The sequence below is a fragment of the Arvicanthis niloticus genome, chromosome 4 (genome assembly GCF_011762505.2).
Source record: "Arvicanthis niloticus isolate mArvNil1 chromosome 4, mArvNil1.pat.X, whole genome shotgun sequence".
In the NCBI taxonomy this organism is placed as follows: domain Eukaryota; kingdom Metazoa; phylum Chordata; class Mammalia; order Rodentia; family Muridae; genus Arvicanthis; species Arvicanthis niloticus.
Genome location: NC_047661.1, coordinates 14932568 through 15064429, shown reverse-complemented (window position 1 = coordinate 15064429; position 131862 = coordinate 14932568). Strand labels below are relative to the sequence as shown.

The window sequence follows — 131862 nt, the reverse complement described above, 5'->3', positions numbered from 1 at the left end:
ACTCTCACGGTTACACCACCAGCCATTTCTTCCCTCACAGTGATCTTTAGAGTGTCACATCAGGGCTGCTTTGCAGTATCTTTCATCCCTCATTGATCTGTCTCTGGACAAGACTGAGGTAAAGAAAGACAAGCCTGCCTTTTGGTACCCCCTTTTCCTCCTGGATTCCCCCAAATTCTGCCCATGCACCCAAGGGATTTTGTAATCATTTCTCAAGGTTTATGCAAACCCGAAGGAGTGCATGGTATCAGTCATTCCTATCTTGCTGTGGATGAGTTAAGACACTGTGTTCCTTCTTTGGACTGTGGTGGGGCGGGTAGGTGGGTAGGTGGGGAGGGACAGTTAGCTTATCCAGGAGGCCGTTCTTTTTTTTTTTTTTCTTAACTGAGGACCAACAAACATTGTTTCCAATGGAGGAAGTCCAGTTATTATCTGCTGATAGAGCAGAAGGAGTTTTCTCTATAGACCCTCAAGTCTCCCAGGCTGATATGAAAAGCTTCTACTTGCCCGCCCTTTCCTCTCAGCTCAGCTCAGGCAATCTCAATCTTCTCATCCAAGACGGAAGGCGAGTGGCACGAAAATCCAAGGACGTCGCATTAATATCACACCTAGAACAAAACCCCAGCCCATTCAAGGGGCACTGTTGGAAATGGAGCTCCATGGAGTAGGAAACCCCCACCGCCTTCCCTGCTTTCTTTGCCCCACCTCCCTCCGTGAGGAGTATCTCTGTTGGGAAGGAAATGTAATCATTGTCTTTTAGCCTTTAGGATTGAGTTTGGATTCTGTTCCAAACTGCATTCCTGCTCCTGCGTTTGATGTTAATTAGAGCCACAAATCATTCCTATTTCCCTTCTCGGCCAGAAAGCCAGCCACAGCACGAATCTCATCCAGATAACAGATGAGCAGAGGGCACATTCCTTTCTGAAAGTATTCTAAGTGACTGGGAAGGGTGCACGGCAACTTTGACGCATCCGCAATAAAAGCTCGGAGACCTGGGATTTCTGGGTCACAGAATGGGGCCTTGTGGGTATTTTCTGAGTTCTGTACAGTTCAGCATTTTGCTGCAGTGGGTTTGTTGGAGGACTGTCTGAGGACGGAAGACGGTACCCTGGCCAGGGAAGCCAGACCTCCAGGTAGAAGAGTAAGGAGATTCCGAACCAGACGGACTGTTTACCAGCCAGGGAACTGTTGATAGCTGGAAAGAAAAAACAGGAAACTGCTGTTTTAATGTTTGGGATGTGGAATTTCTAAAATTTCTAATGGAACACACACACACAAGAGTGTGTGTGTATATGTGTATGGTGTATGTAAATAGGTGTGTGTTTGTTTGTGTGTGTGTGTACAAAGGCTGGTATTGTGTGTCTCCCTCAGTTATTCTCCACATCGTCGTCGTCGTCGTCGTCGTCGTCGTCGTCGTCGTCGTCGTCGTCGTCATTTTGAGGAAGGACCTCTTTCTGAAACTGGAGCTCACTGACTCGGCTACTTGGCCTGTAAGAGAGCTCCAGATCCCTGACTATCTCCCTCCAGAGCTAGAATCCCTAGTGCTCTGCCTGGCTTTTGGGTGGGTTCTGGGGATCTGAACTCAGGACCACATGCTTGCGTTACCAGCATTTTGTCCATCTCTCAGCCCTTGGAATATTTGATTTAAAAAATAGTTTTAAAGTTATAGGGTAAGGAACTGTTGCTTCTGAAGCAGCTCTGACACTCTGAGTAAAACACGTCTAATTAGAAAGAAAAACTGTGGTAAAATATCCGTGAGGTGAAACTCACCACCGTCAGCATCCTCAGAGGCATGGAAGACACTGAAGTGTCTGCCACCAGCACTCCCTCCTGAACTCTGCATCTTGCAAAAGTGAAAGTCTGCATCCCCTAAACCTCACCCCGTTGCCCTGCAGAGCACTCGGTCATGGGAATGGAATCCTATGTCACACGCTGTTTTATGTCCAGCTCATTTCATGTAACAACACTTTCAAAACTGACCCTGTGGCTTGTGTCAGATTTCCTATCCCTTTGAATGTGGAATATTCTATTGGTATTTGCCACTTCTGCTGGTCCACTGTTGTGCACCCTGGGGTTATTCATGGTTTAGCTGTTATGAATGCTGTAGGTGTGTGCAGGGGTGTTCACACTCCTATAAGACCCTGCTTTTAATTGTTTTGCATACATATAGTACATACTAGATAAATTGCTGGAGCATATGGTGACTTCGGGTGGAATTCTTTGAAGGTAATGTCATGTTATTTTCCATAGCAACTATGACAGTTTACATGCCTGCCAATCAGTGTACTTAGGTCCTATCTATCCACACTCTAACACGTGTTCAATAGCCTTCTACTTGTGAGATCCATGCGACAGGGTTGTCTTTTAGAATATTCATCTAGTCAGTTTTAATATTGGTTATTTCTGGTCCCAGGCTATCCCGTGACCTCTTTCTGGTATGATTTGCAGTTTCTTCAATGGGAAAAAAAATGGGTAGCCATTCTACCAGTGACGGGACTAAGGATCCCCAATACAAAGGACACCTTGCAATAGGGAGGTTTAGTCAGACGAAAGGATGCTTGCAAACCGACCTGCTGTTCTCACTGTATGATGGGAAGGAGAAGAGAAACAGGGAGGATGGAGAAGGGTAAATACTTTTCACACCCTCCCCACAGTAGCTGCAACTGTAGGAGGGTAGCCTCCTAGCAGCGGCAGGTTACTGGTGTGTTTAGTTGGAAAGGATGTAGGTAATGATGTACAGCTAAATAATGTGTGCATAACAAACTCCTTGCCAAAAACAAAAGCCAGTGCCATTAAAAAAAAAAAAAACCAAAAAACAATTTGTCAGTTTTCCCAGTGTAGCCAACACCACCATGGCTAATTTCAAGCTAGTGATGTAAATTACTCAAGCCCTGCTAGAGTTGGGGAGAGAGGGAGCATCTTTGTTTAGCAATCCATTTGCATAAATGAAAAAGCTATAAATAATCTCAAGGACACACATAGCAAAGTGTAATACAACAAAAAATTAAAAAAAATAAAAATTACTAGAACAATTAGCTGTCAGTATTATTACTTTGTATCTAACTTTCCAACATGACTAGCCTATTTACAAGTTTCAATGCTGGCTGTAGGAAAGGCTATTCATCGTCTTTAAGGGAGTCTGTGGCACACACTGGCTCAAAGCTTCCATAAACAGAGCTCAGAAACGACAGTGTGTTATTGGAGAAGGAGACGGCTGCACACCTGAGCCGGAAATGGCACATCTGGTCCCTCAGGTCTCAGGATCACATTCAGTGGCTTCTAAAGTGGACCAGCAAAGGCTTTGATTCTGAATGGGGAGGCACCAGGTTGCAGGAAAGTCACACTGAGTTGTGTTAGACTGTGGACTTGGACAATAAGCACCACCCTGAAGGCCAGATGACCAGATGGGCCAGTCCTCTTTAGAGGTCAGCTGTCTGGGGAATAGCCTAGGTAGACAGTGTGCAGCCAGGTCATTGATGAACCTGAATATGCTAGTTTTCACCTCTGTCTTCCTTCCTTATGAGATCATGTAAGTTCTTGTGTGCACACGTGTGATGATATATGTGTAGATGTTAGAGGACAGCCTTGGGTGTCTGTCCTTACTTCCCACCTTGTCTGAGACAGGTCTTTATTTACTACTGCATGAACGGGCTTGCTGGCCCTTGGGATTTTGAGCTTCTAGGGATTTTTCTGTTTCTGCTTTTTATCTTATTGTAGGAATGCTGAGATTGCAGGTGCACACTGTCACGTCCAACCGCACATGGATGACATGGATGGTGGGGACCTGAACTTACTGGGCTGTCTTCCTAGCCCTGTCTTTTTTCCCCCCCAAGATAGTGTCTCAGGAAGTCCGGGCTGGACTTGAACAAGCAATGTAGCTCAATACTACCTCAACTCTGATGTTTCTGCTTCCATCTCACAAGTGCTGGGATTACAGGTAATGTCAGCAGGCCTGGATAATTATCAGGAGTAATTTTATGGAATTGAAACAGACAATATGAAGCCACAATTTAGGCCATGTTGACTGGGTTGGGATGGTGGGCAGGCAATGTTTTCCTAACTTGTTTTCAAATGGATAGGAAAAAATGAGTTGAATGTTCCACATTAATCTTACTGAGAGGATCATACTGAGAGGCGGGGATGCTGTGGTATTGGGGTTGGGTGGTGCTCACACGTAGAACATGGCCAGAGAAAGTTTCTCCTGGATAATCCACCAGAGTGGATATTCTGTGCCGTTCTCAAAGGAGAAAAGTGAATGTAAAAGGTTTTGTGGTTCTGACATTCTGCAAGTTTACATTTACTAGACGATAAGCTGTGATTTTAAGAGAATTTTGATGCTGAAAAGAATGTTTCATAGTAATGCAAGCAGTTTTAAGTGGGACCCCTTCTGTGTCTTTCCTATGGAGGACAAGCGTCACTTCTGCACCCCCATTCAGGAATGGAGGAAAGCAGCAGGTATGAGGCACTGTGAGGTGAGCTAGCAGGGAAATCTCGTTACTCTCCCCTCTCCCCTCTGGTAGATTTCTGAGTAAAAGTTTGACATGACTATGAATATTTAACAGCAAGACAGTTTTGTTTCTGACTTTCTTTTTAATAACCAAAAATTTAAATGTAAAGGCACACAATAAAGCTTTATGCATTTATTAAAATATACACATTTTGGTAAATTTATAACTTTCCCTTAGTATTTTGATAAACCAAAATATTATCAACACCACAGTCATTTGAAAATAAAACACACTTTATAGTACATCTGCATATTATCTCTTTCGTCATAATACATTACAATACCCCATTGTATGGTGCACCAATGGGTGTTAGGAACCACATAACGAACACACGTTAACGATACAGCAATTTCATACAAGAAAAAAAAGTAGCAGAGAACACACCATTAATTACCATCTGCAAATGCAAGTTATACTTTTTAAGGACCAAACGGAACGGAACCAAGTGAGTGAAATTTACAGATTGTATTTATAACTTTGAGATGAGAATTGGATGGTTGTGTTACTTTTCCACAGTGAGAAAATCCAGCATGTCGGGTCCGGATGGTGTGACTTTGTGGAATGAGTACATTAGCCGCCCTCTTAAAAGCCTGCAGCTCCTTTTCTCAGCCCAGAGAGTTGAGGTATTTAGGTGCATTTACAGCATTAACAGAGTCTCTGCTTTGGAAAGTGGGTGCTTGTGATTTCCAGTGTGAAGTCTCAACTTTACTACTGTGAACATGACCAGAACACCAGCAACTGCACTCAGGGAATGTCCTTGGACTGGGACACCATCATCCCAACACCAGAATGAATACAGGCCTTCAGAGTCTGTGATTCTCACAAAATTCACACCAGCCAGTTTCCCTTAGCTAATACCATCAGTATCAAAGTCAGGAAAGCAGAAACAGAAACAGAAACAAGAAAGAGCACAGAGAAGCTTCTTAACAGAAACTCAGGCTGCCCCTGCTTCCTGGTTCTAACAGAACGCCATTTTTCTTCCCTATGCCATCTAGCATGCACTAAATGTTCTTAAGGAGTCAAAGGTTAGAGCCATCTGTGGTCAGGAGCCTTCAACCCTGGTGTCTGTGGAAGTCTCCTTTGGGCTTTGTAATTCCATGGATGTAGAGTACTGAACACTATTCTAGCAGATATGGCAGAATTCACATGCATTTCTGGTGGACTTTAAATTTCCTCTGACCCCTTTGGGGCTTTTAATCCTTAAATAGGAAAAGAGAACATTTCATATTTCTTCAAAGAATTTTTATTTAAAAATATGTGTGTATGTGACTGTGTGTATGTGCATGTGAGTTCAGTACTCTGGGAGGACAGAAGAGGGCGCTGGAGCTTCTGGAGCTGGAGTCACAGGTGGGTGGAGCCCACCAGTGAGTGCTGAGAATCAAATTCAGCTCCTGTGGAAGAGCTGCAAATGCTTTCCACCACTGAGCTCTCTTTCTCTCTCCAGCTCCATGTTCTATATATTTCTTAGAGAAGTAATTTTGGCAAAAGGCATGTGCCTGAGTGTTTCAGAATGACTCGTGAGTTGCTGAAGCAGAATGAAGGGTGGTGATGAGCAAAGTGTTTCAGAAAGGAAGTTGCTTTTGAGGATTTAAAAAAAAAAAAAAGCAAATGAGATGGTCCCTGCTCTAACGTCTTAGAGAAAGTCAAGCAGGACACACGACTACAGGGACTTTTTAATGTCTGTCTGTCAGCATTCCAACAAATACTCAGAGACAGCTTTGGGAGGAGACAGCTTCTGGCCCTGCTGGTGTGGAGAGTGTAGGTCAGGATGCTGGTTCTAGCCAATAATGTTAACTGAAACTGGGAACTTTTTCAAGGTCAGGTCACTGCTGATTGACTGCTGGCCTTAGGGTCTCCAAAGGGCCTCTCTGTGGATAAATGAATGATTAGCATTAAAGAAGTTCCCAGAAGCAGGGCTGACAGAGAGAGGCTTTATGAAGATGTTCTGGAAACATCTGCCTTAAGAAGTCTCTTTGAAACAGGCATGAGAGTGCAGAGAAATCCCACAACCCTGCTGGCACTGCACCATTTCCTAGCTCTCCTCTCCAATCCTCTCCATAGAAAACAGAAGCCAGCTCTGGCCCACTCCCTATGTGGATACTGGAGCCTAAGAATGGACCACTGCCCCATGGAACTCTCTGAACTGATCTCGTTTTGGTTTCAGCTTTTCTCCTGACTTTTGACTTAATATCACAGAGCATTAGACATAAGGTAGGAAACCTACGTCTGGGTCTTGGATTCCCCAGGCTCCTGATAAAAACTCAGTTGCAAATGGGACACTGATTTCTCCTGGTTTCTCGGTGGATACTCGGACAGATGGAAATTCTATTTATGATTCTGTATATTTGGAAGAGGGAGTCTCTGGTAATGTGCTTTCCAATGAGAGCGATTTAAAGAGTGTCAAGTTTCAGAAGCCTTTTCAGCAGTGTAGACATTTCTCTTGGTCTTATTTTCTAACAGTGACTGAATTTTAGCTATGACCAGTACAGAGGCACAGAACTTGCCCTTGCTAAGAAACAGGCCCAGATTCTTTGCATGACTCTAGCATCCTGCTTCTTCTTCTTCTAGTTTAAAGCAGCCAAGTGCTCAAGCCAGATAGCATGATATAAGGAATTGTTAGATTTGATCTTTGAAAGGAACATCTGGAAACTGTTGTGGCTAAAAATTTGTGTTGCGTGTCTGTAGGCTAGAAGATTCCATGTTTCCTAAGGTTTGGAATCTCATAAAGAAGGGAGAGCAGTATGTTGTTTTGAGTCTGCTAATTTTTTTTTTCATTACCGTGTTAAAGGAACTCTGTGTATGTGACTGTCCGCAGTGATGCCACTGCCCAGTTTTTCTCAAGTCCAACTTTGCCTGACTCACTGCTCAAGCATTCCCTACCCTCGGAGAACCTGTGGGCTTTCTGTTGCAGTCCTGGCACATGGAAATCATGCATAATGTACAGTTCTAGTCAAACTAGCTCCTTACTTGACTTGGAGGAAGGCCGAGAACAAACCACTCAGAGGACAGTGCTCGGTCACAATCTATATCTTAGACATCGTCTTCCAGTTCTACCTCATGCTGATCTGCTTGTTCCACAGGCTGTATGTGTATACTGTATCCCTTGCTCTTCCAATGTGTAGAGGTCGTTTCCACATTTAAACCTGAGTAGCATGCTAGCACCTTCATCTCACCTGCCATCTTTGATACTATTCTAAATATATTGAATTTCTTCAAAGAATTTTGTTTTCAGTTATGCTTGTGTATGCATGGTGTGTGTGTGTGTGTGTGCATGTGTGTTTGCACATGCTCATGTATTCCAGAACACCCACATCAGAGAATAATGATATGAAGTCAGTTCTCTCCTTTCATATTCATGCAGGTTCCAAGAATCAAAGGCACTAGGGCATCATGCCTTTGGCTCCTGTGAGCTGTCTGGCCAGTCATAGATCTCATTTCTTAGGAGCTAAGCCTTTCATATATTATGGCATCAGAGTACACCAGTGCACACAGTGAGGGCACTATGAATAACTACCGAATAGTTAATTTCTCTCTATTTCATTCATCCACTCAGTTTTCCCACACAACCAATCATAAGATATTTTTTTTCTTCCAAGACAGGGTTTGTCTGTGTATCCCTGCCTGTCTCAAAACTCCCTCTGTGGATCTGGCTAGCCTTGAACTCATAGATCTGCCTGCCCCTGCCTCTGAGTGCTGGGGTTACAGCGTCACTACCGCCTACCCGGTATTTCTCGATAGCCACTATCCAGCAGGCAGGCACATGTAGCTTGTGCAATTTGGGCTTGAGTGGACTTCAGTGATCTGTGCTGTTTTAACACCCTGTCCTCATGGTGTTAGAAGACTCATTTCTAATCACGTAGTAGTACTGGTTGTGGTTACTGACAAGTCTGTTATTTTCTAAGATGCTCTTCATTGGAAAACTTAGCCAAGCCCTTGAGAGTTCTGCACTTGTGTAGCACACACACTTCCAGCTTTGTGTTACTCTCTCTTCTTCTGTCTCAGTTCTGTTCTCCCCTTTTTGTTTTGGAGCATTTTAATAGCTGCCTCCAATCCTTCTGAAATGATGCAGAGTATTGATAAATAAATAGAATACAAAGATATTTAATTATTGGCTCCACACACACTGAAACCCACCAGAAGAGCTTTCCTAAGATTAATATTTATAAAGTGATCCTTCTTTTAATGCAGTCTCACAAATACAGTGTTCAGACATGTTAGGAAAACTCTAATATTGTCATTCCTGTGGTTGATGGTATTTGAAAACCTCCTTGTGAAACCTGGGACTCTTCCATAGGAGCTGAGAAACACAATGAACCTCACTATGTATCTAAGAAAAAAATTCCTAAACCATTTTTTAAAAAACAAGATAGCTATGAAGATGACCCCAACAATGTTAGAAAATTGAAGACAGCAAAGCTAAAAGTATCCAAAGCTACTAACTTCTGAAATGAGAATAACTCCTTGGCTCTGCACAGAATCAACACCTACGGCATTAACTAATGAAGCTCACGCTCTTTCTTCTTATGCTACACAAGTTTCACACAGTGGCCACCAGACCATTGCTACTTTAATACCTAAACACTGTCAGTAAAAGGAAACTTTCTACTCACATGAAGATCTGTCACTTTGTACCCATACTTCCTCTAAACATACCTAAGGGAGAGAAAGTTACCCCGTCTGTCTAGATGCGGTTCCAGCCTACTGGATGCTATGTAACCAGGCAGATGTCTTGTTCCTAAACCAGTTTAAAACGTAGTTTTAACCAAGGTGACATCATTATTTGACAGTGAATTCTCCAGGGTGATTTGTCGAAGACCAGGCACTGGATTATAACAGTTAAGTTTAGTTAAGTTTAGTTAAGAGGAGCCGGGCGGTGGTGGCGCACGCCTTTAATCCCAGCACTTGGGAGGCAGAGGCAGGCGGATTTCTGAGTTCGAGGCCAGCCTGGTCTACAGAGTGAGTTCCAGGACAGCCAGGGCTACACAGAGAAACCCTGTCTCAAAAAGAAAAAAAAAAAAAACAAAAAAAAAAAAAAACAAAAAAAAAAAAAAACAAAAAACAAAAAAAAAAAAAAACAAGTTTAGTTAAGAGGAAACACAGTTTTGTCAGACATTACGTAAAAATGATACAATGAATACTGGGTTCTATGTAATCAACATGAAGTGATCTAAAAACTAGTTATTTGAATGCAGTGGCATACACGAGCTAGGGGCGTGGTACCCAATTTATTGAAAAGCATTGTCTTAAAAAATAGTTTCAACTGATTTTTATCTGTTATGTTGAAGCTTTTTGGATTGGTTCTGGGGCTCCAAAGCTGAACCTCCCTGTATTGTAAGCGCCAAGGGCAGAAGTTATAGGTCTCCTCATTATTAGCCATTGGTGTATTTCAGTGAGTTAGCTCAACAGAAGTGCACCTTTTCTCTGTTACTCTAGTGCATGCCAAGAAAGTATGAGCTTCAGACTTTAAGAAAAAAGGAGAATGTTAGTTGATACTCAGGAGAAATTTTGGCAGATGATAAACTAAAGAAAAGAGGGCAAGGGATTTGCTCTTTGCCCTACTTCCAGAAAATTCTCACAAAAATCTTAGCGTGAGGAATATTGTCTTCATATTCTCTGCATACCTGCTGTTGATCCATGGCTGTCAGGGGATACAACTCACAGGTTGTTCCTGTTGCAAATTCACCTATTCTGTTTTGGGGAAATTCTTTTAAGCATTCTTTCAGTGGCCTACACTTAAATGTCACCAGGTAGCATTTCTCTGAGACTCTGTGAAAGTACTTTGGGAAAGAACAGGAGAAAATACTCTAAAAGCGAGCTCTTCAGAAGCGTGAGGTCCATGTGGGAATGTAATCTCTCTGAGCTTCATGACCTAAGTCCCTGGCCTTCCTTCTGCACCTCCTACATTTTCAACGTAGCAGCAGCCAGCCAAGTGGTTACCTAGCTTGAAAAAAAAAAAAGACTCTGCAGATTTGATAAGTTTAGAAATATGAAGTAGGATTTGCAATGTGATCTCAGTGGCTGAGTTACTTCTTCCTGCAAAGACTTTTTATCAGATTGTAAAACAAATAGCCTACTTATTCCAGGAACATCAGAGGCATGGCACCACAGTCTACCCCTGTCCTTCCACCATGGCAGCAGAAGTCTGGTATATGGGAATGCATGACAGACAGTTTGTGTCTGCCAATGCCTTTCTGACCTCTGCAAGAGATGGCTAGCTAAGCTTCTATCTTTTCTTCTTAAGCTCCGATGGTGCATTTTACTATAACACTGTTGTGTCTGCATGGGTGCTTTATGGGGGATGTGTTCTCAGAGTCCTCTATCCTTTCTGGATCCTAATATTATTATCTGGAGACTGTAAGAACTTTGGTGAGTAAAGAGAAGGCCGGGTCTCCTCCACGGTTAGCTTAGGGGGAGGTGAGATGAAAGGACACAGTGTTGCTGACAGAGAAAGTCCTGAAACAGCCTGACCTACTGACCTGGGGGAGTAGCTCGCATCCCATCGCTGCTCAGGGTGGGCTGACAGCTGACTCGCACCTGCCACCTTTGTGGCTCCTTCCTGGGGTGCCTGTGTTCTCAGCTGGGATGGAGGAAGCTTCCTACCTCTTAGTAAGAAGCCCAAAGTTCCATCCTGCAAAGCAAACAGTTGCTGCCATTAGCTGGGCATCTCACTAACAGAATTTTGTGTAGTCTTTTGATTTTGATTTTTGTTGTTGTTGTTTTAACAAGAGGGCTAGGTAAGGGCCCCGGGTAAAACCCTTCAGCGGAATTCCCCTGACAGCAAAAATAGCAAATGACAGGTTATGCCTGGGGATGGACCTTGGGGAAGGCTGGGTTTGTGAAATGAGAGTTGGAAGAAGATTCCACCTTCTAGCACACAGGCTGATTTACTAAGAAACCACCCTCTCTAGGCTCTCGTGGGTTAGCCTTACTCCGGAGAGCAGTCTAACTCATCGTTTGCAATCAGCGCCTCCGAGTTCTGTTTGTGTTTGCTTTTGCTTTTCGCTTTGCTACTTGTCCGGCTGTTTGCCTTCGCATCTGACATCTGTTGGTAATAGAAGCCTTTGTCCTCGGCTGGCCCACCCCAGTCCTCCTGGCTTTCGCCCTCGGTGGCATAGGAGAAGCCCTCCTCCACGGAGAAGGGGTCATCCACATCGTAGCGTTGGTATGTGCTTTGGTGCAGGGCCTGTTCTCGGGCACTGATTTCCAAGGTGCTGTTCCAGATGCCGTACCCAAAATAAATGAGCATGCCTGTTGAGAGGGGAAGCACAGTGAATAAGCAGTTGTCTTAAGGTCCCGGGGGGCCACTGGGGAGACCACCCTTGACTAAGGCTGGGGTGATGTACATTCTTAGATCGACCATGTTTTTGGAAAGACTTCAATCAATGCCCTTCCAGGCCCAGAGTCCTCATAAAAAGCCCCGTATGGCAGTCAGTCCTAGCTAATAACCAAAGCTCAAGGGAGGTAGGAACCAAGCAGATCCCTGGGGCCCACTGGCCAGCCACCATAGCCAAACTAGTGAGTATCTGGTCCCAATGAAAAACCCTGTCTCAAATCAAAGGTGCTTGACCCCTGAGGAAAGACACCTGAGGTTGACCTCTGGCTTCCGCACGCTCACAGGGGTACAAACACAGGCCTCCCACCAGCAGCCACAGCCTCCATGTCCACACTCAGCCACAAAACTGGCAGATCTCAGAGTGTGGTGGGGCTTATCTGTAATCCTAGCACCAGGGAGGCTGAGAGAGGAGGTCGGGAGTTCAAGACCAGAGTGGTAAGACCCTGTCTCAGAAAACAGAAATAAATCAACAGCAAAGCCTGAGGAAGTTGAGGAGAAGATGTTTACAGCTTCTGCTAAGAGTTCCGAGGCAGTGTGCTCGAACTCTTGGGGGAGGGGAGGCCAGGCTTTAGCTGAAGGTGAGAGGCAGGATCTTGCCCTTTCAGTCACCTTAGCCCTCATCTTCCTCCCCTCAATACAACCTCCTCTCCGTCATTTCTCTCACAGAACTATAGACCAGGAATCTGCATCTTCTGCCCTGGTTTGCACTTACAAATCAGTGATACAGTCATACGGGGGTTAGAACAACAATGGCCCCCATAGACTCAGAGATGTGAATGCTTAGTCACGGGGAATGGAGCTATCTGAAAATATTAGGAGGCGTGGCCTTATTGGAGGAAGTGTGGAAGTGTGTCACTGGAGTGGGTTTTGAGGTTTCAGGCCCAGTGACACACTGTTCATGCTGCCTTTGGATCTGGATGTTCACTAATTCACTGGCTGCAGCTGATGGTTTGGCTGGTCAGAGATTCGGAAAGGGCATGATTGGAAAATTGGTGAGAAAGATAACGTGGGGAAGAAGTGTGTGTCCAGAGCTCTGCAAATGGGTGAGGGACCCTTCTGTCCCACGTAAATGCTCATCAAAACGTGACTTCAGCTGAGGAGAGTTCAATAAGTGGATAGGATTACCCGTTCTGAGGACAGTCAGCCTCTTTCCCCAGCCATGCCTGCCACTGCTCAATGGGCCCGTGAACAAAGTGATCATGGTGGCAGAGATGGGGGTTATGCACACGCTCAACAATGTGGACTTCCACTCACCAACGCTGGCCTGACCACAGTTGCTGCTGAGTGCCAGATCTGCCAACAGCAGAGACCAACATTGAGCACCAGATATGGCACCAATCCCCAGGGTGACCAGCCAGCAACCTGGTGGCAGGTTGACTACTTTGGACCACTTTCTCCATGGAAAAGACAACATTGTTCTTACTAGAGTAGATACTTATTCTGGTTATGAGTTTGCCTTTCTTGCACGTAACGCTTCTGCCCAAACCACCATAAAGTCTGAACTTTCTCAGAACGTTTTATTATTCTGGCCTCTATGTAAGGCCCTGGCACTTGTTCCACCCCTTAGACACAGAGTATTCTGATTTATCTTGCTGTTTCTCACTCACCAATGGAATGATCTATTCCCTGACCCCTAAGCTGCTTCTTTCTTCAATATGGACTTCCAGACTGCCTAGTGGTATAAGCCCAGCGTTACGGCCCATATAACATTATCTGCGCTAGGTGCTTTTAGTGTATAGTCTTGGCCAAAAACTGATCCTTAATGTCTGTTAAATGAATGCACCAGAATTCCTGATGAACACAAGACTGGTGTACCGTCTCTTTGTTGACTTCATTTTAACCAAAGGAAACCCATCCTGATGGCAAAGCCCACCAGTCACATGACAGTGTTTCTTTTCGATATTTTTGAAAAGCATATTAACCTCCTTTTTCAATTTGAAAAGCTCTTGAAATTCAGAGTTTGTAAAGGCAAGGTTTAGGGACCTATTATATGTGGGATCTGGGTTTAAATCCAGTCATTCTAACAGTCATAGCCTTGGACCTATGGTTTACCCTGTCAGCCTTCTGTTCTGTAAACTGTGAGAAGCAGGGCTTGCTTGGTGGACAAGAGTACCAGCTACATAAGCAGGAAGACCCAAGTTTACATCTCAGCACACACACACACACACACACACACACACACAGACACACACAGAGCTGGTGTGGCCATGCATGTGCCTGTACCGGTGAAAGTGGTAATGGTGTAGGAACAGCAGGGTTGCTAGAGTTTCCTGCTTACAATTCAGCCAGAGACCCTGTCTCATGTGAACAAGGTAGAGGGTGATGGGGCAGGACACTAAATGTACTCTGCTGGTCCCTAAATGTTCTTTAAGAGCTTTGAACACTCGAACACATATGTGCATATATCACACACATATTTAACATACTTAACACATACACAGAATACACACAGAAGAAACAAAAACTAAACCAACCCCTGTCCCTGAGAATCAGAGTGATTAGTGGACAAACTGGGGTAAAATGAGGCCATGGCTTGGACACCGAGGTCCAGCATTCCTTGTCGGCAGCATCGGCCCCTTTATCTCTGCTGACCCTGGCCATCTGCTCAGCTGTTTGCTCAGAAGGCAAACCTAGCCAGCTTTCCCCCCTTGAGAACCTATGCTCCATCTTGAATCTGAAGTGCGTCCCTTTAAGCTTGGATTTCTCCCCTCTTGTCTCAAATGACTTTCTCCCCTTCCCTTCCAGCCCCCCACCAGTCAGTGAAACCAACTTTGCAGGAGCCAAAGTAAGCAGAGATTTACGGTCCTAATTGGTAATAAAGCTTGGAGTTAATCATTTGCAGATGTAGATATTTGGGCTCAAATAACAGCCTGTGTTTTTTGGGTGGGGGTGGGGTGGGTAGGGGAGTCTTTATTGTCTGGGTAGCTATGCAGGACCGTTATTACTCTGTATGGAACCAGACCCTCATTCAATCTTCCTCTGAAATGACCAGTGTGTACATGCTCAGAGAATGCCGATTTGAAGTATGCCTGGGAACTTGGGGTTGCACGTGACTAGGGGAACCAGCAACACATCTCTCTGGCTTGGTTTTTCATCATTGCTCATTTCTCCTGGACATCCAGGCAGTGCCCAGCCTTGCCTCTTACTCCTGCTATGTTACTCTTCTTCTCTCTCCCTCTTTCCCTTCTCTGATCCATAGGTGATTGTTTTTCCTACTGAACTGACCACTTGTCTGTTTCACTTGCTTCCATGTCTCTACCCCTACACGGGTCAACGTGACTCAGTTACTGGGTGACATTTTTTCTGGCACACTTTCCTTTCTCCCAGAGCAGGTATGTGAGTGCCAGACTCCTGTTGTTATGGGTCATGATGTAATGGCTCTAACATCACAGATATTTGAGCCAGAGATGACTCTACAGGTGAACAATGTAGCCAACGACTTAATTTTACAGGAAAAGCAGAGGCTTAGGTGCCAGGCTTGGCTCTGCAAGGGACAGAACCAGTCTTCTCTTGGATAAGGTCGTTTGCACACCTAATCTTACACACTTCCCTCCCTAAGCTGACTGATGATACACTTATTGCAGTAAATAGTCAGTAACAGTAAGGTCTATGTGTTCTTTGGGAGTGCCTGGAAGGAAATGTATGATACATACCTGCCACAGATATGCTAACGGGCCTTTTCAAACATGAAAAATCATGTTTGCAACTGTGGCATCCACTATAGTTTCAAAGGCTTGTTATCCCTTGCCAATACGAATTTCAAATACCCCTGTTGTGATGGGCAGTGAATTTTGGCAGCCTGGGCAGACAGAACCATTTTTTAGTGTCTTGCATTCTGTCTGTTTTTTTTTTTTTTTTCCTTTTCTTTCTTTGCTGTTCCCCGAGTCGATTCAGGAAGACTGGTGTGAAGTAGGGAGAGAAGGTGGGAGAAGAGAAAAAGTGGAGAGGACAAAGCACCAGAGGGAACAAGTGCAGAGGGCGAGGGAGGGAGACAGAAGCGAGCATGAACTGCCATCTGTCACATAAACAAGGGCTTTGTGTGGAGGAGTAAACAGCAGGGCTGAAGGCCTGCTGTGTGGAAGCAGGGCTTTGTGTTTCAGCTTCTCTTCTCAGTTGGCTTAGAGAAAGATGAATAAGGTAGTTTCTGTAACCTCAGGAACTCTGGGAATCCCGAATCACCTAAACTACCCTTCACACAGCAAGCACTGTGTGCCCAGGTCCTCTGTCACAGTCAGTTAAAGTGCATGTCTCTCCAGGAACTCAAAATGATAGGTACTGGTGTGTGTGTGTGTGTTGGGGGTACAGAGGAACACACACACACACACACATACACACACACACACACACATACACACACACACACACAGAGAGAGAGAGAGAGAGAGAGAGAGAGAGAGAGAGACAGAGAGAGAGAGACAGAGACAGAGACAGAGAGAGAGACAGACAGACAGACAGAGACAGAGACAGAGACAGAGACAGAGACAGAGACAGAGACAGAGACCGAGAAAGAGGGACTCTGCATTTCACGGGCAGGGAACTGGGATACAGAAAAAATAAGGCACCAGGGACTGGAGACAGGGGAAAATTGGTAAAGTATTTGATGCACAAACAGGAAGACCTAATTTGCATCCTTTGAATCCATGTAAGAAGCCAGTGCAGTGGCACATGCCTATAATCCCAGAGCTAAAGAGGTAGAGACAAGTGAATCTCTGGAGTTTGCTGGCCAGCCTGGTTAGCCAAATTAGTGAGCTCTAGGTTCAGTGAGATAGCCTGTATCAAATAAATAAATAAATAAATAAATAAATAAATAAATAAAGTTAAGGTAAAGAATAATCAAGGAAGACAGTGGAGTCAACCTTTGTTCTACACATACAGGCCTCATGTGTACACACAGATGGAAACTTACAGACATAGACACACACACACACACATACACAAACAGACACACATAGACATACAAATACACACACATACACAGACATACAGACACACACACACACACACACACACACACACACACACACTCGCACAGCAACCCTTCCAGATATCTCCTTGCCTGGGCTCTGCAGGTTTTGACCTCTACTGCTTCCATTTTCCAGGAACAATTCTGGAGAACACAGATGAGGTCAACGTCTGTGGGAGGCAGTTTTTTGTTCATTTTTCTTTTGTGGTACTGGGGGGTTGGATTTAGGATTTAGAACATACTAGGAACGAGCTCTACCACTGAGCCATGTGCTCAGAGATTTTGAGCTCTCTGTTCCGAAGTATTTCACGAATATACAAAAATGCAAAGAATAACACTATGTTCATTTAGCTCCTGCACCCTCTCCCCTGCCTCCCTCCTAGGTTACACTGGAACAACCCTTCACTGCCCTGGGTAGTTTGTAAATATTTCAATATTCATTGTAGGATAGTACTATGTTAACATAGTAACTGATATACAGCAGTGTTAAATGTTCCTCATGTCACTATACACATGACGTAAATGTTCCCCATATGAGATTACTCTCTTACTATAATGATGACAGCCTTGTTTTAAGTAGTTTGGGAACATCTTTACTTAGGACTGTCACCAGGCTTATCTCATATTCTTTTGTAAAAATTCGTAGGTGGCAAAACTTTTTCCCTTGAGCGTGGGTTTGGCTATTTGCATAAACCGGAAGTAGAACCAAGATTAAAACCAAAATGGCCGTCCAAAACTGAGAAGATCAGTTTTGCTGACTATACATCAGATGGGGTTAGAATTGGATACATAAAGAATTACAAAAGTATACACCCAAACCACCAAATAATCCAGCCAATACATGAACCAATGAACTGACTAGACAATTTTCAAAAGAAGAAACACAAATAGCCAAGAATTACTTGAAAAAGTTTCCAATATCCTTATCCAGCTTGGAATCACAAATTAAAACTGATTTGAGGCTTTCATTTCATCCCAGTCAGAGTGACCATCAGTAAGACAATAGATGATGGGGGCTGGAGAGGGCTGGAGATCCAGCTCAGCCGTTAAGGGCACTGCTTTTCTGGAGGAGCTGGGTTCAAATCCCAGCACCTACATGGCAGCTCAGAGCTGTCTTTAATTCCAGTTCCAGGGGAATCTGGCAACTCACATACACATACATGCAAGCAAAATGCCAATGCACAGAAAATAAAAACAGACAAAGAAAATAGGTAACAACAAATACAGGTGGGGAAAGGGAAGTCCTTCCTCACTGGTAGTAGAAATGTAAGTGTGTGCAGCTAGTGTGGAAGTCAGTGTGGAGGTTCCTCAAAACTGAGAATAGAATTACTGTATGACCCAGCCGCACCAGTCTGAGCATATACCCGAAGGATTCCAAGTACATACAGCACAGAAGTTCATGAGACTCCATGTTTATAGCTGTACTGATCATAATAGCCAGAGCACGGACCATCAAGAGACTTCCACCCAGAAATTAACAGACAAAGAAAATGTGATTCACATACTTTTTTGTTTGTTTGTTTTCGAGACAGGGTTTCTCTGTGTAGCTCTGGCTGTCCTGGAACTCACTCTGTAGACCAGGCTGGCCTCAAACTCAGAAATCCACCTGCCTCTGCCTCCCAAGTGCTGGGATTAAAGGCATGCACCACCACTGCCCGGCCATATATATATATATATATATATATATATATATATATATATATATATATATATTTTTACAAGATAATAAAAATATGAAGCCATGGCATTTGTAAGAAACTGGATACAACTGAAAATTATTGTAATAAATGAATAAGCCAGCCCAGAGAGACAAAGGTAATATGTTTTCTCTCATATGCAGAACCCAGACTTAAATTTATATGTATGTATATGAAATATGGTTACTAGTTAGTGAACATATTTTATTTTACTTGAATATTTGATTCTGCTGCTTCTTATGCGTTTTAGATTACTAATTTCCTATTGCATGTGTTATATTTATCATCAATTACCGAGTGGCGGGTGCGACAGACGCTCAGAAGGGAGAAAGTACTTGTGTGATAACAGGGTCCTGGAGACTCTGCTGCCAAGCTGGAGATGTCTCAGATAATGGGTGCTGGTGGGATGGCTGGTGTGTCTGGGACAGACCGTGGTCAGTAGTAATCATTGGACCTTATTGGCAGTTCTACAATAGGTGCAAGGTGAACAATGGTCACACAAGATCAGTGGAGAAAAATATTCAAAGGGAAGCTTTGGCTTCTTTTCCAGATGCAGTTCCCTGGTGGAGAGTGTACCTGGGGAAGGGTCAGGCTAGACAAGATGAAGACTCGTGCCTCTCGCAAATGAGCCGACTTTCTTTCCACAATAGATACTTTGTGATCTCAAAGCTCTTTACAAATCTGTATCGTTTCAGATACCAGCCCAGGAAAGTTCACTGCACAACAGAAGCGCCATTGGAACCGCCCTGGAGCTCACTGCTCTTGCTGGAAGATGAGGGATGTTCCTGTCCCACCTAGGAATCTCCAGGGAAGAGAATCTGTTGAACTTGCCTTTAAGATGCTAGGGTGCCCGTGCACCAGCTAACTAAACACTTCTCAGTTTATGTGGCTCCACCCGGGGAGACTCCACATGACTCCAAAGCTTCAAGGGAAAGGCCTGGGTGGGGTACACGGGAGGTACCATATGTCCTATGGAGGCAAAACTGCAAGAAAACTCAAACCCGTAAAGAGACGGGCGGGGTGGGGATAAACAGTAAGAGCAGACTGCCAACTCTGCAGGCACAAACTAGGCTCCAACTTTGGGCCTCTGATCTCTAGAGTCCCAAAGGAGGGCCTGGTCCTCTGCCTGTAGCGCTGTGCTTGGGCTGAAAGGAGGTGGGTCACCTGACCCCAGGCTGGGTGGAGCAACCTCTTCCTGGGGTGGCTTTCCAGCAGGAAGCCCTGCCCACAGCAGATAGCTGAGGGACTTTGTTATGCCCAAAGGGCCTTTTATTTTCACTGCTCTGGGATCAGGTTTCCAAAACAGACATTTGCTTGGGCGGGAACGGGGGTGGGGGGTGGGGGGTAGGGGGGTTGGGGGAGACCTGCGGGCAATGAAAAGGTGTGAGCCCCACCCACCTAATCCCCACCAACTCCTACCCTTCCTGAATATTTTTTTTACATACCACCGTGAACCCTGCCGATTATAATAACAGTGAGGTTTGTTTAATGTGGTGTGGCCAGGAAAAGCAGCCTGGATGGGAGGGGCTCTACCCAATCTAATGTGAAGTCAGTGTCTCATCTGTAAGGTGCAGTTGGGGACCCTGTCCTCATCTGAGCCGTGTGATGATTGTGACGGATTGAGTGAGAAATCCAATGTTAGGAATCTCACAGCGCAGAGTCAAGAGAAGTGTGTCCGTTGCCCACTGAAGACCTGTACAAGAATATTCACTGTAGTCTGATTTATTATGTCCAACTGGAAACAACTTAAAAAGGGACCAGAACAGAGCCTGCATTGCGATTCATCGCCACTATCTCAGTAACAGTGTTGGCGTGTAGAAGCCAAAGGCTGGGAGTTCCATGCAGGCGACACACACAGGCTCCAGGGTCTCCACTTCTTTCACTGTTTGCTCTCCTTACATTCTTCTGCCTGAGTCTGGTGGCAGAGCCTCTTGATCCCCTTGGCCCTTCTTGTCTATGCTTGCCTGTGTCCAGAGCACTGCCCTCTCGGTAGACAGAGGACCTTAAGCCAGCTTCATCTCCATAGTCTCTCCTAAGCATCTGCCATCCCTGTTGCCTTCCTGTGAGGCCTACATGACTTGCTCTTCACTCTCCTGAGCATGACCGACATTGAAAAGCTGATTTACGGACACACTATCAAGAATTTGGCTTTCCCAGCATCCTTCCTTCCAACTTTCTTTCTCACAATGGCGGCTCCCTATTACTCTCCAGTAGTATTTTAAACGGCAGCTCACACAAGGACCAGGAAGGGGGACGTTTACATTTTGAGGGCTGAAGATGAGCTTCAGTTGGGAGAATGCGCGTCTACTGAGCATATAACCCCCGTTTGATCACTAATACTGCGTGACCCAACCATGGTGGTGCATCATGCTTGCAATCCTAGAACTAAGGAGGTCGGGTGGGAAGGGTCCGGAGTTCAAGGTTATTCTGATGCCACATAGAGAATTTGAGACCCGTCTTGGATATAAAAGACTTTGCCTCAACGAATGAACAAACAAACAGTAGGAAGAAAAGAATATTTATATCCTGGCATAAAACACACTGTCTTTTAAATCTAAAGATGTCTTCCTCAGAGAGACTGGATAAATGAAAACATAGCTATTCTCATGGTAAAGGTACCAGTGAGCTAGGCGACCTGATAATGAATTCTTTATATGAGCCCTGGGGAGAGAGCGGGGGGGGGGGGGGGGGGGGGATAGGCCTGAAAGAGACCCTGGAGCATCCCACTTTGCCATGCTCCCACCCTAAGTACATCACAGTTCCTGAGATGGTGTCTGACCCCTGCAGATGCTCTACCAGATCACATTCACTCAGAGGAAAGACACTGAACACGGCTTAGGGGTCGCTTTGTTGGGATTAATGAACACTTATTGTTTGTATCATTTCTCTTGTCTAATGGAAAGGACATGCGGGGAAATCTTGTTGGGGCTCAGTGAGTCATGCTTTTTTGAAGGTCAAAGCTCACAAAACACTGTTACAGAAATCCTCTGATTAAGATTCACGTAGAGAAGGCAGGATAACAGAACATGTCTCAGAACATCATCCCGTTATGACTCAGCTTCAGCCAGGGAAATTTTGTCAAGAAGCAGCTGATTTCATAAGAAGCTTCATTTAAACCTAATCTCGACCGTTCTTCCTGGGAAAGTTACACTGCATAAAGCTGAAGAAACAGTGGGAGTCTGGGAGCCTCACGAATTCAGAGGAGGGGTGTTTATTGTAATTGTGTAAGATCATTAAGTATTTTTATAACCCAATTTGGGGCTATGGGGTGGCTATACTTCTATAGAAAAACCTTTGTTTTTGCAGAGACAGATTTTGTAATTAAATTATTTTTCCTGCTTGTCTTCTCTCTATAACAATGGCTCTCAAATTTGAGCGTGGCTTTGAATCACCTAGCAGGCTTGTTAAGTCTTAAGTTGCATCCCAACTAACCCACCATGATATTAGCACCACTGGGTTGAGATGACATTTCGGGAAGTATTGATTTAGAAGACTATATATTTTTGAAAACCTGGCTGCACATTAAAAAGTTCTTGGCCAAGCTTTAAAATAATACTTTCTGCTCGACCACGCTCAGGGAGTTTCCCTCTGCTTGATAACAAGCAGGGCTGCTGGAGCTGGGATGGTTCACATTGTGTTCTGCTGTGTGATAGCCAGCCTGCCCAAGTCGGGGACAATGAGTCTCTTCAGAGCTCTACAAGGAAAACAGGAGATAAGTGTTTCTTATTACTTTCTCCACCGTTTTTCTCACGGATGAATAAACCGAGGCTCTACGAAGTTATGCAAAATTTCTAAATTCATGTCAAGGCTGGAACAGGGCTTTGATTTGAACCTGGTACCATGGGATTTGAACAGAGATGTGATACAGAATCCGTTATAAATGTGTGAGTCTCTGTGCAAAAGGAAAATGTGTGATTCTTGCTCAGAAATTACTCAGAATTCATAACAGCAGTAGCAGCATACCGTTAACCCAAGCCTAGGACCCTGCACATAGGAATACAGGGCCAATGTCAGGCTTTAGCCCCACCAAACATCCAGATAAAATAAGAAAGTTTGTGTAGAGGTACGTGGTGGGGTGATGTGAACCTTAAAACTAAAATGTGGGTATCTTTGATTCAAAAGCCCACCCTTCTACTAACTTTGGTTACCTGACATTTTGGAGGATTAGTTTACTCCTCTGTAAAATTGAGTGGGACAGAGGTGGTGACAGGCTATATGTTTAACATACTGGCCATGGTGGGGGCTAGGGGTCAAATACAGATTTTTGTTCTTACCAGGCAAACACTCTACCACCAAGCCCTGTCCTGGCCCTGACAAGAGACCCTGAAATCCCACTCCCACTAGCCTTAGCTCTGTAGACTTCGGTTTTGTGCTTTAAGCAGAAGCTACTGGTTTTTTGATCTGTACAATGGAGATTGCTATGAGATTTTAAACAGTGAGGCAAGCCCCTCACAATAACTTGTAAATAGTGCTGTATTTTTTTTGTTTGTTTTTTTGTTTTTCGAGACAGGGTTCCTCTGTGTAGCCCTGGCTGTCCTGGAACTCACTCTGTAGACCAGGCTAGCCTCGAACTCAGAAATCCGCCTGCCTCAGCCTCCGAAGTGCTGGGATTAAAGGCGTGCGCCACCACCGCCTGGCTAGTGCTGTATTTTTAATTACTCCTATGAGACAAAGAGTTTGTGTATATCAATCAACTATTTTTTCTTTACTCTTTCACTTTTTAAGTTAAAAAAAAAATCATCTATAGAAGTGTTTGTTCTCAATCTTCCTAACGCTGCAACCCTTTAATAGAGCTCCTCATATGTGGAGACCCCCAACCATAAAGTTATTTCATTGCAACGCCACAACTGAAATTTTGCCATGGTTATGGATTGTGACGTAAATATCTGATATGCAGGATATTTGATATGTGGACCCAAAAGGGTTGTGACTCACAGACTGAGAACCAGTGACCTCTAGTGTCTTCCTAAGCACAAGCATGTGTGAAATCACAGGATTCCCATACAGGAAGGTGTGTGTGTGTGTGTATGTGTGTGAAAGCAGAATTATTAAATGTTCTAGAAAACTCATGTAAATAGTCTCTAAAACTAGCTGCAGTGTGACTCATGGGATGGGCACCTGGCTGTGGGCCACCCTGTTCTGGATGCAGAAACTCTCCCAGCTTTGTCGGTTCAGTGAACCTGTGAACATGTATTGATACCTGTTTTCATTCACTTGACGGTCACATAACTAAAAAGCTTTCTACCTTCTTCAGTCCCTTCTGTCTGGAGCAGCCCTCCCATTGTCTAGCTACAGTACAGTGTGTGAAGAGAGATGAGAACGTGTTAATAAAGCATACAAACAGAGAAAATATCAATAAGCCAGTCGGGAGTCCTCTCAAGAAACCCCCCTAAATCTTAACAGAGGATTAAACTAGAGAGGGAAAGGTTGGGACAAAATGTGTGGGACATAGTGTGGCCTGGAGAATTGGACTCTCTTGGAGAAACTTGCTGTTTCTTTTGGTTGTTGTTTTTCCTACTTCCATCTCATTAAATCTTTCCTTCAGGCCCTACCCACATCATCTTCCCTTCAGGCCCCACCCACATCATCTTCCCTTCAGGCCCCACCCACATCATCTTCCCTTCAGGCCCCACCCACATCATCTTCCCTTCAGGCCTCATCCACATCAACTTTCCTTCAGGCCCCACCCACATCTTTCCTTCAAGCTCCACCCACATCTTTCCTTCAAGCTCCACCCACATCTTTCCTTCAGGCCCCACCCACATCCTATTTTTTCCAAGTGCTTTCTGGCAAGTCTTTTTCTCTCCTCTGAGAAGTACTTCACTATCATTTAAGAAGTATTTCTTGAGCACATTCCACAGGTGCTTTACTCTAGGCTTATACTGGCCTCAAATCAATCACAGGCTGCTAATCAATGTGAATGCCTGTTACTTTAACCTGATCAATTGATCCATGGATTTTTCTCTTGTTTTATTAGGCAGGAATGCTTAGTGTATAACTCTCCTGCTCTGCAAAGCTCCTTCGCTGAGTATTTGGGGGACTCTCAGGGCTACCAAGGACAAGAACAGTGAAAACGAACTTTAAAATTTGCATAGATGCCCCTCTCAAGTTATCATTGATCCATCCCCAGCCACCTCATCACTGGTCAGACTGAATCATCATGGAACAAAAGTGTAATACAAACGGACCACAAAGTCAAATGAGATTGCTTGGGAACATATGGGGCTCTTGCTGTCAGTGAAAGTGAGTTTTGAGAATAGCATGGGTTTGCATCAGAAAATGGCAGAGGTTCTACAGAGTCAGCCACTCATTAATAGCAGACAAGGGTCCGGCAAGCATGGGAGCATGACAGACACCTTCCATTGGCATTTGGTGGCAGGGTGACATAAGGACCTTGGGGACTATTTACAAAAGCCAGTGTGAACTGACAGATGTAAAATGATACCATGATAAAAGCTGTGTCAGAAAATAATGCCCCAATCCACACTTGGTTCACACTCTGTTTACTTAAAAAATTAGACTGTGATTGACCTTTCAGTTTTATTTGGTCAAATTCAGATCAGTGAACTCTTTTATAATTTACCAGAATTTTTTAGTTTCTAAGACCAGCCAACCATCCCCCACATCTATTATATCTGCCTTTAGTAATGCTATGTCTTTAAAAAAAAAAAGGGTCTTCATTTTGAGAACACCTTTTCTGACACTAATTATTCTCACACAGGAAGAACTTTTAGTAATTGGATATTTAATGAAGTAATGGATTGATAGGCATCGTTCTTCCAGGAGCATGTCGGGCAGAACAGGGGTGACTGGATTTTTTGACCAATGAAGAAAGCATGGGTCCATAGCACCAGCCCAATGGAGGCATCTTATCCAGTTAGGGCATAATGTTGGGATAAGCCTGTTCAAGACCTTAGAAGGGGAATGCCCAAGGCTCCAGAAGACATTGCTTACCCACAAAGCACCAGACCGCAAACCGGATCCACGTGATGGTAGAGAGCTTTAGCATGAGATAGATATTCACCAACATGGCAAAGGCAGGCACAAAGGGGAGGCAGGGGGCCATATACGGCAGTTTCTTGGGGTTCTCTGGCTGCTGCAGGATTACAAACACCAGCGCACTGATCAGCAGCAGCATCAGAACAACCAGAAGGATGGCCCACCAGCTCTGGCCTGAGATGTACTCGGAGCCAAAGATGATGAAGGAGCAGAAGATGAACATGAGGATGAAGAGCAAGAGCACGCAGATGGTCACCGTGTGCCCCGTCGCTGCCGTGGGCCGGTCCATTTTGCCTGGAAGGCCCAGCCGGATTCTCATCGTGTAGTAACGGGGCCCTATCAGCTTCTTCAACTTGATGAGATAGATGTTTTCTGACTCATCGGCTTCTATGCCCGTGGTCATGTCCACGGTGCCGTAGTTGGGGTGGTTGACATTGTAGGCGGACTTATCTGATTTCCCTATGAGCATCTCATTGTCTCCCAAGGACGGCAGGTTTTTGGCCCCACAGGTGTTGGTGGCTGGGCTGGAAAACTCCTCCCCTTCACTCACAGGAGAACAAGTTTCCTTCTCACAGTCAGCCAGGATGCCTTCCTTTTTCTTGGTGTGCTCCTCAGACAGGAACTTGACAAAACCATCGATGTCGCTCTCAGGTTGGTACCGAAGAAGCAAGACGCAGACAGAGACCAGGGTGTAGGCGAGGAGCGTGCCGATGGACATCATCTCTATCAGGTCCCGCAGGCTCACCAGCAGAGAGAGGAGAGCCGCCAGGAATCCTGACACGATGCAAGCTACCACTGGTGTCTCTGTGTAGGAGCTCACGTGAGCCAGGAACCTGGAGGAAAGGTGCAGGCACAGGGTTAAGGGTCATAGAACCCATGGTGTCCGATTCCAACATACCAGTATGTTAGAACTGCAACGTCAACAGCTTGCAGGGGTTAGCTCCTCCGGCCCCGCCCTTCCGATTAATTTCTGTTTTACCTCTGTCTGCTACAGCATTCCCAAAGTTGGGGTCATGGGATATCATTAAAGAATTCACTTTACAAGATTACGTGCATCCCCTCTCACTGAGGCCAGAGAAGGCAATCCTTTGATACATATGTGCCAGAGGCCTCGGACCAGCTCGTGTATGCTCTTGGTTGGCATGTAAATAAATAAAAATAATTAGTTAATAAAAACAGAATTCAGTTTAATTTCTTGGTTTAAAGCCTTTTTTTTTTGTTTTTTTGTTTTTTTTTGTTGTTGTTGTTGTTGGTTTTTTTTTTTTTTTTTTTTTTTTTTTTTTGTGAGAGGTCCTATTCATTATGTGACAGGAAGGGGAAGGGCTGAATCTAGGAGGTATGTCAGAAATCTACATGGAAGCCCACCAAAGCTGGGGATATCTTCAATCTGAAGCATTCTCAGTGTTTGTTGGGAACGAGTGTTCTCACAAGCCCCTACGACTTTGGAGGTGTTCAGCCAACTGTACTTGAAAAGACACCCGAGTTTCCAAACCTGAGAGACACAGCCTTGCAAACAAAAGCACAGCGATGGAGTTGGTAAAATTAGCACGCCAGTTAAGAAGCTCATGGACACAGGTTCAAGTCTAGCTGAAGATGAGAAGGTGAGCCAGGGTGACTGAAATGTGGGTCCTCCTGGAGCAGGCCCCGTGATCCCTAAGGAAGCTCTCCTGCCCTCCTCTCTCTTCTTCCGGCCCCGCCCCCTCCATTCCCCCTTATTTCTCTTATGAATCTCATAGCACCGTGTGCTAGGCCCACAGCATCTTTCCTCTTAGGGTGTTTTTTGTTGTTGTTTGTTTGTTTTTTTTAATGGCAGGAAAACCTTAAGGCTGTGTGAACTTGTCTCACCATCACCACTATCACCTCAGTCCCTTTCTTGATCATCCCAAATGCAGCTGCTCTAAGCTGGTGTAGACTCGGTGTGAGCACAGGAAATGGAGCAGGGAGTGACAGCTAGTGGCAGAAGTACAACCTGGAGCCCGCTCTCTTGACACAAGCTGAGAGCTGCTTGGCCTTCTGTAGTAAACACTGGGACTCAAGCGTAGGGGTGCATCTTATTTTGTCAATGGAAAATAGACTAATTCATGGCTACCAAAAGGGCTGGAACTTCAAAAGTGCTACTACTGTCAAAAGTCTGAGCATCAGGGCTGGAGGGCTAGCTCATTAGTTAAGAGCAAGGGCTATTCTAGAGAACCTGGGATCAATTCATGGCACCCAAACGGCAGCTCACAGCCATCTTTAACTTCACTTCCAGGGGATCTGACATCCTCTTCTGGCCTTCAGAAGCACTAGATACACGTGTGGTATACTAGAGACATGCTGCCCAAACACTCACACAGTTAAAAGTCAGATTCAGAGCCAGACAGTTCTGGTTTCGCATCCTGGCCCACTACTCATCAGTTGCAAGATTTGGGCTTTCCTGCCGCTTTAATTTCTGGAAGACTCGTCTGAGTCATTAGAATGACTGGGAGAAACAAACCAGCCATAGCAAACAGAGCACCCAGCTACACCAGTGCTTATAGCTGCTCCTCAGATGACAGTTATCATTACAACTACCATCTTCTCATCAGAGGATCTTATTTCTTCTGATTGTTGAATGTTTTTCAACTTCAAGGAAGCTTTGCAGAGAGAAGCTAGGTCCTCGATATACGGCAGGCTTAAGATTTCCCTGGGCTGGGCTCTTTCTTCTGAAAGTGCCATTACCTTCCACGAGGCACTTTGGATCTACTGCCCCCACAAGAGGAAGGAGAAGGGCACACATCAGTTGGCTCTGGACTGAGGGACCTAGAGTCAAGTGAGAGTCTGTTTCGGTCTGAGCTTTTTAAATCCATACTTTGGTAAGATTCTGAGTCTTTAGGAAAGGCGTTCAGTGGGCAACGGTTCTCCTAGATAAGAACAGCAGAGTAAAAAGTGTTTCCTGAGGACCTCCTTACCTGAAAAGCAGCCCATCACCAGCCATGGCGTAAATAACCCTGGGCATGGGGAAGAGGGAGCCCAGCAAGCTGACGGTCAGTCCTGCCACCGACCCAATGGCCACTACAAACTTTGCAGCATAGAAGCCATGGGCCACAAACATCTCCATGAGTGGTGACTCCGTGTCGATGGCATAATACGGCACCATCAGAGTTAAAATCATGCTCACCTGTGAAAACAGAAGAGACAGGCTGGAGGCAGACAAGACTATGAGCATGGATGGGGACCCTCGCCAGGAGACAGGCTTTTATGGTAGTCTGGATCTACCATTAACTAACTGCTCATGCGACTTTATTTTAATCCATATGGTCTTCATGTTGTCTCCCTTATCGGTCTGTCTGTCTGTCTGTCTATCTATCTCTCAATTGTGTGTGTTGTGTTTTTTTTTGTGTGTGTGTGTGTGTGCTCACATGAGGTGGTGCATGAGGGAGACTGAAGGACATCTTAGGGTAGCTCAGTTCTCTTTGTTCATGTGGATTGTAGAGACCTGTCTCAGGTTGTCTGCTTGGCAGCCAGCACCTTTACCTACTGGGCTATCTCACCAGCCAACGACAAGACTTTTCCTTCTTTTATTTGGGATACTCCTGGTCCTTATCTGTGCTCCCCCCATATCCAGCCTGAGAACCCAAAACCCTGAAAGTGTTTAGGACTTCCACAGACAATGGCTGACAGGGCCACATTAAAGACTGGCATTTCATTTCTTCTATTTGGCTTAGTGCCGAAGGTCATGCAGGCCAACAAAGGAGGGCATCCAACCAACCGTACTCTTTCACATCCGTGTCGCTACTTAATCAGAACACACTTGTCAGGGGACTCATGTAAGGGTCCCTGCTTTCTATTCTGTGTCGAAGATCTGTTACAAAATTGGTTTCTTTAGCATTGGCCCTAAACAACGGATCCAGTAGTCACATGTGGCTCTCCCTGGCATATAAAAACAACCCTGGCTCTCCCTGGCATATAAAAACAACCCTGGCTCTCCCTGGCATATAAAAACAACCCCGCCTTTCCCTGGCATATAAAAACAACCCTGGCTCTCCCTGGCATATAAAAAACAACAAGAAAGGGAATTGAAAGCCCAAAATGGAGAGGGTAGGTCACATGTAGACCACTTCTTTGCCTGTTTGTCAGGACCCAAGGTCACCCAGGGAAACCAAGGGCCACCAGGGAAGACAGCCTAGCAACTTGGTAGTAGGATAGCTGTTTACTGACCAAGACAAGACCAACTGGTCCCTGAGGCATGGCTGAGGCGTGTGTAGTCTGAAAGACATTGGCTCTCCAGGGTGGGTCACTTGTCACATTGCCTTTGAGGATGCAGTAGAATGGTTGGAAGAGTGTGGTTGATTCTCATGGCAACTCTCAGATTCTCTGGCCACACAGATCAGTATGGGGTAAGCTGTCAGCTTGGTAGATGCAAAAAAAGTACCCTGTAATCTCTGAAGTGCTATGTAAGGAAGGGTAGGAGTCATTGTGTGTGCGTGCTGCCAAGGTCTACTTCCTTGGGAAGTAGGGAAGGGGAGTGGGGTGGGATGGTGAAAACGTGGAGGGAGATAGCAGGTCAGAGGCGATCTATCACTCCTACCCTGACAGCTCTCCCTCTATGCAGGGACAATCAGGGTCTGAATAATACGAAGCCACTTGACTGTGTGCGTATAGAGGGGCATAATAATTGGCCCATTCATCGAATGTCTGGGTGGGCAACTGAATGCTATCAATAGACAATCATCCTGCCTCATCATCTGGTCTGGATTCCTTAGGTAATGGCTTAAAGATGATTTTTTTGGGGGGGGGGTGCAGGAGGAAGGTAATGAGAAACAACAGGTTTGATAAGCTGTACCCACATCCTGAGTAATTTTCTAATTGTAATGACTTTTAGACATATATGTTTCTTCAGATTAGTATACTAGAATCTTTGGCGGTGATGTCCAGCAAACTATACTTTTAAAGCCAACCTATGGAGGCTGCATTTTCCCTGAATGTGATGACCCAAATAGGTAGGACTCAGGACCTGGGAGTGTTTGTATCCTGGTGGCTGGTCAGATGGTTATGGGAACTAAGAAGATGCTGGATGAGGCTAATTTCTGTGATAGAAATTCTGCCACAGGGACTAAGAAATGAAACATTAGAAGTATATGTAGCAATGTACTTGTGGGTTCTGAGGAGACCAGGCTGGAGGCTTCATTCTGAGGGAAACCCCAAGGGTGAGTTTGAGCTGGTGTCAGAAGACTGAGCTGAAAAGAACTCCACTTCTCTCTAGATTTCAGGGCAAGAGTGTTTCCCAAGGACAGTGTGTTCTCTCGCCCCAGTCTGTGGGAGCCTTGCCTCCTCACTGCCGGGAAGCTCCCAGAAGACAGAAGAGCATTGAGGCCTGTGCACAGAGGCCACAATGCTTCTGCTTGCATACCACCCGTTACTGCCAGCCTATGACCTGAGCAGCTTGGACAATAGCCCAACCCTTGCACACTGTCCTAGGCAAAGGGAGGGTGAGGATGGAGACTTGAGAGGCACAGGCTGAGGTGAGGGCTTAGGGCTTTTCTTCTCCTCCATTTTGAGGTCCTGAGAGGTTTTGTTGTTGTTGTTGTTGATAGGTAGAACTACAGGGGGACACAAGGAAAAACCATGCAAGTACCAACTGACAAGGAGTGAGAAGTCTATGTACTGAGACAGGAGGTTTCTACATCCACATTTGCGGTTGTTGTGTGAGCATGTATGCTTGTGTGTGAAGGCGTGTGTATAGCATTCTGTCGAGACCTGAAGATAACTAACCTTATCTATTCTCTCTCTCTCTCTCTCTCTCTCTCTCTCTCTCTCTCTCTCTCTCTCTCTTCACCCTCCCTCTCCCCTCCCACTCCCCCTCCCTCTCCCTCTCCCTCTCTCTCTTTCTCTCTCTCCCTGAGACAGGGTCTCTCACTGGTGTGGAACTTGCTAAGAAGGGGAAGCTGACTGGCCTGTGAGCCCCAGGGATCTGTCTGTCTACCTCTCCAGCTCTGGGATTATAAACACACACAACCATGCCTGACTTTTGCTCTTCCTGTGTGTTCTCAGGTTTGACCTCACATCCTTGTACTTGCACGATGATCTCCTTAGCCCCAGAGTCACGTTTTATGATAGGACATAAAGGGTCATGAAGAAGGTCCTACCAGCAGTTGGTACTTACAGACACATACGCTGTCAGGCAGATGACCAGGGATGCAGTGATGGCATATGGGATGGATGTGTTGGGGTTCTTGGCTTCCTCGCCAGTGGTGGCAATGATGTCAAAGCCGATGAAAGCATAGAAGCACGTGGCTGCTCCTTGCAGCACCTGTAAAGATGATGTCAGCTGTTAGGCTCAGAAGATAAGGGCAGAACCATGGCTTTAATGGGTACCCAGAGCTGCCCAGTGGCTCAGGATGTGGTTAATGACCTAGTGTTCAGTACCCATGTTCTGTTCTACTCTACTTTGCTGTATGACTCCGGGCAGTTCGCTCATGTGTTACATACAGATGAAATTTTATGGCCAAATAAAAATTGGATTAGTCAACATATTTAATTTTTTTTTTAAATCAGTATGTTTTTAGCGGGTAATTGAACACAGGGTTTCATACATGCTAGTGTGGTTCTCGACCACTGAGCTGCCTCCTGCCGTTGTGATGCCCATGTATTTTGTACTTTATGTTTTACTTTCACCTAGTAGTACTCGGCCACGATGTAAATCCTTGTCAGGGAGTTTTGGAAATGTGCAAAGGTACTTTTGACCACCACGGATACACTGGATGCGGGCTGCTGCCTTCTGTGGGTGGGATGTGTATACTTCTGCACAAAGTATTATTCTGCCCCAATTTAGAGATATATCATAATAATATGGTAACTTCTAGATTGTGAGTTTTAGATTTTTAGTGCCTTTGAAAGGAAGATGGGGTGGAGACTGTTTTCCTTTTGGGGTTTGAATGACCTCGTTGGGTATGAGGTAGATGACTGGGTAAAGGTGGGGGGATGTTAATTACCCAGCAACATTTGCTGATGTCTGTCTGCAGGATTGAGATGACCTTTAAGAGTGAGTGGACCTTCAGTCACAATGTCACTGAGATCCTTCCATCGGGAACCAGGTGACTCCCTTCCATCAGGGACCAGGTGACTCCCTTCCATCGGGGACCAGGTGACTCTACTTTAGGTGTTCTTTCCTAGCCTTGATAGTCTCTCTTTCAACTGAAAGTGAAAATGTGCCTTTTCAAATAGATGAGGTGCCTTTGTAGGGGAGGATAAACTGGTGTGTTCTGGATGAAGACACAAACTCTGATCTCTGACAGGTGTCCAGGAGGATAGAGCTTGGGTAGAGAGGGTGGCTTTCCTCCCTTCCCACACGTGGTTTATGAGGGACTAAAGTGTTCGTTTTTATTCTTCTCCACTGACTTCTTCATTAGCACACACCAGAACACTAGATACTAGAGCTAGTAAAATATGTCACAAGACTGATATTCTTCTCAAGCTGTCCACAGCAACCTTTGACCATCTGCAAAATGGGGCTGTTTCATATAGAGGATCTCAACTGGGTTTATCATGTTCCAGACTCCTAACCTAGAATTTCTGATTTAGGGGGATATCATGGTAAATTTGTGAATTTTTTTTCTGGAAAAGAATCATGTTTTTATTTTCATTAGTCTTTAATTAAATTCTAGGATTTCTTTGACTATGGATGCACTATAATTTTTGTCATCAATAGAATCAGATATTTTCACATCATGAGACTTTTGCAGAGATATTGAAAAATTCTTTATGCTGGTCTAAATTATGGTAGTTTTAGATATAGACACTAATAAAGAAGTATACTGTTATTATGACACAATTTAAGAATATGTATTAGTTCATTTTAGTAGAATTGCTTTAAAATTTCTGCATAATTAGGTTCTTCATTTGAAATTTAATACTAATGTGGGAGTCCACACACTTCACCATATTCAAAGGGAACTAGAGTACAGAGAAATGAAGAGCTGCTCACTCCGGTGGGTCAAGTGCTCAGGCATGAGTTATTCCCTGGAAGAGAGATCTATTTTTCCTCCAGCAAAGCCTTTGTATCAAGATGTGGAAAGTGCTCTCAGTTGCAGATGAAGAAAGGAAACATATTTTCCAGCATCACACTAGCAGGCCCACAGTCATGAACAGATGCTTCCTTTCAGGGATCTGGGGACTAGTGCTGATTTTCAAGGACACATGCTGGGATTGCAGGTTCATGAGGCTGTTTCCATCAGAGTAAAGCCATGCTTAGGGTGGGTCTTAGTTTTCTTTCTTTTTTTAAAACAACATTTTCTCTTTCTCCTTCTTCTTCTTCTCCTTGTTTTCTTTCTCCTCTTCCTCCTCCTCTTCTTCACACACACACACATTAATACAAAATACATGTGCATGCACATACACATGTCCACATGTGTGCCCACACATAAGCATATAACACACACACACACACACACACACACACACCCCTCTTGTAAATTTACAATGACCTGGCATCATGAGACAGATTGAGGCAACTCTACCTGAGGAGGTGAGAGGGGGGGATCCATGTTACATGAGGAGTAACAGGAAGCCTGAGAGTCTGACCTGCAAAGCAGAAGATTCTGTGGAACAGATGGAAGATCACTTTCCGCCCCCACTTTGAAAGCACTGAAAGGACTGGCCATGTCGTGGCTGGAAGGAATTAAGCATTGTGTGCTTCAAAGGGGCTCTCAGAGCCATGCGTAAGGTATGAGTATGTCTGCCAGGAGTGTAGTCTTTGTAGACCAAGAGATCATTTTTGTTTTGTTTTTCGAGACAGGGTTTCTCTGTGTAGCCCTGGCTGTCCTGGAACTCACTCTGTAGACCAGGCTGGCCTCAAACTCAGAAATCCGCCTGCCTCTGCCTCCCAAGTGCTGGGATTAAAGGCGTGTGCCACCACTGCCTGGCAGACCAAGAGATTCTTCATTGATTGTGTCCTAAACTAGCTGGATGATCTAAGGTGAGTTTCTAATCTGTTGGAGATCAGTTTCTTCATCACTAAAGTGGCGATGGTAATAACAACTCACAGGGTGACTTCAATGATTAAATGAGACAAATTACACCACAGAATGTGGTATGTGCTCAATAGGAATCAGCTTTTATTGTCAGTACTATTATTAGTGCTGTGAATTTTTCTAGAGTGGACGAAGCCCAAGGGCTCAGCTTAAAACTCTTCCTCCATTTGGAATATGACAGATTTATTTACATTACGTGCTACCATGTGCCAAGCACTGAGCTTGATAAGAAGAAGAAACTACTCTGAGTTTGCCCTCATGGGCTTGAAGTCGTAGGCATACTGCAGGCCCACAACTGTAACTTAGACTGTAGAAATAAACTGAAAAATATTAGTAAGCATCCATATTATTTACAAAACACAAGCGCTTCTGTTTTCCAAATGAATGAAGGAATGCATGACAATTATTGATAATGATTAGACACTGGAAAATTAACTGTGATCAAGCTGAGGAGAGGGGACAGATACTTGTAAAGAGGAGGGAGAGTGGTCTGAATTTACATCTGTAGAATTGGAAAGCAATGTAATTTGGAGAAAGACCAAATCAATCAAACCCAGTGCATCCAAAGGCATCTGGAGGTAGTTGAGGCAACCATTGCTGTCTATAAGCCTAGGGTCTGACACACAAGGTTAAATAGACTCCAGCCTAATAAGACAGGTAAAACAAACAAAATCAGCAGAAAGGTCATCTTTTTAGTCTAGTTAAGTTTTTGATTTCATTTTGAGAAAAGGTTTCCCTACATGATCCTGGAGGCTCTCGAAGTCACGAGCCACTGACCTGTGTCTCTGGGCTGCTGGGATTATGGGTATGCACCATCATGCTCAGCTACTTGATTAGATAATTTCTTTTCACTCCATCTCTCTCTCTTTCCCTCTCTCTGTCTCCCTAACAAATATAAGTACAAAAAAAAACCAAAAAACAAACAAAAAAAAACCCCCAAAAAACCAAAAAACCAAAAAACCAAAGGAGTGATCACTAAAGTTGCTTTCTCCCTCACTCTGTCTAGATCTCATCTGGCCATTGGCATTGATGGTAGGGATACCTGTGACATATGAACAACCTGTGTGCGCTAAGCCAGGGCAGATGCTTACCCACAGGATTCCGAACAGGCTCACCCTGCCAACAGCTCCACAGAGAAGTATCACATCACATGGCTGTTGCTTGCATGGTTGTCAAAGGCACTGTCATGAGGGGCTTGCTATTCATCGTGAAGGGTCCCTAACGGCTGCCCTGGACTTTGGTGATATTTGTGTGTGATTAGGATGGGGTGGGCTTCCCATATTGTCTTGAGAAGCTTTGGATGCTAGAAAATAATTAGGCACCTTTGTCTAACTTACTGCCAAGGTGACAAGACCAATCGACAATGTTAATAGCGTTCTCAAGCAGCCTCATGCCCCAGCTCCATTAGCAGCTGGTCCACAGTGACAGTGGAATGTGTTAATAGGTCCCAACAAATGGATTCAGACAAGGAGACCATGAAAAATAATAGCTTTCCCTTGGAGGCCTTCAGAATTCCTCACAAACTCTTGCTATGGACTATTTTCCTGGGAGCTGTTTGTGCTGGTAAAATATCTTATTTGGTTAAAGAAAAACCTTGCTAAGATAGCATCAAGAACAAATAACACGAAGGGTACACACATCCAACAGTGTGCAGGGGCTGAGAAACTGCAGATGGAAACAGGGGTTCAACTGAGGGCCAGAGTCACTTGATATAGGGGAAAATGCTTGTTGTTCTTAAGCTCCTCAAGACCAAAGAAGCATTTGACCCAGAACCTTTAAGTGAGTAAACTATTCTTTAAGCTATTTTCTTTGGAAGGACATGGCTGGAAGAGGACTGTGGGGGCCCCATCGCCAGAGGACTGGTTGTTCATTAACCCTTTCATGGCACTTGTGAGTTGTGCTTAACCCACTGTAATGGTGTCTTCAGGATCCTACCTTATTTCCTCACCCCTTTGTCCCTAAAGCACAGTGCACCCCAACACGTCTGGACTCAGCACTAGTCCCCTAGTTAATAGTAAGGTTTGGTTGCTCGAAGCAGCACAGACATCCATGCAGCTGCCAAGTAAGAAAACACAGTTCTGTTGATGTTTGTTAGGTAAGAATGGGAAATGCCTTTTACCACTGTGGCAGATGACGGAGTCCTGAGAAGGTGTTGGGACTTTACAATAGGTGACTTAAATTCACAGTGGCCTTGATGGACAAGAAAAACGATCTGTAAGCAAGGCTGAGGAAGAGCAAGGCTAGGGAGGACACGGATGAAGCAGAAACCCAAGGCCAGGCAGGGAACAGGGAGATGAGTCAGTATCTCACACGTGTTCACCGTGCTCAGATAATACCTGTTTTTTTTTTTTTTTTTTTTTTTTTTTTTTTTTTTTTTTTTTTGTTCTAGGGACATACATTTGTTTCCTCTAGGGAGAATAGATATGCAGTAAAAAAAAAAAAAAAAAAAAAAAAATTCAAGTTCCCAACCAGGCTTTTTTGGTGGCCAGTGACAAGGTGGGGTCAGTGGCCAGAGGCTTAAACAAAGTAGATGGGTGTGAGCCAGGGGGAGGGGTGTGAATCAGCTGGGCTTTGGGTCATTCATCACTAGAATGGAGTTTTAACTCGCTTGCTTACTAGAACTGTCATCCTGGATAATTTAAACATCAGTTATTTTGGTACAAACGTGGACAGATCATTGTTCTTCTCAGGGCTCTTTGAAGAATAAACGAACATATTAGAAAGTGTTTGTCACAAAGAAAATGCTAAATGGTAGAAAAGCCACCCTTCTTTTTTTTTTCTTTATGTCTAAATTTAGACCTTCTTTTCTTTCTAGAAAAGCAGCTGAGAATCCAGGGTGCATAAATCAGGACCCCCAAAGATATGTCTAATGAGTCTTTGAAGTGGTGACCTCCTGATCAGACAAGGTATAGAATCCCTGAAGCAGGAAGAAGACACCCCCAAAGACACAGACATACACACAAGCAAAAACATCCATACACATAATAAAATTTCCAATATTCTAATTCTCCCTGAAGCTTAAAGAAAATATGTAAGATTAGTTGCCAGCCCTGGGCAGGAACTTCAACCCCTGCCCTGACTAAGTGAAGTAAGACCATGTTACTGGCAGCTTTGAGCCTTGTGCTCTCCAAGTGCATGATGGGAGTAAAACATCACCTGTTTAATACTAGGTTATAATAGCAGGGTAACATGGATGGAGCACCTAGAACAGCAGCTAGTACTCTCACAATCCTACACCAAAGCAGCCAAGAGGCTGTCCTTTTCTGCAAGCATTAGGTACAAGTTTGTCTTCTCCCTTGATAGAATAATTAAAATCACAGCCGTAAACTGGTGCCCAGTGTCTTCCAGTAAGTCCCCATCCCTTACAGCCTTGAAAAATGTGTAGACTGATTTCAGGAGTTACATGTGAATTCAGTTGGGGTCCAGGGGACATTCCTCCTTTCTTCTCTTATAATTAGTTGTTTCTCTTGTGTGATAGGAAAAGAACAATTTGTATCATAAGAAAATGCAGACTTGGGATCCAACAGTGCGTCTTTGTCCTCCTTTAGAGGAGAGATGTGCTCCGTGGTTCCGTGGAATTCCTACAGAAAAGCAACAGACTCTATTTTGGCTTAAATGTCTTATTTCTCTGCACTGAGTAGCATGACATGGCTCGGAATAAACAGAAGTTATTTTGAGTGTTCTCCAAGACTGATTTCTGATCCCTGAACATCTTGGAGGAAAACCAGTCTAAGCAAAGCTACCAAAGCAAACTGGGTAGAGTCCTGAAGTTTACCCCAGCACCAGGCCGACCTGCCTCTCCGGGCCTCTGGATAGTCATTCACGTGTGAAATGAGGGGACAGGACCTGGGAGCTTCGAAGATCCCTCCTTCCGGAAAATTTCTGATTTATGTTCCACCGTCAAAGTCTGATGATTTTTACCAATAAACTCACAAAATAAGTATTTTCAGTTCCACTGTACGAAGAAGTCAGGAGAGACTTAGAACCACTTATTAGCATAAAGAACTTGCCACCCTGACTTTACCACCACCAGGTCCTGAGGAGAGATCTAAGATGTCCTTTCTGTCTTCCAGCTTACCCTCTTACCTTAACCTGACGACACTAGTTAGACTATGTGCCTCTCAGGACTTACAGCTGTCACTCTGCTGAACCCACCCTCTGCTCTCAGACCTGTGGGACTCTCTTTCCAGGGTTGGATGTTAGAGTCTGATTATAAATGACTCCCCTGCCCCCCAGCGCTGAGGAAAGGCAGCCCTTTCCTATGTATGCTGTCGCTGGCTTTCTTTACTGCTTTCTCTCTTTCTGTGCATGGCTGCCTCTCTTAGCAGAACTGAGCTGTTCCTACAGTCTTTGAATCCAATACTCCTGCCTTTGGGTTCTAATTCTACCACACGCTGTGCTTAACAGGGAGTCACTGGATCTCTCTGGGTGCAGATGTTTTCATCGTTTTGTCCCACTTGTGAATATTTCCCACCCAAGATTATTGTGATGGGACAATGCATGCAGCACTTAGCATGGAGGTAGGCAGGTTGAGAAAGAGCACCACGTCAAAGCTGTCATTGTCACCTGTGTGGACTAGGATCTCAGCAAAACAGCCAGTAAACGAGTTCAGAATCGAAACACTTCTTCAGAACATGCCAATTAGAAGAACACATTTTCTTGAAAATGTGTCTTAAACTATTCCTGGCACGGAAGGCACTGAGAATAAACTCACCCCTGACCAGCCATGGGGCAGGAACTGGCCCTCAGCCCAATGCTTGCCATTGATGAAGAAGAGGCCTGCAATCATGATGAACACCCACACTGCCAGGTTCAGCACATTGAGGACGTTGTTGAAGCCCACAGAGTTCTTCACTCCCAGAGCCACGATGATAGTCACGATGACCGCAATCACCAGAGCCAGAAGGTCTGGGTATGATTCCTCCCCTTTCCCTGGAGGAGGAAGATGTGGTTAATGTTGTCTAAAGAGAAGAAGATGCCCCGTGGACCCATTCTATCCCTTTGCACCTGGGTTGTTACAACCCTTAGAGTGGTGGTTAGTCTGTCTGTCTTTCTCTCTCTGTACACATAACATGTCACTGTTATGGTCCATAATCAGATATAAGTGTTTAATCTGCAAATGAGGGAATTTGGGACACAGATAAGGTGACCTGATGCCATAAATCGAAATTCAGGGCATGTCACAGTGTACCCGTGGAGTCAGGGCAAGCACATATACAGTCAGGAGTATCTTGGGACAGTTGGGGTTCATGGATAAGTCTAACCTAGTTTTTGAAAATTCCTTCATCTTCATTATTGTTAGCTTTGTAGGTCCTGGTGTCTTGGACCATCCATTGCCCAGTGGACTCCTGCCCTCTACAGAGAGGAAGAGGAATTGCCTCAGCAGCCAGGGAGCCTGGATTCTAGCTGCACTTTTGCCGGCAGCCTCATCCGCAAAGTGAGTGAGTGAATGACTGATTTTGGGTCCTTTCAGAATTAAAATGGTAGGAAATCTGAACACAGCCACAATTATGCTTGTTACTGTGGCATTGGGGTGAGCAGCAATGTAAAGAAAAGACTTATTTTTGTTATTTGTAATTCTCTGTCTCTCTGTCTCTGTCTCTCTCTTTGTGTGTGTGTGTGTGTGTGTGTGTGTGTGTGTGTGTGTGCCTGTGTGTGAGTCTGTGCACATGAGTGCAGGTAGAGGACATAGGCCTTGGATGCCCCAAAGCTGAGTTATAGGAGGCTGTGAGCCACCTGAGATGGATCCTGGGAGCTAAACTCAGGTTCTCTGGAAAAACAGCAAGTGCTCTTAACCACTGAGCCTTCTCTTCAGCCCTGGTCAGCATTTTTGTTAAGTAGTTTTTTGAGATAAGTGCACCGAAATCAAATGATTTGACAGAGCCTTGGAATTAACTTTGCTCCCTCTCCCTCTCCTTCTCCCCCTCCCTCTCCTTCTCCCCCTCCCTCTCCCCTCCCCCTTTCCCCTCTCCCCCTTCCCCTCCCCTCTCCCTCCCCCCTCAGGTCCTAAATGGACCATGTAAGCACTGTACTACTGAGCTCCATCCCCAGCCGTCTTGGGAAATTCTGAGACAAGACTGCAAAGCTTCTTCAGCTATTAATATGAATCCTGTGAATACAGAAGGATGTACCAGGCATCAGGATGGAAATCTGGTGGCAAGTGACAGCAGGTCTGTCTCCTGGTATTTGTTAGATGACCTTTAACCATTCAGCCCTTGTTCAGTAATAGGATGATGCCCTGTGGAAGTTAGTTGGACTGGAATCTGTTTTGTTCCTTAAAATTGTTTATTTGGAAGTGAAAACATTTATTTATAAAAAAATAATTTATAAAAAATTTACAGTGAAATCATGGTAAAGTTTCTCCAGTTCCAATTGATTTTGTTTTTACATAGCTGTTGGCAGGATGCACATGCAGTACAGCCCATGTCCTTTGATATGTGACATTGCATTATAAATTAATATAGTGTTCATGCTATGTCCTCTTTAGTCACTGTTTTAGTTGCCAGTCACATAACATGCATCCACAATTCACATGGCCATGTGTCCCACTGAAGGAAGTTTAAAAATTATCACAGTTGAGCACCCATAATCTAAAAATCCAAAGTTTGAGATGCTCTGGAATCTGAAACTTTTTGAGTGGCCACCACAATGCTACAAGTGACAAAATTCACCCATACAATGAAACTTTATATAACATGTTGAATAATTATTATCTTCATGCCATGTGTTGCAGAGGTATATAAAGAACTAATGAATTTTATGTCAGACCTGGGTGTCGCTTGACAATCCCAATGTCTTATCATTTATAGATTTATATTTCAATGTCTGAAAAACCCCTCAAGAATACTGATTCCGAGAATCTCAAATAAGGGGTATGCATCCTTTTAAGACTGGGATGAACGTATTTTTGTACGAAGTATTTATGAAAATTAGAATAATTTACTTAGGGCGAAGAATTGCTTTGTAAAAACAAAAGGAAGCATTTAACATTCTCGACACATTTTTCCAAATTGGTGTGTATGTGTGTGTGCATGTGCATGTATGTGTGTACGTGTGTGTGTTCTGGAGATATCAAACTCAGGTCCTCATGCTTGCCCAGCTAATACTTTACCCACTGAGCAATCCCTCCAGCCCTTAAGCTGCACTCTTAAAGGGGAATCTATTCATCTGGCTCATGAATTTGCATGTTAGGGGGAAAGGACCATGCCTTCTCACCCAGGCCGTTGAGGGTTCCCACAGTGTCCACCATCCAGCGGCTGATGGTGTGGTTTGCCAGGGAGTCAAACATACTGCTCAGGGCACTGGCACCAGCTGCAGTGCCAATAAGGTACTCCAGGATCAAGTTCCAGCCGATGAAAAATGCCACGAACTCCCCAACAGTGACATAGCTGTAGGTGTAGGCAGATCCTGTGGTCTTGGGGACACGAACTCCAAACTCTGCATAGCACACACCTGCAAGGGACAAAGAAAACAGGCAGTAGGTTTCTGGAGATAAGTAACATCTTGATGCCTGACATTTTAAAGAAGATGGTAGGAATCTGCCCTATTAGCACCAGTACTCAGAAATTTATGTATAGCCACACATCACTGGATAATGAAGACATGGTCTGTGAAATGTGTTATTAGGCAACTTCCTTGCTATGAGAGTACTGTGGTGTGCTTGTACAAACCTAGTTGGAATAGCTTGCTATACGTAGGCTGTAAACCTATGTATGCCATGCAGATCCATACACCTAAATAAATACGTATCATATAGCTCATTACTCTGAGGGCCATAATGAATAAATGAAATACAGGAGAAAATGCTAGAAGGAAGAGACACAATGAACACTACTATATGCACTGCTGGTGCAATGTGGCTGCTTTACTGCAAACTTTTCCTTTTATAAGTAAGAGTGAACCTTAATATACTGATAAAAAAGAGTGCATCATGAACCAAAAGCCAGTAATGGAGGCATTTATTATCTTTATCAAGTATTACATCCTGTACACAGCTGTATGTGTTATGCATTTATACTGCTGGCAGAGCAGTGAGTCTGTATCGATATCACCACAGGCATGCTGCGTGGGAGACATTACAGGGTTTAGCAGCTTCATGGTCTAGTCAGTAGCATGAAGTCAGCTCCATGAAGACTACCATCATGTGACTAAAATCATGTGGCTATCACTGACTAAAACGTTGTTATACGGATGGTGTGTATGTGACACCATTTCAAGCCACTGTCGCCATTTCCAATCTTGCCTCCTAAGAAACATAGTTTGATTGTTTGTTTCTTTGGACCTTTTGAGAGAAGAGTCTCACTATGTGGCCATTCTACTTTGGTTTCTGTTGCTGTGATGAAACACTCTGGCCAGAAGCAACGTGGGAAGGGACGGCTTACCCTTCCAGGTCACAATCTATTTTTAAGAGAAGCAGGAAAGGACTTGAGGCAGGAATGTTAGGGCAGGAACCATGGAGAACACTGCTCACTGGTTTCTTGTCTTTGGCTCATGATTAGTCAGCTTTCCTGTACATCCTGGGACCACTTGCCCGGTTAGCACTGCTTACAGTAAGCTGCCCTCTTTACAACAACCAAGAAATCCCTGCAAGACAGTCTGGACTGGACAATCCACCAACTCCCTCATCACAGGTGACTCTCAGCTGGATAGAATTGACAAGAAAAACTAAGCAGGCTAGTAGCCCTGCTTGGCCTTTAACTCACTATGTAGATCAGGCTATCCTCTATTTAATGATAATCTTACTGCCTCTTCCTCCCAAGTGCTGGGATTATAGGTATGCATTACTCTATCTGGCTTTCAAAACCTTTTTGACCATTGTACTTGGGAAGGCAATGGGAGTAAATTCTCCTGAACTATTGAGAAGTGAACTTTGTTTAGAAAAAAACAATCCTCATTTGTTGCATGTTTCTATTATATTCTTTAGGTGAGAAAAATCCCGAGTGCAAGCCTAACTTGGATTGACCCTTGCCTGTAACTGGGTTAGGCCACATAATGACGTCTTCCTTTTAGTTTCACACATTACAGAAGATGCTCTTCTGCTGAGAGTGATACTGTAAGCTAGCTGTGGAGATGCTGCACTGTACCTAAGGGGAAGCCAAACATGCACAGATAAAGACGTAGTTATTAATAAAGAAAATTAGCATACAGCCCCAAATTGGATGAGGCTCAGAGAATATCATGGAAGAATGTAAGAGCCAGAATAAGGTGTCTTCTGGACACTACAGGCCATTACACCCATGAGATCAGCAGCAGATGCTGCTTGTACAAGCTCTGCACAAGATCAAGCCAGTTATCATTCCACCATGGGGCGGTTATGAGGCTCCAACCCTAAGTGAGAGCTATTGGCAGTTGATGGCTGCTGGAAGAGAGGGAGAGGAGTCATTTTTATGGGTGTGGTCTCTAGTAGGTTGCTGATGCTCCAATAGATAGCCCTGCACCCATGCACGTATGGTCAGTATTAATTGGATTTAGTGGGCTATAAAGAGCGCTATGAGACAGTCTTCTGGATTTGACATGGCCTTTGCAGTCACAAACACACAGCAGCTGTGGCTTCCTGCATGAGATGGACCTGTCTACGGCATCATGGAGGGGCAGGGCTAACGAGGCCTCACTCTTCCTAGGGAGCTACTGGGAGCTACTAGATTCTGGAGGAGCTGAATGCTTTTCTTCAGTGGTGTAGCCACTCCATAGGTCATCTGTGCTTCATTGAATAGTCCCTTTCTACACTCATATGAATACCCTAATTAAACTCAGGGACACACACACACACACACACACATGCACACACCCACGTACCATAGAAGCAGAAGGGGAATGAAACTTACTTTCTTTCTATATCCCATTGAAGGTGCACCAACATTCTCACAGGTGATCTTTTACTGGGAAGGATTAAAATCGGTTGTTATTCACCCGTGAGTGCCAGTTAGTCTACATGGAAAGATTTCCCATTAGCATGTAGCACAATTCCCTACCTACTTACCAACTAACTTAGCATTTTTCGAAATAACTGCTGACTTCCTAATTTCCTCACACTGTACAACAGTCGCTGTCACACACCTACTAAATCGGCCGCTTTAGCGCGTGCTACAGGCACAACCTGCAAGTGACAAAGATCTCCTGACCCTGAAACATTCGTTTGACATGGGAAGGAGTTTAATGCAGAGCCAGTCCCATGTTACTGAGTATTTCTGAGATAAACTTTGGTGTCCTGGAGGGGTAAGCCTGGTCTTCATGGTAGATGAGGCGACTCTATCTGTGCTGGTGGGAGACCATCTCAGAGGACCAGGAAGCAGAGAGCTTAGCCGGAAGCACACTCTGCTACATCATCCAAAGGCCTATCTGTCTCCGGCGGTCCACCACCTCTGTCTGTCAGCCATGCTTTCCTTTTCAATGGTTCTACACCCTTTCAAATAGAACCACCAGCTGGAGACCCAGAGTTTAAACACAGAGACCTATAAGGAATGTTCAACCTTTAACCCTTGTCAATTGCTCATCAGGGTCATTGAGTTCAAGAGGATGTGACTGAGTTCCAGAAATGAAGTTAGGAGGTCACTCAATGATAAAGTTGGGGCTGCAACCAAATTTTAATAATCAATCTTGACAGCTTTCCAATGTACTCATTTCATTTACCCAAGCCACTTGGAAAGTAACATCTCTGCCTATTCATGCTAGAGCCCAGATAAAAGGTGAACAAGAGAAATGCAGTCCTCCATTTTGGTGGACCTTTATAATCTTTTGCACAGTTTCTTAAACTGTACCATAGCCCTATATGGGGTTGTATTCCAGTTTCCTTTCTGTCTCTATGATATAACATTGTGGCTAAAAGGAACTTAGGAGAGGAATGAGTTTATTTCAGCTTACAGGTTACAGTCCATCACTGAGGGAAGTCAGGGCAGGAACTCGAAGGAGAAACCATGAAGGAATGCTGCTCACGGGCTCACTCATGCTTAGCTAGCTTTCTTATTCAGCCAATGGCTATTTGCCTAGGGAATGGTGCTCCCCACAGTGGGCTGGGCCTTCCTGCATCAATTGACTGTCAAGACAAACCCTCATTGACATGCCCACGGGCCAATCTGATCAGGACAATTTCTCAGTTGAGTTTTCTTTTTCCATTGACTCTAGGCTGTGTCAAGTTGGCAGTTAAAGCTGACTAGGACAGGCTGCATAAAGGAATGAAAAAGTTTGCAACAGTAAAAGTTGTCTGCATGTGTAATGTGTAATGATTCCAAATTAATTCAAGATCAAAGGTGCATTGAAACCTGAGTGTTTCTGGCCATGCTCACTTGGGTTGCATGGCCTGACTTCATTTCAGCCTTGGTTCTGAACACACAACATGTGCATTGTACATATAAACATTTGTAAGCGCCACACAAAGCCAACTATAGTGATCTAAAACACCTGGGCTCAGATTAGAGGCCATCACTTGCTATTGTGCTGGCTAGTTTTATGTTAACTCGACACACACTACAGTCATTTGAGAAGAAGGGACCTCAATTGAGAAGGTGACTCCCCTAGATTGGCCTGTAGGCAAGACTATGATGCATTTCTCCTGACTGATAATGGATGAGAGAGGGCTTAGCCCATTGTGAGCGGGGCCATCCTGGGCTGGTGGTCCAGGGTCATAAAAGAAATCAGGATGAGCAAGCCTTGGGAGCAAGCCAGTGAGCAGTGCTCTTCCATGTCCTTTCCACTCAACCCTGCCTCTAGGTCTCTGCCCTGCTTTCGTTTCTGCCCCGACTTCCTTCAGTGACGGATGGATATGAAACCATAAGCTGAAATAAACACTTTCCTCCCCAAGTTACTTATGGTTATGGTGTTTTATCACAGCAGTAGAAACCCTAAGACAGTTATGAATTATATCATGTATACTGTGTACATAAAATTTTCTGCTTTTACAGAAACAATGGCTTAATTATAGAGAAAAAAATTTTAAATGTTTTCCTGCTGTCATTCCTCAGCATCTAAATATCAAATTAGTATAACTTTGAATTATGATGTGTTAGAATGCACAGTTTTACAAATTGTTTCTGAGTTGATGACCAGTTTATAAAAAAAATTGTTAAATGAATTTTCATTTGAAATTAGGATAGAATTTCTAAATTTTCCTTAAACATACTTCTATTTTGTACTACATATTCGTGTGAGATAATGTTCTTAGCATTGACACTTATAAAATCAAAATACATGCTGGGTGGTGGTGGTAGCACATGCCTTTGATTCCAGCACTCAGGAGGCAGAGGCAGTCGTATCTCTGAGTTTGAGGCCAGCCTGGTCAACAGAGTAAGTTCAGGACTGACAAGGACAGCCAGGACTACACAGAGAAGTCTTGCCTGTAAAAATCAAAACAAGTTTAATTTTGAAATTTAACTCTGAAATTGTTGAAGATGATTTGTATTCCAGAACAACAAAATATCCAACCAAGAACATCCATCTCATATAATGATAGAATATTTAATTTTACAAGTTGCTTCTGAGTTGGTGACCAGTTTATAAATTATTTTAAGTTAATTTTTCTTTGAAATTAGGATAGAATTTTTGAAATGACCTTAAACACGTGTGTGTGTGTGTGTGTGTGTGTGTGTGTGTATTTGTAGGCCAGAGCACAACTTTCAGAAGTCTGTTCTCTTCTTCGTCTATTTGGTTCTGGGGAATTGAACTCAGATTGTTAGGCTCGGCCTTTACTCAAAGCGCCATCTTGCTGGCCCATGAATGGAAATGTTTAATGAAGTAATTTTCTAGCTCTTCAGTCTGTTGGGCTGACGGATGAGTTAGTGGCTCCTTACCTCTCTACCCAGTTCTGGCTTATTGTTAATTACCTACCAACCCTCAGCCGCAAGAGGGACCACACTGGACCACGCTAGAGGGACCACACTGGTCCACGCTAGAGGGACCACACTGGACCACGCTAGAGGGACCACACTGGACCATGCTAGAGGGACCACACTGGACCACGCTAGTGTGATGTACCACTGAGCCCCAGGCATGGCTTTGACAATGTCTTCTCTAAAAACGGCATTTTGCTGAGATTGATGCCACCTGCTTTCTTACTTTCATAAAGCATCTGTTTCTTTCATAAGTCCCCAGTGGGCTAAGCTATTCTTGCATATATTACCAGGTGGCTGGTCCTTTTGAAATGTAATTAGGACTGGGATATGACGAGAAATTATAGGACTTCAGAGAGAAACAGTGTGGCTCATGTTGGAAACATCTGTTTTCTCCGTGACATTGAATTCCAGATGCCCAAGTGTCTCCATCCCAGCTGTTTCCCCTGAGACTAAGAAATACTTTTCTAGCCTCAGGTTACATGCATCTAACTTAGATAAACTTGCTCTTACGCCCTCTTCCTGATGCTCTTGGCTAGCCAGAAAAGTTTCAGGTTTTCTTTTTAGGGTGCGATGCATCGGGCTGCATCTCCCTCCCGCCTCCCCATCACCAGCTCTAACCTGAGCAACCTTGCTCACCCGTTGCCTGTCACAAAAAACCAGGCAATTTTTACAAATGTGTCTGGGAGAGAAGCAATTTGTCTGGGAGCACTTCTCTTTCTTTGTGTCAAAGAAGAGACTTATGATTTCTCTGCCAAACTAGGGCCCAGACGGACAGTAACTGCCTATGTTCAGGGAGAGCCAGCATCATTGATCAGGGAGAACCTGACACCATCAATTACTGAATTCACAGGACTCTAATTAAAGTTGGGTAGGGAACAGAGAACCCCCAAACACCCAAACCATGGTACCAATATACTGACATTTAAATGAGAAGAAAATGGGCTATCCTAATAGAGAATTGACCCCTACATCAGGCCAAGTGGAATAATGTGTTCACTAAATGCATGAATAGCCTACACACCTACTCTTTTCCCTTGAACTCCCCATCTGTGAGAATATTTCAGAGATTACTAGAGGTATAGTCTCCACCTTATGATGAGTTCCAACTTTTCTTGTGGTTTGCTTGTGCTATGGTTGGTAATCACGACTAATGCAGGTCTCAGCTGGTTGTGTCTAATGAATTGCGTGGTGTCTAATGGTGGAATGGTTGTGTCTAATGCTCCGAGGGTTAGTTGTTCCATGAGCTAATCATTTGACACAAGTTGGAACTTTCTGGGCCCTAGTTTCCCACCTGGAGAATGACAATGATACCTATTGTATACGTTGCTTCGGGTCTTGGAGAGACACATATATGGTCCCTGGTATAAGCTAGGGAACCCTTCATGGCTCTATAGCTTCTATTTACAGAGGGAATGTCTTGGCCAACAGCACCTCTTGGAGTGTTGAGGCAGGAGTATTTGCATCAGAGGAGGGTTAAGAGATATACACAAGTGTTGCTGGCTGATGGTTTCAGGGACTCAGCACTGTCAGAACTATTGGGAGCCATTCTAGTGTCTAGCCCAGGCTGTGTCTGCTCAATGCACTTCTGAAACAGAACCCAAACACTTTTCTTCCTGGGTTTTATGCTTTTAATAGAAACCATTTGTTCTGCTTCATGCCTTCCATGAGAAATAGTGAGTGAAATCTCCCACTTCTTGTTAATCTGTTAGGAGAACTGCTTCTCTTTCTCAAGGTGACTCTTGTAACTGGGCTGCAAAGACCTTTGGCAGAAAGGACAGAGAGAGGGAGTTGAGGTGGTGACAGCTTGCTATTCTCTCTCCAAATACTTTTCAACACTACCTCTTGAGGAGCAGGAGAGGGACCTCCCTCCTTCCCTTCCTCCCTCCTTCCTCTCGCTTCCTCTCTGTCTCCCTTTCTTTTAAGACAGGGTCTCACTACAGAGCTCTGGCTGTCCTGGAACTACATAGACCAGGATGATCTTGAACTCAGAGGGATCTGTCAGCCCCTGCCTCTGGAGAGTTGATGACATTTAAATGGGGAGACAGACTTCAGTGCATCTGAGGAGCAGGTGAGATTACCGGCACATGGACAGGAACCTTCTCAACACATATCTAAGGAGAGTAGTGCACGGCTACGTTTCAACTTGGATCTTCCCAAGGTCCTTTGAGTTTTCAACCTCCTTCAATTTGGGAGGGAGGGGCTGCATGGGCCAGGGACTCTCAGTTTAGGGGTCTTGTGAGAGAATTATGTGGATGTGGGGGTTTGTTTACAGACCTTACTTCCATCTACCAATGTTTTCTTTCTCCCCTGTCTATAAAAAGACTCATTTATTTGTATTTTATATGTGCATGCGTGCCTGGATGTGTTGCTGTGCACATGTACAGGTACCCATGGAGGCCAGAAGGCCTCAGATTCCCTGGAACTGGAGATACTGGTTGTGAGCTCTCTGATGTAGGTGCTGGGAACCAAACCTGGGTCTTCTGCAAAAACAGTTAAGCAGTGTTAGTTGCTGAGCCATCTCCCTAGGCCCCTTCCTTTCTCTACTCCTCTGAGCTCTAGGAAGTACAAATGCTGTGTTCTCAAGTGAGAACGCCGCCATGTGCTCACCTGTGCACTCTGAAGAATGAAGCCTCGTGAACAGTGGTCACAGGGTTTTCTGACACAAGTGACAGACACAGGCCAGGTTTTCTCTTTTCAAAAGTCTTACCTATAGAATTCTAATAGATTGTTTCTGAATAGACAGCCCCTGCTAAATCTGACAGCACTGGCACCTTTTTATCTGAGTTTTGAATGAGGGAATGACAGAGAATGAAAGAGTCCCTTGAACACACTGGTGGCTTTTTGAAAAAGGCACTTATTCTAAGTGAGACACTGAGAGTGTTCTTGTTCAGATTTATAGAATTCAACTGCATTAATGCTGTGGTTAAGACAACTTAGAAATGTTTTACAGGCGCAGGTATTTGTATCCATGTACAAGAGAATTTCGTTATGCTGTTCATTTTTTTTTTTTTTTAAGTCTAAGGGCTAGGGCTGTGGAGACCACTTTGTTTGCCTTGCAGACCCGAGGACTCAAGTTCAATCATTAGAGTTGAGGCTGCATGAGTTAGGTGAATTCTGCATGCAGCCACTGGTCACTGTAAAGGCTTTCTATTTGACTTTAGTACATGTGTCCTCTGAAGGCGCGCGCGCGCGCGCGCGCGCACACACACACACACACACACACACACACACACACACACACACACACACACACACACACGTTTAAGTTATGAATTCATACTTTGAAGGGAACCTTTTGTTCAGATCTGTGCAAATGGCCAGCACTGCAGCATCAGCAATACAAGGTAGCAATTACATTCTCTATACAACATTGGGTCATAGCATCAGTGATACCCAGTAGCAATCACATTCCATACAGCACAGTCAAGCCTATGACCAGGAAAAAAGCAGATGGAGAGCCCATTCAGTTTCTTGCCATTTTCTCTTCTCCATGCTAATTCCACTATTAATGCTGTGGTATTTGCTTCCATTAGAACCCAGAGACTGCCATCTCCACACTAAAGGCGGCCTTTTATCAGTCTCTGAAGCTTGCATGTGCCGTGTCCTGCTGGCTAGTGTGAAACCTGTCCTTCCTTCCCACTGCCCTGCATCCATTCCTTTCTCCATGTTGCTTCCTTAATTCATCTCCACCCATGTGTAGCCATTTAACAGAGTTCTGCCCACTGCTCTTTTTTCTTTTCTTTTGATGTTCTCATTTCCCATGTCATGCAAATGGAATTCACTAGAAGCTCTCTGATTCTCTTGGGTGGCTGTGACCCCTTATCTCCTGTCCCTGGGCAAAGGAGTGGGCTAGTCTTTGAAGCTGATAGACTGGCACTATCAAAGCCATTGAGCTGCTGTGAGCAGCCAGTTAGACATAGGGTACAAAGTTCAGGCCACCGAGGTGAGGGCTGGGGCTTGGCATTCACTCTTAATCATTAGCTTTCCTGCCTCAGATGTTTATCCCACCGTCATTTGGCAGTGCCAGGCCTTGCTGCTCTGTGTGCTTGCCTAATGCTTTGCCATGGGACCCACTTTATTTTCCCTTAGTTGCACACCAAGACTTACAATTATCGAATTTGCTAATATGCATGGGTTTTGAGACAGCCTATTTGTATGTTTGAAAGCACAGCCTTTTAGAAGGGGAATGTCCCTGTAGAAAAGATAATTCTGGCTTCGATACCTTTAAAAAGAAAAATATACTGCCTTTGAACAAGGTCTACCTACAGACACATGCACAGGAAGCCTGCTTCTTTAATCTTTTTTGCTAGGGGTAGACTTGGGGCTTAAGATATGGAATCCTGGCTACCTCATCTGTGTTAAGAAGGGCCCTGACTTCATCAGGTGAGAGTGGTAATAACAGTAACAAGTGTGACTATTACTGGCCATAGTTCTGTGTATGGGCTCCATTAAGTGCTTTACATACATAGTCATAATCTTCAAAATAGCTATGCTAATGAAACCTTTATTATATTCACTTAAATATGATGAATCCGAGATCTAGAGGGGTTACTAGGACTTTAGTCTGTAAATTAGACCATAAGTTCATGGTGTGGACGTGGAAAGGAAGGTATATATAAAAGAAGAAAGCAGCTCATAAATAGAGGTGATTAATTCAGGGCTCCTGCCATATCCAGCTTCCCCAAGGCTCAGGGATTAATGTCCTGGCCTGGCTATAACTTCCCACCTGTTTGGAATGCTCTAGGTTAAGCACATTTGGAAGCCACATGAGGAGTAAGCCACAGGGCAGGGCTTACACAGAGACATCGCAGGTGCGCAGACTAATTAATTGTACCTGGTCTCCAGATGCCACAGAATAGATGGGGCTGAGAGTTTGCATGTGGGGAGACAGGAATTCTGCTCTGTAAGTCATCACTCTCCCTCCATTCTATCTCATTCTAATTTCCACTACAGGCAATCTAACTCAAGCTCTTCACTTTACAGAGTGGGGAATAGACTGAGAAGTGGGATAGCCTGTCCAAGGCCCCTGAGGTGCTGAGGGCACAGCTGAATGAGGTCTTAGGTGCCCTGACTTTTCAACCCAGGCCTGGTTGACTTTGGTAGTGTTCAAAATTGCTTCCCAGATGATCCCTTTCTGTTCTGCACAGATCTCAAACCCTTGCTTTGTCTCAGGGTTCTTTCCCATGTTTAGTGGCAGTTCTCACCATGCTGAGTGCAGAGTGAAGGGTCTGTCTGTCTGTCCCATTGCCACTGGACTGTTCACTCTACCATGGTCTGTGGAAGGTGTAAAAGGAGCCCACTTTTTCCTGAAGAAAACTGTTTCTCACCATCAGAGATTTGAGATATGTGCAAATTTCTATTGAGATGCACATACCATCTCTGAACCAGTAACTGACAACCTTCCTCCAAGGCTGTCAATCAAGCCTCTACAGCAGAGTGCCATGACCTTCAAGTGCCTTCCTTTTTGCAGCTGACAGGTGATAGAAGACACTGAGCTTCAAGATATTTTCATGACCCAACATAACAGATGTTTTGACCCACAAAAGTGATCAGTAGCTCAGGGAGAGCTGTGGGCTTCGTTCAAAGTGCAAAATTAGGGAGGGTTCCTTTGCTGTTAGGTTTGTTGCTGAGGTTTATGATTTGGGAGTGCGAGTCTTGTTCAACCTGCTTGCAGACGATGACCCCAGGAGCCAAGCAGAGCCAAAGTGTCCTATAAAAGTCACCTAAGATCTCTGAACCTCAGCACTGTCATCTGTAAAACGAATATTATAGTGCAAACGATTATTTGGGGGAGTTCTTGAAAATGATCTTTTATGTGTCACCACATGTGTGCGGAGGTCAGAGGTCAATTTGTAGGAATTGGTTCTCCCTGCAGGGATGGAATTCAGGTCATCAGGCTTGAGAGCAAGTACCTTTACATACGATCCAATCTCAGCAGTGTGGAGTTTTGTTGTTGTTATTTTTGTTGATTTTTAAATTGTGTCATGGTCACACAGATGATGCCAGGCATATCATGTTAAAAGTCTTCAAGAGTTTAGTTACGATGATAACCATAAGCTGGAGCCACTAATACACCGAGTGTGAGGTTGCATTGTATCCGTTGTACATTTGTTCAATAGACGTAACAGCAATAATAAAGGCTGACATTCAGCGAGGGTCTTACTGCGCTTTCGTCTTCAGAAACCGACACATCCTGGGCTGGCTGCAACCCTTATTAAGATTCCAGCAATATATTTGGAAACTACTTTGGAGAGCTGGTCAACCCTAGCTCTGAGGGTGGGTATGTGTCTGCTCATTCATTTCCTTACCACTGTCTTAAAAGTGTACTTTCCCCATCCTGGTGTGGTAAGGAGACACAGAAAGGTGTGGTAAATAGAATCCAAACACCAGTCCTCCTCGTTCACCCCAGGCCATTTTTCCCTGGAGGAACGAAAATGATTTGTTGTGCTAAAAAATGAAATTGGAACTCATCATAATTTGTATATGTATATGTATATGATGTATATGTAGTATATGTATATATATATATATATATGCAGTCATGTCTCTGTATATACTTTGACTCTTTTAAGTCTTTCTTTGGATGTGACATATCAGCCTGTAGGAGACCATATCAGAACTCTGGGAAAAAAATGGCTTCAGGAGCAGGCCAACAAGGTTGGAAAGACAGACACTCAATTCGGGCTCACCATGCTCCCTTGTGTCCCCCCCCCCCCAGGAGTTCCATCATTACAGATGCACCTGAGGACAGGTGGAGGTGCTGAAACTCTTAAGGTTGAGAGGAAGCACACACTACACTCCATTAAGTAGGTGTGCCCAACCTCTGACATTGTAGCACAGTGTCATCATGTACAAGGCTCATGCTTAAGAACTGTATCATTGAGTTACAAAAAGTTGCAAAACTCCCTCGTGTTTACTGTCTTGTGCTGGAACACGTTCATTATTACACTCAGCCACACATGGCTTGTGTGCTACTGGTCAGACATGCCTGCCCAAGTCTAATGCCCAGACATATGCTAACATGCTAAGAAAAGTATGCTCAGTATCCTGGGCTTTAAATCAACATCCCTCTGTCTCTCTGTCTCTATGTCCGTCTGTCTCTCTCAGCACATGAGTGTGCCATGGTGCCTGTACGGATGTCAGCGGACAATTTGTGGGTGTTGGTTTTAGCTTTCTACCACATGGATCCCAAGGATGAGTCTCAGGTCATCAAACTTAGTGGTGAGCTATCTTGATGGCCTGGGATGGATTTTTAATTATCTTTTTTTTTTTTTTTTTTTTTTTTTTTTTTTTTTTTTTTTTTTTAAATCAGAGAACTGGCATCAAGTAACCAACCCATTTCCACTGAGAAGGTTTCTGGCTTCCATGAGCCAAAGGTAGCCTCCTGAGAAGAGCTTTGGGTCTTACGGTTTCCAGTCTCACTTCTGGTTCTTACTAAAGAGTAGACGTGGGACTTGCAGGAAGTTCTTTCTGACTGTGGCTCTGTCTGGAGCCAGCCTCCCACAGTGGGTGGGTGAGGATGGAAGGATGCTGTGTCCACACGTGACATCAGCTCTCACAGGGGTCCTGTGTGGTCCATCATGCTGGTTTTCTACCTAGATCCTCACTTTCTGTTGTCAGAACTATGTTGCCAATTCCATCGTTCTCATACTACTTCAAAATATTCATCCGTTACTTGTCTTTCCATGGACAGATGGGGCGTGTCTTCCTCTTGCTCATTGTCTTTAACCCATCCAAATCCTCTCCATTCTAAGCTTCATTTGACTTTCACTGTCAGAGCTCAGAGCCCTGAGCCCCGTAGTCTCTCATATGTCTCACCGTTATGGCACCTCTGGCTCTCTACCTCCATTGTGTTTCTCTACTTTGTGACTAAAATATGTAACTGCTTTTGTCATTGCCTACAGAGTAACATCTAACCTCAACATGGCCAGTGTTAGGGATTGACCACCCGAGCTGTCTCCCCAGGCCCATGAGTTCAGTTTTAATCATACAAAAAAAAAAAAAAAAAAAAAAAAAAAAAAAAAGAAAGAAACTATACATCAACCTCGGGGAAAACCCCACCATGCTTGATGCTCCTCCCCTTCTCAGGCTCATGAGTGTCTCTTGGGACTTTGAACGGGCAGCTGTTGTGGGCACAATAACTTGGCTTTGTTTCATCTGCATCCAAGTAAATTAGAGAAGTCATCCTGCCTCCACCCACTCTCCACAGAGCTGTAAGTAAGAATCAGGATGAAAAAAAAATGATGCTTTTTTTTTTTTAATCAAAACATACTATTAAAGGGGCTTTGCAGGCCTGGCAGGACACAGGGCTTGCAGAGTTATCAAAGAGCAGATAAGGCCATTGGACAAAAAAGCAGAGGTTGGGCACAAGCTGTTTCCTCTGATAAATGGCTCACCACCTGGGACAGGCCAGAGGGCAGTGATCCCGTCAGAGTGAAGCTGGGTAAAGGATCTGGGGAAGTTAGTGGACCTGAGGGTCACGTTCAGTTGGAGAGAAAGTAGCTTTAGAGCCCCGTTTGTTTCATGTTTCACAAAGGGTTATGTAGCATGGGGGAACGGAACTACATGGCCAAAAAATTTCCCTAGAGGAAAGTCTGCCTGCTGTATGAGAGGCTTCTGTTAGCAAGCTTCCTCTCCGTGTGGGTGCTAGCTGTGGCAGGTAGGTCCCGCCTCCTACTGCACAGCAATTCCCAAGTCTAGCTGCGTGTCAGATGTTCTTAGGGCGTCTTAAGGAAATACCAGCCCCAAGGCACCCCATCCAGCCCCAGCTGAACTAGAATTTCAGACATATATTTTGGAGATCAATGTTTTAAAATATAAATAGGCAGCAATTAAAGGAAGAGCCACCACCTAGGAGAAAACATTTCCAAAGCTCCGCGTGTAAAGCCAGGTGTGACTGCTTGCACTTTTAATCCCAACCCTTTGGGATGCAAAGACAGGTAGCTCTGTGAGTTCAAGGCCAGCCTAGTCTGCATCATGAGTTCCAGGCCTGTCAAGGCTATATAATAAATCTCTGTCTCAACAAAACAAAATCACACGTTTAATGAAACATTTGCATCTAGAATATATAGGAAAAAAATTGAGACAAGGCTTCATGTAATAACGTACACTGGCCTTGACCAGGAAATCCTGCAATCAAAAGGAGACCAAATAGTGCTGTCCCCTTGAACCTTTAAAACTGTAAACTAGCCAACCATTTCACTTTCTTTATACATTAGCTAGATTCTGGCATTTAGTTACAATAATGAAATCAGAATATTAGAAATACTATATATTACAGCAGGTACCTACAATAGAGTTTGACACAAAACAACTTATTTAGCGCTGTGTGCTGGGCATTGTACTAGGGATTTGGTAGGTATCTCACTTGGATCTCACAGCAACAAAGAAGATATTTTTAGTTCCTCAATGGGGAAACTAAGGCTCAGAGAAGTTACAATGTTTGTCTCAAGTCTCCCAGCTAGTTAGTAGTTTAACCAGGTTCCAAATAAGCTCAGCCTTACTGGTTACATACCACTTCAGATTTCACACATAGGTCCCTGTCTGACGTCACTTCCTGCCTTTAACCACACTTTGTTAGTATTTTTATTCTGGTATTTCTCCGACTTCATTGAAATCTGCAGTTTCCAGTGATCTACCACTTTTCCGTTTTTACTTATTTCTGTTAGCTTACAAAACAGTGGGCGTGGCTGTGACACTTCTACGAAATGAGAAGCCATCCTGCCTTCACCCACTCTCCACAGAGCTGTAGGTAAGAATCAGGATGAAAAAAGAAATGATGCTCTTTATCAAAAACATATTATTAAAGGGGCTTTGCAGGACACAAGGCCTGCGGAATTATCAAAGAGCAGATAAGGCCATTGGTCACTCCCGCCCCTCTCCCCGCATTCTGCGCATGCACAGTTTGCTTCTTCTGCGCAAGCGCCCATCATCTCATTGATGTTTCCTCTCTGCTTGGGACAAGCTAAATTCTGTTGTTCCAACATCCTCTGTACTCCATTCTTATCACCCAGCAGTAACTACTGCTGGAGATAAACATACAAGGTAGAGACTGGGCTTCCTGGTGTTGAGCAGGCTTTTGATTACAACCATGAAAGGAGGAGAGACAAGTATTAACAAGGGTGGGGATGGAAAGGAACCGGACTATTGTGGTGTAGAGAAGCAGGGAAAGGTTGGTTAAACTCTAAGTGATGGGATGAGAGGGGGAGGGGAATGAGATGGGAGATAGCGGAGAGGACATTTTCGATCAAAGAGCACAGCAGTGCTAGACCTGGTTGGAGAGACCCACTGTAAATCTGGTAATATCGGCACAAACTATTTTGGTTTTGGCTGTGGCTGACGCTCTGAGGATTGTGGTTGGCCTCAGCAGGGATGAGTCAGTCACTGAACGAGGAGGGATGCTATGGATGGGACCATCTGGAGAGACGGGAAGAGGCAGGCATTTGTCTTCTGGAGCCCGGTGCAGTGGTGAGGACAAGCTGCTGAGTGGTGGCTGTGGTGGAGCCGAGCCAGGAGTAGGCTGGGGAATGCTTAACGACCGACTCCATGGCAAACACCAACGGCAGAAACAGAAGTCCCACCTCAGCTGACTTCAGCCTACCAACTTGATTTCCCAGTAAAGTTGGAAAGAGGCGTGGCCTACCAGGGCTGCAAACACGCAAACGCTGGTGCAAACTGGCTCCAACACATTACTGGCTGGGTGAACTCTGAGCTCTCCGTCTCAGCAATGGAGAAGCAGATGTTATATAGTGCTGTGAACACTGAGGCTGGACTCAGTGCTCCCAGAATGCAATGGCTTTCATATGAAGGATGATTTGCACACAGCAATCACTTCAGTCTGGGGACTGTGGCCAACTAGACTGGGGTCTGGGAAAATTGTACAGTACTCATTAACTGGAAGGCACCTTAGGTGTCTGTTCTATGCTCCCGTGTCACCTGGGAAGAGTTTAAGGAGAGATAGTCTACATTGTGTTGGTTTATGGGCGTGTCCATGGGGGTTGTCTTTATTAAGTTATCTGATGTGGGAAGACCCAGCCCACGATGGGTGTACAGCATTTCCTTGATAGAGGGTCCTGGACTGTTGAAGACTAGAGAAGACCAACCTATCTGAGCACTACCCAGCAGACAGGTGGGCATCAATGCTTCAGCCTTTTCCTGCTCCTTTCTATGGCCAGCTGTTTCAAGCTTCTGTCACTGTGACTTAACCCACGGGGCTGGACTGTGAACTGAGATAAGCCTGCTTCTACCTTGAGTCACTTCTGGTTAACATATTCTATTACAGCATAATAAACTAGGCTATCCCCTTTAGCAAGATGCTGTCTCTTCTGCCATCTCTAGTCAGATCTATAATGATAATCCTTTTAGAACCATAAGTCTGGGATGAGAAATTTCTGTCAATAAAATTTGGGAAGAATTGCAATCACCTTACTAGTTTCAAGTAGCCAGATAATTTGTTCATGTGGGAAATTCATTTCAGTTTAAAGGGACAGAAGTCCTTTAGTCTGCATAAGCCCGGTTTATTAGAGTTTTCATGCAGAAGAAAGGGTGATTCCAGGACAGGGGATTCCGTAGAGCTGACGGTGAGGATGGGTTCCAGTGGATCTTTTCTTACTAAATGAAAAGGGTCAGATAAGAGCCAGTATACGTGTGAGTTTGTAGCGTATCTTGCTCCCTTATAGATGGAGACCAAATATTACTATTTAATGGGGAATAAGAGTGCTGTAGGGCTTCTCTTGTGATGCTGTGCACAAGTCACGGAACTCCTGTTCTCTGTGAGAACTGCTGCACCTGCAACAGTTGGCAAGCTCAGATACTGCCAGGACATTGGCTGACACAGCTGCTGCTCCAGGCCCAGCAAAATCTCATGTCTTTGTGCCATGATGTCACACCAGGAATCAGGGTGTTCTCTTCCTCCCTTTCTCCTCTTCTTTCTCCTCCCTTCCTCTTCTTCCTTCTCTCCCTTCTTCACTCCCTCCCTCCCTTCCTCCCTCATTTCTTTCCCTTGTTTCTCTTTCTTTCTTTTTTCTTTCTTTCTCTCTCTTCCTCCCTTCCTTCCTTTTCCCCTTCCTTCCTTCCTCCCTTCCTTCCTTCCTTCCTTCCTTCTTCCTTCCTTCTTGTTGTCTGTTGACCTAACTCTGACACTCTGGGAAGATACTATGGCCCACAGCTCTAGAGAAAAAGAAGGAAAGGAAGAAAAGCAATTGGAGAACTGCCCCACAAATCACCAACATGTAGGTCTCGTCATCCTGCTTTTGAACAAGTTGTTTGGCCCTGGGTCAGGGGAGAGCTACTGAACTCCCTGTAGGTGATGGGTTCCCTGAGGCTGCTGAGGCAGGCAGTGTTTTATCTCAATAGCATCACTAAAGCTCCGTGCTTGGCTTCCTTCTCCCTGCCTCCCATTGCCAGCTTGAGGCTCATCAAATCCCAGTGATGTCAGAGCAATTGACTTGCTGTCTTGCTCTGCACAGTCTTTGCTACTATTCAGTACTAGCTGTGTGTTCTGTTTCTCCCCCTAGGAGACCCAACTCATCTTCCAAGGAAAGGGAGAGTTAAAACAGAAACAGAGTAATGTAAGGGAATTTCCCCTAGCTATTTGATAAAGACAACAGGAAGCTAATCACTGGGGGAAGATATGGAGGAGGGATCTTCCAGGCAGAATAGGAGGGGAAGTGGAGAAGAAAAGGGTCAGAGGAGACAGAGATGGAGAAAGAAGGAAAAGGAGGGAGAAGGAGATAAAGATGAACCAGAACCATGTGGCCTGAGAGAGTCGAAAGTAGCTAGGGATTTCATAGATGGGCAGTAGAGCAGGGTCGGGTGTATTTGCCCAATCTAGGTGTGCAGCTTGAGTTTATATCAGTTGAGTTTTGTGTTCATCGAGTAGGCATTTTGGGGTTGGATATTTATCCTTATAAATTTGGCTGGCATATTGTGAGTCTCTAGAGTTCTCATTTCACGGGGGTAAGGGGATCTGAGTGAGTAGTAGCTGGCTTTCTGCAGGACAGCCACAGGGGGTGGATGGCCTGGGAAGTGCAAGCAGGCCAGAGGTCAGCTTAGCAAGAGGAGGTAGCTTGGGAGTGGGTTTTTGACTGGAGCAGCTTGGCAGCAGGCTGGCTGGCCGGTGGGATCCAGGGCAAGATGGCCGCTTGGAGCTGGCCACGGGGGTGGGTGAGATCGCTGATGTGTGGTTTATTTCTTAAAACCTATACGCTACAGAGTAGCTAGAACACAGCAGAGAGTGAGGAGCTGGGAGAGCAGAAGGGCGGGGACCAGAATAGTTGCTTGTATTGAAAAACCACAGAAAATGGAAGCTAGGAGACCAAAAAGCAGACTAGCCACTCCACTGGCCCCAGGTACAGCTCATCACTAACTATTCTAAAAAGCGATGGGGAGATGGCGCAGAGGGAAGGGTGTCTGCCGATCACACTGTCAGCATGGGTTCCCCGGACCCGTGGTGGCGGGACAGAGCTGAGTCATACAAGTTGTCCTCTGGCCTCCACACAGAGGCTGTGGTGTATGCTCCCACAACACATAAAATAAATAAAACTAGTAATAAATACTCTACCAGAGCGGGATGAGGAGCAACCAGGGCAGTGAATAAGCTCGCCGTGGAGCCCCTTCCCTGCACACCTACCTGATAATATAGATGCGACAGCAGCAATGATGAAGGACACGATGACCCCAGGTCCTGCCATCTCCTTGGCCACCAGGCCGGACACCACATACATGCCAGTGCCCACGCAGCTGCCGACTCCAAGAGAGATGAGGTCTACAGTGGTGAGTACCTGGGCTAGCTTGGTACCATGCGCCGAGGTGGCCCCAGTTCCCTCCAGCATGGACTCTACCGGTTTGGTACGCAGGATCCGAGAGTGCATTGCATACCAGGCAGCCCCCCACTGTACCCGCCGGGGGTCCAGTGAGGCTAGAAAGCCACTCATCATTAACAGTAGGGTTGCAGTGAAGGTTTGCTGATAGAAAAGGACTATGGGAGTCTTAGTGGACAATGCTGGAACTCATGGGGCAATTAGTGCGTGTCCTTTTAAGAAAGGTCCAGTGGGAGTCACAGCAGCCTGGTCTTGGGCATGAACATCTGCAAGAGAAACACGAGAAAAAAGGTAAGAATTGTGGGAACAGACCATGACCTGGAGACGCATTTGGCATTCCACCACGAACAGGAACAAGACTGTCCTTGGTGTTTATAATGTGTTCTCCTTTCTGAGTTCCCTTCCAGTCCTGTGTCTCACAATCATCTCAGAGCCTGGCTTATTCCAGTGCTGGGCGTAGGGCATTGTCTTTCTCTGTACTTCAGTCTTAGCAGTTCAGGAGCTGATAAGAAGGGGGTTCTGAGGAGACTGGTGTGCCCCTCTGTAAATTCCAACCGTTCTTCAAGGAATTTGATTTTCTCTAGGAATCTCATGCTGAGAGAAGGAAAGGTTTGGGGCCCTGGTGTCAGCTTCAGGGAGAGTGTATCTACTAGAAACATATTTCACACAGTTCTGAGGACTTGTCAGAGCACCTTGCAGGAGAGACTGAGGACAGATGATGATGTTGGGACCACACATCGATGAGGGCTGCTTAGCTATACGTGTCTTTAAAATAGTCCCGTGGCTTAGCTCTAAATATCTTTTCTTTTTTCTTTTTTTAAAGATTTATTTATTTATTTATTTATTTATATGATGAGTACACCGTAGCTGTCTTCAGACACACCAGAAGAGGGCATCAGATCTTCACAACACATGGTTGTGAGCCACCATGTAGTTGCTGGGAATTGAACTCAGGACCTCTGGAAGAGCAGTCAGTGCTCTTAACCTCTGAGCCGTCTCACCAGCCCCAGCTCTAAATATCTTTAAACAGCCCCCTGTTCAACCCCAAATCTCATGTCAGGACCATGAAGATGGGCTTGGAAGAGGGGCTCACTCAACCCTTTGCTTCTCATCCCAGCGTCGCCATATTGAATAAATCCGCCTTTCTGGTGTAACTATTAGCTTGTCTCTTTCGCTTGTCCATTGTGTTCCTGGCTTTTCTATTGCTGTGATAGGCTATCCTGACAAAAGAAACCCAAGCTTTGGTTTTTGGTTCCAGAGGGGGAAAGTCCATCACGGTGGGAAGGTTTGGCATCAGTCAGGGAAAGCATGTCAGCTGGAAACTGGTTGAGCACACTTTCAGTCACAGACAGGAAGCTGACAGGGAATCACCTGACAGGAAGTAGGGGGAGGCTATAACATCTCAGAGCCTATTGATGTACTTCCTCTAGCAAGGCTCCACCTCCTACAAGTTCCATAATCCTCCCACATAGTACCACCAGCTAAGAATCAAATGCTTAAGTACATGAGCCTATGAGGGACATTTCTCACCCAAGCCATCATACCTGTGGAGGACAGGTAGACAAACCTAGTTCATTAGGGCTGCCAGGACCTAGGCTCTGACTCTACAACTCCAGTAATAAAGTCATCTGCTTAGTGTTAGTGTATGTCAGAGCATGTGCGTAAGGGGCTGAGGACAATAACTAGGTCAAATGAAGCACTCAGCTGCCTCAACTCCTACTTACTTCTTGGCTCTGGCACGATGTGACGTGAGGCTTTTTTTTGTGTGAATACTATATTCTCATTTGTAAAAAAACAATAGAACATAAAATTAGATCTAAGCTTCTTCAGAGGGGCCATAGGCATGCCACCCATGGGGCTGTTTTGAATTTGGCTTTCAAATAAAACAGAAAATGTTTTGTGTGCTTTGGAGGGTTATATGGGGAAGAATTCTGCTGACATTTAGGGCGGGGGGGGTATGGCTAACCGTGGAAATACACAGGATGGTGTCATATATCTCTAGAAGATGTCACATGGTGTTTTTGAATATAAGCGTCTTGGCAATGGTGATCTGAGCCTTAAGAGTGAACTTAAAAGTCTGCTCGATGCATCAGCATGAAGATAACTTGGATGGTCTTAAAATATAAGGATGTGGAAACTTCCAGGAAAGTAATTCTAGAATAAGTTAAATGGGGGTCGTAATTTGCTATGTTTGGAACTTAAGGGGACTGTTCACCATCTGAGGAGACTGAGGTTCCCATGCAGGGCTGCTCATGGCGTCATGACACTCACATGCAGCCCTTCTAAGAGCTGGCAGGTGAGAATGAGCATATCCTCAGCAGGTGTTTGCTCAATGTGTAGCTTAGCTACTCTGGTCATCTTGACACAAATTGGGTCATCTGGGAAGAGGCCACCGTAATGGGGAAGATGCCTCCATTAGATCGGGCTGTAGGCAAGTCTGCAGGCATTTTCTTCATTGATGTTTGATGCAGGAGAGCATTGATGTAGGAGAGCCCGCCCACTGTGTATTTCTTGAGGCTACTTTCTTGGGAATTCAGAACGTTATAAGATTCTAGAAAGCGATTTTGAAGTGTGTGAAACACTTGATTCCGACCACTGCACTGGTAAGCCTAGGCTACTTACACAGAGTTCCTGCGGATGGAATCCACAACTGTTACTAGTTTTGAATCAGGGTGTTGCTAGGTTGTGCGGCTGGTGCTGAGGTTGGCAGTCCTCCTGCATGCTTGTCCTGAGTACTGGGACTGCAGCTGTGTGTCACGACACCCAGCCTGCTAATATTATTAATTAATAACTACTTAGCACTTAATGTTGTGCTTATTTCTTCCTGAAGGCTTTGCAACCTCTAATTAGGAGAGTCAGGTGAAATGTACTAGCTTAGTTCACAGGAACTTGTGAAGCCAGTCCCCTCAACCAAAGGAGCCATTTCCTTATGACTGTAGGAGGGACGATGACCATCTGTGGTGCCTCTTAGGTATCAAAGTGCATGCTGGCCTCCAGGCTTCTGTTACACATTTCAGAGCCCATGTTGGCATCCTTGGTCTTCTTGTCCTGCTCTCTGCTCTAAGCTTCTCGAGCTCATGGGCTCCACCCTGCCCCCAGCTACTCATTTCTCCTTATAATCCTGCTATTTCTGCTGGGCTCCCTTCTTCTGTTCACTACTCCTGGTCCTCTCTTTTGTCTTCCTCTCTCGATCCCCTCCTCCTGCCCCCATGACCATGTCCAGTCTGCTGACCATGCTCTGAACCCTTCCAGATGCCTCTGGTTGGACTCCCCCTCATACTGTGGCTGTAATCCTAATCGGTGGGGGTACTGCAGTAGAGCCTTAGCAGACTAATACAGGCTGTAATGGAATGACAACAGGTGACAGCACCAGTTGACATATAATATAGATATGGAAAATTTCACAAGGCCTGGCCCCTGAAGGAAGATCTACAGTCAATTAATGGCTGCTGGGTGAGAGAGAATCAGTGTTCTCCAGGGGCAAGCCCTTGGTTGGCTAGCCAGTCCCTGTGGTTAGCCCTAAACATGTACATACAAGCAACACTAAATGGACTCAGTAGGTTATGTGTGTGTGTGTGCATATATACATGCATATATATTATGCAAATGTAGTGCTCATGTGTGAAATTATCAAAAACAAAGAACAACTTAAAATTGGTGAAGGGATTGGAAGTCCTCTGGAGACATGGCATTGGCTCTTGAGTGAGTGGAGGGGCACCGGGGAAGGATGTTCTTGGCCGTGTGAGGAGGAGCAACTGAGGGCTGTGTGAGAGTTAGATGAGTGGCAACAGCAACTTAACTGTAGCCACAGATGTGCCAGAGGAAGCAATGGAGGCAGGAAAGGCACAGGCCCCTGTCCAAGGTCGCTGTCTTCTTCAAGGGTGGGACCAGAGCTTGCCATATCTTCTTGCAGGGCCAGGGCCTGGGTACTGACTTAACCTGATGAAAATGCACAGGGATCAGGCTGGTGAAAGGTCGGCACTATGGGATTGTCTCTAAAGGCAGTGTGGGGCCACCGGATGACCTCATCAGTGAGAACCATGAGGTCGTGGGTTCTCTGCCTGTCCACTGCTGCTGCCATGCAAAGAGAGAAGGCCATTAATAAGAGACCCAGAGGTGGAACAAATCCCTCTTTGGGAATTTTCACAAGCACAGTCCAGGTAGTAACTGTAGTTACTACTCAAACTGCTGGCTGCAGAGTGCTGTAACCTTGTAGAATGAAAAATTATAAAGGCCATTTTATGAAATATGTGTAAATTTTTTCACCTTAGACCTTGGGCAGAAAAGCACCTGCCAGCAGGTTTGGGTCCATCTAATTAGTTACAGAGGAGGGGGAGTTACAGGACAAAGGCCTGTTAAGAACATCCCAGAAACTGACTGGCCAAAAGAGGAACTACACCCTGCCCCCATGGTACGGCCTACTAGTGTTAAAAAAAAAAAGTAAAACAACCAATCCTGTGCACCCGCTCGAAAGTTCGCTTTTTCCCCACCCCGCCCATATATAAGCACTAGACCACTGAGCCATGAGGTCAGTCCCTCTATCCCCTATGTGAGATATGGGGATATGGGCTGGCCCAGAGCTCTGATTTAATAAACCACCTCATGTGCTTTACAGCAAGACGGTCTCTCGTGTGTCCTTTGGGTGCATGTTATCCTGTGACTTAAGTGGACCCCCTTTCTGGGGAGTCCCGGATCTTTCAACCTAACACCACAGGGCAGCAGCCCAGGGCCAGGAAATGGACAGGTGACCTCATGCTTTGAGCTAGAACTAGTCAAGATTACCCTTATTTGCACAACTCTGATTTATATGGCTCTTACTTGTGTGGCAGAGATTGCACAGTGGTGGAAATGACGTGTGGTGGCTGTCACCAGAACTCTAGTCCCCCAATTCAGACTATCCTCCTTCGAATAGTGTGAATTACACCTCAGGGAATTACACACAAGGAAACCTTCCCTAATTAAAAAAATACTCCTCCCAAGCAGATCCCCTCACTCCCTATTTTCCCAAGCTGCAGAGAGTACTATAATCACTGCTCAGCCTGCTGCTGGCTTGAAGTGTACTGAATAAACTATTCTCTCTCAACTTTCCTACAGCTGTGATCCTTTAGTACAGTCCCTTATGCCGTGATGACCCCACCAACCATTAAAATCATTTTTGTTGCTACTTCATAACTGGGATTTTGCTACTGTTATGAGTGACAATGTAAAGAGCTGTATTTCTTGATGGCCTCTGAGGACCCCTGTAGAAGAGGTGACCCTGAAAGGGTCGCGACCCACAGGTTGAGAACCCTCGTTGCTATGCTGGAAAGGGACTTCATAAGCCATGTGGATGCTCTCTCTGTTACCTTGGTGACTGGCCAGTCGGCATACTACATTTTGTTGAAGAATTATCAGTCCTTTTGTTAGCAGTGGGCTGGATAGATGTGCAAAGGACTTTATGTGTATAAAGCGTGTAAAGGACTTTAACACTGTGTAAAGTGTGTGGGGTACAGCTGCTCCAGAGAGAGACTGGTAGGCAAAGTACAATTCAGTCACTATCAGAGAAGCTGACACCCATTCTCAGGCCTCTGGGGAGTGTAGGTGTGTGTTTCCACCTTCAGAATCCTTTGCAAACAGACAAACAAAAAGAAGGTTGAGGCCCAGTGCCCCAGGCCAGGCATAATGGTGTATTATGTCACAGGGGGTTAGTCAGCAGGCCCTTCCTGTTTCCTGTCTTGTCCTGTCCTAGGTAGGTTGGTGAGCCCTCCTTTGCCAGGGCTGGCGATACTGCACGGTTTGCACTTGTTCCCTGGGAGACTTGTCTTGTCAGCCCTGTATCAGACACTGTCAAAAGAACATTAGAGAAACAGACTAGGCTCATCAGGGAGGCAACAGCTTCTATTTGCATTCCATACTCTTGGTTACAAGAAACTGTAACAAGAAAATGTGGATAATTAACGAGAACAAAGGGTGAAGGTGGCAAGAATCTCTTCCTGGCTTAATTCCCTTTTAGGCAATTCTTCTGAGCTCATGCTTGCTTGGTCCAAACAGGGGTTTAGGGATATTCCCTTTCTTGGTAGGAGAGAACAAAATGTGCAAAAGGAAGCGAGCTTCTAGGTGACTATTGACAACATCCATATTCATCAAGCACAGATTAAGCTAATCAGAGAGAGAGAGAGAGAGAGAGAGAGAGAGAGAGAGAGAGAGAGAGGGTGTTGTTGTTTTTCTGAGGCTTCACTGCTGTGGTCTTTCCAAGATGAGCAATAAAAGCATGTTGTGCTTTCTCTAGCACTTGAATTTAATGTTCTCAAAATACTTCTCAGCTATCACTAAGGCTTAGAGAGCCTGGGAAGGAGAGTCATCCTGCTTTTCCTCCTGTGTGCCTGTTTGTGGCTCCAAGTCTGATGATGCTAAAAACAGGTTTGTTTCAGGACAAAAAATGACTATGGTTCAGAAGTTTACTTGATAAATAGGTTATAGGTTAGTTGAGTGGCTAGGAGAGAAAGAAAATATAAGCTAACAAAACAGCCCAAACCCCATTCTCACCCACCCGGCTTTCCCAAATGGTAGGGATTATGTAAATCCTTTCATGACATCTTTAGGGGCGCATCTGGGTAGCTGGGATCACCGGTGATAGTGGCTGCCCTCTCCAGTGGCTGGCCTAGTACAGCTATTACAGACAGAGATCTCCTAAGCAATGTCCTCAAGCCAAATGGTGTTTGGTAAGCACTGCTTAGTGCCTGCAAGTCTTCAGAGCCCTTCTGAGGCCCCTTGTGCCTCTATCTCCTGGTCTAGGGCTAACCTTCCAGCCTCACAGATTCTCCAAGGGGCTGAGGTTCTAGTTCCTGACTAATGGTGCAGCCTAAGGTTTCAAATTTCAGCTCTGCCCTTCCCAGCTTTGCCTTCTGTAAAATGGGACAATGTTGGTGAGTAGCTCACAGCTGTGGTGAAGAAAGGCCTTTGGTGATGATGCCATGATGATGGTGACAGTTGTCAACACTGTCACCTCCTGTGGCTCCTGATGCTCCTTTTGTCCCCTCTGCAGACCCCAGCTCCCCTCCCCAGGTGCTCTCTAAGAGCCCTTGGCCTGCCTGCCTCCCAGCCCTCATTCAGTACATTTTCTGTAGACGCTTCCCAGGTTTCTCCTGGTTGTAGACTGCACAGAATGCTATTTATTCAAGGGACTGAAGAAGCCTTGTGCAACCTTGCCTGCAGGAACCAGCTTTCTTGCCCCCTATGTTTCTTCATCATGGCAAGAGATTAGGGTGGAGAGGGGGGTCATCGGATGGCCACAAAATGGCTGCCAAATCTGAAGCCTCCACTTCCCCAGGACTCACCCGATAGTAGAAAAGAACTGACCCCCACAAGTTCTGACCTCCACACACGTGCAGTGGCACACACACACACACACACACACACACACACACACATTCATTCAATAAACACATGTGCTTTAAAATTAGCATATGGAAGTCATTGGCAGACAGGAAGACTGGAGAGTCTTCCCCACCAACGAAGACTTCCTCAGGGAGCTTCTAGCTTGTCTCTTGGTTCTCCGTCCCACTTCCTCTCTTGGAAGGAAATTCTTTCATAATAATCAATCAGTCTCTGCTTCTGGCGTTACTCACACATCTCTACCTGATCTTTTGTTTTAGTACATAAAATCCCAGAAAGTCCCAGTAGGTGCCTACCTGGCTCCTCTGATACCCACTAAAAACAGGGAAACACCTCCATTCGTCCTCCCATGGCCTTGGCTCTTACCACCCAACATGCAAACACCTTTGTGGGTGCCTAGGGCATGGCAGGTCCACCTGCATTATCATTCTGACCCTGAAATCATGGTCCCTTCTGACCTTGGTACCTGTGGCTACAAGGATCCCTCAGGCATCTTGGTGGTAGGTTCTATACTGAGAGCTTTGCTTTGGTTGCTTGTCTTTCCGTGACGAGCTCACCAGCTGTAGAGACACTTGCCTCTCAGCTGCTGTGACTGTACTGGGTGGCCGGATACAGGTTTGCTGTATCAGACTCTTACAGTCTGCTTAATCCCACCACTGATGCCCTAGCACATCTGGCTTGAGTTGTATTGTCTTCTATTGTTGGCAGTATTTCATTCTGTAGATGTAAACACAAGGACTAATCTGTTTCTGGGATAGACTTTCAAGTTTTAGAAGGCAATTGACATTTTTGGACATTTCTCTAGACTATACATCCTTAATACACATCATTTTGTGACCAAAAGTACCTCCTCATATGTCATAACTTTTGTTTTACAGAGTATCTCTTATTTTATTTTATTTTATTTTATTTTATTTACTTATCTCTGCCTTCCTTCCTGCCATCTCTAAAATGAGACAATGTTGGTGCCTAGCTCACAGCTGTGGTGAAGAAAGGAAGGCCTTTGGTGATGATGCATCTTGTCAATACTGTCACCTCCTGTGGCTCGCTCCTTCCTTCCTTCCTTCCTTCCTTCCTTCCTTCCTTCCTTCCTTCCTTCCTTCCTATAATGTATGAGTGCTCGGCTGCGTGGACACCTGTGTGCCAGAAGAGGGCATCAAATCCCCTTGTAGAGGGTCATGAACCACTAAGTGGTTGCTGGGAATTGAACTCAAGACCTCTGGAAAAGCACTGACTGCCCTTAACTGCTGAGCCATCTCAGTAGTCCCGTAAGTTACAACATTAAGACAGTTATGTTCAGATTGGTCACACCAAAGCTTATTATGATGGATTGTTTTTGGTCTACAAGAGAGTGGTAGGGAAGACTTTTTTGTTACTGTCTGTTTTGTCTGTTGAGACAAGGTCTCACAGTATAGCCTTTGGCTGGCATGGAACTCACTATGTAGACTAGGTTGGCCTCAAATTAACATCTCCCTGCCTCTTCTGTCTCCCAAGTACTGGTATTAAAATTGTGTGTCAGCACTGCTAGTCTATAAGAGAAATATTTTTGATTTCTCTGGCCGTGGGATGTGTGTGTGTGTGTGTTTGCATATGCACACATGCACATGTGTACTCATATGTATGAGTATCGACAAGTTCCTCCTAAATAATGCTATGTTGGTGCCTGACAGGTTTATCAGAATGTACAATTGGCTTCATTGTTGGGGTTTCTGATTTTCTAACTACCAATATTCCAAATATACCCTTGTTAGGTGCTTAATTCAACACATTCATGTGAAAAGGGTTTCTTTGATCATCTACCATATTATTTAACAACGTGCTCCCTCATTTATATTGTTCACAGAATCCCAGAAACAACTGACTGTGTGTTGCCTGGAATTCCTTTAAAGGGGATTTGAATGGATAAGGATATCTTCCCGTGGCAGCTCTGTGGAAGAGCTGGTACCATTTCAGCTTCCTGTTCAGTCTTTGCAGTGTCTCTGTTTCTAAAAATTACTGATTGATTAATCAACGTCAGCGGCAGTGACAAGCAGCTCCAAATTTGAATAGATTACACACCTCCTCTTGGCTCTTGCTGGGAATCTATTCAGAACCATGGATTTTGAACAAATCTAGACTGTGAGCCTGCACCACAAAGTCATCTTATACCCAGAGTCAGACTGAAGCAAACATCTGCACCTGACAAGTCCTGTTCTTGTGGAAATGAGACATGCCTCTTCTGGTATTTTCAATGACGCTCTATTAGCTAAAAATGTCGTCTGACCAAACTCTAAGTTGGTGGGTGGAATAGATTCTCTCAGAGAGTCACAGTGTTCTTCTAAAGGAGGATGTGGCAGATGTAGCTCTGACTACGTACCGAGCACAGTAATGGGTTTTTTTTTCTTTGTTTTATTTATTAACTTATTTTTACAACTAGATCTCATGTAGCACAGGTTGGCTTCAAACTCACCACATAAACCAAGGATAGCCTACTGCCTTCACTCCCAAGCCCTAGGATTATAGGTGTAGTGTATACCACCACGTCTGTATTTTTCTTTTGAGTCTAGTTCCTGCCCCTCTACCCCCACAAACCACACCCCAGGAATAAGCAAACCTGTCTATAGAGGAGCTCCAAGCTTAAAGAGAGCCTGCCGTGCTCACTCCTGAGCATCTACAGTGAATTCTGTAAAGATGTAATCATTGATTTTCTTTAATGGCCAGCCTAAACTAAAAGCTTATTGGCTTGAGACACTAAGCAGAACCCAGCTAATACCAGCTTTGTTTGCTCAAAGTAAATAATTATAAAAGAGTGGGAGTGGGGTTGGGGGAGGGGGTACTTCTGAGGACAACTAATCTTTATGTGGTGTGGGACAAAATTCCCACCTGTGAGTTTCCTGTTCTCCCCTGTTAATCAGTACTCTAGGGCAGATGATGGGACCTTAATTCGTCAAGAGAAACCCTGGCTTCTTTTAGGAGAAGCAAGAAGCTTGGTTAGAGATCTGGCTTTTTGGCAGTGAGGGGCTGCAGTTTCCTCAGATGCCTGACAGTCTGACACCACTCTCCCAACATTGCTTCCCCCCCAGCCCCCCTGTCCCCAGGGATCAGGCCTCTGCTGGGCCACACATCCCTGCACGTGGTCACAGCCTGACGTCACCTTCCCCTCCCACTCATACCAGCTCCAGGGTCTTAGAGCTCTTAACAGTCATGTGTTAGTCACTGTGCAGATGGCAGCTAGAATTCAGAAATGAGCAATTTCTCCCATTTCCCTGGAAGACCCATTTTAGAAGAGACAAACCACACAGGAAGTCACCTAATCTTACATTTCAGTGTAATGAATTTAGGAATTTGTATTAGACTACTATTGGAGAAGTAGCTAATGAAGAAGTCCTATTATGTACTTAAAAATAGTTATGACGCACATCAATTACCATAAAATGTAGAATACCAGAAATTTACACAAAGGGCTCAGAGGCCACAGGCTCTGTTTGTCCTCTGAATCCTCTCATTGCCCTGACAGGCGGGAAGCAGGTTAGGACTGAACCTATTGAAAACTCCCTTGCTGTCTTGCTGGATTGATCAATATGGGGCGGGGGGGGGGGGGGGGGGGGGAGCCAGCAGGAGATCAGGCGAGTGGGTGGGAGGGAGGCTACATGTTTGATTCCAGCAGCCTCTATCAGCCCAGTGTGGCTGGACACACTCATTAGACCAGGCTTCATGCTAGGTGGCTTCTCCACAGGGTTCCTCTCTGTCACCAAATTTCCTCTCCTACTTCTTTTTTTCTCCTCTCCTCTCCTCTCCTCTCCTCTCCTCTCCTCTCCTCTCCTCTCCTCTCCTCTCCTCTCCTCTCCTCTCCTCTCCTCTCCTTTCCCTTTCCTCCCCTTCCCTCCCCCTCCCGCCTCTTTACCCTTCCTTCCTTCCTTCCTTCCTTCCTTCCTTCCTTCCTTCCTTCCTTCTTTCCTCTCTCCCACCCTCCTTCCCTCTGTCCCTCCTTCCCTTCCCCCCTCTTTCTTTCTCTTTGTGACAGACTCATCAGATCTCTGACTACAGCTTCTTTGGCCTTTCAATATGGACTCAATACCATCGACCCTCTGGGGAGTGTCCAAGCTCAGAGCCAGGCTGGGAAACTGACTCTCAGCTTCTCTAGGGTGCTGATGGCCATTGTTGGACCATCCACCCCATACTGTGTAAGCCAATCCAGTATCTATCCCCTCCCCCTACCTGCCTGATATAGTGACTTACTTCTTAATGTAATTCTGTAAGTGTTAAAGTTCATTTGCAGGTGATGCCCACCGTGGTCTTTTGCACTCATGAGCTTTTCAGCGGCCATTTTGAAATAATGGGATCAGAGGACGTTTGTGTTAGAGAGCCATTCGGATCGCACCGTTACACCATGTGTTACTTCAATCTCGCCGAGCTCCAGAAGCCAGTTTATGCCCACTTGGGCTAAATGCCCATCTCAGCATGTCCTCACACCAAGTCAGAAACACCAACTGGACTCCTAAGACACCGAGGAAGGGTAGACTTTACAAAAAGCTACGTGACAAAACAGAACTGCTATCACAAATCCAACAGAACCCAGTCCGTGAGCTCCCTCTTGATGCTCACACATACTCAATGACTTAAAACAGTCCAGGGCTGTCCGTTTACGGTCTGAGTCTTCAGGAGTCTAGCAGGCAGTCTGTCTCCTTCCAGTTTCCAGCTCGGAGCACTTAGCAGTCACCTGTGTTCCTTGACTCCTGGTCCTTCCACCGGCAAAGCCAGCAGCACATCGTAAACGCCTCCCCAAATGTCCTGTTCCTCCCTTCTCCTTCCTCCCCTTCTTCCTCACGCAGGCAGTGTCTGATTCAGGGCACTGAGCATGCCTGGCAAATGGTAACCCAGGCTGGCCTGAACCTCTCTGAATCCTCCAGTCTCATCCTCATCGGCACGGTGATGACTGTCAGGGTCAGTTACAGCCAGCTCTGCCCCTTTCTTATAAGGACCTTGTGTGTATATCATGGCCACTCAATCTGCCCACCTCAAGCTCTCTGACTGCAAACTCCGCCTTATTATATAAAGTAACAGTTAAAATTCCTTGGATAGGACATGAACTCTTATGGGGATGTGGGAGCGCTTTGCATCCAACATGCAAAAGAGCCACCTTTCTGTTAGGCATCTCTTCTCTACTTCCATGCATCTCTTTTCCCTCTGCATATAGCTGAACCAGTTCAGTCTTTCTCTGTATATTTTCTCCAAAACTTTGCCCTTAAGTAAACAAAATCCTTTTTCAAAAGTACCCCTGTTTGATGTGAGGTGATTCACTGAGACTATACACCAGATAGTGGCAGGTCCCCTGCCTATGCAGAATATTTTATCCCTTCTGCTCCTTGCTCAGGAAAGTGAGTGGAACAGTAGTTTCTTTCCCTTTGTGACACCAATCTTGTGTCAGGCCTAAGGAAGTGGGGTATCCATTCACCCAGCTGGCTATGTTCTGCTCCCCCCTCATTTTATTACCCAATTAAGCTTCATATTTAGTTAGCTTCCTGCTTATGTGCCTGCGTCTTCAACGATGTCATCATAGTTTTCTGCTCTTTGATAAGAAAGGAATGCTGGGTCTCAATCTGGATCCCGAAGATCTCTCAAACAGGAAACCACCAAAAAGGCAGCATACGTCAGCTGATATGAGGCCCCCCAACACATATACAGCAGAGGACTGCAACGGGGGTGGTGGTGGTGGTGGTGGTGTCTGTGATCAATCAGAGATGATGCACCTAACCCTCAAGGGACTGAAGGCCCCAGGGAGTTTAGAGGTCAGGTGGGATGGGGGTGGGGGAGGGTACAGCCTCATGGAGACAGAGGGTGGGTTGGAAGTTTGGTATGTGCAACAGAGAGTAGACTGGGGTGGGGAATAAAATCTGGAGTGTAAATAAATAAATAAATAAATAAAAAGGAATGCTGGATGCTGCCATAATTTTTTACTTTCTGACTACGTCATACAGACTGGATATCACAACGTGAATCCCTTGAAGTTTGCCCTGGCCCACACTGTATGCAGAATTTGGTCCTTTCCTGTCATAGTTGTAAGGCAGGACAATTCTATAACCATAGGTTCGGGAAAATCTAATTTTGTTATAGGCTGGGTTAGTCTACGGCAATATCTCAAATTCTGGATCATTCTGAGTGTCACCAAACTGTTTCTGGGAGAGAAAGAGCAAAGGTCTTCTAGTTCAAAGGTCAAGTGAGCCTGTGCAGGACAGAGGTCCTTCTGGAAGTGACATATGTCATAGGCTAGAGGACAGTGTCGGTTGCCATTCCTCAGATGCTAGCCATGTTGTGGTGGTTTTGTTTGTTTTGTATGCTTGTTTTAAAAAAGATCTCTTATTGGCTGGAAACTTGGAACTTGCCAAGTAGGCTAGGCTGGCTGGCCACTAAGTCCCTGGGATCCACCTGTCTGCTTCCCAGTGCTGGGTTTATGTGTCAGCACGCCGGGCATTTTTGTTTTGTTATTGCTGTTGTGTGGGTGCTGTAGAATCAAATTCAGATCCTTTAGCTTTCAAGGAAAGCAGTTTACCAACTGAAATATCTCCCCAGCTCCCAATGTTGCTTTTAAGAAACCCACTTCAAATCTCCAATATATATTGTTCCCAATACACACCGCTTGCCTTACTGAGCTCAGTGGGTTTCTGGTTCCTCATAGGAGCCAAGGGAAGGGAGGAGAGCAAGCCAACAGTGCTTCTTAAACCTCTTCCCAGGGATGTGGTCTTGATGAGAATTTCTTTTCTGAGTCAAGAGGACAGTGGTCTTGATAAGAATTTCTTTTCTGAGTCAAGAGGACACAGCACAGGCAGGACTCTTGTAAATGTATTTGTTCCTGGTATGAACTGGATGACTTCCCAGTGGAAGCCGGGAAAACCGTAAGTAGATACATCCCCGAGGCTGCACAGCCTGAGGACACTAAAGCAGCTCCCTCCCCAATCGACAACTGCAGTTCTCATGACTGACTTTGTGCCTCTGGGTTTGGAGTTCACACTGGAAACGACTTTTGTTCTCTCTGTTTGCTGTAGATACTTTGGATGTTGCAGTTTTGGAGGCTCATCACCTGTGTTTTTGAGATTCCTTCCACTATTCTCAAAAAAAAAAAAATCAAATCAGATTTAAAAAAGCTATCGTTCTAGAGTCAGTACTTGAACGAAGCCAGATAATTTCAATGAAACAGATCCAGATTCCATTTTTTTTTGTGTGTGTGCGTGTGTGATCCAACAATAAACAGATAAATGAATCTTAAATTATTTATGCTCTGTGAACTTTTCAATTCTCAGCAAAGACTGGCTCTTTCACGCCCAGCCTCCCTGCTCCTGACTTCTACTGGCCTCCTCGGTACACACTGTTTACTTTACTGGGCTCAATGGGTTTCTATAAATATTCATGAAGCACCTGGCTTTGTGTGCCAAGGTGCAAAGATAAAGACAGGAGAGCACCTAGGCCCTTCCGTTTCAGAGGCTAGGGAGCAGGTGTGAGGTGACAGTTCAGTGCGACCCTAGCAGGGCCCCTTTGGGACTCCAATGCTCTTGCTTCATTGGCCTTTTATGTTTTTTCCCCCACCTTTTCCTGTTGAATCCAGCCCCACACCTCCATGTTCCTCTGGAGCTCAGTTCACAACTCATCTGTCATGTGTCATTTTAACCACTCCAGCCCCCTGTTCTCTGATTTTCTATGGAACTTTCTGCTCAATATACACCCTCTCTCTTGTGTAGATTGTCAAGCACCAGAGGGCTAAGATCTCTTCTTAAGCGGCTCCACTGATTTTGTATCACAAACACAACGAAAACAAAAGTTTTCATCATGGCCTTCAGGCCTTACATAGTTTGGTGTCTGCTTCATGTCTGAGTTCATCTCTTGGTTTAACCACAGCGAATTCCTGTTTCTGACATGTGCTAAGCCTTCTTTCTTGTCTCTGGAATATCTGCGTAGTTCTTAGTATTTCAACTTCTGCTGACATGTTTTTTTTTTCTGTAGTGATTTAAACTCTACCTAAGCTAGAAGTGGTCTAGTATTCTATCTATCTATCTGTCTGTCTGTCTGTCTGTCTGTCTATCTATCTATCTATCTATCATCTATCTGTGAGAACAAAATTTGAAAGCAGCATTGTAACAATAACAAAAATTCATGGTCAGCAAAGACCACCAACAATTTGTTAAATATAGTCATAATAAAAATATTAAGCCCCTGCAGGGGCAGGGCGACAAAAAATAAAGGCATGCAAGGGCGTGCCCAGACAAGTCCAAACAAGCCCAAGTGAGTAATGGGCTATCTGGTGTTTACTTCTCTCTCCCTCCCTTTTCTGGGAGGTCCGAGTTTCTACAAGTTCTGCCAGTTCTGCAAGTTGCTGATGTTTGAAATATCCAATCATGTGTAAGCGCGCGAAAATGCCTTCCTCCCCCCACCCCATGCTATAAAAGACCCTTTAACCCACCACACGTGGCCAAAAACCCTGCTCTTGGAGCTAAAGAGCATGTCGTTTTTGACCGCCGGCTCCTCCCCTAATAAACCTCTGCTGATTGCATCCAGGTATGGTTTCTTGTGATTTTTGGGCGGTCGTGATTCCGGAGGCTTGAGGAAGGGTCTCCCGAGTATGGGGGTCTTCATGTCTATCTATCTATCTATCTATCTATCTATCTATCTATCTATCTATCTATCTATCTATCATTTTGTCTTGTATCCATCCATCCATTTATTCATTCTTTATTCTACCTACCACTCCATTTTAAAGTAAATCATTCTTTTTTGATACTTATTTAAGAGTCAGTGTTTTTATTATCTGCCTCTTTCCTAAAACTGTGAGCTTGAAGGCATATTCCTTGTTAAATCTCTAGTGACTAAGCAGGGACTCATCAAAGGAGGTAAATTGCAGATCTTTGTTTTTTTTTTTTTTTTCTGTATGACTGTTTTTGCTACAGTACGCACTGGAATATTGAGCACAAATTTATTTCCTCATAAAAGACATAAAATAAGTTTGCGACAATCTCTGCCATTTTGAAACATCTATTGCAGTGTAAGATTGCTGTTTTTGCTAACTACTCTCTGTGTCAAGTCAGAGAGCACAGAACAGTACAAGTCATCTTGTTCAAGTCCCAGATTTTACAAATGAAAAAAAAATTCTCTTTCTTTGGCTTCCACAAATTCTTTTGAGAAATATAATTATCTGGAAATAATTATATTTAATTATAAATGAATTACCTCTATATGACTTTTATTCCTTTATATTCATTAAGTCAAAAGAAGCCTGAATAAATCTACACAGCATTAGAATATAAAAATGTTTAATATTAAAATATTAAAATTCAGCTAAATTTAGAATTATATTTTGAGTAGAAATCCCATATAGCACCTGGAAAACTTTGGGCCTTTACCCAAACTTTGTGGTGAAAAACCTTATAAATCAAGTGTATTTGGTGTGAAAGAGAAGGCATTTTACAAACCTGTAGATTGCTTCATTCTTTTTTCCGTCTGGGGGAAAATAACAGGAAACTTTGACAGTTTGGGGATTTAATATATTTTTGAAGAACTAAAATGTACATTGCATTTTTAGGGAAGCTGTTTATAGCTTCTAGAGTCTTCTTTGAGAGATGGGAGACAGAGACAGGAGAATCCCCCAGAAACTCATGGGCCAGCTAGCCTGACATAGACACTGGTGAGCAACAAGAGACAGTCTCAACAAGGCTGCAAATGAGGACTAACACCTTGGGTGGTCCTTTGACCTTTATGCAAATGTTTTACACACACACACACACACACACACACACACACACACACACACACACACACGTATATACTATTCTGTGGTGGTTTGAAAGAAAATGCCCCCCATAGGCTCGTAGGGAGTGGCACTATTAGGAGGTGTGTTCCTGTTGGAGTAGGTGTGGCCTTGTTGGAGGAAGTGTGTCTCACTGGATGTGGGCTTTGAGGTCTCAGATGCTCAGCCAGGTCCAGTGTGTCACTCTCATCTTGTCACTTGCTCATCTGGATGTAGAATTTTTACCTATCTCTTTAGGTCCATGTCCCCCTGCATGCTGCCATGCTTCCTGCCACGATGACAATGAACTAAACCTTTGGGGTGTTAAGCCAGCCCCAGTTAAATGTTTTCCTTGATAAGACTTGCTGCAGTCACGGTGTCTCTTCACAGCAGTAGAAACCCCAACTAACATCCCCATGCCCTCCTCTTCCCCTAACAAATACCAAGACATAGAGGGAGAAAGAAATACTAAACAACTCTTAAAATATTATTCTAAGTAACATTATGTAAAAAAAAAAAAAAAACAAAAAAAACAAAACCCTCAAGATACAGGATATGGAAACAACTCCAACCAAGGGCACGGAACTTGGCTGTAAAGTGTGAGCCAGCTCCACTCCCTTCTTCAAAAGGCGCCGCAGTATTAAGAGTGAGGAGCCATGGTGGTGGGATCAGGAGGGATTTATGTACTCATAACTTCTGTGGTTGATATAAATCCTACAGAATGAAAAAGAATGTAACCTCCATTTGGCTTTAAGATGATCCAGAGGTGACACTCATGACCTTGAAATTTGACATTTCCCACATTCAGTGCAATACTCCGGTGATGCTGACTCCGGTGATGCTGACTCCGGTGATGCTGACTCCGGTGATGCTGACTCCGGTGATGCTGGCAGCAATGGAGTAGACATGGTCAATCACACATAAATAGCCTGGTACTCTGGTGTCCTGTCTAGCAAAGTAATGCTATTTAGCTCAGTAGGTTCGATGTGTTCCGTGCACTTTTGACTTAGGATATTTCCAGCTTATGAAAGGCTCACTGAGATGCATCTCTGCAGTAAGCGGAGAGACATCTGTATTTAATTGAAAAAACAAATCACAGATGGCTCCAAGAGCAACACACATGTTCCTGCTCCTGGCTATGACCCCGGAGGATATTTGAATCTCTTGATTTTAGAGTTATGCTTTCATGCATCTCCGTCTTGGCAAGCTGGCGTAGGGTCTGTGCTCTCCACTGCAGCGTGAAATTCAGATCCGCAATGCCACCAGGAGGAGAGAATTTACTCCAGTCTCATGACTTTAGTGTCTCAAAACTTGGTTTTTCTTTTCTTCATGTTGATGTCTCCAAAGACAACTAATTTCTTATAATTTCTTATAATTTCTTAATAAATTCTTTGAGTGTTCTAAGAATTCTAGCTATCATCCACAGGATATAGAACAAACAAGTGACTGTGTCCTCCAGACATCATGCCCTCCAGACACTGCCACACTTTCAATTCTGGTCTCCATCTTGACCCCCAGGGGTCCCTCCATTCTGCCATGACTTCCCCTTTCTGAAGGCACCAGTTACTTCTGTTTGGCTCTCATCCCCCTCATCTCAAGCCATCTCCTCTGACACTCTCATTTATTGCCTAAGATTCAGATTTCATTTCAGAGCTGTGAAGGCCATGGTTGTGTGTGCAAGTCCTTGTGCAAGGTGACCGTGACCTCACACCATTTTTTTAAAACCAAATGTAGGAAGAATCCCTTCTCCAGAAGTGTCTCACTATTGGCTCGCTTCCAGTTCTCACTATGGTGTCGGTAGTATTTGGAATCACGTGAGTATGCAGAGGGTATATCCACATCTAACCATTTTTCATGATGCTTGGAGTAGCTTTGCTAAAATCACAACCTAAAGCCCCAAACCATCCTCTTGACTCTGCAAGGAGTGAAGCTGAGGCTGCAGGTGGAAAGTGCCCTTGCCAAACCAGACCGGCAAGCCCATTCCTGTTCTATTGTGCCTCTTCTATACAACAAGACCATGCAGACTACTGTGGAGAGCCAGCTCACATGAGCTCACATTACTGTGCTCTGCAATCAAAGGTACACATGAGCTCCTGACCCTCTTTTTGCCAGAAGCAGTTTTTCCAGAGCCAAGGGAGTGGGAAGGAGGACATGGCAAGCTGCAACTTGCATTTTGACAACTAAAAACATTCCAACAAGGAAGCCTCCATGTTTGGAGCCTGGTCTTGGAAATGTTTAATGCATTTTGTCAGTACAACCAGGACCTATGAATTTTGTTCTTCCTGCCTGGGTTTTAGGTCCACGTCTTTCCCATTTATTTAGTTAGAAATCACCAAACCAAAACAGGACAAACAGCTCTTGAGACACATTATAGGACTAAAACATCTCCGCATTGCTATGAAGCCTGGGTTTCTTATTCTGTTGTAAGAAGATGAAGGGTTGAGATAGACCAGGAGAGGCTCTTTTGGTGAGGCTAAACTCGGAGCAGTTAGTGGTGACACATCTAAAATGCAAACCTACTTAAAAGAGTCCCAGCTCTTGATCTTTTATATGTACTCCCGTAAGGTAGAAGTATTTATTGACTTCTATGTGCCAGATGCTGCCTGTGTCTTAGGTACTGTTTAGTTTCAGTTTGAGTGATGTTTACTATGCACCAGGAAGGACACACCACACACACACACACACACACACACACTTCCAACAACTCTAGGAGAGATTTCGTTTTTAGTTACTCTAAAATTGGAGACGAAGAAACCGAGAGATACAGAACAGTTCAAGTGAAGGTCGGAAGCCCTGCAGCAGCTAAGGGCAGGGGTGGGATATGAGTCCAGGCAGCACAGTGGTGTGGGCTCCAGGACAACAATTCCAGGATGATGGAAAATTTTGCATACTGTCTAATATGGCTGCCACTAAGTGTATGTGTATGTGGCTATTAAATGCTTGACATGTCGCTAAAGCTGCTGAAAAATGGGATTTAAAGTTGTACTTAATTTTAATTATAAATATGCCCCAGAGATACTGTGGGTTTGGTTCAAGGCCACTGTAATACAAGTGAATACTGCAATAAAGATAGTGCAGTAAAATCAGCTGTAACTGCTTGTATGTATAAGTTATATTTATATTGTTTTATAGGATAAGAATGCAATATTCTTGTGCCTAAAAGTGCATACATCTTAGTTAATTCCTGCAAAAAAAATGTGCAACGGTCAATTAAACTATTGGAGAAAATGGTGCCAGTAGCCATGCTAGAGGCAGAGCTGCTAGAACCCTTCAGTGGAGAGTGAGGAGCTGGAGACATGGCTTACTTGATGGTACAGTGCTTTACTGCATAAGGGTGAGGCCCTAAGTTCAGTCCTCAAGACCTAAGTTAAAACTGGGCAGATGGTATGCTTATGATCTCAGGGCTAGAAAGCAGAGCCCTGAAGTAAATAAGGTGGAGAGAGACTGAGGAAGACACCCCTTGATCTCTGGCATCCAACTCCCTCCCCCATTCACACACGTACAGATACACACACATGCATACTCACACACACACACACACACACACACACACACACACACACACACACACTCGCACTCGCACACGCACACGCACACGCACACGCACACGCACACGCACACGCACACGCACATGCACATATAGATACCTATAAGTATACCTATAATTTAAGTTTGTATTGCCACATGTGGCTGGTGGCTCTTCTATTGGCTAGCACACTCTGTCCACTAGCAGTGTCTGTCCCCACCCCTGCAATCCTCTCTCTTGGTTCTTTGTCTCTTTCCAAAGGGAACTGAAATCATATCTTTCCTCTTTCGCCCTTATCCCACAGTCTCTTTCCCTTCCTCTACTATTAATTAGTAACAGTAGAAGCGCATGCTGTGGCAGGCGTGTGCATGGCCATGAGGAGGCCCTGTTAACTGGCCAAACTGATATTAAATCATGCCCTTGTCATAATATCCTACGGGCTTGTGTCTTTCTCTGATTATTCTTCCTCTAACCTGCTCCAGTCTACCTCCACCACAAACAGCAATGCACCATATTAACAAAATAAGCTTTGGCTAAAATTGCTAAATATTCTCCTCAAAGCTGGCTGTTTAGGTTTCTTCCCCCCTTGTCAAGAGACACATCTTTTTTCAGTTAGATAATGTTATTCTAGAAAAAGAACACACACTGGTTTATGGCTTGGGGGACTATCACCTTTTCCTAAGTACCCTTTCGAACACACCAACTTTATTGATCTGCATTGACTCAGGTAAGTGGTCTGTACCCAGTCACCTTCCTCTTAATGATTCAGAAGTTGCCTGAGCAGGAAACCTTGCTTCAATTGTGAGCATAAGCAGAGTAAACAAAGACAAATACAGGTCCACCCAGGATAAAGTACCCAGGCTATCCTTTTTGGCATTAGAAGATAAGGGATTCTTTTACTCTTCAGATAGTAGCCTGCTCATTTAATCATAACGGGTGATCACTGTTTGCAGGGACAGACTCACCTGACTCCCAGACACTGGGAAGAATCTAAAATTACTTTGGGGCGAGGAGCATGGCAGTATTTCCAATGACCTGGAAAGCAGAGCCTGTTGGAAAGTGGCTGGAGAAAGTGGCTGAGGAGGGCTGACTTTTAGGTCAGTGAAAATACGGGGAGGAAGGGCACTGTGTGTTCATGTCCCAGATGCCGTTAGGTCCCGCGCCGTGAAACACTGTAAACTGGGAGAGTCTGAAATGCAGATTGACCTGTATCAGCACAGCCATCTTGATGCTATGTCAAAATCCAGAATCGTGAACCACAAATGTTCACGTTTTTTATGTTTGAGTAGAATTCTATTGTGTATATGTATATAAAGTGGAGTCAGTAACTACAGAAGCCAGGAAAATAAAACGGGAAATGGGAGTGAGGTGGGGTGGAGAAGTAGCTATGTCTAGGGGAATAGCAGGAGACAGGCACTTCCAAGGGGGAGATGGGAGAAGTGGGCATGAGGCTTAACTGTGGAGAGAAATACACATGGAGAGGGAGGGAAGAAGGACAGACAACACCAAGGATGTTAGAGAGATCTATAGTGAATCATTATTTTATGTTTACTCAAAATTATATGTAATATGTCCATACGCACACATTTACATGAAATCACCCCTCTACTTGGGTATTAATGCTCCTATCTAACTAAACCGCTAGTCCCAGGCATGGTACCTTTCAACTTGTTGGTTAGGAGAGTTCAAGAGACTCCCCCCCCCCCAATACAACATAGGCTATTGTTATTACACTTGATTATCTCCCGGAATTTGAAGATAAGTTCCTATTGCTGATGATACCACACACATTGGGCACAGAACTTGGCACAGTCAATCTTCAGCTGACCTGGAAGCCTCCCTCCCTCAAGACTAGCTCTCATAGTACCAGCAGGTGCTGACACGTGAAAAACACAGTAGTCTTACCCAGCTTTGACACTTATAAATCACAATGGTCAACACAGCCAGACAGCCTCAGAGGTGCAATAGTGGCACCTGTATCTTGGCAGCAACCAATAACCATCTAATCAGACTTAAACCTGCTCAGTCGGAAGATGTGTCTGGTACTATTAACCTAGCTTCACTGTGTCACTTTCCAAAGCCAGTATAATCTCTAACTGCCTCCTAAGAATCCTGTATCAGAGAACTTCTTTTTTGAGTCAGACAGAGACCATTACAGAAATTGACAGCTGATCAGAATGAAGAGACCTGACTGTGGGGTGCCTATCCCAACTGACGCATCTAAACACACCCCTACATCTAGGGTCAAGGAACACTGTGGAAGAGAGAGTGTGGGGATCACAAGAGTCAGAGGACCAGCATGTGTACTGTGAAATTGTGTCTTCCGTAAGTGACAGGAACACTGCATCTATGAAGTCTCAACAGTATGATTGCTTAAACCAGACCCCTGAAAAGAAATAACACCAGCAGCTGACACACCAACTTAGATGGGGGAGACCATAGGTCCCTTCCCCCGGCCCAACTAGATGAAGAGCCATATGTAATTAATTTTTCCCAGGGAGACCCTCCTAATTGATTCTCTAATGTCAAGTGGTCATCTCTAAAACATATAAATATGAGAAACACTAAAGGAACTCAGCAGGTGGTGTGTGTGTGTGTGTGTGTGTGTGTGTGTGTGTGTGTATAATAATTAAAAAGCAAGAGTTTATGAATCTGAGGTGGAGTGACCCAGGAGGAGCTGATGGGAGGGGAGCAAGGGGTTAATGATGTAAAAATTGTTAACATATATAAAATGCTCAAGAAAGTAAAGCAATTAAAAGAAAAGAAGCTGGCTCTTAGGATGCATGAGCTGAGTAGGAGAAAAAGATCTGAAGACATCTGTACTTTCTCAAGATACTGAGGCTGGCGATGTAGCTCATTGTAGAGTACTTGCCTTGTACATATGAAGCCCTACATTAAATACCACTGAAAAAGGAGCGATATGAAAGGTAGCATTATACTTAAAACAGTTATCATTATTACGTATGTGTGCACAGGCATGCTACATGTGTATGGAGGTCAAAGGTTACTGCATCAGTCTTAGCAGTGCCCGTAACCTAACAATCCACCTGACTCAAGATGTATTCACCAGTGGTCAAATATGTGCTGGACGTGGGCATGCGAGCGTGGGTTCTTTTTGAAGGCACTTTTCAGCCTTCTACCCAGTGCTAGTGAGTGTGTTGGTGTGAATGTAAAAAAAATCACCTGTGCATTTTGTCAAAAGGCGATTTCTGCCCATAAAGGTTTAGAATGGAGCCTGAAGACATTCCTAAGAGGTTTCCCGAAGATGCTTGTGCCTATACAGTTGGTCGAATTGAGCAGCAGGCTCTGCCCTACCTCTGGGCCATCACCAGAGCTATTCAATTTGCTTATCTTGTTTCTCATTCCCCTCTTTTGCCTAGCTCAGTAGTTCCCATACCTGGTAATGCCCAGATCACCCCAGAAACACAACAGAAACAGGAGCAGGAGAACAGTTCCCCAGTCTTTCTCTGTGCTTTCTGCATCCACACGTCTGCTGCATCTGGGGCCTAAGAATCAGGGTGAAGATTAATCCATTAAGTCTAAGAGTCTTAACGAAAACCACTTGACCAGATTGTTGTAATTGCTTGTTAGAGAAACTCCTAGCATCCTGAGCTGCACTTTGCACACCTCTTCTGAACATCAGTGAGTCTGGCTTTTCCTACCCTGTTAAACTTTCATACAACCTTTCACTTTTTCTTGAGACCACTCTGCGTGGCCAGCTAATTAGGTATGCTACTTTCATTAGCATCTGTGTCTCTTAGTTTCTGGATTCTCTGAGCTGTGTTTGTCTTAGGCACTGTGGTTTTTTGGTACCAAGTCAAGGCCTATTGCCATGTAGGTGGCATTTGGGATACAGGAATGAATGAATGAGTAGACATATCTCACAGCTATTCTCAGTCAATGTTCATGAGTCTAAGAACTGCAGACTTTAACATTTCTATTTTCTATAAGAAAAAAAAAAGGCATCTGGGGTATACAACAGTCAGGGTTCTTTAGAGAAACAGAACTCGTAGACTGACTTTATATCCAAGGGGGTTATTAGGTTGACTTACATAGTACTATTTGGTAGTGCTATAATGGCTGTCTAAGACACTTGTAGTTCATGAGGCTTCCTGCCACAGATGCCCCAGTGTTGGACTGAATACCTGGGGGATTCCCAAGAGCTCCTGGTTTTCAGTCCACACTGTAAGCCTGGAGAAAATAAGTGAAAGGAGGTGGAAGCAGTGGTGGGGGCACTGGAGATAGGGTGGATGAACTTGCCAGCAAGATGTGAAGGCAATGAGGTAAAAAGCTTTCTCCCTCAGGCCTCCTTTTTTCTGGCTACCACAGGAAAAGCTACCTAGGTCAAGTATTAGGTGAAGTAACCTAATCAAGGAAACCCCTCCATTTTCTTTCAGTCCATTCTCAAGCCTGTTGAGTTGGCAGTCAGTATTAACCATTATATAGAAAGTGTCCCAGTCAATGATGACACAGTAAGAGCCCAGCCTCCAAGCCAGCCTTCTGAGTGACAGACTAGTCCTCTCTGCATCCCTTTTGGATACGCACTACAGTTTTATATAGAGTCCAATTCGAGGACATTTATTTAACTGTCCCAAGGTGATACTTGCTATGATTGCAGAAATTAAGAATGCTAACAGCTTTCCCCACCTGGCATCCTGGGGAAAGGCACTTAGCCTGAATAGTGACATGGTAAGTGCATCTTGTAAGAATACAGTGGTTTCCCCTAGTGACCTCCATGTTTTGCATTTTTAACTTGAGCAGAGGAGAAATTGTACCTAACTGAAATCAGCCTTCCCTCAAGCCCACTGAGGTCCAGGAGCCTGGGTTATCATCTGGATATCAGGCAAGAACTGAACAGCAACCAGGCTCCTATCAGGACACTTTACAATTCCCGAGGCAGACGCTGTACAAGTGGAAGCTTTAGTCTTCAAAGATGATAAAAGCTGGGCTGCTGTGGCTTCACTTGTTGGTAATATTTTGTGCAGAGGAGAACAGACTGAGGAACCAGCAGACTGAGCTTCAAGGCAACAGCACAATTTTACATTTTCCAGTTCTCCCTTAATATTTGTTATTATTTAATTTTTCTAATTACAACCACCCTGGTGGGTGTGAGTGCTTGCTCATGGTGGCTGTGATTTTTCTCTCCCTAATGACTAACACTCTTGAATCTTTCCCCATGTGTGTTTATTTGCCACTTCACATATAGTTTTGGAGAAATGTCTATTTAAATTCTTTGTCCATTTCATAACTGGGTTGTTTGGCATTGTACTGTTGAGTAATGACAATCCATTATATATTTGAGATGTAACATTCTTTTAAGATGTATTATTCACAAATATTTTCTTTCATTATGAGGTTTGTCTTCTTACCTTTTTCATCTTTCATTTGCAATTCAGTTTTTTAAAAAAATTCTGTGCTTGTTTGGTTTATCTATTATTTTCTTCGTTTAATGATCATGCAGATTCATGCACGTGTTTCTTTCTAAGCATCTTTTCGTTTTAAGCCTTATGTTTAGGCATTTGATTCATTTGAGTTTTTATGTGTGTACATGAATAATTCCTAAGCCTTTGAGAAAATAGACAGCCTGTGAACGTAATTTCAAGAAGGAAGCCTCTAGCTCAAAACACCAGTACCATTCTACCTATAATCCCTTCATAGTCACTGTTACCATCGTCCCCACAACATCAATACCATCCCAATAATCATTATCAATACCATCCTGATCAATCACCATCACCATCACCATCACCATCACCATCACCATCACCATCACCATCACCATCACCATCACCATCACCACCATCATGGCAGCTACAACACAAAATGCTCCAGAGGGTTGAAATTCTCTAATGAGGTACAGTTTTTAAGTCTCATAAGGGATGGCTTAAAATTCAAATCTGCTCTGGGAGATACCCAAGGACAGTGGTGCCGTCTGCTGAGCAGAGGCTATGGGGAACTTACAGCAGCAGCCACAGGGCACTGGCTTCTGCAATGGGGACCTGTGGGAGAGAGAGAGCAAGCTCGCCCCGTGGCAGCTGATTCATTTACATAAAGTATTAGTCAGGCTTCTCTGGAGGAAGAGATATGATACAATCAATCTATCAGTCACTGATAATTTTACAGGTAATCAAGTTGACAAGCAAGAATAGCTGTGACACATGATGTTCTTGCAAATCCCTGTGCTTGAGACCACCATGGTCATCAGTCCTAATACAGTCCCATTGCCCACACCATGGTTAAAATGTATGTGCATGGTTTGATATTTAAGAAGTAAGTACTCCGTGTTTTCTCTTTCATATAACATCTCACAAATGTTGACTGGAAAGGTCCTAAGATCTATGAGTGAAAGGGAGCAATGTTCATCATTGCCCAGGTGACACAGTGGCTATTATTTTTATGCTTGTTTCCAGTAACTTTTATTTTCTCTGACATTTTGAATCCCTCTTTGGTGTGACTCTGATCTTCAGCTGTTAGGAAAAACTGCAAATTTCAGATTTAAAAGAGAAAACAAAAGACAAAGTGGCACACCGAAACGCCCAGAAGCTTGCAAGCCTTTCTTTGTCCAAGGATAGTTTGGGGTATGGCTAGGAGTGATTAGAATCACAATTATGTTACATCTTCATCTGCACTGCATGGTATCAGTAATGCAATTCAGAATGATGATGTCAGTAATGCAATTCGGAGTGGCCAGGATGAAATAAAGCAGGAGTCAGATGGCAGCTCCCGGCTCATTAGGCTAAGGACCATGGATTTCCAGGGAGTTTATTAATTCAGTGGTCTCCCCTCCGCCTGTATTTCATTTCGACACAAGCCTCATGGTTTCTACTCCATGGTAGGTATGCCTTATAGAGCCCAGCCTGGTTATTCTTGTTCAGGAGCCTTGCACAATGCCCTGATACACAAGGAATGAAATTCAACCCTCAGCACTATCTACTTCTCCAGAATTACTTGAAGATGCCCCAGTGGAAAGTCACCTCTGAACGGGTTGCTGAGCACTTTGGAAAACCATTGCTTGTTAGCTAATTATAGCATAGAGGTCTGCCACAGTAGACCTTATAAATACTGGTTGGATTAACACAATTTATTTACCTGGGCCTCAGGTTTTTCCTCATGTTAGACAATGGCGTTGAATGATTTTCATCTTAGAAATGAAATTCTCTATCTTTTTCTCTTGTGTGAGGGCACATATGTGCATGCATGAACATGTGTGTGTGCGTGTATGTGTGCGTGTGTGTGTGTGTGTGTGTTTGTGCCTTCAGACCTTAGCTAAGAGGCCTGAGTCATGATATTGTGTTACAGCTTAATATGTGTGAGTTCTCAAAGGCCTTGGGGATGGCTGGAGGAGGACGAGCCCAGAGACAACATAGCTAAGTGGGAAGTCGTGGGCTGGGCATCCCCTTAGCTCTGTTTCAACTTTCTCCACATGAACGTGTGCAGTACCTCAGGTTTTGCATATTAGATTTTCTATGAGTTTGGCCTACTTTTAGGCTTAGAGGGAGAAATAAAGGGGATAGTGTATGTAGGGTTTCTTATTAAAGGAGGTTTCAGGTGTCACAGTCATTATAGTGAGGTACATTTCAATGAATCACTTGTCATTATATGCCCTGGGTGATCACAAAAAAGTTGAACTGATGTATTAATTTGGAATATATATATAAAATTTTCACTATTATATAGCTGAGGCTGGCATCATGGCACCAAACTTGCCTGCCTGCCTTCCTTCCTTCCTTTCTTCCTTCCTTCCTTCCTTCCTTCCTTCCTTCCTTCCTTCCTTTCTTCCTTCCTTCTTAGCCTCTCAAGTTCTGGAACTAAAGATATATTATTACAACAAACCCTATTAAGAATGCTTTTTCATGTCTATGGGTTGAGGTGTATGTGGGTGCCTATTTGTGTGGACATAAGAGGCTAGCATGGGTGTCTTCCTTGCTCATTCCTCATTATACATTGAGGCAGAGTCTCTCACTTGAACCCAGAGCTAACCAACTGGGGCTAATCTTGCTAGCCAGCTTGCTTTTGGAATCTTGTCTCCATCTCTTAAGTGCTGGGATTAAAGACAGGCTGCTGTGTTCACGTAGCCTTTGCATGGGTTCTGAGAATCCAAATCTCGTGTTCTTTACCTTCTGCGGTACCTCCTCAGTGCCATGTTTTTCCTTAAGGGCATCAATGTCTAGTTGATGACTGTAATAGCCAATAAGTGCACCCCAGAAAATACAGAAATTGATTTTCCCTGCCATACACAAACTCTGAGTTTTGCATGTGAAGTATTTCAAGAGTTACATGATCCCATTAAAATATGTCCTGCTATGCCAACCCTCCCCCACTACAATCTTTGCAACAGAAGTAAAAATGAATGAAGTGGCATCTTATTTTAAAATAGTTTTCTCTTTAAATTATTTATTTATTAATATTGTACGTGCATGTGACATGTTGTGGGATAGTGTGTGTGCCATAGAATGGGCATGTTTAAAGGTCAGAGGATGACTTTACGCAGTGGATTCTCTCCTGCTCCCTTTAGGTGGGTCATAGGGATCGAACTCGGGTATTTAGGCTTGTAGCAAGTGCTTTTATACCGTGAGCCATCCATCTTGCCAGTCTAAGAACAATTTTCAAAGAGGTCATTGTGCTGATGTTGAAAACCCTATCCTTATATCTTTCTGAATTCTGCTTAGTCAGATGGGGAGGGTGGGGTCTCCAGGCTTTTTGCTGTTCTCTTTTCTAGTGATTTCCATGTGGGTTGCGCTACATCATTCTCACAGATGTATTTCTGTGGCAACTCTGCCTTTTGGGGAGGAGGAGAAAAAGGTAGAGGATGAGGAGGAGGAAAAGGAAGAGGAGGAAGAAGAGGAGGAAGAGGAAGAGGAGGAGTAGGAGGAGGAGGTAATGATGAATTGGCTGATTTCTTGGGTGGGTACAGGCCATACGAACACTCTAATGTGGTATGTGATGGGGGCCCACTGGTAAGGCAGCATTCTACACTGTGTAGCTCATTTCCCTAGCAAACACGTAGTTCTGCAGTCCAGCTGAGCCTTTGGTGCAGACTGCAGAGGGATTATGGAGTCCCCAGGAGGCAGGTATGCTTGAGGAGGATTAGGTCAGCTACATGTAGGGAGTCCTTACTCTCAGGCGTAGTCTAGGCCCTTGCTGGTTGCATCAAAAGAAAGGGCAGATCACTCCCTGCACTCCTTTAGTTTTCATCCTGTTTTTTTTTTTTTTTTTTCTTCTGGGTCTTCAAGATTATTCTGAGCATCCGGGGGGGGGGGGTCGGGTGAGGTATCTTCAATGTAAATCTTTTTACTAACAAACTGATGAAGTGGGGGGAAAAACCAGTCTGGCTGGATTCCCATAAATCTTAAACTGATATTGATAATGTGCTACCTTTGGGACAAGACATTTCTAAGAAGCTCAGTAGCTTCAGGGCACATCTTTCCATGTCCCAGTCTTTTATTTTCTCAACTGTACATTTAAGGGGCTTAATAGCAATTCCCTTACAGACAGGGTTGTGAACAAATACATGCCATAACATCTGAAGTGCCTAGCACTATCTTTGAAAGTCTTAAAACAAAACAAAAAAAACCGCAGACCTAAATAAAGCCTAAATCAAACTTTGTTTTAAAATTTTATTGCATTGCATGATTGATTTATCGTGTATATGTGTGTGTGTGTGTTGTACATGTGTCACTGTGGGTATGTGGGGTCAGAAAGTAATTTGCAAGAAGCTGTTCTCCCCTTCCATCATGTGGGTCCTGGGGATCAGACTCAGGTCAGAAGACTTGACAGCAGGCACCTTGACTCAGTGAGTCACCTCACTGGCTCTACCTGTTTGTCCTTGAGACATGGTTTATTGTGTGTTCCAGGCTGGCCTTGAGCACACTCTGCAGCCCAGGATGACCTAAACCTTGCAGCAGTCCTCCTGCCTCAGCTTCCTGAGTGCTGGGATTGCAGGTGTGTGCCACCACGCTCAGTTCTAACCAACACTTTGCATGCATGGGATGGCTTCAGATCAGGAAGCACTCAGCCAGCATTCATGGATGCTAAGTTGAATGGTCCTACATCAGCTCCCAGAAAGAGTGCAAGAGGAATCAGCCTAGGTTGTAATCTAGAAATGCCCAACTCCATTAATCAAACTCTTCAAGGATGCTGACATTTGCAAGCAGAGGGCATGAGGCAACAGATGCTGGCATCAGGAGGCAGGACCCCACAGAACTCACTCTCAGGTGCTTGTAGCCCATGCAGTAAAAATGTCATTCAACTGGGGGCCTTGGAATGGAAGAAGTCACAGTAGTGGCCAAGAGTGGGGATCTGGTGTCTAACTTCCTCCAATAAAATCACAGCCCTTTCACCCTCCAATTGTATGGCTGTGCTACTTAACTGATCATATTTTCGTATTTCTGTTTGCTGTGCTTTCTTTTGCAAATCCAGATAGTAATAGTTTCTTCCTAGAAGACATTGTCTTGAGGATAAGATGATCACTGAAAAAGCTTAGAGAATGGGGGTATATAACAAGTACTAATAAATACAGTTGGTGGTTAACTGTTGAGAGTCAAGGACATTGGATTCTAGTCCTTTGGTCCCCATTGGGTGTCTTTATGCCCTAGAGACAGACTCGTGCCTCTGGATTCAAAAGCAAGAAGTGGCTGTTTTGTTGCTAACCTGACTGCCTGATACCAGAACACTGGCTTATATTACACACAGGAGGCTGTGGTGTCTGGAATTTTCAGGGCGTGTGAGCTGTCCTGTGTCCCATTTGAAATCCATGGAAAGTTACATGCGCACAGCTCAAGAGAATGTCTTGAGCCTTAGGACTCTCAAGGCAGAACATTAAAAACCACATAGAAAGCACTTGGTGAGACACCTGTAACCTAGCACTTGTGAGGCAGGGGATTGCTGCAAGTTGGAGGCCAGACTAGCTTACATAGTGAGGTCCAGGGTGGGTAGGCTGCACAGTAGAAAGCCAGCTCAAATGCAGCAGCAGCAGCAGCAGCAGCAGCAGCAGCAGCAGCAGCAGCAGCACCAACAACAACACCCCAAACGCTGATAAGGAGCAAGCAGAAGGGGCTGTTCACAGCAACTCGTTTCCTTTTGGCTTTCTGGATTTTGTACACTGAGGGGTCTGGGCAAATAGCCAGTTTTATTTTCATATCACCATGGTAGATTTGAGTAGCTCAGTATTAAGACTCTGTGGCTGAAATTCAAAAAAAGGGAACGCAGCCACTTCATATGAGAAATGTCAGCCGACAGAGCTAAACCCGGTGTTTTTCCTGCGATGACATTTTGCATGGAGAATTACGAAGTTGGACTTCAATAATGGGCCTTTTTGGGGTGGGCAGGCTGTAAATATAGGGTTATGATATGAAATTGGCTTGTTTAAGCTTTGCTTTACACCTAAACAGAAGGGGTAGTATTTCCTTCCTTTTATAACAGTGCTTATCCCTGGTATAAATGGTTCTCTCTGTGTGTGGCCTTGCTCAGATGAAGGGTGTGAGCTGCCGATTTCCATGCTAGGAACTTCTGGGTCTAGTGACTTCTCTTGGGAGGTTTACATGGGAGTTCTACCATTCAGAGAACCCACTTATGACATCTACAATGAGGGACGATGGAGGTAGCTCATTTGGTCAATGCCTGCTAGGCCTGCTAAGACCTGACTTTGAATTCCTAAAGCCCATGTAAAAAGCCAGGCACAGTGGTGTGTGTGTGTGTGTGTGTGTGTGTGTGTTTGTTTTACCCCAGAACTGGGGAGCAGAGGCAGGTGGATTTCTAGAACTCATTAGCAAGTCAGTCTGGCTGAATGGAAGAGCCCCATGTTCAGGGAGAGACCTTGACCCTAAAATTAGAGCATAGAGTGATTGTGACAGACCCAATATCAACCTATGACCTGCACATGTGCACACATATGTGAGTATGCACACTTACATGCATGGACACACATCCACATGAGTATGTATGTACATTGTATAGACACTGTCTCCAGAATTGTAACCTTCAGAAACAAAACCCTACAATGTGTTCTTATGGATTGTCAGTATTAATGTGCAGGAGACCCACTTATACTTTGGTGAAATTAGTGATTTCAAATGGTGTTTTCATCCTTCAGGTAACTTAATCTTTTTATTCCTTTTTGTGTGCACAAAAACAGTTCCCGCTAGTATGTTCACAAGAAATGAATGACTTAAAAGCATTATCTCAACTAAGTTTCCCTGGCAGCCAAACTTTACATTAGCTATCACGTGATCAGAGGAGCCAAAATTCTTTTCTCTTTTAAAAAGGGGATTGTTAATTAGAACTGATTACTTAACGATTGTTGAATTGCCTTCTGGGTTCCAGAAAAATGTGTTTCTCTTTGTCACTAGGACTGACAGATTTCAGAAACACAGTGGTCCCTGTCATAGATTTCTGGTACTGTATAAGTGATAACTGCTATTGTTATGAATGCAGTGAACTAGAAAAGAACAAGAATGCTCTGCTGTGATGTGCCCGTTATTACATCTTCTTAATTATTTTTATGTAAGCGATATTGTATACACAGAGTAACTCTTTTGTTTTGTTAATTTTTTTCTCTCTGGCAAGTTTATGGTCAACCTAAACACTGGTTAGTCTTCATTTTTCAAGAAAGGGATATTAATCTATTCATGTTCTAATGAAGGTCCATTTATAAAAAAAAATTACTAATTACCGAGAGTGGGTTTAACAACAAGCAAATATGGGTTAGCAACGTGGCTCAAAAGCGCCTTCAGTGCAATCGCAGATCCCATGATGCAAAGAGAACCAATTCCTGGACCCCACAGGTATGCACAACTCCGACAATCACATACAACAATAACTAAATGCACACAAAACAAGCAAGTAGCTCGAACTCCCGATGTCCAGATTTGTATCTCGCTCTGCCTCCCCCTTATTCTCTTGACACTGGGAAACCACACTGTGGTTGGCTTTATTAAGAAGGACTCCAGACTCACACAATGTGTAATTATAGCCAAAGGAACCAAGCACTTTCAGAGACAGGAAGACAAGCCAACCCTGTGACCCTCCAGGTCCCCTGTACCTGTTCATCACTGATGGTCTGGGTTGTTAAACCACACAGACAATGCTTTCAGATTCAGGGAAAACATTATCTCAGCACTGTCAAACTTTGGTGCGAGGAGGAATGTTTCCAGACTGGGGCTGTAGCTCATCGGCAAAGAGAGCCTTGATAAAGGAGGCCCAGGATTCGATTCTCAGCTACTCCCAACAAAGTAGGGGAAAAGAGATAGGAAACACTGTTTTCATTCGTTACACTGGCTTCAACAGTGAACATGTTGACCAAAGATCTCCGTTGATATTCTTTTTTAACCTTTTTTTAATTTGATGCATAAAACAAATTATACCTGTTCATGGGAATACTGAGGTATTTTAATATATATATAGTGTACAATGTTTGAATTTTATTAACCATATGTAACTCCTTAAAAAGTTATCATTTACTTGTAATAAAAATGTTCAAGATTTTCTTCTAGTTTTTACTTAAATTTCTGATCTATCTATCTATCTATCTATCTATCTATCTATCTAGTGTGTGTGTGTGTGCGCATGTGTGCAAGCTATGGTTTATGTGTCAGAGGACAACTTAAGAGAGTTGTTCCATCCGGTGGGCTCTAGGAATTGAACTCAGGTCATAAGGATTGGTGGCAAGTACCTCTACCCACTTAGCTATCTCACTGGCCCCTGCCCCCGCTTTCTGAAATATGCAGTGCGTTGTTGTCTGTAATCACCCTACTATTCAACAGCACGGCACAAATTCTTCTGTATGTTTTGCCCTCCCGTGGATATCAACCTGCCTTGGCATATCAAGTTGCAGTAGGACTCGGTGTATCTTCTCCTATTGGGGCTAGACAAGGCAGCCCAGTTAGGAGGAAATGGTCCAAAGACAGGTCTCAGAGTCAGAGACAGTCCCTGCTCCTGCTGTTAGGGGTCTCAACGAAGACCAAGCTGCACATCTGCCACATGTGTGCAGAGGGCCTAGGTCAGTTTCGTGCATGCTCTTTAGTTGTTGGCTCAGCCTCTGTGAGCCCTTACAGGCCCAGGTTAGTTGACACTGTAGGTCTGTAAGTTTTCTCGTCTGTCCTTGATCTCCCTGGCTCCTTCAGTCCTTCCTCCCCGTCTTCCATATGATTCCCTGAGGTTGTCCGAAATCGAAGGAGTGGTATCTCTGGGATGAACTAGAAACTCAGGACAAGGGAGAAACTCTTAGGAATCTATGAGGGTGACCCTCGTTAAGACGCCTAGTAATAGGGGATATGAAACCAGAAATGGCCACCTACCGTATGTGACCAGGCAAGACTTCCAACGCGGGGATGGGGACACCAACCTTTGAGATCCACCCCACAAGAAGGAGCCCACACCGGACACTATCAATGATACTCTGTTGTGCTTGCAGACAGGAGTCTACCATAGTTGTTCTCTGAGAGGGTTCACGCAGCAGGTGATGGAAACAGATACAGAGACCCACAAATTCTTACTTTTAACTGCAACTTCACACCCCTTGCTCGACACCTGCTGTCTCCTCTGTAACGCCTCTCCAGCTTCTGGTAACTGCCTTCTAATGTTCAGCTTCTGAGATTATTTTCCTGAGATCAATGTCTTAAGAGACTCCATATGAGTGGGAGCATATATGACTCATGCTTCTCTATGTGACTTCTTCCATCTCACACAGTGACCTCCAGTGCAAGCTGCATTGCTGCAGGTGGCTTAGAGGGAACTTAATGTTTTGATTGTTTAATGCAAAGGGCTCTATAGGATGCAGCTCTGACTTCTCTCAACACTGTTCCTTTTTAAAGACATCACACCATGTTACTGCTTCTGTAAGCTCACTTTTACATCTTGTTTCTATCTCCCTGCTCTCTCTTGCCACTCTATGCTTTGAATAGATTTGTACTGGGAGCCCTTTGCTGCATAAAAGATGTGCTTGCATTAGTTCAACAAACACTGTTTCTGAGTCTGTGCATAATGCAAGCTTTTGCAAATAGATCGTCGTATTTTCACGTGAAATAACACCTGCTGTCCCTGGGTTTTCAGCTGCATTTATCAGGGCCATTTCCAGTGCATTAGCTCTGATAGCTGTTTCTGTAACAAGACAGCGAGCACACGGTGAGTAGGAATCCCGTGATTCCCTTTATTAGGTAAGGATTCCTGACTGGAGATGATCCCAATTCAGTCTGTCATCTATATGGCCTTATAACAGGTTCTTGTGTAAAAGGCTTATGTGACTTCATGATGTTTACACACACGAGTGACAGTGTTTAGCACACCCCTCCCCCTCACAGAGTGCCATTGAGTGGCAGGGAGATAAACAGCCATGAGTGCCCTCTAAGCCAGCCTGAGCGATGTGTAATCACAGCCATAGGAACAACAGGTTCTCTTTGGAGAGCAGACTTATTTCTGAGTCATTTCCAACAGTGTGCAATGCCCTTTTCTATTAGAAATCTGAAGGGTTGAGGACTGATGCTGGCCCTGTGCAGGAGGCACACAGCAAATGGACCACACACTCTCAGGCTCCGCAACAAAAAACAAATGATTAAATTTGCTAATCTCATTTCATACACAGGAAACAGAAACATGGAAGATGTGTTTCCATGGGGTCAGGCCTGGTGATCTCATTTTACTGGCAAGGAACCAGAAACCCAGTGTGTCACACTACTAGTCAGAGGCAGTGATCCTAGAGTTCCAGAGGCAGGAGCTTTTTTCTAGCTTACTGGTTTTTGTTCTTGTCTTATGATGCTTCTGTTTGAGCCTATACAGTCTCTGAAATCAGTCCTCCAGCCTTGCCTAGCTGTTTACAGGGCCTTTGTTTTTTGTTTTAGTTTTTTTTAAGTCATAGTTTTCTTGTCTTATCATTACAGGGTCATTGTCAAAATTCACGTTAATGAAATGCCTGGTACATTCTAGATTAAGACACTGGATTGATCAGTTTGTTTACTTGACACAACCTAGAAACTCTGGGAAGAGAATATTAATGAGAGAGTGTCAAGATCAGGTTGGCTGTTATTGGTGGGATATTATCTTGGTTGCCAGTTGATGTCCAAGATGTCTTTATGTCCAGGAGTGGGCAGCACTATTCCTTGGTTTGGGGCCCTAGGCTATGTAAGAGAAGAGAAAGCTAGCTGAGCACCAAGCATGTGTGCATTCACTCTCTCTGCTCTTGACTGCAGAAGTGACATGGCCAGATGTCAAGCTCCTGGGACTGTGACTTCCCTGTTGTGATGGACCACAATCTAGAATTATGAGCTGAAATAAGCCTTTGCTTCCCTAAGTTGATTTTTAGGGTATTTTATCTCAGCGATGGGAGTGAAGGACAGACACTGACATTGTTGTTATTGCTCTAGGCGATCAGCTTGACCCTAGTTGTAATATGCTTCGTGTCTTGCAAAGCACTTGCTTAGCAATGCTCTCTTTCCTCGTCTTGCCAGCGTTGGGCTGTTTGTAGATTCGGGTTTCCATTGATCTAGCTCAGGTACCAAGTGGAATTCTTTATTTACTTTAAGGATTCCTTTCAACTCTATAGTCTGTGTCTTCTTGAAGAATCTTAGATTGCCTAGAGGAAGTCTATAGCTTTATGTTATGGGCATCAGGAGATAGAACTAAGCTGGCATAAGAAGGAAGGGAGTGTCCACCCACTGTGTAGAGAGTGGGGCTGGGAGTAAGATAGAGAAGAGTAGGCAGGCTGGGGAGACGTCGCTGGGCTCCATGGAAGATGAGCAAGGCAGGAAGGAGAGGGTACCCCAGTGTAATTGTGGATCAGGAGAACAGATGTCACTGACCACTCAGTCTGGCTCTGTTCTTGTGAATGAGGCAGCCATGGTTCTTCTGACCTGTTGAGTTCAATCAGGCCAAAGTTAGACAGGGCCATTGCAGAAAGAAGGCTAGGAACTTGTGTGTGCATGTGAGCGTGTGTATGGTGGCTATTTCTAAGCACAGTTAGAATAAGACTTGTATAAATCATTACCCCCCTTTTCTAGGAAAAGGGAGCAGCAATAGTTATCTTTGTAGGATTCTAGGCAGTGAGGAGATTTTTACAGACTATCTGGGAGCCTGAAGCTTGCTAAAGGGAAGAAACATTTTAAAAGGTAAGTCAGTCGGAAGGAAAAAATACTTTTTCTTGCTAGTACAAGGTTGGGGCCACCCACTGAATGGTGTGGAGGAAGAGCTTTTTGGCTTGTCCTTTATGCCTCTTTGTCCTGTGGATAACACAGTCCTCAGCTTCTTGACTTGATGAAGCAGCCTCCTCCCTGCTCTTGCTAGAAAATGAGGAAAAGTATCAAAAGGAGGAAAATACCACAGTGGGAAAGTAATGGGATAAAACAAGCTATGGAGGGTAGAAATGGGAAACGAGGAAAGCTGGTCCCTAGAGGCTCGGGCCCATGTTGGAACACAGCTGAATGGGACATGGTCAAGGAAGAGCATCTTTAAGTTCCTAATAGCCTGCTTCCAAGCAGGAAGCAACTACAATGTGAGGATGCCCTCCCGTCATACAGACGAGGAGTCACAGGACCAGGAGGGCAAAGGGTTCCGTAGTCTGTGAGATCAGGCTCTCTCTCATCACTGGATGGTTAGGATGGAGTCACCACCCAGCTCCACCATTTTGACATTTTCTTGGGTCTAGGTCTGCCCAGCTCATCTGGTTTTTCTCCCTCTCTGCAGTTCTGTTCATCTTCTCTAACTCCTTTGAAAGTAGAATGGCTCTTGAGATGAGAGAGAAGGGGGGGGGCTCCTTATAAAGTTGAGGAGAGAAAGAGCATGCTCCCTTTAGCTTTCTTTTTTTTTTCCTTTTTTTAAATTGGATATTTTACTTACATTTCAGATGCCATCTCCTTTCCCCAATTCCCCTCCCTAGAAAACCTCTATCCCATGCCCCTTTTTCCTTTTTGATTTTATACAATTTTTTAAAAATGTTAATCAAAGGCTTTATAAGTTTGGTAATGCTCAATCAGAAGTATATCCCAATACCCAACCTAGATATATCAACTATCTTTGACTGGTGGAGACATGTGAACTTCTGCCTCCATGTCCCCCTCTCTCTTTCTCTCTCTTTCTCTCTCTCATCACCTAGCTCCTCCTCTCCTTCTTCTCCTCCTCTCCTTACTCCTTCTCTTCCTCTCACTTTAGCTCCTCCTACATATCACCCTTCCTGTTAAAATAAAACTTTTCTCTCAAAATACAATTAGAGCATAATCATACCAATTTGTACCAGTGAGGTACAAGCGAGTCCTAATACCCAGTCCATCATTTTGTTGACTAACCAGAACCTCTGTCATCTCTCCTAACTAAAACAGTCCCTTTAGCTTTCTGACAGCCTTGGGGCTCTTCCCAAACACGTGGGTAAATGGTCCACTGATATCCAACACAGACACAGAGTCCTCTAATCCTACCACCTGAGCAATGGTCTTTCTCTTACACAATTTTCAGTTAACTTGACCATTTCTGGGTTCTCTGTTCTCCTTCCCTCCAAGATGTAGCTTATTCAGTCTCTTCAAAGTCTTCTGTCACCCTCCAATTACAATCCCTCCCTAATGGTGCTTCTAGACAAACCACCTCAGTCAGAAGTCAATGACCAGGAGATGTAAGTTTTATTAGTCTTACAGTCATTGAGCTTGTCATGAAACAATTATCTAAATAAAATACTTGCAAGCAGCGGACCCCAAAACAAAATTCTGGCAAGTATTGCACTGTAGTTTATTTAAAAGTAAAGCATAAGACTGGAGAGATGGCCCAGTGTTTAAGAGCATGTGCTACTCTCTCAGAGGACCTGAGTTCTGTTCCAAGCACCTGTGTAGGGTGGCTCACAACTGCCTGTAACTTCAGCTTCAGTGGCTCTGATGCTCCCTCCTGACCTTCACAGGCACCTCCACTTAAGAGCATCATACACCCATACACAGTCTCTCTCTCTCTCTCTCTCTCTCTCTCTCTCTCTCTCTCTCTCTCTCACACACACACACACCACATTAAAAATAAAATAAGTCTTTAAAAAAAAGGAAATGAAGTATCTTGAGAGTTTTGCTTCAGCATTTAAAGTAAGTCAATTAGATGTCCAAGCTACAAGCTATATCTTAAACAGCCCGTGAGGATGTATTTTATCTGACTCCTTAACAAGAACCTGGGCCTATGTGAACACTGAACTGTGTGAATTCAGGCTAGAAATGATCTTATATTCTGTTGATAGTAGGTTTGTTTTGATTTCAGTTTGGTTTTGGTCTTATGGGAGGAAAAGCTTTGATGCACCTTGCCTGAAGAGAAAATTACCTTGCAAGTCCAAGCTCTTGTGTGCAAATTAGGCCTCCAGGCATAGTTAGGGAAAATCTAATAGTTAATGGCTTCATGACAGTGGTATTACTGGAAATTGGCGACTAATGGAATGCTACTGAGAAGGGCTGGCCCTTTTACCTGTTTATTTATATTTACTTGTCCAAGACACTGGCATTGCTTTGACCTGGGGAGTAACAAGCAGATGGTCCCAGCCTTGCCTTCCCTATAAAGAAAGGCTCTGCAAATAGAAGATAATTTCTCTCCTCTCCTGTTCTTGTTGATTCTCTTTTTTCCTCTTTTGCATTGATGAGAAGAACCTGGGATCTCTTGGGAGATAGGCCTCTGGGCCTGCTTGTGGGTATTTCATTGATGTGGAAGACCCATGTTAATTGTTGGAAACCATTTATTCACTAATTGAGGAAACCTGGGCTGCATACAGTGGAGAGGGTAAACAAGCAGGTATTGCTGCCTTTCTGTGTCTTGACTACAGAGGCAATGTGAGCAGTTCCCTCAAGCTCCAGATGCTGTGTCCTCCCTGCCATGGTGGGCTGTAACCCAAACCATGAACCACAACAAATCAGTTCTCTTAGTCTGCTTGTCACAGTGTTTTATCACAGAAATGAAATGAAGACACTCACTCAATGTTTTCTTGACAGTACACTCTACCAGCAAAGGAAAGCCCACAGTTCTCATAGATGCAACAAAATGGCCTTTCAAATCCCACATTTCTTGTTTTCCTCAATGCCCTGTCTGCCTCCAGTCTCCCACCAGCTCTCATCGTCTTCTGTGCTATGGTCTTGCTTTGTCTGTAAGAAATGAGTCCCTGGCATATAGGAATCTATCTCAAGCTTCTAGAATATTAAATTGAGTCTAAAGACACAGTGTATACTAGATAGCTTAGAGAAAAATCTCTTTTTCACAAATCCCACTTGTGAGAATCTTGAGCTCCAAGTCTCTGCTTTTGCTAAGTTCTGACTTGTTTCCTTGGCGGTTACACAAGAAGAATTTGAAGCACCGCCCTAATTAAGACACGATACCCAAAGCACTAATTGTGAATGTCCTCCTCCGCAGATCCCAGAGGGCTGGGATCTCATGTTATCTTTTATTTCAGCAAAAACGTCATGGCTTGTGGTTCCCATTTTACCCCAAGTGTGGCCTCACTGGTAGTTTCATTTTTAAAGCATATTTGTTGGATGAATAAGTGTGTAAATACACAAAGAGATCATTTTCCTCCCAGATGAAGTGACTTGAGTCTTAGAAACAGTGCAACTTATCCAAAGTTTCAAACCAAATCTTTGGAAACCTGGGTTCAGCTCTCTGCTGCTAAGGTAGTGGCAAGCTTGTTAGTTATTCGTACTGCCCGCATCCACAGTGAGCTGTGATCTGTTGCAGAGAGAATTCAAAACCGGGGATGGGAGGGGTTGTGGGGGTTGTGGCATGTGATAGCCCAGCATGTATTTGGCCCTAACCCACTGCTGGGGTGAGACTCTCGTCATTTAACACTCTGATTTGTGAATGGAAACAGCCGTACCAAATTCAGAGATGAAATGAGAAAATGTGAACATAATTCTTAAGACGATCAGAAATACGCTGGCGTAGCTTCCGAACTGTCCTTGATTCTAGGGACACTCAATTTCTTGCCACTGTGGAGTTTCGTGTATGAAGAGATGACACCAGAATGTTCCACTGGCCAATAGGGTTTTGACTTATTTTTTTGAGGTAAGGTTTTACTATGTAGTAAGGCTGACTTTTAATTCATAATCCTCCTGCTCTAACCTCCCAAGTACCAGACTCTCAGGCACCGTGATAGCACAGTAGTAGTCACTTGTAACTGATGGTTGGGACACGCTTAGGATAGAACAGAGTACACATACACTAAGATTGCACTGAAGCAAAAATGTCTGGCTTCTGTTTTGATGGTTGATCTCTATAGTGGCATATTTTAGTTGTCTATATTAGGAATTTATTTCTGGCACGACAGTTTATACTCATTCAGCTATTTTCCTTCTCTGCCTTCTGATGCTGGGAAATGTGTCAAAAAGCTTTGTGACTAGGACAGAATCTAAAATCAATCCCAGACTGTTTGCATAGTTTGTTCCTGCCTGGGGCCAGGATAGCTGGTCAGCACAAGATAGAAAAAAAAAAAAAAAAAAAAAAAAAAAAAAAAAAAAAAAAAAAAGCAGTCAAAACCGGTTATTTGATCTGTTTTAGAAGCAATGGAGCTGTCTGATTTAAAAATATAAAAACAAAAACAAAGAACAAAGCCACGTGAAAGCCAATTCCATCTGCACTTCGAAGTGGAGTCGTTATCAGCCTAGGACTGTTTTCCATATTAGATTTCAAATGTCAGGGTCCTGAGTGAAGGTGTTTGGCTAGGACAAGCTAGCTGCTGGTTTGCTCAGAGCAAGGCCAGATCATAATTTCTTCCGAAGTGAGACTCAGCACAAGGTACAAGTGATACCTTTCTCAGGGAGCACCCAACCTCTTCATGATTACCCACGGAGCTCCATAGGTTCTGAGGTTGTGCGTCTCCACCTAACTGGTTTCTCCACCAGGCTTAGGCAGCGTTCATGACGTCACCCCATAGATGGTGAGATAAATCAGCATCTAGTAGTATGCAAATCAGTCTCTGGGGGCTTGGCGAGCATTGCTTGGTTCTGTTCTGGGAGATCAATGTTGACAGAACTAAGACAAGTTTTTGTACATAATAGGTTTATGAGCGAGTCCTTACCCTACAAAGCCCTATCTTACAAGCTATTTTTTCTTACCTCTCTCCCTGACTTGTCTTCTATTCTGTTTTCTTTTTCAACTTTTATTGATTCTTTTTTTGAGTTTCACATCACACACCCCAGTCTTACCTCATCTCCCCATGGCTTCATACCCACTCTCTGCCCTGGCAACCTCCCTCCCATAATGAAACAAAACAAAACAAACAAGCAAACAAACAACAAAATCAAAACAAAACAAAGCATAGAAAACACCTGCCATGGAAGCTGTAGTGTGTCCCAGTGTGTCCTGCAGTAGACCCTTCTGTCCACACATCTTCACTTGCAAATGTTCATGGCAATGATCTGACTTCTTTTCAGTGCAATCTTTACTGAAATGCCATCTACGTTTTACCTTGAAATGATTCCTCAGAAGTAATTTAGACATGAACTATTATTAGTGCCACAGGTCAGAAAACTTTTATCAGCATAAATTTGTACATTCAACATGAAATGCATTATGCTGGTTAACTCAGGTAAAATACCTTGCCTGCTTCCGAGGAAGAAAAGATTCTGGAGTCGTATTGTTTCTCTTTCTTGGTCACTGCATGTTACTCTCTTACCTAGCATTTGATCTCCAATAACCTTACCTTGAATGTTGGGTGAACTTTGCAGGATTCTCGGAGATCCTGGCCTCTGTTTCTCCGTGTTTACTGTTTTGTTGTGCTGTTCACTGTCACAATGATGACCTTGGTCCTATGTATTTCCTGCACCAGAAAGCTTTCTAAGCTTTTTCCTCACTAGCTTCTTTATGGGATGTTTGAACAGGTACTGAATGGTGGAGAGGAATCTGTAGCAACTTCTGAAAAGGTTTTGACATGAACTGGTGAACACCATGTGGACAGGTGTCTGTGTTCACTCTGGGAGGGCTGGATAACGAGAGAGAAGGGGCTTTAAGATTCTGCCTGGGCAAAAGCAGTTTGTTATGGAAGGAAATGTGCTTCTCCTAGCAGAGGAGGGTTCTAATTGTAATCCTGCTTTAACTATGTAAACGTGGACAATTGACTTTCCTTTTCTGGGTCTCAGTTCTTATCTTTGTAACGTGAGTTCGTTAGCTTAGATAATTTGTCCCAGATGTGTGTTGTCTTAAAGGTGAAAGAAAAATAGCAAGGGGGAAGTAAGAAACAGATGATCTCAGAACCCCAAATAGTCACAGATTGATTTGACTATAAAGAGAAATCTTAGACTATAAACTTGGATAAATTATTAGAATTATGTTGATGGGTGAGGAACTGAACTGTGCCACAGATTTCACCAGAGCGCTGGGATCTTCAATTCTGCATCTGATGTGTTTGGGCACAGTCTGCTTCATCTTTCTAAAGGTTCCCTCATCTAGAAAATGGGCTGCAGTCATCGACACAAAAGCACAGACAGAATCACTGGAGAGTAGGGTGCCTTATGTTCAGGCTATGCCTCTGTAATCCCTGTCAGCCTGAAGTGAGAGGAGAGGGAGGACATATGAGGTGGGGGCAGAGAAGCATGCTAGCATGCTGGTGTGCCTTTTCTCAGCACTTCTGAAGAGGATGCTGCCATGTGGACACAGCCAGGCACCCGATCTATACCAGGCTGTAGTGAAGGGATCCTTTCTTAATAGTAAGCAACAGATAGCACAGAGTCTCTTTTGAGTTTAAAATCACTGTCTGCGTCACTGGACTATTCTCAGGTGATGAGTGTGGTTTCTCACGGCATGGCAGAGCAGGCAGAGAGCAGAGAATACCGAAGTGAAGTCTTGACATTGGTGCTAACGTGAGGCTGGCCTTGGACAACTCAGTATCTCTGAAGTTTAATAACTTATAGCTGTAAACCAGGAAAGGAGACAGCTGGGCTGATTTCTGAAATATCTTCTAGCTCTGACTCTGGTGTCTGCCACAGACTAGACTTGGCTCCAATGCTGTGCTTAAAACACTTACTGAAACTCTATTCAAAAGATAATCTCCAGGTTACATGAACAGCCCCACCCCAACTGCAGAATCTCTAGATTCCTACCGTTCCCAGGGCTGCACCCTGGTCCTTGTGTGTGTCATTGCTGTTTGCATGACTTGCATTTCTGTAGCTTGCTTGCATTTCTTTAGCAGCTCTCCTCCTTCCTCACTTATCCACCAGAGCAGCTCTGGTGTTTTCAGACACTCCTTCAGGGCATGTTATAGCACATGCTATGCTGTATAGACCATTGCAGAGCTTCACGCCCCTCCCACGGTCAGATTGCTACTGGTATTGCAGAAAAGAAAAGAGGTCTAAGGTTTGGGTTTCTAGCTAACTCCATGGATCAGAAAGAAAAACCATTAACCAACAAACTGTAAGGAAGGCATTGTTCAGAAACATGACCTACTATTTTGGGTTCTAAATTTAAATCTTTAATTTAGGCTTCCCATCATGCAAACTTCATATTCTGGCCCTACTGAAGTTGGAGAGGCCTTCTCATAGATGCTTTTAGAAGCTTGTTTGTTAACATTTGTGTTACATTTATTTATTGTGTGTGTGTGCAACATATGCACTCACATATGTTCAAGTTCACACGTGTCATGCCACGTGTGCAGACTCCAGAGGACAACTTTTAGAAGTCAGTTCTTTCAAAATGTGGATCCCTGGGATTAAACTCAAGGTGTCATGATTAGTGGCAGGTGCCTTTACCCATTGAGCTCTGAAATGGTTTTAAAACACTGATTTCTGACTCAGTTTGTTTTTTAAAAAGCTTCTTATTAAAATCTTTAGGAACCTAGTAAAGCTTCTGAGTTGTTTTATATCTCATACAAGGTGTTTTTCCTCTCAGGGAGGAGACCAAGAGTAAATTTTCTCTGTATCAATTAGTGATTAGGGACCAAGAGCACCACACAGTTTTGAACAGTGTTTGTCAGTGGAAGAGAGTGTGCCTAGTATTTGCATGGAACAAGCCTTATTTTGAAGGCTTGTTTTGTGCGGTGTACTTTACTTGGTATATTCTCTCTCCTCAGTGTCTGTGGTGATTTGGAGAACAAACCCCATAGTCTCGTATATTTGAATGCTTAGTCACTGGGAGTGACACTATTTGAAAAGGATTAGGAGATGTGTCCTCTGTGGAGTAGGTATGTTCTTGTCACTGTGGGGTGGGCTTTGAGGTTTCAAAAACTCATGCCAGGCCCAGTGTCTGTCTGTATGTTTGCCTGCTTGTCTATCTATCTATCTATCTATCTATCTATCTATCTATCTATCTATCTATCTATCTCTCCCTCCTTCTATCCCTCTGCCTCTCTGGATGTAGCTCTCCAGTAGTTCTCTAGCACGATGCGTGCCAGTCTCTCACCACACTTCGCATCATGAGGATAATGAACTAGCCCTCTGAAACTGTAAGCCAGCTGCCAATAAAATGCTTTCTCTCATAGGAGTTGCCACAGTCATGGTGTTTCTTCACAGCAATAAAACAATGACTAAGACAGTGTCCATGAAAATTAAAAAAAAAAAAAAAATGCCTGCTAGTTAGGTGGTGTGGCCCAGGCTGAGAACCATTGGTTTTAGAAAAAAACAAAAAACAAACAAACAAACAAACAAACAAAAAAACAAACAGGAAGCCTCCCACACAAGCACAATTTTCTAGACTAGCAAGATTCCATCTAAGATCTTCTCAACTCTAATGGCATTGATTTAATTGATGACCCTAGTTCAAGGTTCATTGGAAAAGACAGAAAACACCTTTTCCTTATAAAGATTTTGTAGTCTGTAAGGAGCTCTAACAGCTACTGTCATTGGCTTTTTTTTGTAAGATGAGGGGGCAGATTCTCTGATCTTTCTCTCTCTCTTTCTCCCCCCCCCCCGTGAGAGAGAGAGAGAGAGAGAGAGAGAGAGAGAGAGAGAGAGAGTGTAGGTCAGAGGTCAAACCCAAGGTACTTTCATTAGTCCCTCCTGACCCTATTTTCTCAGACATTCGCTGGTTTTCATCTGACTTGCTGACTTGGCTGGGCTGGCTGGGTACTGAGCTCCAGGGATTGGTCTGCATGCCTCTGTCTCCCTGGCACTGGGATGATAAGTGCATGTCACTACACTCCACTTTTATGTAGGTTCTAAGGATTGAACCCAGGGCCTCATGTCTGCTGGGCAAACACCTTCAAGACTGAACCATTTTCCCAGAAGATAAAGAAACCCAACTCCTGTAAGAGTGAAGTGACGCCTACTCAAATTGTGTAGCCAGTACACTTTGAAGTTGAGAAGGAAACCAGGTCTTCAGACTCACAGACTACTTCATTTTCTACTTTGCTAAAGTTTAGTAGAAGGACCTAAAGTTGACGTCTGAACAAGTTGCCATGAGTAATGGAAAGATGCATGATGTTCAGAGACGTAGTGGGCGGAGAGAAAGGAGCCTGTGTCTCACTTCTGCCTTTGCCATTAACTTAGATGACTATGCTTAGCTTCGATTTCTGTGGGCATAAAGTGAGAGAGCTGGATTATGTAGTGGCTACCAAACAGCAGTATGACGAGAATTTGGTAGGGACCAAATCTCTAATAAACTGTCAGTGAGGACAAATTAGGAAGATCATTTTATCTGCAGAATGTTCAATGCCTGGGTCCAGTTATTGTTTACTTACTGATAAAACAGAACAAACAAAGGGGAAAAACATTTCCAACAATGAAAGGGCTGTGGAGACCAGCCTGCCTGTTTGTAAGTTGGTTTACAGGGTAGGAATATTTTGCCTTTGACAAATAAGAATCTATTTATTCTAAGCATTTGTTTATTGATGAGCTGGACTAGAATGATCTCTCCCTTCCCCCTTCTCTCCTTTATTCCTAAGTAAACACCCGTAAGAGCAGACCTGGTTATTCCAGAAAAAAGATCACACCGTAGGGCTCTCCAGTAATTAATGTATTCACCTTTACGCTACACTGTGCTTCTTCTGAATTCATAACAATAGTAATTCCTGTCACTACCATGAAAGCTGACCAAATGCTGTCAAGAAAATGACAAGTTAAAGTGGAAGTGACAAGTAAAAGTGACAGAAAAGTAGAAAAAGACACACAACTCAATCTAAGCTTAGAGCTTATGGAGTTTCCTTGGCACAGTAAAATCCAAGACCCACCAGCTGACATATCCCCTGTCCTTTGATGGTGTCAGCATGACATACTTCTTAGGAGTAGACTATCTTGGCTAGTATTACCTTCTGTGACTCACTGAGACACTAGGAATATCAGAGTAAAATGTGGTGTTCTATGTTTGTGTCCTGTTTTATTTGTTAAAAGCTTGTACCATGAAAACATCCATTTTTGTTCTCTCTCTCTCTCTCTCTCTCTCTCTGTGTGTGTGTGTGTATATATATTGCATGTATGCATGTGCATGCATGTATGAGGGTGCACACACGGGTAAAGGCTAGGTTGATGTAGAATATCTTTCTCTCTTGCACTCCACTGAGTCTGGAATTCACTGATCTGTCAGATTAGCTGGTCAGCAAGCTTTGGGGGATCTCTCTTAATTCCTCTCCCCCAGCTCTGGGGTTGCAGGCACAAACCACCATGCTTGACTTCTATATCAGTTCTCAGGATCCTGATTCTGGCTTTCATACTTGCATAGCAAATACTTTATTCACTGAGCCTTCTCTTTGGCCTCAGAAATATTCATTTCTTTTTTTAAAAGTAATTTTATTTTATGCATATGAATGTTTTGCCTACAAGTATGTCTGTGTACCATGTGAGTGACTGCAGAGGTCAAAAAAGGGAGTTGCATTACTTGGAATTTGAGTTAAGGATGGTTGTGAGCTACCTATTTGTGCTGTGAACTAAGCTCAAATTCTCAAGAGCTAGCTATGTCTGTAGCCCCAAATACTCATTTTTTTTTTGAGAGAGGGTTGGCTAGCTGAGTGTATGACCAGTAAGCATATAAATAGACCTGAAGTCAGCAAATAGTTTCTGAGTGCCCCTGTGCCAGGCTATAAGATTTCAAGCACCCTTGCCATCATGCTTCTGTGCCAGGACAAGACCACTTTCAATTACATTATTGATTAAACGGATGATTGCATGCTCTACAGACCAGTGTCAGAACTAAATGATCAATCCTCCATCCCTTCAATTAAAAGAAAAATCAGAGAATTATTTCATTAATTAACAAACATGGAATACTGAGTTCTTTTCAGCTCAGGGTAACAGCATTTCTGCTCTTTGAAAATCTAGGCCCATCCACAAAGCAAACAATTTGTACTATGCAAATAATTGACTTTCAACTGAAGATGCTGATTATTTCAACCAAGATGATTTACTAGGTCAGGGTCATCTGCCTTTCAGAATATAATCTTTCCTTTAGTAATGCAATTTCATGGGTAAGGAAGGCCTGAGAATGACATGCTTGGCCACCACTCAAGAGTGTGTCTGTTCTGCCTCCCAGGCAGAGCGTCTTGCAAGTCACCACCCATCTCCCTGCCACGCTGAAGTGGCTGAGAAAGAAAATGCCTTGCAGAGAATCTGATTTCTCCTAGGTGATCTCATTTTGATTTCTTAGGGGTTCTGCTGAAAGACAGAGCAGGAAAAGGACTTCCTCTACTCTTCAAGATAAACGACAGCTATAACAAATACAATCAAGAGCTAAACTCGAGAGAGGAGTAGGGTGTTGGGCAGATCTCTGAGAAGCATTGAGGGGAAGGCTGTAGGAAGGGCAGCGAATATGATCAAGTCCGTGACGTGCATATGTGACGTGCATATGTGAGATTCTCAAAGAATTAGTATTCTTTGTTTTTAAAGAAAACACTCATCTGCCAGAGGCATTTCATTTGCAGGCTTATTTTGTACAGTACCTGAGCCTTGTGTTGGCCTAGTGTTAAAAGAGGAGAATGGCTAGGAATCAAATGTGAAACAAGCCAAGGATGCATATGAAAGCACTCCTACTTGAGGCATGAATAGTGTCAAAGAAAGTATAGGGGTAGACGCCAGACTTGGGACTCCATACTAGCTGGATTCCCCAGTTCTACCTATGACCCAGACAGATTTCACTAGAGAACCCATGTTACAAATGCTCCTATTTAAGACCAGAATATTTAATGTGCCCCAAGAATTCAGTTGAAATAATAGGTCTGTATCTTTCTTTTGGTTTAATCAATGCATGAGGTAGGGTTATTTTTGTTCACACTCACTTATGAGATGGGTTATGCTCATTTCATTAGTAATAAAACGTTTCTTTTAAATTAATCCCTCTCACCGTCTGCACTGAGGAAAACCCATAATACAGGTTTTTAAATTATTATTCCTGAATCTCTAACACCGAAACAGTTGTCTTTTGAGGCACTAAGATCCTTTAGTTAATGACTTTTTTTTCCCTGAGAGGGAGATGTTTAGGTTCAAATAAACTAAACTATAAACAGTGCAGTTTCTATTAATAGAACCTAACCAATCGGGAATTTTAACAATCAAAAATTTAAATTCAACCTTCTGCTTTTTAATGAAAACAGAAATAGAGGCAGAATGTATTCTTATAAAAAATTCAATGTACAAACAGAAGCCATTCATCCTGAACTACCCTGTTTGGGCATATGCTAAATTATATCTGTAAGTAATGGTCAGTGTTTGCATTCAACCACACTTTATTTATTTATTTATTTATTTATGTATTTATTTATTTAAAAATTTTTTTCAACCACACTTCTTATAAGTGCTCTTACCTAGCTGTTCTTCAGACTTACCACACTGTCTCCGGCAGTCATGGAAAATCCATCAACCTAGGTGGAGTCTATAATGGCACCAACTGGCACCCATACTCCTGGTTCAAGCCATTTATTACTTCCCTGCTTATCACAATGTGCTTGCTAAGATAAGTCAGACACACATTACTATGTGTACTTGAACTCTACATAAGAGTAAAATTATCTCTAGGTTGAAATTCAAGAAACCAAACCAAACCAAACCAAACCAAACCAAACCAAACCACCAAACCACCAACACATTCAAAGAGTTTATAGGAAGCAGAATCCTGAGGCTACCAGCTCTTCAGAGCTGACATGGAGCTCCTTGATGACTGGACTACCCTGCCCATGTATGGGGCTAGAGATACAGTAGGTACAAGTATTCTTTTCTCCTTTCTGGGCAGAAGCTTCAAAGAGAGTCTTGAATCCTTAATTTGTCTCAATGCCTAGTTCTTTGTTGCTGTGAGAAAAAAAATTTTTTTTTAGCACTTTCTAAAGTGGCATTGTCTAAGAGACCGTCTGTCATTTGTCATCTATGGTTATTGATCACTTGAAATATGAGTTACTGACTTCTAAATATTTTAGTTATAGTTTGACTTTAAATGGGTCTATGTAGCTCTTGACTACCATACTGGACAGGGAGGTTCCATATGCTTTAAGATTATGGTTCATAGGGCCCAGAACACCCTATCAGTAGCATCTTTAGGCTTGTGAAGTTATTTAATGTGAACTTTATATGAGTTATGCCTTAACTGGGCCTTGGGAGGGGCTGAAGCAAATTGTTGGCAATAGAAATAAGAAGACATTTGGAGCTCTCTGAGGAAGGGCTAACAAATGGAAGGTCCATTTGCATTTCAGTGCCATTTAGATTGAATTTGAATTTCTAAACTAAGCTTTGGAGCAAGACAGCACCATCAATTCAGTGTAAAAATGTCTACCCACTAGGGTTACAGGAATCCGAAGAATGAAGATGAAATGTTACTACAGGCTGTTAAAAGAAGCAAGAAGAAGTGAATGAGCCGTTGGAGTCTGCTAGAATGGCCGGCAGTCTCAGGACCACCTCTGATGAAGCTCGGTACCCCAAGAAATGACAGACGAGAAGACTTAGCATCATGACGAACCTGTGGAGAGCATTTTATAAACACTGGCACTATTTAGTGATTTGTGTTTCTTCCTAGAGAATTTTTAGAGCCTTCTCCCAAGTCCATTTGAAGCATGGAGAACGGCTTAGTATCATCAGTTTGGGGGAAACTCTGTTGTTGGACTGGGTCAGAGAAATTATAGATAGCATGGAAAACATGTCACTGAAGATTCATTATGTGTCTCAGGGACACTGAGGCAGATGGTACTGGAGTGGAATCAGAAGAGGAAAAAGGTGGGAGAAATATCTAAGGACTGATTGTCTGCATGTTAGATATTTGTACTATATCGTGATACTTATATCCCATGAAAGGTGACCAAATAGGTACTGTGGGTACGTATTTCAGGCCCTTCGGGTGAGTGAGAAGGGCACTGGCTCTGGAACACATTTGCAGGATTCAGATACGAACGTCAGTGAAGTGACTGGGAAGACTGGGAGCCCTGGGTTCCCCCAATCTGCTATCTGTAAAACAATGTTGCCTAATACATATCCACCACCATTACAACAGCACAGATCTAAAAATGAAGGCATATCTGGGTTCCCAGTCACACTGCTCCATTCTTCTCGTTCTTGTCCTTCCAGGAAAGCCTGCTGGTTTAGCTTTCAACCTGTTTCTATAAAACTGGAGCTCAAGTTGTGTGAACAGTTGTGGCAAGCACAAGACAGTTGGCAGGGTGGGGGTGAGTGACAGCGGGTGGGCGAGCAGATTAAAGAAGAAATGACTAGAGAGAGAATGGAGTGTGTGAAGGAGAAAGCAGCCCTCCTTTGTCACTTACTGTATCCGCGCCTCATCATGCTGCTGAAAGTTACATACATGAACAAGAGCACCAAAGTGACTTGGACACAGGAGCTGAGCAGAACACAGTGTGGATGCAACCTCTGGGTTCAAGCTTCCTAGCTTCATATTTTTTATTCATTTTATATATGGTTTAAGCATTAGTGTGAAGTTTAAACAAGATGGCATTGTCTAGCTGACTGGAGGTGCTCAGTAAATAGTCTCTTACTATCCCCCCCCCATTGCCTTAGACATTCTTCATCCTACCTATGCGACACTAGTTAAAGAAACAAACCCACATTGTATTAAAATTTGTGTTTGGAGGATGCGAAAAACACACTGTGGTGAGAGAGGAATACAGAGGAGAGAAGAGTCATAACCCCAAACAAGCATGAATCTATCTCCCTGTTAATTAATCCGCTTATAGCCTTACAGTTACCTGGTTCCTAAAAGCTACAGAAATGCTTATCAGGACAGCATCGCTAACTGCTTTTTCAACACTTTATGAACCGGAAGACTGGGAGCAGGCAGAATGAGGGTATGATCCAGAGTCAGCAAGCCACATCCTAGAATGACCGGGCCCCCTTGTTTCTCTACCCAGACATGCTGGGAACCTACAAAGAAAGTCTGGGAAAGCAGAGAACCGTCGCTCGTTTTCTTGGTAAACATGAGACAATGCCCCCTTTTTGGCGTTAGATCTCAATTGCAGGGAAAGCTGGCCAGCCAGCGCGGATCCCACCAGTCCCTAGGTATTTACCGCGCAGCAGACAACTTTCAGCACCCCGGACAGCGGTACAGCAATTCCCATCTCTAGCCCGCCCATCCACCTGAGCTTCCGGGCTCTCTCCGCGACCTGGGAAGGAGGCAGGTTATTCCCTCAGCCCTTGGCTACTCTGGCCGGTTACTGTCTCTGCTACCCAAGCGAACATCCTTTGAGCCTCTCGTGTCAAGCTCTCAATGAACCGAGTTTCGCACACGTAGCGGAATTGCTACCAAGAACAGGCGACAGCCGTGCTGCTTCCACCTTCCCTCATCTTTTCTGTCAGTCATTTGACAGCTTCTGTCTTACTGTTCGATCGTGATGTAAACTGCACACTTGGCGGGGGAGGAGGGGTGACTCAATGGAGACAGGAGGCTCGGGGCCACGCCACCCTACTGTGGCCCTCAGAATTCGTGGAAAACTGAATGTGCTTTGGGTTGGGGAAAAGACTAGGCTAAAGAGGCGAAGCAGAGCGGGCGAGAGTCCTCCCGAGAGCCGCGGGCTCCTGGTAGGAACCAACCGGGATACCTCTCCTGTCACATCCTCCTCGCCGCACGGTCTCCCGGTTGGCCGGGGACTGATGGTCCTCGTGGCGCACTAACCTAGTAGGGGCGCTGGGCTTCCCTGGATTCCCTTTGAAGAGTTTTGCTCTGGTAAAAGGACAGACTGTTGTCTCCGCCTTCCTCTGGGACTGCAGCCCCGAAAACACCTCTCCTTTTTCCAAGGGCTCAGTTCCAGGTCGAGAGCCCAGTTGCCCCCGTGGATAGGCTTGGAGGACAGGATGGGCCCCGCGACTGCGGAGACCCGGGAGGCCCACACTGCTCCCGGCATCATAGCCTCGAGCTCCCGCCGCGGCGGAGGCTGCGCCAGTCAGTCCGCGCTCCGCCTGCCAGCTCCCGCGCGTCCCCATATAGCAGACGCTACCGGGGCCCCATTCCCAGCGGGAGTCCGCGCGACCCTGACCTCGCTCCTTTTTTTCCAGGGATCCCCCTCAACCTCTGCGCCATGTTCCCGCTTCCTCCCTGAGGGTGCCTGGGGCTCCCTGGTTCTTCTTAGTCGCGGGGGGTCCATCTGGGAAGCCAGGGGACGCGCGGGGGGCACAAACTGTGATGAAGGAGGGCATTCACTCACCAGAGGGGCTGTAGGTGACGGCCTGGATTGGATGCTAATGTCCGGCGGTCTGCACTTACAGCTGAGATGGGGGCGGTGGTGGTGATAAAGGAAGGCAGGAGGCAGCGGCTGCTGCTGAATCGCTCCTCAATTATTCAGATCGAAACCCCTCCGCACCCCTCCCGCGCCTGCCAGTCTGCTCTCCAGCTTGCTTATCTCCGCCTCCTTGTAATCACGTGGCTAACCCAGCCCCTTCCATTACCGAGTCCTAGCATCTCTCCCGCCCCTCACCCCCACCCCACCCCCGGGTCTGTCACTCGCTACACCTCACCCGCCCCTCCTGAACTTCCAGGTGCGTCCTCCAGCCTCCTGTACCTTCTGCTCAGAGCAGAGAAGCCTGGGCAGTTCTATGCCCTGGGAAAGCAGGGTGGGGTAGGACTCTGCAGTGTCGCTGTGCTGTTTGGGATGGCTTCTGCCAACAGCTCCACCTCTCCTGGATTCAGCTAACCAGCCAGGCCTGCTTCCTGCTCCCTGGAAGCTCCCGCTACCTCCTTACCTTTCTTTCCCCCACCTCAACATTACTGAAAACAAGGGATGGGGAGGTTAGTGTCTCTCTCAGCTCTCAAAGAACACAAGACTAAAGGCTCAACTAGATGAAGCTTATTTAGAGTCCACAACATTTCATGGATTTGAGCTTTCTGAAGACCTACAAGGATTTTTACTCCATGACCTTGTAGTGTTCAACTTCTTGATTGTCTTCCCTTGTCTGTGAAATGAACATCTCCTAGGACCGTAGAGAGAGTTAACATGTTCTTGAAGTTGCCTAGCTCAGTGCTGGACACACACAGAAATCAGTAAATGAGAGTATTTCTCTTGCCTCTGTTAAAATAATAAATTTCAGAAAACAAGAAGCATGTTCTGTGTGTGTCAGTAGAATGGAGATATATTTTGGAACATGGAAGGAGTCTTCCATGAAGTCAGGTTAGATAGTTACTCAGGCTAAGTGGACAGAGGAGATACATACAGCTTATATTTTATACTGGTTCCTTAAAGTGAGTGTCCTGGAAACTTCTCAGACTAGAGAGGTGTGGTTGCGTGTACCTTTAATCCCAGCATTTGGGAGACAGAGGTCTCCCTAATTCAAAGCCAGCCCTATCTATACAGCAAGTTCCAGACCAGCTAGGGCTCCACTGTAAGATCTGTCTCAAAACAAACAAATAAACAGACAAGATAGAGACTAGGTGGCCCTAGCACATCTGCCCTCATTAAGTGAATCAATTAATTAACATACTTGAGTAGACTGATTTGAAGCAAGGTACCTTCATAAATTCTTAGATCCTTAAAATATATGGGAGTTGATGACACGTAAACCTTTTCTATTAGAAACAAAAGTTACTAAGCTTGTGTTCAGGGAGATTGCTAGCTGCTGCTGTTTTTTCATGTAGGGCAAGTTCATATCTAACGCTAAGTTGAGGATCAGCCATGGACTTCAGGGGTCTGGGTTTCCCTCTCTATATCCAGTCATGGCCAGGACAGTCTTGGTAATCTATCTACTTCGAACTCATCACTGCCTTGAGCCTGCAGGAGCATTCTTGAGCCATCACTATGACTTAAGCCTTTAATTAGTTCTTCAGAGTATTTCTGACTTCTTCGGATCCCACAAAGTTGTGAGATGTTGCAGAAAAAGGGTAAAGTTCAAGAGTCAGAATTTGGGATGTTGAAGCAGGCTCTACAGAGGACTCACGTAATCCTTGACTGATCGCCTGAGGCCTCAGTGTTTTATTCTAAAAATGGGCAGAGAATGTCTACTCTCTGAGACAGTTTTGTTGTTCAGAGGCCAATCATTAGCCTATGAGAAGCTACGATAGTAAAACAAACAAACAAACAAACAAACAAACACATAATAATACTGTGGTCTGCAGGAAGTGTCGCTATGTGTTAGTCTGGGTGTACTACAGGTTTAAGAGAGGGAAGCTGGGGTTTGCTAAGGGACAGCTACTGAGAACTCCCCCTGTCTGTAAGTTTACAAGTGTGCCTGAAACTCAAGGGCTGTTCTAAGAGATTAGAGATTAGTACCACTCTCCTCTGAGATGGATTAAAAAAATAGTATCTACTCACTCACAACCATGACTTTTATCTTTTGAATGCCAGGCAGAATCTCAGCAGTGAATATTTAATAATCGGTGTGATTTTGTGCCCATATTTCAGCGTAACAGGGTTTAGGTTGGTAATTCAAGAAAAGATGGGTTAGTTCCAAATCCCATTCTTATTCCAAGGGCAGTTTCTGGGATCTTAGCTGTCGTTGGAATGGTGGTAACTGTTTCTAATCCACTGCTAACAAACCCAGCACAATCCTGACCCAAACCAGAGAATCTGCTACCCTTAAGCAAATTCCAACTTCAAGTCCTGACACACTTGCCTTCAATAACCTTCAGATGTCCATCTAGACCTTCCCTATTTTTAGGGAAACCATAGAGCCAGGAGCCATCAGTGTTCCTGCATATCTGTCTAGGTGAAGTGCTGCCTCTGACTCCCTACCCGTCTCTGCTGTGCTATCAGGAACACAGACGAATAAACATGAAGTCACTTAATTTGACTTCACTTAAAAATTAATGTCTTTAGGAGCAATTACTTGGATAAGTATGCATTTTAGATGATTTGGGATATTTTTATAGTCAGCATGTAGGATTCTTACCAGAGCCAAAATCAGTTCTGAATGCCCAAAATAGCTTTACCCAGTAAAAGGTAGGAGAGGAAAACTAAGGGCCAGATCTTGCATAAATTGCAATGTAAGGTCATACTTTAACATGATTTCTTGACACGGTCCCTCTCACCTCCTTCTTTACTTAAAAGCTCCTGGTAAATACCAACCTTGTCAGAAGTGCCTGACATCATTGGAACAGAAATATTGCCAAATATTTAGACCCATGCATGACAGTAAAGATCAGTACACATCACACTATTAAATGGTGACATTTCTAATTATATCTGGACAGGCCACATTTTAGTTTTCTTGTTCCAGCAAATGGACTATATAAAGATATTGATTAACTTGTTGAATACATATTTGAGATGTAGCCATCAATAATGCAAAACAGGTTACTGCTCTCTAGTACTGAGGCTGTGGAGGTCACTACCCTGATGAGAATAGGGTCCTGGGGTTCCACTTCAGCTTACTGATGGAGACTAGAAACACACAAATATAAGCACAGGACATCTTACCCTTTTGCTAGTACTGTTTATCAGCAGGGTCATCAATAACATTCCAAGCTACTGATTGAACTATTTGAATGAACGATAGCCGGGCTAGGGAGGTATTTGCCGGAGGCTTTAAGATAATGACTTGATTTTGTCTCCTGGTTCATGAAGGTGAATGTCTTAAGTTTTTTTTTTCCCCTAGAAGATTTCCAGGCTCATTGGTGCTCTTGTCTCTTGCCTCTGACAGATTCAAAGACTAAGAAGTCCAAGCTACTGTAGCACCCTGGCCAGACAGGCTGACGTGTAGCCCTTCGGCTGGCAGCATTGTTTCTGGGTTAAAGAAGATAAAAAGGACGGCACAGTTGAAACATATGTCAGATCACCTTAAAGGTGTGCTGAAGAAATGACCTGGGGCTGCAGAGAGAGCTCAGGTCATCATGTGCCCGCGACACAGCTCTGAAGACCTGTGTATAGATCTCCAGCACCCATGGGAATGGCACGTGTATAATTGTAACTGCAGTACTGGAAAGGGGCAGTGCAGACAGACCCAGCAACTAAGTGAGCAGCCAGCCAAAGAGCTTCAGATTCAGTGAGGAATACTGTCAAAAAAAAAAAAAAAAAAAAAAAAAAAAAAAGCAATCAAGAGCCATCTAGGAAAGACACTTGGTGTTGATTTCTGGTGTTTCTACTTGTACACTTGCCTGCACACACACACACCCATGCTACAATATACATGTATAATATAATTGTACAATGCAACTCTTCCCATACACACAGTTTTAAACAAAGGAAATCAATAATCCCTATATCAATTGGACTGGACGTTTACTAATTTTCAAATTCTATACTAGATATCTAAATTCCAAAAGTAAGTTCTGAACATCTCATCCCCAAATGTAAAATAAATAGAGCCCTTGCAGAGTATATAAAATTGTTCAATGAGTGATTCTGGGTAAAGAGGTCAGAGGTCAAGAGAGCCAAAGTAATGATTCTCTAACCTGGAAGGAAAGCTCAAAGCCACTACATCTCTCTGTGTGTTTTCTGTAAGTACAATTTTTCCTATAGTTCTGTTGGAAAAATTTTCCTTCACTACCTTATCTAGAAAGCTGGTATCAGTTGTCATGAACAAAGATAACCATTGAAGTGAAAATAAAGCAACAGTTATAATCAGCCTATAAACAACCACTGCCTCTCTTGGATCTGAGGCTAAATCCGTTTTCTTCCTAAAATGGGTACTAGCACTTGTGGGTGAGATGGTCACGATGTACTGGCCTCAAATTGATATTTTCTTCATAAGATAATTAGAAGGATGGGCAAATAAGCACAGAAAGAACAACTTGGAACTCTGCAGTCATAAGTTATAAATGTCAGGTCCAACTCCCATGGAGCCAGTGTCCTCCAGCTTAGATGTGCACAGTGCTATCTGGAGATCTTGTTAAAAGTCCAGAATGGGGCTTAGTAGATCTGGGATGGGACCCAAGAATATATATATATTTTCTCTCTCTTTTTTTGTTACTGTGTTTATATATGTTCATGTGTGTATGTGCACATCTACATGTGAGTAAGGATATGTTTATGTTCACGTATGTGTTTGTATGAGTCTTTGTGGCAGATACATAGGAAACAACCTTGGGTGCCATAAAAAGAACACTGTCCACTTCTCTTGAGACAAGGTCTCTCATTGGCCTGGAACTCACCAATTAAGCTAGACAGCTTGCAAGCGATTCCTTGGGACCCTCTGTTTTCTACTTCCTTAGTGCTATGTACCACTACAAACATCCTGGCTTTTGTCTGGGTTTTAGGCATTGAACTTTAGTCCTTACATGTGTAAGGCTCAACAAGGCAAGGTTCAAGGTTCAAGTTTCAAGGTTCAAGGTTCATATTTCATATTCCACTGCTTTCCCCTTAAAACGTCTATTAAATTGCAATTTAATGGTTTTTTTTTTTTGGGGGGGGGTGCTTCAAACAAACAAACAAACACAAACAAACTAACTAAAGCTCATGAAAACTATCGACAAAAACTTTACAGAGGCCACAATATGAAAGCCAAGGTTTAGAATACAGTGCTCTATAAGAGATTTTTGATGCTGGAGCACTCAAAGTCCCCGCAGCTTACAACAGCAGAAGTATCTTCATGTCCTTGGGTCCCAATGGCTTTGTTCTTCGTGATCACTCCTGTTTTCTGATGCCCTACTTTAACACTGTACTCCAGGTTTCTCTGTGGTGAGCGAGACAAGGTCTGGATCCTGCAGCAGAAACTCAAAGTTTAGTGCCACCCCATCTCTATCGCCCACCACTCATTGGCTACTCCACCTCTACTCCACTGCAAACACAGGGAAGTGGAGAAGGATAATGTCTGCACTTTCTGGAGTGAAAGCAGAGTCAGTCACAGGGAACTGGGTCTACCATATCCAGGGGTTTTCTGTAGATAACAAACTTTCATTATTATACCTCATTTTATCCCACTTCTCATAATCTCTAGCTAATAAAACATCTTTAGTCCATGCTCCTCCTGAGTCCCTTTTAGCAAAGGCCAGGTAAAGTCAGTATGATTGCACAGAGAATATAAGGGGATAGGAAAGGCTGAGGAGAGCAGGGAAAGTACAAGAGATAAATGAGCTAGGATAAAGGAGTTGGGTGACTGAGAAAGAGAGAAAGATGGGAAGAAAGAAAAGGGGGGTAGGGGAAAAGAAGTTGTTTTTCCTCTATGTTTATTAAGCATTGGGCCTTGAATAAGAACATTTCCATGGGTTTGTTCTCATAATAATCTTGTCAGGTTGTCTTTATTGTGTAAATGCAAAATATGTAAAACAGAGGCTCAAAGGCCAATAAAACTCACAGAGGTCAGGATTGTAAGTATCTCCCAGGAAGTCTGAGAAAGGCACTAAAGAGGAAGGCTGATGGTCTTGAATGAACCAGTTGTCACACTTCCCGGAGTTCCTGAGAATTAGTTTCACTGCACTGAGCCTGTAGTGACAAATATGCTTGATAGAAACAGGCACTGAGATTCCATAGTGGCTCCTACATGGATTGATCACCGTCTCCATGGGAAACCACGGTTCTTCTCAAGTCCACTTCCCACAGACTCCTCTCCACTGCCTCTCCCCTCCCACTCTCTTTCCCATGTGTTGTTATGTAGGATTTTTCCCAATGAAACACCCCCTACTGGAGGGAGGAACACAAGACTTAGGAAGTGAGTAAAACTTTCAAGTCTCAGAAGATTGACATTTACAGAATTCAAAAGGTTCCTCCCCAAGTTTATCCACAATAAAAGTTATTTGTTTGTGCATGTGGGGGTGTTGCATTTTAAGGGGAAGATGTATCAAGTTGCCTATAAGTCATACATAGAGCGCCAAGGTGGAAGTTTTCATAAATGGTCACTAATACTGTTACCTGTGTTATCCAGGTTCTTGTCAACCCCTCACACATCCCCTGATAAATTTACTAAAGTAGATTTGTATGTACATTTTTCTTTGGTCTGTTATCAGTGCCCTATCTGGGACAGATAAACATTAATTTATGTCTCCACTGGAAAAGTCACATGATGAAATGAAAACACATTTGTCTACAGGACACTGTGCCCTGCCCAAAAATCTATGATTGAAATAAGTAGTCTAATGATATGATGAATCGTGATTTATAAGTTCGTAATGAAATGCCTCTATCAACATCAGGAAGAACTTTGCAAAATATTGAGAAAAGATCTCACAGTATGGAAGGCAGCAGGCGCTTGGGAGTTTCTCCCATGTCTAGTGGTGGAGGCTATGATAGCAAGGGCTTGTGTGGGGGTAAACATTTAATTGAGGCTGGTTTATAGTTTCAGAGGTTCCATCTATTATCATCATGGTGGGAAGCATGGCCATGCAGACAGAACTGGTGCTGGAGGAGCCAAGAGTTCTACATAATGATCCGCAGGGAGAAGGGAGAAGGGGAGACTGGGAGACTGGGCATAGCTTGAGCATACATAACCTCAAAGACGGGCTTCCCAGTAACACACTTTCTCCAACTAGGCCACACCTACTCTAAGAAAGTCACATCTCCTAATAGCGCCACTCTCTATAGGCCAAGCATCCAAACACACAAGTCTATGAGGTCTATACCTATTTAAATTCGAAACTCATTGTTTCAGGGAATTAGAGCTTATGACCATTATGACAGAGAACATGGCAGCAGTAAGCAGGCATGGTGCTGAGAGCTTCCATCTCATCCACAAGCAGGAGGCAGAGATGGAGAGAGAGAGAGAGAGAGAGAGAGAGAGAGAGAGAGAGAGAGAGAGAGAGAGAGAAAACGAACTAAGGATGAAATGGGCTTTTAAAACCTTGAAGCTCATCCCCAGTGGCACACCCCCTTCAATAAGGCCACACCTCTTAATCCTTCCCAAATAGTTCTACCAACTGGGGATCAAGCACTCAAATATATGAGCCTATGGGGGCATTCTCATTTAAACCCGCATAGAAGTGCCAACGCTCAATTAGGGAGTTGTTGTGAAGATTGGGAGTAATAGATACAAAGTACTGGAAGAATGCTGCTGTTCCACACTGATGACTTTGTTTGGTGTGATTTGTAAGACGATAGACATGAACAGGATTGAGGAGTTTTAGCCTCTATCTTCTGTGTGAGTTCAGCCATGGTGCTTTCTGTTCTGAGCCTTCATTTGTTTTTCATAAAATGTAGGAAGTAGGAACAAGTCTCTTTGAAGGTCTCTTCTATAGACAAAAGCCTACGAGCCAGGTTGTGTGGTTTTCCTAGGGCAGGCTAGAGTGTACCTTGGTGAGAGGGCTAAGAGCTCATAAGAGGCCCACCAGAAAAGCTACTGAACTTCAGATAGTATTGGGCTTCATTTTCCAGCCATTTGTAAGAGTTCATGGCCTTCCTCAATCCTAGGCAAGAAGGAATGACCATGGAGTGGACATCAGTCCTTCAGTCACCTTTGCGTGAAAGAAAGGTCATCGTCATACTGTCACAGAAGCAGCCATGGCCTTCCCCCTCCCAATGGGAATAAGCACAGAAAGGGGTTGGAGGGGGAAATGGCATTTGGATGGGATTTCATCAGCCCTTGCTACTGCCACTGTGTGGATAATGGATTATAGAGGTAGTGGATCAATTATGTCCACAGCGGATTCCCTTCATGAGACAGGCAGGCAAATCATCCCCTCTGAGCAGACATCTATCACATGAAAGTGATTGTTTTATTGTCAGCCTTTTAGAAAGGTGTTCACCTGCTGTGTAGAAGCTGTCTCCTGTTTAATTCAATGACTTTTAGAAAATGAGAATATTTTATTCCATTTACTCATTCCTTAAAGCTCTTAAGAAGGCTGAAGGCTGTGTAAAGCATCCCAGGACATTAGATGGAAGCGGCAAGACGATCTAGAAATAAAGATGAAATGTCTGTCTTTATCTCTTCCAGGCTCCAGCTGGGAGGTGCTCGAGCCATCCCACAAGTTTGCCTGCCCTGTGGCCCTCTATCTGAAAACGTGTGGCACTGTTTAATTTTTCTTGTCATTTCAGGTGCTAAAAATTCCCCTAAGGTGACTGAAGGCAAGAGCTAATTTGCCAGGTTGGAGGATTCAGTGATCAGTATGTCTCTAGGTTGGACTAATACTCTGTGCCCTTAGCTGTGTGTTCATCATGATCTGGGACATCTTCCCTGTGTAGCTTGATACAGGGTTTAGCAAAATTCAAGACTTGAAGGGTGATTTGACCTCTTGGATCAGCCCCCATGACAACTCTATTGCTTTCTAGGTCTGGCCCCACAATCGCACTTGGAATCATTCACACAGAAAAACACAGCTTGTCGACTGTTTTTTATGTCTTGATCTACATTTATGGACCAGTGATCAAAAGAAGCTTCATTATTTCTTCAAGAAGTGGTCAAGTAGAGGGCATGCGTTTCCCTTCTCCTCTCCTGAGAAGCCATTACAAGGCTTACATCATCTATGGTGTGTCTTTGTACATGTTCTCTGGGATCTCAACCTCTTGACGTGACCACATGATGACAAAGACGATGACGACAGTGACTATGACTGCTTGCCCAGCCTCTTACTCTTCCAGCCCCTGAATCAGCTACTGTTCTTTTCTTTATGATCTGTGTTGCAAACATTGTGCCAATTAATATATTGTCAGAAGACACACTTTAAAGTATAGTGAGAAACAAGGCAAACTTTATCCCACGTCACAATAGTTTAAAGACTCAATGGCTTGTTTTATCCAGAACAGATGCTGACACCGGCTGATTTAACAAGCAGGTGCTTGTCTTCTTTCTAAGCTGGATGTGGCCTCAACATCTCTTATTCTTTACTAAATGAACACTGCATCAAACCCAGGCTAACTTACCTAGAATTATAGCTGGCTTAGGAAGACTCAAGATTTAAAAACCAAACCAAACCAAACCAATGGGGTCAGTGTGAGTGAGAATAGGAAGAGAGTGTATGGCGTTCTTAGGACGTGATGTGACCTCTGGCTTGGAGAGGGCCATGTGTCCAGTCAAGGGACTAACCCTGAATATTTGGATATTAGTTCTTTGCCCTCATAGCTGGTTAGTGAATTCAAGATAAAGAAATCCTGATTTGTACATATTGTGTATGTGAGGGTTGTCAACCAAATAGCCTGTGACGTGGGCTATGGAGTACTGTGTGGCCTGACAGACTCTGGTGTAGTTGGGAATGAGTTAGGACTTTTCCTTAAATAGTTACTCCTTAAACAAACCAGAGAAAATAGAAATAAAAGAACCATTTTACATAAAATTTCAACCTGTTCAAGAAATCCAGAAGACTTTTAAAATAGTTTGGAGTAATATGCAGAACCAAGTTTACCATTTTAAATGTCTTCATACTTAGAGCTTCAGTATATTCACACTAGTGTTTTTTTTTTTTTTTTTTTTTTTTTATGTATTGCTGCTAGGTGTGCAGAGAGATAGTTACAATCTCCAGAACTCTACCCCAGGTGAAGCTTTGTATTCACTAAATGGCAGAGCTTGACTTTCTCACCTTGTCTCTATTTTTCCACCTCTCTAGGATACTTGAGTGGATCACACTTGCTTTTCTTGCCTGGCTTCTTTAACTTAGCCAATGACAGCTTAGCCCTGGGATGATGTGAGCAAAGGCTACGAGAAAAGCAATGGATGTGTAACTGGTTTCCTGTCTACTGTAGTCTGTAATTGAGTGAGGAGTAAGGCAGCGTGCATGTGATGTTTCTTAAGTCTTCCCCGTCATTATACTTTTAAAAGTAAAATGTATATACAATTGAAAATCCATGGACCTCAGGCATAGCTGGGTCTAGGGCTCCAAAAGAATTATGAAATGCTTTTCCTCATCCCTCAGCACTGATTAATTTTTCTTGGATAAGTTCACCTTAACCAAGATGTCCTTGAGGGTGGTAAAGAGTAATCAATGACTCTAAAATCACAACGTATATGCACTCGTGCACACACACACTGATCGATAGAGTCGTAAGCTAGCAAATCTGAAGAAGAAAACATTTTTTCAGCAGTTACCACGTGAATGCCCACGATGACCCATGAATGCCCACGATGACATGTGAATGCCCATGATGACACACACTAACTGACACCATTGTCTCATTTCTCATTCTATCACTGAATTCAGAGAGATGAAATGTGATGATGGCTGTGTGTCCCAGGCTCATCATCACCACAGTGGATAAGGTTAGTACCATGTACTTCACACAGACTCAGAGTGGGGTTTAGAATACTGTCTCTACAGAAAAGAGAAATAGATTCTAGGGAGGTGAGGCACAGAGAACTTACAAAATGTTGCCAAACATAGAACCCCTTTTCTTGAGATCACTAAACAAGAGAATAGTCTTAATAGATCCAGTCCCTGAGTCACTTCAGGTAATAACCATAGACTTATGCGGATATTCTTAATGGACTCTATTGAAGTTATTTGCAAAAAGGATAACAGACATAGTATGTCATTGACCTGCCCTTAGAACTTTCATGTTGACATCAATAGCAAATAAATGTCTCCTTAATGGTAGCATTCTGGGCAGGGCTTGGTGATGCATACCTGTAATCTCAGCACCCTGGAGGCAGAGGCAGGAGGATCAACTGTTTAAGTATTTAGTGTCTTCCTTGACAATATACCAAGTTTAATGCCAGCTTGCTTGGGCTATGTTTAAAAAACAAACAAACAAACAAACAAACATACAAACAAGCAAAACAGGGATTAGAGAAGTAACTTGGCTTGGCTTGGTGGTTAAGAGCACTTCCCAGTACGCAAGATGGGCAGCTCATGCTTCATGTAACTCCAGATGCAGGGGATCCAGTAGCTTCCTTTCACCTCTATGAGCATCTGTGTGTGTGTGTGTGTGTGTGTGTGTGTGTGTGCCTGTGCACACATACACACACAGAGAAAACACACCACCCTGTATCTTTTTAGTGCTTTGTGCTATAACAGACTTCGCTAACACACAACATGTCGTTAGCTCTTACATACCATTACTAGGGCAACTCTCACAATGACCTCAGCTACCATATGTCACTCTTCTTGACATTAGTTGTCAAAATATCATACTTGATTTCTAGTCCCCCTTGGCTCTACCTGTCAGTCACCTTGCTGAGCTGCAACTCACAGTGAAAATTCTAAGTGTGCTAATCGAATGTGCCCGTGTGACATGTTTTGCTTTAGTGTCACAGACATTTGTAGAGGAAAGGGCTGCTCAGAGGAAGAACACCATCAAGTTATTTCAGCAGTCAGCATGAAAAGTGGCAGAAGGGAATGGCTCAGCCCCCAGTATCTATTCAAGAGCAGTGACATTGTGATGGTCTAGTCAGAGCCTCCACTAAGCACTGGGTAATCAAGTCTGATCCCCGTTGTATAAACAAATGATTGCCTATAGTGGGGAATTTGCATTTGCTTTCAAGTAAAGGAAAAATTTATCAAACTGGTTTTAAAAACAGAAGATATTGAATGGCTTTTATAACACGTCTGCTTTAGGTTCTGTTAAAAGCAAAGAACAGATGGGGTTAGGAAGAATGGTTCAGTGGGTAGAACATTTGCTGTGCATGTGTGAGGACCTAAGGTAGACTACCCAGAGTCCAAGCAAGAGGTGTGTGTGGTGCTGTGCACACCCTTGTAATCCGTTGTTCCTCTAGGGCGATGGGAGGTAGAGACAGGAGAATTTAGCTAATCAGTCAGCTATCCTGGGGTATGTAGCAGAGAACAAGGAGACTTTGGCTTAAGCAAGGTAGAAGGTGAGAGCAGATACCTGAAGTTGTCCCTTGGTCACCAGATGCGTGCTACCAGATATGCATGTCTACACATTCACACAGTGTACACATGTAGGGTGAGGTTCGGGATTTGATTTAGTAGCTTGATACACAGTCAAAAAGCCACTTTTCATGGTGTCAGAATGACTGCAGTAGACCCAGGACCCAGGGCCCAGGACCCAGGACCCAGGACCCAGGACCCAGGACCCAGGACCCAGGACCCAGGACCCAGGACCCAGGACCCAGGACCCAGGACCCAGGACCCAGGACCCGGGGCCCAGAAGGATAATCTGCCATCTGAGAGACTGCATGCTTCCTTCCCTTCCCTTCCCTTCCCTTCCCTTCCCTTCCCTTCCCTTCCCTTCCCTTCCCTTCCCTTCCCTTCCCTTCCCTTCCCTTCCTTTCCTGTGAGCCCCAGCAGTATGTCCTACTGTCTCATTAGCCTGATTTGCTCATATCCATTGTCCTGAGCAAAAGCTATCGGCAGATGTTTGCCTTATGTTAATTCATAGTCTACTCTTGCGACTGTATTTAAAATTAGCTTTCCTCCAGCGAGAGTAAAAGGGCCTGAGTGATAGGGTGGCTACCAAGAAATGGGAGTGGGCTATGAGGAAGGCAGCCTGGAGCAAATCCACCAGGCTAGGCTTGTGCTGTGTATTTTTTCTTCTCTGTCTCTGTTTCTTTCCCTCCTCCTCCTCCTCCTCCTCCTCCTCCTCCTCCTCCTCCTCCTCCTCCTCCTCCTCCTCTTCCTCTTCCTCCTCTTCCTCCTTCTCCTCCTCCTCCTCCAGGAAATGCTGGCCATCATCGTTCTACAGGGAATTGCAGGTAGATGTGGCTGTTGTGAGGAAGAAGAGGAGGAGGAGGAGGAAGAGGAAAGAGAAGAAGGAGGAGGAGGCTAGGAATGACAGAAAGAAAGCTGACTTTGGAGTGCATCTTCTTTTATTATTATTGTGTTGTGTTTGGGGACATGCATGTGCAGTGACATATGTATAGAGACCAGGGGACAATCTCATGGAGTCAGTTCTTTCCTTCCACCTTTACATGGCTCATGGGATTGAACTCAGGTTGTCAAGCTTTGTGGCAAACGTTTTTTTACCACGGAGCCATCTTGCCACCTCCGGTATTTGGTGTTTGCATCATGGCTCTGTTGTATCCCATCTCTATATGACCATGAGTTATTCACCTATACATATGAAACTCAGGCTCTGCCTCTCGGTGGGAAAGAGAAGTAGGTTCTTTCTGTCACTGAAAGGGAAGGAGTTTCTTCTCTACCTGTTTCACAGAGTTATAATGGTCAAGGAAAGAATCACAAATAAATAAGACTCTTGTGTTGACCAATGCACATTTAAGAGATTACTGTGTTTTCATCCTTTGCATCATTTAGTAAAAAAAAAAAATTCAGAATAATTATCTAGAGCAGCAGCTTTGCTTTAGAGAGTTCTACTCTCAAAATCTAGTTGCAGCAAATAAAAAAGTAGCACAGGGGCTTTTAGATCCATGGTGCTGAGCACAGAGAACAATGACTGTGGAATAGCTGGACAATGTCCAGATGGATGCCTCTGCCATCGGAGGAGTTATTTTTAGAAAAAAATTCTGTATCCCTGGACACTGTTCTATGAGAAGAAACTGTGTTCTGCAGCATAAAGCACTGCACTGGCTATCCTTATATATCCAGAGGCGAGAAGCAGGGCTATGTGTCTGGAGCCTCATGGACTTGCCATGTAACCTTGAGGCCATCATTAACTTCTTTGATCTTCAGTGTTCTCATATGACACACGAGATGGTAATGCTGAGCTCACAAGCTCATGGGCGATGGTTATATAAGTTGGGCTTCTTACACAGCAGAGTCCAGTCGTGCCAGACACGTTCTAACTCCCCAGCTGCCTGCAGTAACTACTCAGTTTATAATTCAAGCCAACAGCAACAGGAGAGGATCATTGCTCAAACTTTCTGTCTAAGTCTCATAATCTATAAACAGTTTTTTTTTGGGGGTATGTGTAAGCATGCTTATGTGTACATGTTTGTGTGTGTGCATGTGCAAGAATATATATGTGGGTTCATGTGTATGTGTGAGTATATGCATGGAGTGTGTGTCAGTGTGTGTGCATGAATGTATGTGTGAGTGTAAGAATGTGCAAGTATGTGTATGTGTGTACATGCCCTAAAAGTCAACTTTGGGTGTCTTTACTCAAGTGTCACCCATATTGTTTTTTGAGCCAGGGTTTCTCCCTAGCCTGGAATTCACCTGTTCATCTAGGCTGGCTGATTAAGGAGCTCCAGGGATCCCTCCATCCAGCCTCCTCAGCACCGCCATAACCATGAGCCACCAGGCCTGGATTTTGTGCGTGTCAGTTTTAGGGATTGAACTGGGGTCCTCGTGTTTGCAAGGCAAACATTTTACCAACTGAGCTATCCACCTGGCCTGTGTAATGATTAACCTATAATCCCAGGGATGATGATGTACAGAGAGTATTGCCCATGCAGTAATTTCTCAACCTCTTAAAGTACCTTTGCATGTTTGGTTCTATGTTGTCAAACTGATTTCTCCATTACGATGATGATTTAGTTATGAAATACAATCAAGTAGTCATTTATTTAGTTATCCATCTATCATTTATAGAAAAATTATTGGGTTTTAAAAATGTGTAAGTAACTAGGCTTCATTTTGAAAAGTGAATAGAATTTAATGATTTTCAGCAATGTAGAGAATCAATCTTGGTGTTTAAATATTGTGTTTTACTATCTTGTATATTCACGAACAAAAAGCTTACTGTTGCTATCTGTAAGAATGAGCCTGACTATAGCCAGCACCTCTGAGGCATCAGACATACACTGAAGAGCTGCTCAGTGGTCAGTGAGCCTTTCAATTCGAGTTTTAGGGCAAAACTATTTTATCATGAGGCATTTAAACATTTTCTCCTCCTCCTCCACCTCCACCTCCTCCACCACCTCCTCCTCCTCTTCCTCCTCTTCTTCTTCTTCCTCCTCCTCTTCTTCTTCTTCCTCTTCTTCCTCTTCCTCTTCTTCTTCTTCTTCAGTATGCTTGTGGGTTATATGTGTGTGTATGTGTTGGTTAGTTTTATGTTAACTTGAAATAAGCTATTTGGGACAATAGACTCTCAGTTGAGAAAATGTCTCCATTAGATTACCTCTAGGTAAGTCTGTATGTAGACCATTTTCCCGGTTGATGATTGGTGCAAGAAATTGTTGTTGGTGCCATTCCTGGGCCCTTGGTCCTAGATAGTACCAGCAAGCAAACAGCAAGCCATGGCAGACAAGCCAGTAAGCAGCATTCTTCCACAGCTTCTGTTTCAGCTTCTGCCTACTGCTTGGGTTTCTGTCCTGACGTCTTTCAGTGATGGAGTATAAGTGAAACAAACCCTTTCCTCCCTAATTTGCTTTTATTCATGGTGTTTATTACAGCAATAAAAACTTAGCTAAAATGGTGTGTGTGTGTGTGTATGTGGTGTGTATGTGTGCATGTCTGGTGTGTGTATAGCGTGTGTATGTGGTGTGTATGTGTGCATGTCTGGTGTGTGTATAGCGTGTGTATGTGGTGTGTGTGTGGTGTGCATGGGTATTGTGTGTATGTGGTGTGTGTGTGTGTGTGTGTGTGTGTGGTGTGGTGTGTGTATGTGTGTGTGTGACCATGCATGTGTGGAGATCAGGAGGCAGCTTTTAAGGTCTTGTTTTTTCTTTTCTCCGTGGGTTTGGAGATTGGACTCTGCTCCCCAGGCTTGAGTGGCAAGTGTTTTCATCTTGCCAGCCCCATTAGTAGATATTTTTATAGGTTGAACTTGAGAACCTGATTTTGCTACATGGAAATTATTCTAAAAATCTCAACTCAATTAGGGACTCCAAGTAGACTTTATAGATATCATAGGTATTATGCAAAAAAATTAAAATCTACAGATGTCTACAAACATTTATAAACAGCGTGAATTATCCCTCTGTGATGTCATTAGTTCAGATACATTACATAATACTTTGTAGGCAATTATGAATGTTGATAACTGGAATGCAAACAGGTCTGCTTTAAGTAAATTTGTTGGCATTCCTCTCCTATAATTAACTATTAGTCAAATAATGTCTTCAGTTTTGATATAAATGAATGATGATAACTATAGGCACCATTATATATTTACATATACATGTAGCAATGCTTATGAACTGACTTAAAACTTCTTTTTTTTAACTTA

The 131862-nt window shown here is 44.1% G+C and overlaps 1 protein-coding gene across 1 annotated transcript; it reads right to left on the bottom strand.

Annotated features, from left to right (window-relative positions):
- Positions 1-11228: 11228 nt before the first annotated feature.
- Slc7a14 (solute carrier family 7 member 14) lies at positions 11229-115406 on the bottom strand. The gene is made up of 8 exons (XM_034501371.2): positions 115258-115406; positions 60945-61400; positions 41706-41942; positions 39205-39422; positions 31625-31771; positions 28431-28639; positions 25456-26333; positions 11229-11756 (listed from the first exon to the last, which is right to left on the bottom strand). The coding sequence occupies exons 2-8, from the start codon at positions 61249-61251 to the stop codon at positions 11434-11436; spliced, it is 2319 nt and encodes a 772-aa protein (XP_034357262.1). The 5' UTR covers positions 61252-61400; positions 115258-115406; the 3' UTR covers positions 11229-11433.
- Between the last annotated feature and the right edge of the window lie 16456 nt (positions 115407-131862).

Bases quoted from the DNA above. Each gene is read 5' to 3' on its own strand.
- Slc7a14 (XM_034501371.2), bottom strand. From the start codon at position 61,251: ATGATGAGTGGCTTTCTAGCCTCACTGGACCCCCGGCGGGTACAGTGG. The intron at 41,943-60,944 runs GTAGGTGTGCAG...TGTCCCTTGCAG, and splicing joins TGTCGCATCTATATTATCAG to GTGTGTGCTATGCAGAGTTT. The intron at 11,757-25,455 runs GTAAGCAATGTC...CCCTCTCAACAG, and splicing joins TGCGGTCTGGTGCTTTGTGG to GCATGCTCATTTATTTTGGG.